Raw genomic sequence first — 121,896 nt, 5'->3', positions numbered from 1 at the left:
ATTTTGGTCCAGGTTTCTTTTGATAATAAAACAAAAAAACAGAAAATATCCATTACCATTTACCACCACATGAAAGCCCAATTTGTCCTGAAAAAAACAAGATTTAAACCACCTGGATGCACAAAGTAGTTGTGATGATATGTACAGTTTTACTAACACACGTCAAAGTTGCACAATTGTGCTTAGGCATTAACATTTGTTTTACTCTTAGGTGCGAAGAAGTTAACATAAAATTGGCCCAAAAGCATAATTGTTTCCCTTCAAACATTTCCTGGATCCTGCGCAGTAATCTGCATAAATTCTTTTGATTCAGTCCAATACAGAAAGCGTAGAAAATGAGTAAAGAAACAACAAAATGTCTGCTTTGTTTCTCCATTTGGAGCATTTTGATTGCACTGAAACAGGAGTTTATATGGATTACCGCCTCAGATCCTGAAAGTAATTTGTAACTGCTAAAGAGTGATATACTGTATGCCTCGGTCTCAATCAATTCGCTTAGCAAAGGAACCATGAAGCAAGAAATTGTTGGCGCTGCTCCAGGTCCCTACTCCACTGGAAGGGTGCCGACGTGGAAAGAGCCCGTCCTGGCCCAATGTACATGTAACAGATGCAAAAAGCCCAAATGCAAGAACTTCTATCTCCTCACCTCTGTTACAATTGTCCTCGCTGGCTCTAGTAGCTTTGGCTGCTGTTACCGGCTACTCTTGGTGCCTGCAACGCGGTTCCCCAGCCTCTCTTTATGTATTCCTGCAATCCAGTTTTGTTTTTATTGTACCTCATTGTGTGCTTCATTTTGGTAGATGCTAATAAAAATGTATTGATCCAGAAAAAGCCCAAAACGCCCTGGGATCAAACAAATGAAAGCGACTTCAGCCCACTCCATCCAGGCCCCGCCCAACGCGTTTCGTCCCCCACCCACAAGGCTTAGTCATGGAGGTGGGGATTTGGTGTAAGCATAGAAGCTTTCGGATGCTTACACAGGATCCCCACCTCCATGACTAAACCTTGTGGGTGGGGTGAAACGCGTTCGGTGGGGTGGGGCTTGGATGGAGCTGGGCTGAAGCCGCTTTCATTTGTTTGATACTAGGGATTTTGCTAGTATGCAACGTTTGGGATTTTTTTCTTCCACTTAGCAATGGAGTTATGTGCTTGGCTTGGATGTTGAAGGATGGACACCTTACACCAAGATGTCCAGCCAGTGGTATGAAGGTGATAACTCTCCTATCCTTTAAGGTATCTTTGATTATTGTTTTTATGGTGAGCATAGCCATGTTTAGTCCTTGCAAGACTAATGATACGTAATTGCAAATACGGCCCTCTGTCCATAAGTCAATGACTCCAATACTTTCAACAGAGGTGGAAAGATGGCCAAGAACCTTCTGGCATCCCTATCTGAGAAAAACTGCTCTACAGCAACCACCGTGTGTTAAAAGGTGAGCCATAACTGTGTAGTATCATTATGCCACACGTTCTTTATCTTGGGTGTCCAGAAGCTCCTCTTGAGACATGTCACTTGGTGGACCAGCAGGATTTCCCACGTGAGAATGTTGGTGAATGATAAGTTTAGATTTTCTGCCAAAACACTCTCCACACTCAGGACACATATAGGGCTTCAGCCCTGTGTGGATCCTCTCGTGCTCAGCAAGAGTGGATTTCTGTGCAAAGCTTTTCCCGCACTGAGGACACGAATAGGGCTTCTCCCCCGTGTGGCTCCTTTCATGAGTGGCCAGGTTGGATTTCTGGTTGAAAAGCTTCCTGCACACAGGACACGAGTATGGCTTCTCTCCAGCATGAGCTCTCTCGTGAAGAGCCATACTGGATTTCTGGCTGAAGGTTCTACCACAAACAGAACAAGCGTATGGCTTCTCTCCCGTGTGGGTTATTTTGTGCCGGAGAAGAAAAGCTTTACAGGCAAAGTCTTTCCCACACTGGGGACATGAATATGGCTTCTCCCCAGCTTGAATCATCTTAGGACAGTCTAAATGAACTTCATTTGCAAACCTTTCTCCGCAGTAGAGACACAGATAGTCTCTTTCACAAGTGTGAATGGTTTTGCAGCGGTGCAAACAGGTTTTATCAGGGAAGCCTTTTCCACACTCAGAACATGAATACGGACGGTCTCCTCTGTGACCGCGTTCGTGCTTATTAACGTCGGCCCTTCGAGCAAAGCATTTTCCACACTGAAGGCACGAATATGGCTTCTCACCTGTGTGTGTCGTTCAGTGTTAATCCAAAGCTGATTTTGTTGCAAAGCCCTTCCCGCACTCTGAACAGGAATGAGGCTTCTGGTCCATGTGGATTATTTTGTGGCGGTCAAGACCAGCTATATCTGGAAAGCTTTTTCCACACTGGCTGCAAGAATATGGTTTCTCCCCAGTGTGAACTCTGGCGTGTTTATTCAGTTCCGCTTTCAGGACAAAGCATTTTCCACACTCCGGGCAGGAAAAAGGCTTCTGACCTGTGTGTGTCATCTGATGGTATATAAGCGATGACTTGGTCACAAAACCTTTCCCGCACTGGCAGCATAAATATGGCTTCTCTTTCCTGTGGGTCCTTTCATGTTTAACGCAGTCCACTTTCTGAGTGAAGCATCGTCCGCAGTCAGAACAGGAAAAAGGCTTCTCTCCCGTGTGGGTCCTCGGATGGTTAACAAGAGTGGACTTTAGTGCAAAACATCTCCCGAATTCAGAACAGGAGTATGGCTTCTCTCCGGTGTGAGACTTTTGATGTCGGATCAGTGGACCTTTTTCGGCAAAACATTTTCCACATTTGGAGCAGGAATATGGCTTCTCACCCGTGTGGAGTCTTTGATGCATAACAAGATTGCCCTTTTGGGTAAAACATTTCCCACAATCTGAACACCAATAGGGCTTTACCCCGGTGTGAACTCTTTCGTGTTTGGCAAGTTCAGATTTTCTTGGGAAGCTTTTCCCGCACTCAGAACATGAGGTTTCCCCACCACCACGAACTGTGTGATGGCCAACAGGAGCTGAATGTTTAGGGGAACACCTTCCATGTGTAGAGGGAGTAGACGGCGGACCTGAATTTTGGAGTTCCACATGGAGACTCGGGGTAATGGCGTTTTCTTGGGGTGAATCTGATGTGATGTTATTATCTTTCCTTTGGCCATCTGAAGAGACAATGGAATGCTTCTCTGTGTTGTACCTTCTACAACGTCCATCTGCAGAGAAAAGAAAAAGGTTCATTTTATGGATCCAGAATTTACAAGCGACTTTACCTCCACCAGTTCTGTCAAATGATACTCCAAGAACATAATCCATCTAGTCATGGCACATGATATTCAAGCAATAAATTAATACTTTCCTTATTTATTTTTATTTACCTGTGCTGATCTGTATAGCACTTTGCTCTTCTTTAATCATCACACATCCTTCTTCCTCCTCCTCCTCAGGTTTGACAACTCTCTGAGTCTCTCTGGTGTCTGTGAATAAAGATGAGAGTGAAGCCCCCTGTACTGAGATGTATGAGAGACCCCAGAGAGTGTGTGTGGGGGGAGACTGGTCACATCTCAATGACATGATGTGAGGAGGAGAGTCGGAGTCTAATAGAGGCTGATGGCTCTTGACCCCCCCACTGGGCACATACTGTCCCCCAATTACTGTCTACTGACAGAGGAGGGGGGAGAAGAAGAGATTGTTGTAGTGACTGAACAAGGAGGATCCGGGACTCTTTTTTTGGATTTAACATGTATTACTTACCTGGAGGAACTGCCTCTTCCTTACATGGCTCTTCCCCCCTCATATTTGTCTCTTCTTCTTCATCTTCTTTTTTTACTTCAACTTTTATAAAATTGTCATCCTGAGTAAAACAAACACAAACTGGATACTTCTAGAAACATAGAAATAGATGAAACACCTAACGTTTTCTCTTGTTATATCTCAATGGTATACTTTCATTATATACTCTTTGTAGTCATCTACCTGGTCCTCTTGAGGGATCTCCTGATGTTCCTGTGTGGAGTCCTGGGAATACAGAGGACGGGGACATCTCCCTGGTGGGTTCCCATTACTTGATCCATCTGTAGGAAACACACACACTGACTGAATCCATTGTTTCTATGTCTTTCTATCAGAGGATGTGTGTATCTAGGTGGATCCTCAATACAAGAAATTAAAGTCTCCTCTTACCCGGTGATGTGAGAGGTGGCCGGTCCTCCATCATGACGTCCTTGTAGAGATCCTTGTGTCCTTCTATATACTCCCACTCCTCCATGGAGAAATAGACAGTGACATCCTGACACCTTACAGGAACCTCACATACTATGTCCTTATATCAGAGGATGTGTGTATCTAGGTGGATCCTCAATACAAGAAATTAAAGTCTCCTTTTACCCGGTGATGTGAGGGGTGGCCGGTTCTCCATCAAAATATCCTTCAACAGATCCTTGTGTCCTTCTATATACTCCCACTCCTCTATTGTTTCTATGTTTTTCTATCAGAAGATGTGTGTATCTAGGTGGATCCTCAATACAAGAAATGAAAGTTTCCTCTTACCGGGCGATGTGAGGGGTGGCTGGTCCTCCATCATGACGTCCTTCTACAGATCCTTGTGTCCTTCTATATACTCCCACTCCACCATGGAGAAATAGACAGTGACATCCTGACACCTTATAGGAACCTCACATACTATATCTTTATATCAGAGGATGTGTGTATCTAGGTGGATCCTCAACACAAGAAATTAAAGTCTCCTCTTACCCGGTGATGTGAGGAGCGGCCGGTTCTCCATCATGACGTCCTTGTGGAGATCCTTGTGTCCTTCTAAATTCCTAAAAACAGTGTAAAGTTGGATCAGATGTAAAACGTTCCACTTCATCAGCACACTTTGTTGGTACCAGTATAAGGTGAGTACCGATCATAATTTTCTATTTTCCTTACAATACAGAAAAAATATGATTAAATAATAAAGCATAACAACCATACATGTTGTGACAGGACAAGATGCTGCCACTGTGAGGAGATAGGAAAATGTGACACAGAATTCACATTTAGCGTGAATGCGACGTTCCAGACTAATGTTTCTGGGCAGAGAAAGCTATGGATTTGGTGTTCTCTGTATTCTGCAGCTCTGGATCGGAACATTTAATCTGGGTTTTGCTAGGCACCTGCAATCTGGAGTACACAGGTGTGGGTTGTCGTTATATACTCAGGTCTGAGAATAGCTCAGGGCTCCCAGTTAGAGACCACTCCCAGTGTGGGAGACGGAAGGTCTGGAGGGCTCAGAGGTCCAAGCCGGAAGCCAAGAGACAGAGGTCTCAGTTCCAGGAGTCAGGTCAGCTCCTATTGGGGTGTCAGGAGAACCCCCATCCATAGGCCAGAGGTGGGCCGTACAGCAGGCTGTCCCCACACCCGCTGTCACTTTTTGAAAAGGCCGCGGCTGCGCGGGGCTCCTCCCACATAACCACGTCATTCTTTCAGTTTCCTGTGAAATAACAAACTACAAGTACCATCTTCCACTGCAGCAGACGGACCTGTAGTTTCAATGGTCTGTGGGGGCGCTGTTGAGCATTCCTGTAGTCCACGGGTGTCAAACTAGCGGCCCTCCAGCTGTTGCAAAACTACAAGTCCCATCATGCCTCCAGCTTTGGCAGTCATGCTTGTAACTGTCAATCTTGCAATGCCATGGGACTTGTAGTTTGGCAACAGCTGGAGGGCCGCCAGTTTGACACCCGTGCTGTAGTCCATTGACATGGCCTCCGGCTTACAAACAGAAAGCCCATATACAGAGGTACAGGCTGAAAGCTGGAGGACATTTCTGCAGGGGCCCACATTGCACCCAAGATCTACCAATCCTGGGTGCAATGCTTTCCAGGCTCCTGCAGGAAAAAAATAATAAATCTGCAAAAAATATATGCATTTATTATTTTTTCCATAAAGGTGAACTGATCCTTCAGCCTGGGTTCACACTAACGTGGTGCAGGACACCGCAGGTAATTCGCACAGGGATCGCACTGCATTCCTGTGCAAATTACATGCAATGTCTGTGCGGTGCGATTTGAGACATACATTTTGCACCAAAAAGGTGCAGACCCTTTTTTTACCTGTACCTGAATCGCATTGCATGGGTGTTTTCACCCATGCGATGCGATTTTTGGCAATCGCATTGCGTTTTCGCGATATGTTTCAGGGAGTCATTGATTTAACAATGACACTCAAACCATACGATTGCAATGGTGTGTGCGGAAAACACACAGGATTCGCAGAGTTTCCCGCACCGCATCAGCGTCTTGAAGTGTAACAATGGCCGAAATCAAAATGACCTACAGTATATGATACAGTCTGTCAGTGGGAGTATCGCAGCCCCCGCCCTGTAACATATCTGGCCAGTAAGTCTGTTATTTTTCAACTTCCTTTAACCCCTTCACGCCGGCGCCTACCGGCCCTTTAAGAGTTTCAGAAGCCGGGAGGCGGGGTTTAGGCTCATGTGACCGCCGTGACGCACTGTCACGGCGGTCAGATGATCAGGAAAGGTTCCGATTGAAAGAGGAGATTGGGACCTTTCCGTAAGTACTGGACATGTGTGCTGGGAGCGCGCAGGGCACACTCTCTCGGCACATATGTCCTTTTTTAATAGAACACAAATGTGCAGTCGCTCGGCGTCTAGGCCCAGGCCGCACATTTGCGGTCAGCCGGAGTGAAGAGGTTAACAAACCAAACTGTCTGGCAAAAGTGGCAGTTAGAGGGTTGAGACAATCCATTTACCACTGACCGGGGTGCTTACAATGGTCATCTAAATCTACCAGCCCATCTAACATCACCCTCCCCAGTCATGGACAATGCTGATGAACAACAACGCTGTTGCTCCTCCATAGATGCGGTGGAGGAGTGAATGTAGCCACCCCAGGACTCCACGAGGTGTGTCACCGGTGAAAATACGGGAAATAAAAAGAAAACAAATGCGGCCGCCACATGCGATCATTGGTAGACTAGAATATATTAAATTTTTTGGTTTGAAGGTAAAGGAGCTTCTAGTAAAGTCCATTGTGACTTCAGAATTCGGGCGATTGTCCAAGCTGTAATTATTAGCTGTAGGGCCCTTCACAAAAAAATGAAGAAATTTGTATTTAAATTCGATCTGACCCCACATTGATGCAACGAAAAACATGGGTAGCACCTTACTGGAGAATATGTCCCCAGTACCATCAGCAGAGCACCCCCCATCCAATGTTCCCCCCATCAGAGGAGTTGCATGAAGATGAGGATGTGTGGAGGTAACATGATCCCCCCATCCAGCCCACACACAGTGCTGGGACCCCCTTCTCTCATAGTAAGAAGACATTATTACCTCCTCCTCACTGGGCTCACACTCTCCACACCCACACTTATAAGAAATTAATTCAGTAAATATTCTGGGTTTCTGACCTGAGCTACAAGAAAATGGCCGTTAATAGCCCAGTTCCCTCATGGTGCGCACGCGCGTAACTACAGCAACACGGAAGTAGCGGGCCTACCGTGGAACGCACAACGGAGCCACAGACCGGAAGTTGATGCTTCATCCCTTTCCCAGCAGTTAGGCTCTTCATACAAGGAAGGGCTTTTCTAGAACAAACTCTAGAGCCGAGTTATAGCATAAGAACAATCCCTTGTGCAAGGTTTTCGCCCATTTTTTCGTAGCTCAGACGGTTCTTGTAACTGGGTCGGCGGCCATTTTGTTGTAGTCCTGATGGGGGCAGAAGTTGCAGCAGTGTGAGAATCCTCCTGGTGGTTGTGTGAATGTGTGCCCAGGGAGGAGGAGGTAATAATGTTTTCTTATTATGAGAGAAGGGGGTCCCAGCACTGTGTGTGGGCTGGATGGGGGGATCATGTCACCTCCACACATCCTCATTTTCCTGCAAGTCCTCTGATGGGGAGAACATTGGATGGGGGCTCCTGAGGATAGGATGTAGCCAAGGGGTCAGCTGGTAGAAATCTTCTATGATGTTTAGGGTCTGTATCCCGGAAGTACAGCGATGTCCTAATTTGGTGGAAAATCCTCGTTCTTGCTGATTGTCCTGTTCAGAAGCTCCATAGATCAAATGTTTCAACAGAGCTGCCGAACAGCTCTCAAGAGTATTGCCAGTCGGCACATTTTCTTGGGATAGCACCGTCTAGACTCACAGTTGTGCTTTTCAACAAGCTCCTGAGGCCAAGTTATAAGAAAATGTTTAAAATGCAATGGACGTCAAGGGGTGTCCAAAGGAAAGGCCCAGAATGTTCTCCAAGAGACTGTAGTCCCGAAACTGCCAAGCAACACTATAAAATCAGCTCATTGTCATCCTATCAGAAGTTGGAGGTGTGTAGATATCTGATAGGGGGCATAGTCTTGTGTTAGACAAGGGAGCTCAATATTACGAAACCTGAAAGAACCTAAAACAGGCTCATTAATGGAACACCCAGAAAACAGACTGAGCCCTGGAGGCTCTCTATTTTACATTTTTATTTGTATGTTTGACGAGATTTACATTTTAACGTGTTTGTGATATTATGGATTTGTTGCAGTGGGAACCGAACAAAGAAACCTTCATGGGCAAGTATAGACTCATGAAAAGGAGTGGGAGTATATAGAAGGGCACAAGGATCTCTACAAGGACGTCATGATGGCGAGCCATCTAGGTAAGAGGAGACTTTAATTTCTTGTATTGAGGATCCACCTAGATACACACATCCTCAGATATAAAGTCATAGTATGTCAGGTTCCTATAAGGTATCAGGATGCTACATTATATTTTTTTGTGAGTGGAAGTATATAGAAGGACACAAGGATCTGCTGTAGTAGGACGTCATGATGGAGAACCAGCCGCCCCTCACATCACCGGGCAAGAGGAGACTTTTATTTCTTGTATTGAAGATCCACCTAGATACACACATCCTCTGATAGAAAGACATAGAAACAATAGAGGAGTGGGAGTATATAGAAGGACACAAGCATCTGTAGAAGAACGTCATGATGGAGGACCGGCCCCCTCACATCACCGGGCAAGTGGAGACTTTTATTTCTTGTATTGAGGATCCACCTAGATACACACATCCTCTGATAGAAAGATATAGAAACAATAGAGGAGTGGGAGTATATAGAAGGACACAAGGATCTGTAGAAGAACGTCATGATGGAGGACCGGCCGCCCCTCACATCACCGGGTAAGAGGAGACTTTTATTTCATGTATTGAGGTTCCACCTAGATACACACATCCTCTGATAGAAAGATATAGAAACAATAGAGGAGTGGGAGTATATAGAAGGACACAAGGATCTGTAGAAGAACGTCATGATGGAGGACCGGCCGCCCCTCACATCACCGGGTAAGAGGAGACTTTTATTTCTTGTATTGAGGATCCACCTAGATACACACATCCTCTGATATAAAGACATAGAAACAATGGATTCAGTCAGTGTGTGTGTTTCCTACAGATGGATCCAGTAATGGGAACCCACCAGAGAGATGTCCCTGTCCTCTGTATTCCCGGGACTCCACACAGGAACATCAGGAGATCCCTCAGGAAGATCAGGTAGATGACCACAAAAAGTAAATAATGATAATATATAAATGAAATATAACAGAGAAAATGTTAGGTGTAGGTAGATGGCCATGAAGAGCATATTAGAACAGTAATAACAGGAAGGATCATAAGAATCTTGATTCTTGTTGTCAGTTAAGTTTGTATGTTTGTGTTATTCAGAATGAAAATCTGATTAAAGTTGAAGTGAAAGATGAAGATGAGCCATCTGTGAGCGGTGACGAGCCATATAAGGAGGAGGATGATCCTCCAGAGATTAGAACAGGTAATAAACACTGTGACGGACTGCCTGACACCCCGACTGGGTATCTCCACTAAACTACACCTTCCTCCCCTCTGGGACCAGAATATAACAGATTTATCCCAAGCATCAGACAGAACTGATGTTGGAGTAAAACAAGAACTGACTTTATTAACAAACAGCACAGCATTGATACACAAATCCCTCCCCCCTAGACAGGCATGGTCCACATTACAAGTTCCAGGAGAAAATTTCATTACATAAACAAACACAAGGAAACAATGGATTCCTTCCTGGTACCTAGCAGTCTGGACTCTGGAGGTGAATAAACAAAGTGAGAACTTATCACCTATTAACAGCAAACAAGAGTTGATGCCAGGAAACCTGAAAGAATTCACCCTCTGCACATAACACATTGCTCCAGGATAATAGTCCCACTATGTACAGTGTGCCAAGGGGTCCCAGAAACAGTCCCTCCAGCCCTAATTGCGTGGAAAGGGTAGCTGGTATAATCAACAACCAGCCAAGTACCCAGGTAAGTGAAATAACCCTCTTGGGGAAAAGGTTCCTTGTAACCCCAAGAGGAGGGGGGTCTCCTTAGTCCTGGGTGCATGGACAGTGGGAAGTTGGCTGGCCCCCAGACTCCTTCAGGAGTACTCAGAATCTGGTGCAGCTGTGCACAGCAGCCAATCAGCTTTTAACTTCAGCTTGTTCAGTTAAGCTTTGGCAATAAAATCTGGAAGCTGGTTGGTTTCTCTGCAGAGCTGCTTCAGTTTTAGTAAATAACCCCCTATGTGCCCAGTGGATGGGTCAGGAGCTATCATCCTCTATTAGACTCCGGCTCTCCTCCTCACATCATGTCATTGATACGTGACCAGTCTCCCCCCACACACACTCTGTGGGGTCTCTCATACATCTCAGTACAGGGGGCTTCACTCTCATCTTTATTCACAGATCCCAGAGACACTCAGAGAGACATCAAAGCTGAGGAGGAGGAAGAAGGATGTGCGAGGATTAAAGAGGAGGATATTCCTATAGAGATCAGCACAGGTGAGGATTAAATATAAAAGAAAGTCACAGATGTTTCTCATTGAGGGGACATTTTTAACAGACATTTGTCCTGTTGCCAGGTGTAGCAAATTAATGCTGTGTATTGAAGTTTAGGAATTTTCAAGTTGTATATTAGATATACGCGGTGCTTCATATTTTTATGTGTAATAATATTAAATGACTGGCTAGAAGGAGGGAAGTCTTTTGCCGACATTGGGTAGCAGAATACTACTTTACCAAGTGCTTGTCTGTTAATTCTTGTAAATTATATGTAATTAGCTATATAATTTCTGTACTTTATGCAGTTGGATCCAGTAACAGAAATACCCCACAGAGATGTCCCAGCCCTCTGTATTTCCAGGACTCCGCAGAGGAACTTCAAGAGATCCCATCGGATGATCAAGTAGATGGAACTGAGGGACACGGGATTGAGGTCAGTAATGTTTTAAGACAGATGGCTGTCTACAGTGTGATTGCTGACTGATTTGTTCATCATATAGCTTGCATTTTTCTCAAAGACACAGTTCCCCACACACAGCTAATGTGTTAGGTAAAGTCTACAGGCTTGGAAAAATCAGTTTGTAATTGGATAGAAAACTGGCTAAAAGATGGTATTCAGAGAGTAGTGGTTAATTATTATTATACAGGATTTATATAGCGCCAACAGTTTGCTCAGCACTTTACAATATAACGGGAGACAACACAGCAACAATACAGTTCAATACAAGAGGGATAGGAGGGCCCTGCTCCTTGGAGCTTACAATCTAGGAGGGAAGGGCTAGTGGTACAAAAGGTAGTAACTGTGGGGGATGGACTGGTTGGAAGAGTAGAAGATTCCAGTATTAGCTGAGGGCAGGATAGGCTTCCCTGAAGAGATAGGTTTTCAGAGATCGCCTAAAAGTGAGCAGAGTAGGCGATAGTCTGATAAATTGGGGTAGAGAGTTCCAGAGGATGGGGGAAGCTCTGGAGAAGTCCTGGAGATGAGCATGGAAGGAGGAGACAAGGGAGCTAGAGAGTAGGAGGTCTTGCGAGGAGCGGAGAGTACGGTTTGGGTGATATCTAGAGACAAGATCGGTGATGTAATTTTGGGGCAGTGTTATAAATGGCTTTATATGTGATTGTTGATGTTTTGAATTTTATCCGTTGGGCAATAGGAAGCCAGTGGAGGGATTGGCAGAGAGGGGTGGAGGACAATGAATGGGGGCCAGTGGAGGGATTGGCAGAGAGGGGTGGAGGACAATGAATGGTGACCAGCGGAGGGATTGGCAGAGAGGGGTGGAGGACACTGAATGGAAGCCAGTGGAGGGATTGACAGAGAGGGGTGGCAGACACAGAACGGTTAGTAAGGTGGATGAGTCTGGCAGCAGCATTCATGAGAGACTGAAGAGGGGATAGCCTGTGATTAGGTAGGCCAATGAGGAGGGAGTTACAATAGTTAATTATTCATATTCTGAATGGTGTAGGGTTGTTAGTAGTGTACCCCAAAGTTCTGTGTTATTAGTGGTGTACCCCAACATTCAGTGTTGGGAGCTTTACTTTTTAATACATTTATAAACGTTAAATGGTCTGAGATTAATAGTACCATTTCAGTCTTTGCAGATGACACCAAGCCAACCTCAATGCTCTGTGTAATTGGGCAACTATGTGGCAAATGAGGTTTAATGTTGATAAATGTAAGGTTCTGCACTTGGGGGCTAAGAATATGCATGCATCATACATACTAGGGGGGATAAAACTGGGGGGTCAATGGTGGAGAAGGATCTGGGAGTTCTGGTAGATCACAAGCTTAATAATGGCATGCAATGCCAAGCTGCGGTGTCTAAAATGAGCAAAATCCTCTCTTGTATTAGGAGAGGTATAGACTCCAGAGAGAGAGATCATTTCCCCTGGTACAAATCATTAGTAATACCTCATCTGGAATATGCAGTTCAGTTTTGGGCACCAATTCACAAAAAGTACATTGGGGAACTGGAGAAAGTACAGAGAAGGGCAACCAAACTGATACGAGGCATGGAGGAGCTCAGCTATGAGGAAAGATTAGAGGAACTGAATTTATTCTCTCTTGAGAAGAGGAGATTAAGGGGGGATATGATCTCCATGTATAATACATAAGGGGGGATATGATCTCCATGTATAATACATAAGGGGGGATATGATCACCTTGTATAATACATAAGGGGAGATATGATCTCCATGTATAATACATAAGGGGGGATATGATCTCCATGTATAATACATAAGGGGGGATATGATCTCCATGTATAATACATAAGGGGGGATATGATCTCCATGTATAATACATAAGGGGGGATATGATCTCCATGTATAATACATAAGGGGGGATATGATCTCCATGTATATTACATAAGGGGGATATGATCTCCATGTATAATACATAAGGGGGGATATGATCACCATGTATAATACATAAGGGGGGATATGATCACCATGTATAATACATAAGGAGGGGATATGATCTCCATGTATAATACATAAGGGGGGATATGATCACCATGTATAATACATAAGGGGGGATATGATCTCCATGTATAATACATAAGGGGGATATGATCTCCATGTATAATACATAAGGGGGGGTATGATCTCCATGTATAATACATAACGGGGGATATAATACATAAGGGGGGGTGTGATCTCCATGTATAATACATAAGGGGGGATATGATCACCATGTATAATACATAAGGGGGGATATAATACATAAGGGGGGGTATGATCTCCATGTATAATACATAAGGGGGGATATGATCACCATGTATAATACATAAGGGGGGGATATGATCTCCATGTATATTACATAAGGGGGATATGATCTCCATGTATAATACATAAGGGGGAATATGATCACCATGTATAATACATAAGGGGGATATGATCTCCATGTATTATACATAAGGGGGGGATATGATCACCATGTATAATACATAAGGGGGGATATGATCACCATGTATAATACATAAGGGGGGGTATGATCTCCATGTATTATACATAAGGGGGGATATGATCTCCATGTATAATACATAAGGGGGGTATGATCTCCATGTATTATACATAAGGGGGGATATGATCTCCATGTACATACATACATAAGTGGGGATATGATCTCCATGTATAATACATAAGGGGGATATGATCACCATGTACATACATAAGGGGGGGTATGATCTTCATGTATAATACATAAGGGGGGATATGATCTCCATGTACATACATAAGGGGGGATATGATCTCAATGTATAATACATAAGGGGGATATGATCACCATGTATAATACATAAGGGGGGATATGATCTCCATGTATAATACATAAGGGGGGTATGATCTCCATGTATAATACATAAGGGGGGTATGATCTCCATGTACATACATACATAAGGGGGGATATGATCTCCATGTATAATACATAAGGGGGGATATTGTCTCCATGTATAATACATAAGGGGGGATATGATCTTGATGTATAATACATAAGGGGAATATGATCTCCATGTATAATACATAAGGGGGGATATTGTCTCCATGTATAATACATAAGGGGGGATATGATCTTGATGTATAATACATAAGGGGGATATGATCTCCATGTATAATACATAAGGGGGATATGATCTCCATGTATAATACATAAGGGGGATATGATCTCCATGTATAATACATAAGGGGGGATATGATCTCCATGTATAATACATAAGGGGGATATGATCTCCATGTATAATACATAAGGGGGGATATGATCTCCATGTATAATACATAAGGGGGGATATGATCACCATGTATAATACATAAGGGGGGGATATGATCACCATGTATAATACATAAGGGGGGATATGATCTCCATGTATAATACATAAGGGGGATATGATCTCCATCTATAATACATAAGGGGGGGATATGATCACCATGTATAATACATAAGGGGGGATATGATCTCCGTGTATAATACATAAGGGGGATTTAATCTTTGTGTATAATACATGGGGGGATATGATCTCCATGTATAATACATAAAGGGGGATATGATCGCCATGTATAACACATAAGGAGGGGATATGATCTCCATGTATAATACAATACCTTTCCGTATTTGGAGATTACATTTCTTTTCCTCCAGACGTAAAGAGCTCCCCCTTGTCCTCTGTGATGACCTCAGAGTGTGTCCCTGTGGGTCGCATGGAGAACAGAAAGAGAAGCAAAGAATTGTCTGAGGGTTTGACAATAAAAATTGTGGAGACACATAGACAATCTAAAGGTTACAAATCCATCTCCAGAGATCTTAATGTTCCTGTGTGTTTGAAAAGTGCCACCAAATAATGATCATGGGTACCGTGACCAAGAGTGGTGAGCAATGTTAGTAAGTTTGAAATGTGCCACCAAGTAATGATCATGGGTACCGTGACCAAGGGTGGTAAACAATGTTAAGCGCTGAGCAAACTGTTGGCGCTATATAAATCCTGTATAATAATAAAAATGTTAGTTGAAAAGTGCCACCAAGCAATGATCATGGGTACTGTGACCAAGGGTGGTGACCAATGTTAGTAAGTTGAAAGGTGCCATCAAATAATGACCAAGGGTGGTGAGCAATGTTAGTAAGTTTGAAAAGCGCCACCAAACAATGATCATGGGTACCGTGACTAAGGGTGGTGAGCAATGTTAGTAAGTTTGAAAAGCGCCACCAAACAATGATCATGGGTACCGTGACTAAGGGTGGTGAGCTATGTTAGTAAGTTGAAAAGTGCCACCAAACAATGATCATGGGTACCGTGACTAAGGGTGGTGAGCAATGTTAGTAAGTTGAAAAGTGCCACCAAACAATGATCATGGGTTCCGTGACTAAGGGTGGTGAGCAATGTTAGTAAGTTGAAAAGTGCCACCAAACAATGATCATGGGTACCGTGACTAAGGGTGGTGAGCAATGTTAGTAAGTTGAAAAGTGCCACCAAACAATGATCATGGGTTCCGTGACTAAGGGTGGTGACCAATGTTAGTAAGTTTGAAAAGCGCCACCAAACAATGATCATGCGTACCGTGACTAAGGGTGGTGACCAATGTTAGTAAGTTTGAAAAGCGCCACCAAACAATGATCATGGGTACCGTGACCAAGGGTGGTGACCAATTTTAGTAAGTTGAAAAGTGCCACCAAGCTTAACTGAACAAGCTGAGGTTAGAAGCTGATTGGTTTCTATGCAGAAGTGAGCCAGATTCTGCACTCTCCGGCTTCCCAGATATCATCTTTAATGAAGTTCTTCTGCAGGGTGTAGACTATGGAATTTGTACAGAAATTCTGTCAGGTTCCAAGTTTTAGCAGCATATTGGGTTATTGAGGAACCTCCCTGTTTATAACATAAAAATGACCGTATACATTTGGGGGGGGGGGTAGCAACTTTACACATCGATCATTTTAGTCCTTAGATTTATAGTTCGATTATTTTTTTTTTTAGTTGACTATTTGTATTCTTTCGGGTTATTTAGGATCAAAATGTTATCAAAGTTGAAGTGAAAGAGGAAGCAGAAGAGTCGTGCGCAGAGAGTGATGAGCCCTGTAAGGAGGAGATTCCTCAAGAGATTGACTCCGGTGAGTAATAAACACTAAGTCACCGGTCACACCGCCGCGATTTGCGTGCAATCTCAGTGAGATTTTGCGATTGTCGCGTGACAGGATTTGGCAGCAAACTGTGCCTTTACAAATTGTGTGAAGCTTGTCGCCTGAAAACGAGCAGGAGCTTCTCTTTGGGGCGACAAATATGTATAGGGCAGCCGATTCAAGTGAGTGCAACATGCAGAATCGCTTGAATTTCGCAATGTGAAAATCACATTGCGGGGACTCTTGTTCCCGCTACACAATAATATAAATGGAGCCTAAGTCACCGGTCACACCGCAGCGATTTGTGTGCAATTTCAACACGATTTCTGTTGAGATTTCTGAAGACTTTATTGCAACAAATCGCACACTATAAGACACCGACATTCACATTCATTAGATGCGATTTCAATTCGCAAATCGCATCGTAGGACCGGGCATATAATCCAGAACAAAAGTCTCAGATTCTACTTGTTTAGTGACTACAACAATCTTCTCCCCCCCCCCCCTTCTGTCAGTAGGAGGTGTTTGGTAGAATTGGGCCCCTTTCATTTGACGGGTCTGATCGGGTCCACCATTTTTCAGGCCGACCTGATCGGACCCTCCATTCACCCCTATGGACCGGCGCATGTAAACGGACTTGTGTCCGTTTAAACCCGCCTACCTCTAATCTGATCCGGCCCACAAAAAATGAAGGGGATCAGCCCTCCTCCATCTAGGGCACAGGTGTCAAACTGGCGGCCCTCCAGCTGTTACCAAACTACATGTCCCATGAGGCATTGCAAGATTGACAGTTACAAGCATGACTCAAAGGTAGAGGCATGATGGGACTTGTAGTTTCGCAATAGCTGGAGGGTCGCCAGTTTGACACCCCTGATAGGCAGATCGGATTGTAAGGCAGTCAGATGTAAATGAACAGTGGAGTCTGTTTACTGACGGCAGCCCAGAGAGCAGAGCGGGCTCGATCCGTGTCCGCTCCGCACTGAGTGGACACGAACCTGTCATCTGCCCCGCTCTGATCAACAGGGGATCAGTGGGTAGATCCCCGGCTGATCTAAAGTCCATCCCATGTGAAAGGGGCCTTATGCAGGCCATACATGGTTTGAATTTTGAACGATTGTTCGTCCGAAAATCGGAAACGTTCGCTCGCTAATCCGATGGTGCCGTCATTGATTTCGAAAATCGGCCGACCAAGTCATAAAGTTCACCCCATATAACAGGCGAAACTTCTGCTCCTTCCAGGTCACGGCTTATGCACGTATTCTTTTCGGAAAAATTATCGTACGATTTGACCATCATTGAGTCGAAAATCGGCCGTTTCTCACGAATTTTCCAACATGCCCGATCACCGAAAAGGGGAGGAACCACAAAAATCAGCCGGTGCCATTGACCCACTAACAGAGCGAAAATTGGCCGATTATTCTTAGGTTATTCTTCGACTCATGTATGGCCAGCCTTAGACTCAAAACTGGAACTTATAATGGAATTAAAGCCTAAAACGAACTATTTGTAAAAATATTCCATCCTTCCAATATTCTTGTCCATCCTGCCTACCACTGTATACTTAGTATACCTTTTTTTCAGTTTGGTCTGGTCATGTGATTCTGCAGCTCTGGCTCCCCTATGTCATTAAACGCTTGACAACGGCTGGGAATTCTGGGAGCCATGATGTCACCCATAGGCTCCCATGGCCTAGCTATCATTGGTGCTCCCTCCTCTTCCCTGCAGCAGTCACCCACTGACACAGGGGAGCTAGAGCTACAGCAGGGGTGTTAAGCTGGAGGCCCTCCAGCTGTTGCCAAACTACAAGTTCCATCATGCCATCATCTGCCTTTGGGAGTCATGATTGTAACCGTCAATCCTGAAATGCCTCATGGGACTTCCTGCTTACTGAATTCTGGAAGGTTCTATGGTCCTCCAGAGTCAGGAGGAGGCGATAGAGCCACAACCTGTTGAGTCATCCAGCTGACCTGCAATAATCCGACCTCAATCACAGTCTCACACAACTTCCATGAGCTATCCGTAATGATTTTGCCTATAATACACTACACCAGGGGTGTCAAACTGGCGGCCCTCCAGCTGTTGCAAAACTACAAGTCCCATCATGCCTCTCCCTTCGGGAGTCATGCTTGTAACTATCAATCCTGAAATGCCTCATGGGACTTCCTGCTCACCGACCTCTGGAAGGTTCTATGGTCCTTCAGAGTCGGGAGGAGGCGATAGAGCCACAACCTGTTGAGTCATCCAGCTGGCCATCCAAGACGGTTGTCACCAGAAGCAGAAGATCTGCCCACACTTGAAGACTTTATGGGGTGAATCTCTCAAGTAGAGACAAAGACCACAATTAAAACTCGACGGGGGGTCTATCCTTCCCCAGTTTAACCAAAACCCTAACACAGGGATGTCAAACTGGCGGCCCTCCAGCTGTTGCAAAACTACAAGTCCCGCCATTCCTCTGCCTTTCAGAGTCATGCTTGTAACTGTCAATCCTGAAATGCCTCAGGGGATTTGTAGTTTTGGCAACAGCTGGAGGGCCACCAGTTTGACACACGTGAGCTACAGGATCATGTGACCGGACTGGAGCGAATTTAAAAACGTTAAGCATACAGATCTTTTTTTTTTTTTTTTTTACACAGGGTAGGCAGAAAAGGTAGGATGAGGGAGAAGAAACAATTTTAGGAATAATTAGTATTCGGCTTTAATTACGCTTTAGGACTATTGAAGGGCTTTTAGACTTGTCGATGGTACCTGTTTGAGATGCTTCTGTGATGATGTAGAATTCACTGATGGGTCCATTTGTCCTGCAGTTGATCTCCTTCTGACCCTTACAGAAGTTTACCAAAATTTTATCAAAATATTACCAAAATGTTATCAAAATATCAAAATTTTACCAATATTTTACAAAAAAATATCAAAATTTGTCCAAAATTTTATCAAAATGTTATCAAAATTTTACCAATATTTTACAAAAAATTTATCAAAATTTGACCAACATTTTATCAAAATGTTACCGATATTTTACCAAAATTTTTTTTTCTCCTCAGATGGGCGATATAGGAGGTACCACCTTACAACTCATTCTTCAGGAGAAAACACTGTTCTCCTAAATCTCCGTAACTGTTCAGGTCTATCTCCGGATCCCTCTGCACATGGCATGGGGTTTCCTGTTCAACCTCCTGGTAGCTGGGATGACATATACCCATGTTCTGAGTGTGGGAAACGATTCACTCAAAGAGCAGAACTAATTTCACACCAGAGAAGTCACAACGTAGAGAAGCCATATCCATGTCCCGATTGCGGGAAGTGCTTCGCTCATAAATTTATCCTTCGGAGGCATCAAAAGAGCCACAGCACCGATCGGCCTTTTTCTTGCTGTGAATGTGGGAAAGGTTTTATACAGAAATCGGCCCTTGCCAGGCATCAGAGGACTCACTCGGGAGAGAAGCCGTATTCCTGCTCCGAGTGTGGAAAATGTTTTGCCCAAAAATCTTCTTTGATCACCCATGAGAAATTTCACACGGGGGAGGAGTCGTATTCCTGCTCAGAATGTGGAAAATGTTTTTCTCAGAGACGATATCTCATCATTCACGAAAGGGTTCATACTGGCGAGCGTCCTTTTTCCTGTTCAGAGTGCGGGAAATGTTTCAGACAAAAGTCAGTTCTTGACGCCCATGAGCGAATTCACAGGGAAGAGAAGCCATTTTCCTGCTCCGAGTGCGGAAAGTGCTTTACACAGATCGGACATCTTATTTTACACCAGAGGTCTCATACGGGAGAAAGACCTTATTCCTGTTCAGAGTGTGGGAAAAGCTTTTCCTCGAGGGCTCTTCTCATCACGCACCAGAGAATCCACACCGGCGAGAAGCCCTATTCGTGTTCAGAGTGCGGGAAATCTTTTACAGGAAGGTCCAACCTTGCCACTCATCAAAAAATCCACACAGGCGATCGCCCCTACTCCTGCTCCGAATGCGGCAGGGGCTTTACCAACAAGTCCGGTTTGGTTAAACATCATCAGGTCCACACTGGGGTTCAACCGTTTTCATGTTCTGAATGCGGGAAGAGGTTCTCCAAAAAACTGTCCCTTATCTCACATCTCAGTTCCCACAGGGAACCGGAATCAGAATGTGGCCTGGAGTAGCGACACCTTTTCACCTGAATGTAGCTCTAAATGCAGCCCGAGAGCCAAATGCCGCCCTTTGCTTACTTTTAGCCGGCTCTTGGGGCACTGTTTCATCCACTGATACCAAAAATGGTTTGCCCCCCCAGTGAAGGGGCACAATTCCTCCCAATGACACCAATGATGGGGCCCAATTCTTTCAAATAACCCGATGACACCAACAATTGGGCCCAATGAGACCAACGATGGGGCAAAATTCCTCCCACTGACACCAACGATGCGGCACAATTCCTCCCACTGATACAAACAATTAGGCCCAGTGACACCAATGATGGGGCGTGAATCCTCCCAATGTTGCCAATAATGGGGCACAATCCCTCCTACTGACACCAACAATGGGGCACAATTCCTCTCACTGATACCAACAATTAGGCCCAGTGACACCAATGATGGGGGCGTGAATCCTCCCAATAACGCCAATGATGGGGCACAATCCCTCCTACTGACACCAACAATGGAGCACAATTCCTTCCACTGACACCAACAATGTGGCACAATTCCTCCCACTGACACCAACAATGGGGCACAATTCCTCCCACTGACACCAACAATGGGGCACAATTCCTCCCACTGATACCAACAATTAGGCCAAGTGATGGGCGCGAATCCTTCCAATAATGTAAATGATGGGGCACAATCCCTCTTACTGACACCAACAATGGGGCACAATTCCTCCCACTGATACCAACAATTAGGCCCAGTGACACCAATGATGGGGCGTGAATCCTCCAAATAATGCCAATGATGGGGCACAATCCCTCCTACTGACACCAACAATGTGGCACAATTCCTCCCACTGACACCAATGAGGCACAATTCCTCCCACTGATACCAACAATTAGGCCTAGTGACACCAATGATGGGGCATGAATCCTCCCAATAACACCAATGATGGGGCACTATTCCTCCCACTGATACCAATGATGGGGCACAATTCCTTCCACTGACACCAACAATGTGGCACAATTCCTCCCACTGACACTAACAGTTGGGCCCAGTGACACTAATGATGGGGCATGAATCCTCCCAGTGACATCAACAATGGGGCACAATCCCTGCCACTGACACCTGGACCTTTTCCCCTCCCAGTGGCCACAATCTGGCCCCCCAAAAGTCTGATGGACAGTAAACTGGCACCTTTAGAAATTTTGCTCCATCACTTCTCCTTTGTGTTTTCTTTACTGGTTTAAAACTGCATCATGCAGAAAAAGTAGACAGAAAGTGCAATCGGTTTAAAGAAAAATGATTACGGTCTTGGGATGGTCGTTTCAGAAATAAAAGAGAGGGAGGAATTTCAGCTTCAGCTGTTGAGCTCTATACACACCCTGGAAGACCTCTAAAAAGAAACCAGGTGTGCCACCTGCTGACGGGAAATGGTAATACAACATATTTGTCTGTAATATTTCAGACTGACTAAAAGGAAAAAGAGAATTTTTAAACATTTTTTTGTTTTGTCCTGACCGCAAAAAAAAGGAAATCTGTACAACGCATTCCTGTTCATTCTGTGTTTTATTTATTACTGTATATTTGGAAATGAAAATAAATATCTGGTGATCCTGTCAAAAATGGGCCAATTTCTATATGCCTGTATTAAACCCTAAAGCAAACATGCATTATATTTCTGCTTCCCAATTCTTAGATGTGGTAGCTGCGTTCATTTTTTTTTTAAGGCTTCATTCTTTTCATCTGGTGATCCAGCCTGCAGGTCTGAAAGCAATCTTGCGGTTATAGGGATGAGACAGACCATTTAACACTTCCCAAGAGGAAGGAAAACCATTTGCCGTAACTGATTATGGCGTTCAGCTTCAGTTCGTTAGTGTATTTAAATTAGCTAGTACTTGTAACACTGCCCTCGTCGCAGACTGACAATGCTGCTGTCCAGAGGTGCCCCCCGTGCTCATTCCTCCAGAGTGCAGGTGCTCCAATACAGGAGGTGTGTTACTGACCAGGTCACCAGGGAAAAAAAGCCTAAAAATAGAAAACAAATGCAGCCACCACATCGTCAAGGCTTGGCAAGCTGCAATATATTATATTTGTTATCCTTTTCCTAGTTTTATTTTATTTTAATTGTTAATATTTTTTATGTCTGTTTTTGTATTTTTGGTATAATATTAATAATTTTTTATTTGTTTTTTATTATTGTTGAATGTAACCATCCAGATAGCTTTATAGGTTTTGTTTAGGATGGATGGTGTATATTTTATTATTTTTTATTTACATGTATTTTAATGGTTTTAATTATTTTGCTTTTTGGCAACAAGCACCATATTTACATATTGCATTTTTTGTTTTGGGTCCTCCAGAGGATTTACCCCCTATGTGTGTTTTACTAGGGAAACATGCTGCTGTGTATTTCTCTCTCTGTGTTTTGCAGACCCACATGGAAGAAAAATATATTTGAAATATATTTTAAAAATATTCTTCCCAAATATATTGACATATATTTGAAATGCTACAATTTTGGCCATATTCAATATATTTCAATATATATATATATATATATATATATATATATATGTGTGTCTATACACACTGCATGTTGAAATGCATTTTAATTACAAAATATATGAAAACTTTAAATTAAAATTAAAAATACATTTCAAATATACTGTATGTCTTTAAAAATACAAATCTACATTTTTGGAATGCATTTTCAAATATATGTAAAAATATATGTTGAAATCATTTTTTATGTGTTAAAAAAAATCTGAAGAATATATTTTTAAAAAATATATATTTTTTAAATATATTCTTCAGATTTTTTTTAACATATACAAAAGTAATTTTAACATATATTGACATCAATTTGAAATGCTACAATTTTGGTCATATTTAATATATTTCAAAATATTTCAATATATATATATATATATATATATATATATATATATATGTGTGTGTATGTGTATTGTATTTTTTATATGTTAAAGAAAATCTGAACAATATATTTAAAAAGAAGATATTTTTCAAAATATTTCTCATATATTTTGTAATATATAAAAAACACATTTCAACATGCAGTATGTGTATATATATATATATATAAATATATTGAATATGACCAAAATTGTAGCATTTCAAATATATGTCAATATATTTGGGAAGAATATTTTTAAAATATATTTCAAATATATTTTTCTTCCATGTGGGCAACCTGTGCCCTGCAGGCCACATGTGACCCTTGGAGCCTTCTAATGTGGCCCTCGACGTCAAGGTAAGTGCGTGCCTGGGGTCGGCAACCCAATGATCGCGATCTGGGATTGCTGACCCACCATCCCAGAGCCTAATAGTGCATCGAGTCAGCGCCGGCAGCTGAGGAAGCAGGGGGGCCGTGGAGAGGCAGCTGAGGAAGCAGGGGGGCCGCGGAGAGGAAGCAGGGGTGCTGCGGAGAGGCAGCACAGGAAGCAGGAAGGCCGCGGAGAGGAAGCAGGGGGGCTACGGAGGGGCAGCAGAGGAAGCAGGGGGAACGCGGAGAGGAAGCAGGGGGGCCACAGAGAGGCAGCAGAGGAAGCGGGGCTGCAGAGAGGCAGCAGGAGCCACATAAGCCGGTGCTTGCTCTGTAGCGCCAGCCCCTGTCTCAGGACATTTCTAGTAGCCTTGAAATGGAAAGTAATGCCAGCAAAAGCTAGAAGAGGGAAAAAAAAGGTCTGTGTATTAAACATCACATACACTGCACTTCTGCAATGGCCATATCAGCACCTATAAAAGGGTTAACAACTGTTAGGCTGCTTTCACACTGATCCAGGGGTGCACCTGCGGCTTTTCTGTGGGTCAGCGGCGCTGAGCCATAGACTTCTATTAAATCCTACAGGTCTGGTGCACTTTCTGAAAGGAAAAGCTGCAGGTGCACTCGCAGTGTGGGCAGACCACAGCGCATCACTGTGAAAGCAGCCTTAGAGGGGGTTCAAAACAGCAAGGAGGAAGTTACATTTGCGGTTTGGGGGGAGGGGGTAAAACCCCATAGTTGAGACATGTTTTTACCATACTTCCCCCAACCACTGTTGTAGAGTCAGAGGTTGCAATGGCGACCTCGCCCCATGCTCCAGGGGACCCGTGCGATCACATTCTGTTTTACACTAGGCAGGAAGGGTGGCGGGGATGGTATATACAGAAACCGATCCTCTCTATTTTCCTCCTGCTACCACTGCATCTCCTCCTCTCCCACCTGTCGGCATTCAGCGGCTGCAGGAGGAAAATGTTCATTATGCTATTCAAAATGAAAAAATGTGAAATTCTGATCCATTTCATTTCATCGTGGCCTGAGATGGTGATTACTAAATCACTTAAAGTGGAACTTTAGGGTGAGAAATAAAAATGGGTGGACAGGCAGGATTTTTAATGCAGAAGAGACATGCTTTGTCTCTTCTGCATTACAGCTACACTATATTGCCAAATGTATTGGTCCCGCCCTCCAAATCATGTGATTCAGGTGTTCCAATCGCCTCCTAGGCATGCAGACTGCTTCTACAAACATTTGTGAAAGAATGGGTCGCTCTCAGGAGCTCAGTGACTCCAAGCGTGGTCCCATGATAGGTGGCCACCTGTGCAATAAGTCCATCTGTGACATTTCCTGGGTACTAAACATTCCACGGTCAACTGTTAGTGGGATTATAACAAAGTGGAAGCAACTGGGAACAACAGCAACTCAGCCACCAAGTGGTAGGCCATGTCACATGACAGAGCAGGGTCTGCGCATGCTGAAGCGCACAGTGAGCAGAAGTCACCAACTGTAGAGTCAATAGCTAACAGTCAAGCATTACATATGTTGAACATTATGTGTGGCCCTTTGGTGTTTTCTGGGACTGCATTTGAGCCGCATTGCACCTGCATTCTAGTGTGAATGAGCCCCAAGGAGCATAACAATACTTGAACAAAAATAAGCCGCATGGTCGAGTTGCCAGAAAGAAGCCTTTACTGCGCCAATGCCAAAAAAAAGCCCAATGAGACATGTCAAGGTGTTGTCGGGTATATTGTAACCAGGCTTTTTGTGGCATTGGCAAAGTAAAGGCTTCTTTCTGGCAACTCAACCATGCAGCTAATTTTTGTTCAAGTATCGTTTATCAAATGCATATTTTCAGGGAAAAAAAATACACTAAAATTAATTTTAGTGCCAACAAATACAATATTATACCCAATTTTTTGGTAAACTTTAAAAGATCGGATTGCATCGAGTAAATAGGTTTCAAACAAGTCAAGCTCTAAAATTGTACATGCCCATAAAATCGCAAAAAAAAACTATGGTACCCTATGTGATAAACTAAAAGTTTAGTAAAAACATTTTTTTTAAAAAGTGTAAAAAATTAAAGATACACCCAAGTACTTAGAAATTTTGAGACCCCTCACCCCCAAAGACATGCACACACAAACATAAATGCAGATGTTGGGGACGCCTACGCATGAAAACGCTACACATGGTACATATGGCCATAGACCAGTCACCGTTCACTCCAAACTGATGACCTGTTAGGGATTTTAACCCCTAGGCGCCGGCGCCTCCCAGCCCTTTAAGGGTTCCAGAAGCTGGGAGGCGAGGCGGGGGTTTTAGGGTCATGTGACCGCTGTGATTCGCTGTCACAGCAGTCACATGATCGGGAAAGGTCCTGTTCGAAAGGGGAGATCGAATGTGCATGCTGGGAGTGCGCAGGGCGCGCGCTCTCAGCACATATGTTTTTTTTCTAATAGAACGCAAATGTGCGGCCCAGAACACATTTGCGTTCAGCCGGCGCCAAAAGGTTAAAGCTACGCCTATGAAAAACATAGGGTACGGAAGTTTTTTGCAGTTTCACAGGTTCACGCAATTTTAAGGCTTGACATGTTGGGTATCTATTTAGTCTTTGCATTTGTAGGCCCTATTATTAACTTTAATATATTTTTGTACAAAAATTGTGCATTTTCGTAAACCTTTGTGCTACAATTGTGTGACATAAAGAATTGGAACTACCACTGTTTTATTCTCTAGTCCACAGGTGTCAAACTGGTGGCCCTCCAGCTGTTGCCAAACTACAGGACCCATGAGGCAATTCAGGATTGACAGTTACAAGTGTTACTCCCAAAGGCAGAGGCATGATGGGACTTGTAGTTTTGCAACAGCTGGAGGGCCGCCAGTTTGACACCCCTGGTGTAGTGTATTATAGACAAAATCATTATGGATAACTCATGGAAGGTGTGTGAGATTGTGATTGAGGTGGGGTTATTGCAGGTCAGCTGGATGACTCAACAGGTTGTGGCTCTATTGCCTCCTCCTGACTCTAGAGGACCATAGAACCTTCCAGAAGTCGGTAAGCAGGAAGTTACAAGTTACAGTTACAAGCATGATTCCGAAAGGCAAAGGCATGATGGGACTTGTAGTTTCACAACAGCTGGAGGGCCACCAGTTTCACACCCCTGCTCTAGGGTGTCTGCATTCAGAAAATATATGTTTTGGGGGTTTTACACAATCTTCGGGCCTAAAATAATTTTTAAATATGTGTGCAAAAAAAATGCAACAATTGCTCTTGCAGTGAAAGGGTTAAACTACCCTGTGTCATGGGGAAAGAAAACTAGCGAAAACAATGCCAATAAAACTTGATCCTCATTCAAAAACTGAAACCTTTATTAAACAAGTTTGCATTCAACACGAATCAGTTTCGACTTTCAAGCGCCTCTAGTCTTTTGTGGCAGTTGAGATGCAAGGTGAGGGAGGACTTCTTTGAGAACTTTATCCCACACTTAGAACAGACATGCATGGTTTCAGCCGTGTGGACTTTCTCGTGCCTAATCAGATCCGACTTCTGGGGAAAGCCTTTGCCGCACTCAGAGCAGGTGTAGGGTCGATTGTGGATCTTGCGATGTACGTCCAGGTACGATTTGTCGGCAAACCACTTCCCGCATTCGGAACATATGTATGGCTTTTCCCCCAGGTGAACCTGCTCGTGTTTGATCAGTGATGTCTTCTGGGAAAAACATTTCCCACACTTGGCACATGGGTATGGTTTTTCTCCAGTGTGGGTCCTCTGATGGGATGTCAGACTTCCCATCTGGGTAAAACTCTTCCCGCACTCCGAACACGTGAAAGGCCTCTCGCCCGTGTGCGTTCTTTGGTGATGAACGAGGTTGGACCTTTGCGTGAAAGACTTCCCGCATTCGGTACATGGAAACGGCTTGTCGGTGGCGTGAATTTTCTCATGGTCGGCAAGGTACGCTTTGTCGGTAAATCCCTTCCCACACTCAGCGCAGCGGTAGGGCTTTTCTCCCGTGTGAAGTCTCTGGTGCGCTATAAAGGTTGACAGGCGCGAGAGACACTTTCCACATTCGGAACAGGTGAACGGTTTTTCGGACGTGTGAACTCTCTGGTGGTAAATAAGATGTGATTTGCAGGTGAAGCTTTTGCCGCATTCCACACATGGATATGGTCGCTCCCCAGTGTGGACTCTTCTGTGCATGCAAAAGTTTGATTTCCGGGGAAAACATTTGCCGCAGTCTTTACATGAAAAAGGTTTCTCAACAGGGTGAGTCTTCTGGTGTTCGATTAGCTCTGTTCTATCGGGAAAACTTTCATTGCAGTTGGAACACCGATACTTATCAGTCCCTTGATGGGCTACGTAATGGGTGGAAGAAGGTGAGCAATCAAGAAGACACCATTGGTGTGTATGAGGATTGGCTGGTAGATGGGCAATTTCCAGTGCTTGCTGGAGGTTTGGTGTAATAAGATCTTCATCCGATGAGTTGGATGTCATGTCATTGTCTTCTTCACCATCTGGAGGGACAATGGGTTGGGTCTCGTCATCGATACCATTATATCGTTTATCTGGGGATAAGAGAAATACAGCAAGGAAAATGTAAAAAGAATGCAAGTCAAAATAAAGAGCAAGATATGGTTTTATTGTTAGTGGCCTTCAACATCTCAGACAACCTCCAATCTGTGGTTCCTGCTGATTCACATGGCTCATTCTAAAAAGGCTCATTTTCCAGTTACCAGCATATCTTAGAATATTTTTTTAAAAACATGCAGAGAAAGCAAAAGAACAAGAGCATTTTCCTTTTGGATCCGCCCATAGGTTGCCTATATAGTGCAAGAATAATTGCCCGTTTGCATTGCGTTTATGGCGCAGCCCCATAGAGCCGCTGAAAGTGGACTGCCTAACATGTTTTGCTGCAAGCAGATCCCGGTGTGCTGAGTCAGTCCTGCTCTCTGATAATTTTAGGAAGTGATTTGTGCTTAACGTCTGCCCATAGTCTTTCGATGGTGGACAGGAGGCTTTGCTGATGCCGGTTAATGCACCCGTATATCAGCCTGCATCGGCGGCTCCTGTGCGGCTCCAGGGAGCCCAGCGATCCGAATGTTGCCCAGGCACAGTGGATCCCAATACCGCTGGTTCGAGCAATCACATGGTGTTTTAAACACCAGAAAGTGAAAGTAAAGATCGCTTCTCTCTGCTCTCAGTGTGCGGAGAGAAGTGATCCTGCAGCCTGTGAGTGTAAGGCAGCCTGTCAGGCCACAGTGTCCCTGATCACTGCCGCAGTGTAGGGACAACAAATAATGCAGCCGGACCCTTGTCTCCTGTCCCAGTGCGCACAAAAACACCACCATACTCCATACCAGAATCCTGATCACCGCCATACTCCATACCAGCATCCTGATCACCGCCATACTCCATACCATAGTCCTGATCACCGCCATAACCCTTACCAGCATCCTGATCACCGCCATACTCCATACCAGAATCCTGATCACCGTCATACTCCATACCAGCACCCTGATCACCGCCATACCCCATACCAGCATCCTGATCACCACCATACCCCATACTAGCGTCCTGATTACCGCCATACCCCATACCATAGTCCTGATCACCGCCATTATCCATACCATAGTCCTGATCACCGCCATAACCCATACCAGCATCCTGATAACCGCCATACTCCATACCAGCATCCTGATCACCGCCATACCCCATACCAGCGTCCTGGTCACTACCATACCCCATACTAGCGTCCTGATTACCGCCATACCCCATACCAGCATCCTGATTACCGCCATACCCCATACCAGCATCCTGGTTACCGCCATACCCCATACCATAGTCCTGATTACCGCCATACCCCATACCAGAATCCTGATCACCGCCATACTCCATACCAGAATCCTGATCACCGCCATACTCCATACCAGAATCCTGATCACCACCATGCCACATACCATTGTCCTGATCACTGCCATACCCCATACTATAGTCCTGATCACCGCCATACCCCATACCATAGTCCTGATTACCTCCATACCCCATACCATAGTCCTGATCACCGCCATACCCCATACCATAGTCTTGAACACCGTCATACCCCATACCAGCGTCCTGATCACCGCCATACCAAATACCACAGTCCTGATCACCACCATATGCCATACCACAGTCCTGATCACCGCTATACCCCATACCATAGTCCTGATCACTGCCATACTCCATACCAGCGTCTTGATCACCACCATAAGCCATACCATAGTCCTGATCACCGCCATATGCCATACCATAGTCCTGATCTCCACCATACCCCATACCATAGTCCTCATTACCGCCATACCCCATACCATAGTCCTGATCACCACCATACTCCATACCAGCGTCTTGATCACCTCCATACTAGCGTCCTGATCACCGCCATACCCCATACTATAGTCCTGATCACTGCCATACGTCATACCACAGTCATGACCACCACCATACTCCATACCAGCGTCTTGATCACCACCATACTCCATATCAGTGTCCTGATCACCACCATACCATAGTCCTGATCACCGTCATACCCCATACCATAGTCCTGATTACCACCATACCCCATACCATAGTCCTAATCACCACCATACCCCACACAAGCATCCTGATCACCACCATACCTCATACCATAGTCCTGATCACCGCCATACCCCATACCATAGTCCTGATACCGCCATACCCCATACCAGTGTCCTGATCACCACCATACCCCATACCATAGTCCTGATCACCGCCATACCCCATACCAGCATCCTGATCACCACCATAAGCCATACTACAGTCCTGACCAAAGCCATATGCCATACCATAGTCCTGATCACCCCCATATGCCATACCATAGTCCTGATCACCGCCATACCATATACCATAGTTCTAATCGCCATACGCCTTACCATCACCCTGATCACCGCCACACCAGTGTATGGCACTTTAGAGTCCCAACTGATCAATTTTCAGATATATATCCCATAGTTTGTAGACTCTATATCTTTCAAACAGACTAAATAATATCAACTGTTTAGCATTATTTTCACCCCAAAAATGTAGCAAACTACATTTTGGCCTAAATTAATGAAGAAAAATTATGTTTTTTGCTAAAACTAAGCAAAAAATTATTATTTTTTTTAACTTTTCTGTCTTTTTTTCATTTATATAGCAAAACATAAAAAAAACCCAGTGGTGATCAAATAGCACAAAAACAAAGCTCTCTGTAAAAGGTGGTGATAGACTCACAAAGGATAAAATATCAAAAGGCACATCATGTGAAGTGCAGCAAGGTCCAATCAACTGGATGATATCTGTGTTGGGATTTGTAGACCTCCAAATGGTTGACGCATTTCGAGGCTTAGCTTCTGAGGAAGAGGCTAAGCCTCGAAACGCGTCAGTAATTTGGAGGTCTACAAATCCCAACACAGATATCATCCAGTTTGATTGGACCTTGCTGTACTTCACATGATGTGCCTTTTGATATTGTATCCTTTATGAGTCTATCACCACCTTTTATACAATAAATTAATTTTTAAAGGTAATGCACAAAAGGTTAGCTTTGGGGTATCAATGAAGTCCTCCCTCTTATTTTGACAAGACATCAAGGAGAACAGAACCCGTTTGTTGTCATTGCTTCACAGAATCAGACCGATGGACTGGCTTTACTATTTTCATATTTTACTTGGACCGTCAATCAAAGGCTATTTGTCTTAAAGGACCAGTCCACCTAAAAGTGACATTTTAATTATAGGTGATGCTTGGTGGGCTGAGGCTTCTTCCTTTGTCTTGGCTACTCCACCAGTGAGATCTCTCTGCTATGTTCCTGACTCTGTTCCTGTCCTCCTGGGAGATTTGAGTGTTCCTCTCCATTTTTGTGTGTTCCAGCACCTCCTCTTACATTCAGAATAAATCACAATTCAACAGGGATGGTGGGAACCTCTCCCAATGAGCACAGTAAGTGCCTAGACCTAGTGCAGAGATCTCACCAATCGACCGATCAATCAAGGAGGATCTGGGACTCTTCTCTGGATTTAGTGTTTATTCCTCACCTGTGCTGATCTCTGGAGGGGTTTCTTCTTCTTTACACGGGTTGTCCTTCCTCACATACAGGTCTTCTGCTTCCTCTTTAATTTCAGCTTTAACATTCGTTTGATATTCAGCCTGATAGATGGAAAAAATATAAGGCATTACTTACATAGTTAGTCTGGCTGAGAAAAGACACAAGCCCATCCAGTTCAACTATTAAAAAAAGTTAATCCTACACCCACAGTTGATCCAGAGGAAGGCAATAAAACCCAGCAAAGCAGGATACAATTTGCTCCTGCAGGGAAAAAATTCCTTCCTGATCCCCCGAGAGGCAATAGGATATTCCCTGGATCAACTTTACCTATAAATGTTCTATCCATTTATATTCTGTGTATCCAAGAAAGAATCCAGGACTTTCCTACAGCAATCCACTGAGCTGGCCACAACCAACTCTTGAGGGAATCTATTCCATATTTTCACAGCTCTTACTGTGAAGAAACCTTTCCGTGTTTGGAGACTACATTTCTTTTCCTCCAGACGTAAAGAGCGCCCCCTTATCCTCTGTGATGACCTCGGGGTGAATAAGTCTGCATTAGAAAATATAAAGGTGCCCATTCATAAAAAAGAACAATGTCTCCTGAGCTGGCCAATCAGATTGGTTTAAAGAGGACTTGTACTGTGCTATGCTTATAAAAAGGACAGGCACAGAGGAAAGGCTCGTCACCAGTATTGCTCGTGGTCTCCCTGCAACTGACTTTTTCACCATTGCAAACTTACCACGCTTTGTTCTGCACTGTGTCTCTATAGGTAGGTGGCCATCTTGGTGGAGGCAGGGCTTTTCTTCCTCTGGTCAGAACCTCCAGCACGGAGAACTAGTAGTCAGAGGCAGCAGTGCCAGAGATCTCACACTGCAGATATACAGCTGGGGGGGGGGGGGGGGTGTCATAGAAGTGCCCATGTACACTCACATACCAGAAGTGCAATGCTATTTTTTTAGGAGGAATTCCAGACAAAGAGGCACATTTTCCTGCATTCAATATATCTGGTCTCCCCGGACCCTGCATTCACTATATCTGGTCTCCCCGAACCCTGCATTCACTATATCCGCTCTCCCCGAACCCCGCATTCATTATATCCGCTCTCCCCAAACCCCGCATTCACTATATCTGCTCTCCCTGAACCCTGCATTCACTATATCCGCTCTCCCCGGAACCTGCATTCACTATATCCGCTCTCCCCGAACCCTGCATTCACTATATCCGCTCTCCCTGGACCCTGCATTCACTATATCTGGTCTCTTCGAACCCTGCATTCACTATATTCGCTCTGCCCGGACCCTGCATTCACTATATCCGGTCTCCCAGCACCCCGCATTCAATATATCTGCTCTCCCTGGACCCCGCATTCACTATATCTGCTCTCCCCGGACCCTGCATTCACTATATCCGCTCTCCCCGGACCCTGCATTCACTATATCCGCTCTCCCCGGACCCTGCATTCACTATATCCGCTCTCCCCGGACCCTGCATTTACTATATCGGGTCTCCCACAGTACACACGACATGGGAATGCAATTATTTTGGTAAATATAAACTGCTAAATACCTTTTCTCATCAGCAGTATATAGCAGTCTTGTGACTTCTATCAGTGTCCAGCAGGGCACTGGTTAAGCCTGTAGGAGGAGTTTTCATTCTCCCTTGATTGTCCTATGAGGCTACATGATCCTTGACCCTCTGTCTGGACAGGGCTGATTGGCCCTGTGCTGATCACATGCACTCTCCCAAGAAAAAAAAAAACCTCTCTAGCAACAAACACCATACTGAACATGTGCAGAGTGCCTCCTAGGGCTCTGTACTATCAGCAGATGAAATGGAGACAGTAGAAGACAGGATCAGAGAAGACAGGATCAAAGAGCCTTTTCACACAATGTGAAGGATTAATCCCTTTGGTTCCACAGTGAGTATAACAAGCATGCTTCACTGCATATACAGACTGTTGTGGGTTTAGTACCACTTTAAGGCTGATTATAAATGTACACCAGGTACACACTGTTACAGTACGTAATATCCAACACAAACAAAAGTCATGGCCATGAGAAAATACAGTTGAGGAGATGTATCAAACCTGGAGCAACCAGAACCCGGAGCAGCTGTTCATTGCAGCCAACCAGCTTCTGTCTTTCATTTTCAACTCTTAACTGAACAAGCTAAAGACTGAAGCTGATTGGTTGTGATACACAGCTGCTCTGGGTTCTGTCTGCTACAATTTTGATCGATTCCCCCTACTGTTTTCAATGCAGCTTGTTCGAGCTAAGACACTTCATTGGAATGCACTGGAAAACAGTCTTGCAAGCTACATTTTGTGTGATTAGACCAGTATTTTACTATTCAAAGAAGAACTCAGGGATAGGCAAAAAAAAAAAAATCATCCACTAGTACACCCCCTACACAAAACACTAAACAGGTAATAGCATTTTGAAAATTCTTACCATTTAGGAGAAAATTCTAATTGAATTTTCATGATCTCGTCTCTGTAATTCAAAAAATAACAGCATCTGCTCCTCCAAAGAGGAGGTGTAACAGCCGGGATTACATCATATCCTCTCTGCTCTCTTTGCAGTAAAATTAAACCACAGTTCCCATCAACCACAGGGTGCTGTAGTGAATGTAGGCGGGTACACTAGGCCTGTACATGTTGAAAGTGTCTGAGAGTCTCGGTCCACCCACCAATGCAAGTGGTACTAAATGACAGCACTGCTTCCTGTAGAAAGAACTACAGTAGGGATGTGGCTGGGGCAATAGGAGGCATCACAGCTATCGGTCTTACAAACAGGAAACCAAAGAGAATTAACGGTTTGATTTGAAAATGACCAGGCTATTTCAGAGCAACTACTGAGTGAACCAGAAGATGGATGACATTCAGTGAAGGGTGGAAATCATCAATAAGGACATATAAAGAAGTTTTTGCCCAGAGTTCTAATTTAAGTCAGTTTGAATAATCTTTTTTAGGAACGCAACACATCTAACGTACATCGCTGCTGGTAGTGAAACAAACAGTAATTAATGTGTTCTGGTAGACAATAAGCTCTTTTGATTTATTTAAATATTCACAGCATCATTCAGAAAGACCTTCAATCCCATCTACCTGATCCTCCTGAGGGATCTCCTGATGTTCCTGAGGGATCTCCTGATCCTCCTGAGGGATTTCCTGATGTTCCTGAGGGATCTCCTGACCCTCCTGAGGGATCTCCTGATGTTCCTGTGTGGAGTCCCAGGAAAACAGAGGATGGGGACATCTCTCTGGTGTGTTCCCATTACTGGGTCCATCTGTAGGAAACACACACACTGACTGAATACATTGTTTCTATGTCTTTCTATCAGAGGATGTGTGTATCTAGGTGGATCCTCAATACAAGAAATTAAAGTCTCCTCTTACCTGGTGATGTGATGGGCGGCAGGTTCTCCATCATGACGTCCTTGTAGAGATCCTTGTGTCCTTCTATATACTCCCACTCCTCCATGGAGAAATAGACAGTGACATCCTGACACCTTATAGGAACCTGAAACACACAATGATACAGTCACCATCCAGACACATCCCTTGTCTGTTACTGGATAATGTCCCAGATTTCCCGGCACCGCTCACCTCTCCTGTCAGCAGCTCAATGATCTGGTAGGTGACTTCTAGAATCTTCTTGTTGGGCATAAGGTAGTGAACTGGAGGCATCATGATGAGGCCCTCAATGTCAGTATATCGCTCTCTGACATCAGGGTGGCCAACGGGTGTAACTTGATCATCATATGTCTTCATCAGTTTGCAATCCTGCGTATTAGAATTTAATCACATATTACCAGTGCTGGAACAAGGTCATCTAGAGCCTAGGATGAAGATGCCAAACGACGCCATCCAAAATGTATGAGCATTATTGAGGAAGATGTAGGGACAGCCTTGCATGGTTGGTCCTCAACTCCAGCTTTCTCCATACTACTATGTGGGCAGTAGAGCCTGAATATCTCATGAGTAACTATGGCTATTCCCATCATTATTAAATATGACACTAATTATTGACCATCCTTTCATAAGCATCTAAAAAACAATTATTTGTCAGCAAAATTCACCTCCCTCCCCCCCAAAAAAAATTCAAGCACTATAGGGGGGCTATAGGATCGCAGAGTTGGGGTCCCGCACTAGAGGTGCCACTGGCTGTCAGATTGCCACTGTGTGTTGTTTGCTTACCCTCCCCCTATCCATGTTCTTTGCTGGAAGGAGATGGGGGAAGACAAACAAACTGCACAATGGCGATTCGGCCCTGATCCAGGAGAGCTGCAGTGGCAGGAGTTGGAGCTGGAGGGGAGAGAGAGCACAACCTGCCCCTCCTCCTGGCTCTCTCCTTCTCTCCAGATCTGGCTTGTCACCTTCAGCGCTAAGCTGACAGCAGTAGTAAAGCTGTCATCATTACTCCTGTCAGCTTGGACATAAGTTCTCACAATGTGGTGCCCCCCCATCTCACATGATACAGCCGTGCCCAGGGTAGCCGTCCCTTGTGCCCACCCCTTGTCCTGGCCCTGCATATTACCATACAAACGGAACCATTTGCACAAAAACAATAATCAGCAAAGACTTATGATGTCAGATTCTCAGAATCCCAGACTCCAGTTTGGCCATTAGAATGGTCTTGTTATTAAAGAGGACCTGTAGCGTTGTGCCCAGAAATAGAGGGCAAAGGACTTGTCACCAAAACTACTTGTGGTTTCCCCTACTGACATATCATGCCTTGTTCTACACCAGCCTTTCTCAAGCTTTTTAATACAGAGGAACCATTGAAACAAGTTTCCGGTCTCAGGGAAGCCTGCTGATAACGACTATGTCTACAGTTCATGATGCCATGGCCATTTGTGTGATGGCCACTGGGAAGAATCCTCCTTATATTTGTGGTTATTGGAAAGAATGCCCTCCTTACAGACAGCTAAAATGAATGCTGTGGTTAGTGGTTTCTCATCTCAGGGGACAGAGATTGCTCAAAGAACTCCTAGACACCTCTTGAGGAACCCTAGGATTACATAGAACCCTGGATGAGAAAGACTGCTTTATACTGTGTCTCTGTGGAGAGGTGGCCATCTTGCTAGAAGAATGCACCCCTCACCCCTTCTCTTAAGACTGGGGATCTAAAGATGGGTGAGGAATATTCAAGAAGCAACTGAAACAGTGGACGAAGCACAGTTCCACAGAAGAAATGAGGAAGACGTAGGGACAGCCTTGCATGGTTGGTCCTCAACTCCAGCTTACACCATACTACTATGTGGGCAGTAGAGTCTGAATATCTCATGAGTAACTATGGCTATTCCCATCATGAAATATGACACTAATTATTGACCATCCTTTCATAAGCATCTAAAAAACAATTAAAAAGGTGATAGTTCCACCTTAACAGAGAGAGAGAAGAGTTCAGGGCACATTATGTGACCTCCCAGAATCCTCCTCACCTCTCCGGTCAGGTCTGTGTTTTATTAACAGAGATAGGAGTGATGTCATGTGACCTCTTAGAATCCTCCTCACCTCTCCGGTCAGGTCTGTGTTTTATTAATAGAGATAGGAGTGATGTCATGTGACCTCCCAGAATCCTCCTCACCTCTCCGGTCAGCAGGTAGATAATTTCCAAGGCGAGGTTTAATATCTTTCCAGCTATTTCACTCCTGATTTTCTCCATCCTCAGTCATGGGATCTGTTCAGCAATATATCCCAGGAAATGTTTGGCTGTAAACTACAGAAAAAAGTAAAAAGAATAATAAAGGAAATTTTAGAAAGAATAACCACATGAGGTCCTTTAAGGAAATATGTACTTGCATTAGACCTGGTTCACACCAATGCATTGTGCTTTTTTGTCCGTTTTGCAGTGCTTTATGCGGACCCCGCATTCACTATATCTGGACTCCCGGACCCCGCATTCACTATATCTGGTCTCCCCGGACCCCGCATTCACTATATCCGGTCTCCCTGGACCCTGCATTCACTATATCCGCTTTCCCCGAACCCTGCATTCACTATATCCGCTCCCCCGGACCCTGCATTCACTATATCCGCTCTCCCCGGACCCTGCATTCACTATATCCGCTCTCCCCGGACCCTGCATTCACTATATCCGCTCTCCCCGGACCCTGCATTCACTATATCCGCTCTCCCCGGACCCTGCATTCACTATATCCGCTCTCCCCGACCCCCGCATTCACTATATCCGCTCTCCCCGGACCCTGCATTCACTATATCCGCTCTCCCCGGACCCTGCATTCACTATATCCGCTCTCCCCGACCCCCGCATTCACTATATCCGCTCTCCCCGGACCCTGCATTCACTATATCTGCTCTCGCTGGACCACGCATTCACTATATCCGCTCTCCCCGGACCCCGCATTCACTACATCCACTCTCCCTGGACCCTGCATTCACTATATCCAGTCTCCTTGGACCCTACATTCACTATATCTGGTCTCCCCAGACCCTTCATTCACTATATCTGCTCTCCCCGGACCCTGCATTCACTATATCTGCTCTCCCTGGACCCTGCATTTCCTATATCTGCTCTCCCCGGACCCTGTATTCACTATATCCATGCTCCCCAGACCCTGCATTCACTATATCTAGACTCCTTGGACCCTACATTCACTATATCTGGTCTCCCCGGACTCTGCATTCACTATATCTGCTCTCCCTGGACCCTGCATTCACTATATCTGGTCTCCCCGGACCCTGCATTCACTATATCCACTCTCCCCGGACCCTGCATTCACTATATCCGCTCTCCCCGGACCCCGCATTCACTATATCCGCTCTCCCCGGACTCTGCATTCACTATATCTGGTCTTCTACAGTACACAAAATATGGAAATGCAATTATTTTAGTTAATATAAACTGCTAAATACCTTTTCTCATCAGTAGTTAGAGCAGTTTTGTGACTTCTATCAGTGTCCAGCAGAGCACTGGTTAAAGCTTGCAGGAGGAGTTTTCTTTCTGCCCTTGGACGATGCAAAACCCCCTGACCTTTGTCTGGGCAGTACTGATTGGCCCTGTGCTGATCACATGCACTCTCTCAAGAAAATTTAAAAAAAAAACCTCTCTAGCAATACACACCAAACTAAGCATGTACAGAATGGCTACTGTTCAGTCTGTCTTATCAGGAGATAAGTTGTGGACATTTGAACAAGAGGAGGATCAGAAAAGACAGGATCAAACAGTGTTTGTTACACAATGCAGAGGATTAACCTCTTAGGTTCCACAGTGAGTATAACAAGCATGCTTTACTGCATCTACAGACTGATTTTACTGTTGTGGGTTTAGTAACACTTCAAATGTGCCAACAGGAGTACATGGAGGCATCCTGCACATCATTGGTTGTATGGTTGGCTTGTTAACGACCACAGAAGTCACCCCCCTGCAAGAGATGTTTCATGTTTGGTGAGATACTCTCCAAGGCTGGCCGTAGATGAGTCCTTTTTTTTTTCTTCGTCAAGCTATAGCCGTCGGTGCTGACAGGGCAGTTGTGCAGGTGTCGATCGGTAGGTCAGCTTCTTTGCAACCACCCTGCCCATACATGGATCAAAATGAGGCCGGTCCTTGCCAGACCATCCAAATTTCGATCCATGCATGGCCGGCTTAAGACTCATCCAGCTCTGAGAGGTTGCAGGTGCAGCAGCTTTTCTCATTACAACACTGAGATTGCTTGGGCGGTTTTATTAAAATTTGACCAATCTATCCAGAGATCGGGGCATGGTGAAGCAAACATCTGCAAAAAAGGGTACTAAAAGTTTATCTTCCTCAATAAAAAGTTTCTATGTAACTTCTCCTAAAACTATGTTGGTACAGAACCTCTGCACTCCCTTGACACCATGTTGGCGTCAAACGTTAATCGGTCTAGTGCTGAAACGTCATTGCTCATCCATTAAAAGTCTACCACTATATGTTTTTACAGGCTTTGGTCTTCAGATTGATACTTTCAGTAAAAGGCCTTTTTTTTTGTGCGAAAAAACAAAAAACCCGTAAGTGAACAAAACAGTGCAAAACACAAAAAAGTGCACTTAGGGGTGTGCTTTAGTCCACCACACGAAGGGGTAGGACCTCTACCCTGATCCTCTGGGGCGCGAGGCTCCTGGCAGGGACTGAGGTTTCCACATGGTCCACCTAGCCGAAAGGCCTGGCGGACCCCTTTCCTTGTGGCTAGCCGAAGCCAACCACCAAGTACTAGGTCAGGGGGCTCTCCCGAACAGAGACCCCCCAGGAACAGGCGAGGAAGGAACCTAATGGCCACACATCCTCATCCTAGACTTCAGGGCAGGCCCGAGGACCTACACCCTACCATTCGTGAGAAAAAAAAACACACACATAAGTGATAGGTGACAAAAACGTGGGAGAATAAATAACTAAATGAAAAGTGGCCGTGCAATTGTGCCCTGGCTAGGCCCTGAGGTCTGTATCATAAAAACTGCCCTGGACTTAGCCAAAAGGCCTAGCCCTAAAAGGCACGGTGCAGAAAGTTTTTAGAACAGTGACCATGTGCACTTTTCACACGTGCGATCCCACCCCCATGTGCTACTAAGAGCACCCCTGAGGCGACCACTCAGGGGGCACTGCTGTGCGGACTCTCTGCCTCCTCGGCCCCTGGCCAGACAAGGTAGATCCATTCAAATCAGGAGGTACTGGGCACATCCAGCTTTCCCGGGGGAATTACTCCCGGGCCCCAACAGCGTGTGGGCGCCTCGGTTTCTCTTCCAGCCGGTACTAGCCTTCAGAGTCCCCATCATACCAGCAGGGGTACTATACAGCCAACCATCCTCACCAAGAAGCAAGAATGATGGCGGAGCACCCCTACCGGACACTGATAAGAACAGATACTACACTTGATCTTAGCCAAAGGCCTATCTCTTCTTAACGTTTAGAGCCAACTGTGCTGGAGTGTCAGAGGGGCAAGAAGATGTGTGGCCAAGGGGTGAAGCCCCACCTCTACCCCATATTATAGATATTCCATTTACGGCAGGGGTGCTCAACTTGTGGCCCTCAACCTCAAAACAGGGAAGCACACTTTTATTATATCCGGCGGATTTGGTGCACCACACCCACAAGATATAGTAGAAGTCTATGGCAAAGTAAAGTAAAGCATTATGGGTAATCCACAGTGAATCGGTGTGCAAGTAGCCTTTTAAGGGGCTCAGAACAGTAAGGGATTGCTTATATTTGGGGTTTAGGAGGGTGGTAAAACCCCATAGTTGAGATGTGTTTTTACACCAACCACTGGCGTAGTACCAGGGGTCACAATGGTGACTCTGCCCCAAGCTCCAGGGGGCCCGTGCGTCCTCCCTGTCACATTCTGTTCTACACTTGGACAGGAGAAGCAGCGAGGGCAGCATATACAGGAGCCTATCCTCTTCAATTTCCTTTTGCACCCGCTGACAGCCAGCTTTTCCTCCTCTCCCTCCCACCGGAATTAAGCAATTGTAGGACGAAAATCTTCGTTATGCTATTCAAAATAAAAAAATTCAAAATTCTGAACCATTGCACGTCATCATGACCCACAACCGGTTAGGCTACCAAATCACTTAAGTGACCCCCGCTCTTCAAAAGGTTGCGTGCCCCTGATTTACAGTATGCATTTCATGGTGCAATACATACAGAACCATACTCCTGAGCAGAGGGGGGCTTAGGATACCATGTGCTATTGAGAACTGGATACTATGTAAATTAATGGAGGTTTTCCCACCATTCAACTTCACTTGTATTGTACAATCTCAGGAATCGCAATTTATCTATCCCTCATCGATATGCGTACTTTATAATTCGGTTTCACCTTTCTGGAGGATATGGTTCCAGGGCCATTACTATCTAATGTTCTACACATCAGAGGACTTGCGTAAGATGAGAATTTGTGGAGGTGACATGATCCCCCCATCACAGAGTGCTGGGACCCCCTTATCTTTTCCTCCTCTCATAAGAAGACATAGTTACCTCCTCCTCCTCGTAGGGTAGTCACGTTCCAGCCTCAATCACACCCACAACAATGGAACCCCTCCTTTCCGTCAGCCATGGACCACAACAAAATGGTCACCTCTTTCTCCAACCATGGGCTACAATAAAATGGCCTCCTGTTCCCCCTAGTCATAGGCTCCAACAAAATGGCAGCATTTTGCATTAAGGATAGATTTAGTTTAGCAACGTGATGTGAGTTGATATCTGAAATACAATCGTAAGAATTACTGAATATCTAATGATTTTTTTGTAACTTTATACATTACATATTTTTTACCAACACCTGCAATAATAATCTGTAATCTTTTTGATGAAAGCGGAACCAAAGTTCGCTGCCACAAACTGCAAGCAGGCAGGCTCTTTATTTCAGTAGAGACATGCAATGTGTCTTCTCCAAATAAAATACACCTACCTGCCTGCTCATAGCGCTCTCTCTGGTATGGCAACCAAACCACTAGATATCACCACACTCAGAAGACAGAAATAAAGAGGTGAGAACCTTCCATGGAAAGGTTACAGCAAGCACAACCAAGCATAAAAGCAGACCCAGAATTCTTCCTAGCATTTTGCAAGCTTTGTGTATCAGTACTGATTTGACCATAGAGCCGGGGGTAGACCCTAAAGGTTTGTCTCAAATATTTAACCGTTAGTGCCAATTAGAACATTATTACAGACAGCAGTCAAAAAGATGTTTTTAGTACTAGACTACGACAAAATGGTCACTGCATAACGGACTCTGAATTCTTGCATGGAAGGTGTAATCCCTCTGGTGTTTAGTCTCGGAAGATGGCTGGGGTGTATTGTGGAGAGTTGTGGTAGTAGCATTAGTGTCCAGACCCAGATCTGAACCTAGGACCTCTGCTGTGCCTTACAGTAGCTCTACTTGTGGAGCACCCTGAGATGCTGGACAGCTCCCTGCCTGATGCTTTGGACAACTTTACTTTTTATCGTTTCTCATGAACCTTGAACTCCTTGCTCCTCCCATGAGCTTTCTATTTAAGCCATGCCTTTGCACTTCCTGTTTGCCAGATTATTGTGCTCTTCTCCAGCCAATATCTTACTCCTTTCACTCTTGCTGCCATCCGTATGTTCACTTCCACTCATTACCGACCTTTGCCTTGTTCCTTGACTACCCTTTCACTTGATCCCAACCTACAACCATTTATTATAAACTTATGGCTTGTTCCTCGACCACCCTATCACTTGATCCCAGCCTACAACCATTTATTATCAAATTTTGGCTTGTTCCTCGACTACTCTTTCTCTTGATCCCAACCTACAATCATTTATCAACTTTTGACTTGTTCCTCAACCACCCTTTCGCTTGATCCCAGCCTACAACCATTTATTATCAACGTTTGGCTTGTTCCTCTACTACCCTTTGGCTTGATCCCAGCCTACAACCATTTAATATCAATGTTTGGCTTGTTCCTCGACCACTCTTTTGCTTGATCCCAGCCTACAACCATTTATTATCAACTTTTGACTTGTTCCTCAACCACCCTTTCGCTTGATCCCAGCCTACAACCATTTATTATCAATGTTTGGCTTGTTCCTCTACTACCCTTTCGCTTGATCCCAGCCTACAACCATTTATTATCAACTTTTGGCTTGTTCCTTGACCACCCTTTTGCTTGATCCCAGCCTACAACATTTATTATCAACCATTGGCTTGTTCCTAGACTACCCTTTCGCTTGATCCCAACCTACAATCATTTATTATCAACTTATGGCTTGTTCCTCGACCACCTTTTTGCTTGATCCCAGCCTACAACCATTTATTATCAACTTTTGGCTTGTTCCTCGACCACCCTTTCTCTTGATCCCAGCCTACAACCATTTATTATCAACTTTTGGCTTGTTACTCGACCACCCTTTCGCTTGATCCCAGCCTACAACCATTTATTATCAACTTTTGGCTTGTTCCTCGACCACCCTTTCGCTTGATCCCAGCCTACAACCATTTATTATCAACTTTTGGCTTGTTCATCAACCACCCTTTCGCTTGATCCCAGCCTACAACCATTTATTTTCAACTTTTGGCTTGTTATTCGACCACCCTTTCACTTGATCCCAGCCTACAACCATTTATTATCAACTTTTGGCTTGTTCCTCAACCACCCTTTCGCTAGATCCCAGCCTACAACCATTTATTATCAAATTTTAGCTTGTTCATCGACTATGCTTCTGCTTGATCCCTACTTGCTACCGGACCTTTGCTTTCTCGCCTCCTGGTGGGGCAATCCTGAGGACCACGATCTTGCACTGGCACATAGCAAAACCCATCTCCACCATCAGGAGCTCTGGTGAAGACCGGTTAGTGCTTAGACCCCGTGCCTCAAGTGAACCCACATCATCCACCAGGGTGACCTTCTCATGTACAGTTGTGTACAAAATAATAGCAGCCACACATCACTAACCTGATCAATCACTGTTTTTGGTAGAAATTATATTTCTACATGGCAAATAATTTACTAACAGGCGTAGTAGAGTAATAGAAATCCAACAGACCCAACAGTCATGACATGTATGCTGCTGATTCTGTGTCATTGAATCACTAATTGAAGGGGGCATGTTCAAAATAATAGCAGTGTGGAGTTCTATTAGTGAGTTCATTCATTCTTTGAAAAACAGGTGGCAATTATTGCCTTATTTAAGGGAGGAAGGCAGCAAATTTTGTACATGCTGGTTACAGTGCATTTCTCTCTGAAATTCTGAGGAAAATGGGTCGTTCCAGACGTTGTTCAGAAGAATAGCATACCTTGATTAAAAAGTTGATTGTAGAGGGGAAACCATATAAAGAAGTGCAGAAAATGATAGGCTGCTCAGCTAAAATGATCGCAAATGCTTTAAAATAACTACCAAAACCTGAAAGACGTGGAAGAAAGTGAAAAACTACCATTCAAATGGATAGAAGAGTAGCCAAAATGGCAAGGACTCAGCCAACAATCAGCTCCAGGAAGATCAAAGAAGGTCTAAAGTTACCTGTGAGTACTGTTACAATTAGAAGACGCCTATGTGAAGCCAAGCTATCTGCAAGAAGCCCCCGCAAAGTCCCACTGTTGAAAAAAAGACATGTGCTGAAGAGGTTACAATTTGCCAAAGAGCACATTGACTGGCCTAAAGAGAAATGGCGCAACATTTTGTGGACTGATGAAAGATTGTTCTTTTTGGGTCTAGAGGCCGGAGACAGTTTGTCAGACGACCCCCAAACACTGAATTCAAGCCACAGTACACTGTGAAGACAGTGAAGCATGGTTGCGCAAGCATCATGATATGGGGATGTTTCTCATACTACGGTGTTGGGCCTATTTATCGCATACCAGGGATCATGGAGCAGTTTGAATACATCAGAATACTTGAAGAGGTCATGCTGCCTTATGCTGAACAGGAAATGCCCTTGAAATGGGTGTTCCAACAAGACAACCACCCCAAACACACCAGTAAATGTGCAACATCTTGGTTCCAGACCAACAAGATTGACGTTATGGAGTGGCCAGCCCAATCCCCGGATCTTAATCCAATAGAAAACTTGTGGGGTGACATAAAAAATGCAGTTTCTGAGGCAAAACCAAGAAATAGAGAAGAACTGTGGAATGTAGTCCAATCATCCTGGGCTGGAATACCTGTTCACAGGTGCCAAAAGTTGGTTGACTCCATGCAACACAGATGTACAGCAGTTCTCAGAAACAGTGCTTATACAACTAAATATTCATTAAGTGATTCAAAGGAAAGCAAAATCTTCAAACATTTTCAGTTTATATAGTGAATGTTTGAGTTTGTAAAGAATACAAACACTGCAATTTTTTTGAACAGTCTAATATTCACTTTTCTTCAATTATTTTAGAGGAACAACACAAATTTGATCTATTTTTCTTCATGTTTTGATTTGGAATAGAATGTGTAGTGTTCCCAATGCATTTGTGTGTATGGAAATAAAAGCTATTAGAAGGATTTTGAGCTTTATTCACTTTTTTCAACACACTGCTATTATTTTGAACACAACTGTACATATCCTGCTGGACAGTAAGAACCTCTCTACTGTTATAGCTACTAGTTTCCCAGCCTGACCTCTGACCAGGAACGGTCATAAATGGATTAAAATTCAGCTGGTCACTACTAAACCGGTCAAATTTCAATCCATGGAGATCATATCCCCCCTTCTGTATTATACATGGAGATCATATCCCCTTTATGTATTATACATGGAGATCATATCCCCCCCTTATGTATTATACATGGAGATCATATCCCCCCTTATGTATTATACATGGAGATCATATCCCCCTTATGTATTATACATGGAGATCATATCCCCCCTTATGTATTATACATGGTGATCATATCCCCCTTATGTATTATACATGGAGATCATATCCCCCTTATGTATTATACATGGAGATCATATCCCCCTTATGTATTATACATGGAGATCATATCCCCCTTATGTATTATACATGGAGATCATATCCCCCCTTATGTATTATACATGGTGATCATATCCCCCCCCTTATGTATTATACATGGTGATCATATCCCCCCCCCCCTTATGTATTATACATGGTGATCATATCCCCCCCTTATGTATTATACATGGTGATCATATCCCCCCCTTATGTATTATACATAAAGCTCATATTCCCCCCCCCCCTTATGTATTATACATGGTGATCATATCCCCCCCTTATGTATTATACATGGTGATCATATCCCCCCCCTTATGTATTATACATGGAGATCATATCCCCCCTTATGTATTATACATGGTGATCATATCCCCCCTTATGTATTATACATGGAGCTCATATTCCCCTAATCCCCTCTTCTCAGTAAAGAATAAATTCAGTTCCTCTAATCTTTCCTCATAGCTGAGCTCCTCCATGCCTCTTATCAGTTTGGCTGCCCTTCTCTGTACTTTCTCCAGTTCCCCAATGTTCTTTTTGTGCCCAAAACTGAACTGCATATTCCAGATGAGATATTACTAATGATTTGTAGCGGGGGAAACGATATCTCTCTGGAGTCTATACCTCTCCTAATACAAGAGAGGATTTTGCTAATACAAGAGATGATACAATACAGGTGGTGCTGTCCATGGTGCACAGTAGCCTGTCTGAGGCAGGGCTGAGACAATATCAACAACGTTATAACTAGATCACTAGAGTGCCCCAGTTCTAGTGAACCTTCCCCAGTGCCTTTCTCCCACAGCCATCTGACAGCATGGATAGCAAGGGGACTGATGCTTGACAACTGGAGCTGATCTCATCTGGGACAGGCAGCAGTAAGAAGAATGCAGAGGGTGACAAACCTCACACCAAATGTTTTATTTAAAAAGAAAAAAACACAGAGGTTGACAGAGAAAAGGTTTAATAAAAAAAAAAAGAAAAAGAAACATTTGTTCTTCAACTCATTATACCTTGTGATCCAACTGCTGCTTGATGATCGCAAACCTCAACCTGGCAAATGAAATCACACACATCCTTAAAGAATACATTCACCTTTGGGAACATGTTACATGCTTCCCAAGTTTTAAGGTGGAACACGTAACATGTTGCTACTGCTGTATCCTCTCCCCCATCTACTGCCACCAACGACAGCGAGCCGTGAATCTTCTCCCCAATCTGCTGCCTCTAACGACAGAGAGCCGGAAGTCTTCTCCCCAATCTGCTGACGCTAACGACAACGAGCCGGGAATCTTCTCCCCAATCCGCCGCCGCAAATGACAACGAGCCGGGAATCTTCTCCCCAATCCGCTGCCGCAAACGACAATGAGCCGGGAATCTTCTCCCCAATCCACTGCCGCAAACGACAGCGAGCCAGGAATCTTCTCCCCAATCCGCTGCCTCTAATGACAGCAAGTCGGGAATCTTCTCCCCAAACTCACTGCCACAACTCAACCCCATTAAGACCAGGCCTTCAAGTGGCTTTTCTGACACTTTTTGTTTACATGTAAAAAAATAAATCAGTATCTTTTGCAAGAAAATGACTTAGAACCCCCTAAAATTATATATTTTTTTTAAAGCAAAGGCCCTAGATCAGGGGTGTCATACTGCCTTCCCTCCAGCTGTTGCGAAACTACAAATCCCATCATGCCTCTGCCTTTGGGAGTCATGCTTGTAACTGTCAATCTTGCAATGCCTCATGGAACTTGCAGTTTGGCAACAGCTGGAGGGCCACCAGTTTAACACCCCTGCCCTAGAGAATAAAACGGTGGAAGTTGCTTTTTTTTTGTGCAACGGTTTTTCAGTTGCATTTTTTTGCGGAAAAAATACACTTTTTGGAATTGTAATGCACAAAGACACGATACATAACTCAATTGTTTGGTAAAATATAGAAAGATGATGTTACGCCGAGTAAATGGATACCAAACATGACACACTTTAAAATTGTGCACGTCCTTGCAACAGGGAGAAATGATGCACATTTTAACTATAGGTGATGTTTTAAAAGCTCATACAGGTTATCATTTTAGATTTACGTCCAGCGAAACCGGAAATGATGAAATATTCATTGCTTCTGGTTTCCTAGACCATAGAGCTGATCGGAGCCAGTCTAGTCTCTGATCAGCTCTATGGTCAGCCGACAGGACTTGTGCCTCCCAGTGGGACGGAAGAGCCTCAGAAGGTGGCATCGGGGAAACATCCCCTTCCGCTGCTTGTAAAAGCAATCCAGCAGCTAATTAGCAGACTGCCAGCTTAAAAACACCCAATACCGAGATAATGCGTGCAGCTGCAAGCATCAACCCAGTATAACCACTCAAAGTCCAGTGACATACTGCTATGTCACTGATCGTCAAGTGGTTAAAAAAAAAAACAAAAAAAAAACAAAACAAAAAAACATGGCTGTCCGTGTTATTCACTCACAGAGTTCTGTGAATGGAATAACTACAACTACTGTCAGGCTTTGCGGGTGACGGCTGGTATTTTTCAATGAAGGAAATTCGTTGAAGGTTCCTGTCACTGTGTAACTGGTACGAGCAGACAACTTACAGTGACAGTCTGCAGGAGCCATGCATTGCACCCATGATCTGTTGATCGCGGGTGCAGTGCTTTACAAAATCCTAATAAAAAAATAAATGCACATTTATTTTTTACCTGCAAAAAGAGGTGCATTTATTTTTAAAATGTGAACTTATCCTTTAACCTCTTGGCACCAGTCGAACGCAAATGTGCGGCCTCCCGGCGTCTGGGCCTAGACACCGAGTGGCCGCACATTTGCTTTCTATTAAAAAACAAAATTAAAATCTGCTGAGAGCGTGCGCCCCGCGCGCTCCCAGCACACAAGCCCGGTACTCACGGAAAGGTCCCGATCTCCTCTTTTGATCGGAACCTTTCCCGATCATGTGACCGCCGTGATGGCGTGTCACATGACCCTAAACTCTGCCCCACCTCCTGAAACCCTTAAAGGGCTGGGAAGCGCTGGGGCCAAGGGGTTAAAAAAGTTTATATAGTTACAGTTAGTCTGGCTGAAAAAAAGACAAAAGTCCATCCAGTTCAATCATTAAAAAAAAAAAAAAAAAAAATGAAGAACACATTCACCTTTGGGAAAATGTTACATAGTTAGTTTGGCTGAAAAAAGACAGAAGTCCATCCAGTTCAACCATAAACAAAAAAAAAGAAAGAAAAAAATATATGTCCCATCACAGGCACGAGTCGAGAAAACCTTTTTTTGAAGGTGGATAACAATGCAATAAAAAAGTTGCAAGGTCTATTTTCTATCTTCTTTCCCTATGAGTACTCTTGTTATGAAGATAGTGGGCCTAATGAACGTGGGCTCTGCTTACAGAAGAGCTAAGAAAAAAAAAAAAAAAAGAAATGCAAATTTTTATGGCAGGTAAAAAAAAAAAAAAGTGCATTTATCATTATTTTTTTATTCTCTAAGGAACATGCAGAGCATTGCACCCCCCAATCAGATCACGGGTGCAATGTCAGGCTTCTGCAGTCAGATCAGGGGTGCAATGTCAGGCTCCTGCAGCCAGATCAGGAGTGCAATGTCAGGCTCCTGCAGCCAGATCAGGAGTGCAATGTCAGGCTCCTGCAGCCAGATCATGGGTGCAATGTCAGGCTCCTGCATTCAGACCATGGGTGCAATGTCAGGCTCCTGCAATCAGATCATGGATGCAATGTCAGGCTCCTGCAATCAGATTATGGGTGCAATGTCAGGCTCCTGCAATCAGATTATGGGTGCAATGTCAGGCTCCTGCAATCAGATCATGGGTGCAATGTAAGGCTCCTGCAGACTCTCAGCATAGCTGTCTGCTCATAGGGCAGTTATTATTATTATTATACAGGATTTATATAGCGCCAAAGTTTGCTCAGCGCTTTAACTGAGAGCAGAAAGCTCACTAGGCTACCAGAGCGCTCACCAGCGCCCTCACAGCTCATTGAGAACTACAAGCCGTCTGCTGTAATGGTTAATGGTACTTGTAGGCATTTTTTTTAACAGGAAACTGTGAATGAATGACGTGGCTCTGTGGGCGGAGCTCCGCAGGGCTGCACTGCTTTCACATTGTGGAAGATCCTGCACCCGCTGTCACAGGGAAGGGGGATTGGCCGTGCAGGGAGAAGATCCTGCACCCACTGTCACAGGGAAGGGGGATCGGCCGTGCATGGAGAAGATCCTGCACCCGCTGTCACAGGGAAGGGGGATCGGCCATGCAGGGAGAAGATCCTGCACCCGCTGTCACAGGGAAGGGGGATCGGTCGTGCAGGGAGAAGATCCTGCACCCACTATCACAGGGAAGGGGGATCGGCCGTGCAGTGTGAAGATCCTCCATCCGCTGTCACAGGGAAGGGAGATCGGCCGTGCAGGGTGAAGATGCTGGAATATGGCTCCATTCTAAAAACGGAGGGAACATGAAACATGCTCCAAAGGTGAACGTTTCCTTTAAGCCTGGCAACTATTGGCTTAGATGCCCTGTGGAGGAGAGTCATCTGCTCTTGTGGGCAAACAAACAGAAGGTTCGATGGCAGGCAGGCAGGCAGTAGGGTGATCCTGTTTCTTTGCCCTGCGTGTGCAACACAAGTTCACATATATGGCTTATGCACATTCCTTGGTGTCAGACAGTGACTGGTTTTTCAGAAGCCTTCCCGCAGTCAGAAAAAGGACTACTACTATCGTGACGTTCCCAATGCTGAACCTGAATTAGGCTTTGCTCTCAAGTGACTCCTCTGATGGACGACAAGGTGGCTGTTTCTTGTAAAACATTTCCCGCACTCGAAGCAAGAATAGGGCTTCTCCCCTGTGTGAGTCCTGTGGTGTTTAGAGAGATTCGACTTATCTTTAAAGCACCTCCCGCACACCTGACATGAATAGGGCTTGTCTTCCTTGTGGATTCTTCCGTGTCTGAGAAGATTGGCTTTGTCTCGGAAACATTTCCCGCACAGCGAGCAAGAATAGGGCTTCTCCCCCGTGTGAACCCGTAGATGGGTGAAGAGATGGGACTTCTGGGTAAAGGACTTCTCGCAGGCTGAGCACCCATAAGGTTTTGTCCGCGAATGAATTTTCTGGTGCAAAACGAGATGTGAGCTCTGGGTAAAACACTTGCTGCACTGAGAACACGGGTACAACTTCTCCACTCTGGGGCCACGGTGATCTGTATCCAGGTCATCAATGATACACACTTCAGGAGCAGAGAGGTCAGAGGATAGATCTTCACTGTGAGGTGCTGCGAGGAAACTTGTGCCATGGTGGTTTTCTATTGGAGAATCACATATGATGTCATCATCTTCGATTTCTCCATCTACAGTGATAATGGGTAGTTTATACTTCCTGTATCGTCCATCTACAGAAAATTAATAAAAAAAAAAAAAAAAAAAAAAGAAAAAGAGAAGCATATACTGTAAACAATTGGTGTCATATTCTGTGTATCCAAGAAAGAATACAGGACTTTCCTACAGCAATTCACTGAGCTGGCCACAACCAACTCTTGAGGGAGTCTATTCCACATTTCCAAAGCTCTTACTGTGAAGAAACCTTTCCATGTTTGGAGATTAAATCTCTTTTCCTCCAGACGTAAAGAGCGCCCCCTGTCATTCACATTTAACCCCTTGCCCTCCAGAGGATTGCCCCCTCTTCCTGACCAGGCCATTTTTTGTGTTACTTTAACTGACAATTGCACGGTCATGCAACGCTGCACTCAAATTAAATTTATGTCCTTTTTTTTCCCACGAATTGAGCTTTCTTTTGGTGGTATTTGATCGCCTTTGCGGGTTTTATTTTTTGCGCTATGAAAAAAAAAACAAAAAACATGACAATTTTGAAAAAAACAAAACAAAACAATATTTTTGACTTTTTGCTATTAATGTCCAGTAAAAAAATTTTGAAAAATCAAATTTCGTCATCAATTTCAGCCAAAATGTATTCTGCTCTGTGTCTTTGCTAAAAAAAAAAAAATCCCAATACTTGTAAACTAATTAGTTTACGTGAAAGTTATAGTGTTTACAAATGGCGGTATAGATGCTAGGATTTTTTTTTTTTGTACTAGTAATGGCGGCGATCAGCGACTTATAGCAGGACTGCAGCGGACATTCTGATACGGGGGGGGGGGGGGGGGGGGCGGCAGACTTGATATCACTGACATGCTCAGTGCTAAAAAAAAGCACTTACACTGTACTAATGGCACTGGGCAGGAAGGGGTTAACATGAGGGGTGATCAAAGGGTTAACTGTGTGCAGGGAGTGTTTTACTGTGGGGCAGGGTCTGTGTGCTTCACTGTTATCACACTGCATTTGATGGCTGTGCTATGCAGTGTGCCCGAGCTGACAGGGAGGTGAACTGTTAGTAAACAAAACAGTTCTCCTCCCTGTCGGAGATCCTCGGTAATCACCGGGCGCTGGCGCGTAATCACCGGCCAGAACCCAGTGACTGACAGCCGCAAATGGCAGTGTGGGTAGGGCTTGCGTGCTCCCCCCCTACGAGAGAGAGAGAGAGAGAGAGAGAGAGAGAGAGAGAGAGAGAGAGAGAGAGAGAGAGAGAGAGAGAGAGTGTGTGTGTGTGTGTGTGTGTGTGTGTGTGATTTTGCTCACCCTTGCCGCCCTGTAGCAATATTCCTGCTATAGGGCGGTCGGGAAGCAATTAAACCTGAACTCCAGGAAAACTGCTAAATACACAGATGATATGTATATATACACATACAGCAGGTGGAATAGGTCTTGAACACGTCACCATTTGTCTCGGTAAATATATTTCTAAAGGTGCTATTGAAATGAAATTTTCACCACACATCGTTAGTAACCCATACAATCCATACTTACAATTTTTGAACTTAGAATCTGGATTTAGTGTTTATTACTCACCTATGCTGATCTCTGAGGGCATTTGCTCCTCCTCTTCGTCGCAGAGCTCACCGCCCCTCATATGCGATTCTTCATCATCTTCAACTTTAATGACGATTAGGTTATCGCCCTAATGAAAGAAAACCACACCAACAACAAGGCATTAACCTGAGTTATTAAAGTCCAACTCTACTCAAAATTTGTTTTGAAATAAGGAGGGGGGATAGAACTTCTGTGGAGTTTTATTGCTGTGATTTCATCGAGAAGAATTCCCCTTCTTATCTCTGACACCAGGACAAGACACGAGGGAGCTGAGGGTCATTGGGACAGGAAAACGCAGACAGCAATTAAAAAAAAAAAAAAAGAAAAAGACAGAGGTTCCAACTAAAACAAAAGATAAAAGGTTTTTTCCAGAATTGGGCTCAGCATTTTAATACATACGAATTTCTCACCTGATAATGGTAAGTGATATTGTGACTAAGGTCTACAGCATCTGAGGAGGCCTTACAATCTTCCTGTGTGGAATCTTGGGAATCCAGAGGACGGGGACATCTCTCTGGGGGATTTCTGTTACTGGATCCATCTGTAGGAAACACACACACTGACTGAATAGGATTTTTGTTAGGGTTGAACCTGAACCGATGCCGAGTACTTGCACCAGAACTCGTACAAATGCTCCTGATACCTTTGCGGTAAAATTTGAGCCCATACAAAATGACTAGGCTCAAGTCGTACTGCAAAGGATTCTAACTGGTCAGCACCTTCACATGGACGGCGCTAAGCAATCCAAAGCTAACGCCTACCGTCAACACTGCAAGGAGAGGAGAGAAAGCCTCAGGGATCTGTGAAGTGGCTTTTCGTTGTCTGACAGTGGGGAATCGGTAATCTGGTGCAGCGGGAGATGGAGGGGGTCCAGTGGATGGCTGGAACTGCTGGAGGCTGGGAGGAAGAGAGCCGCTGGAGGCTGAGGGAAAAGAGAGCCATGGGAGAGGCAGGAGGAGTCAAAGCCACAGCCGCTGATGTCCATAATGGGATCAGAAGCTGGTGGAACCCATCATGCAGGGAGGTTTCCTGCACCGCTCCTGTGTGAACTCGGGCTTAAGCCTGGGTTTAATGGTACAATTTTTCTGTAGGCGGCAATATAACTTGACTGTATCTGAATTCCATGTCCCTCAATGACAATAAGGAATACACTACTTCTATGACTTTATATCAGAGGATGTGTGTATCTAGGTGGATCTTCAATACAAGAAATTAAAGTCTCCTCTTACCCGGTGATGTGAGGGGCGGCTGGTCGTCCATCATGACGTCCTTCTACAGATCCTTGTGTCCTTCTATATACTCTCACTGCTCTATTGTTTCTATGTCTTTATATCAGAGGATGTGTGTATCTAGGTGGATCCTCAATACAAGGAATGAAAGTCTCCTCTTACCCGGTGATATGAGAGGAGGCCCTTTCTCCATCATGACGTCCTTGTAGAGATCCTTGTGTCCTTCTATATACTCCCACTCCTCCATGGAGAAATGGACAGTGACATCCTGACACCTTATAGGAACCTAACACACACAGAAAGATCCAGTCAACATTCAGATATATTCCTGTTTTTACTTGATGATGTCCCAGAATTCCCAACACGACTCACCTCTCCCTTCAGCAGCTCAATGATCTTCTGGGTGACTTCTAGAATCTTCTTGTCATTGTTTCTCACAGGTATTAGGGAGAGAGGTTGGGGTTCCATGATGAACCTCTCTCTCCTGTTCCAATGTCTTGACAGAGTGTGCCGACTGTTGGGTGTCATATGCTTGACAGATGTCTTCTTTACAATCATGTAATCCTGAGAGGTAAGAAACAAATTATTATCGCTTTAATTTAAAGTGATTGTAAAGTCTTCTTTTTTTTTTTTCCTCTAATAACAAACATGTTATACCTACCTGCTCTGTGCAATGGAATAGCACAGAGTGGCCCCAAACCTCCCCTTCTTAGGTACCTTGCTGGCGCTCCTGGCTCCTCCCCCCTTCTGAGTGCCTCCATGACAAGTCACTTGCTACAGTGGCACTCATGCGTACTTAATCCTGAGCTGTGCTGCCTGCGTCCATAGACTCAGACAGCGCAGCTTGGCCCAATCCCCCACTCCCTAGTCATAGGACTTGACTAACAGCAGCAGGCAACAAAGTCTGTGAGAGCGAAAAGAGAAAAAAGAGTTGAAGGGGGGCGAGGGGTGATACTGGTACCTAAATATTTTTTACCTTAATGCAAGGAATGCAGTAAGGTAAAAAATGTTTAGGCTCTAGACCCACTTTAACAACAATAAGTGAATCACACCCTGCAACTATCTGCTTTTCTTTGCTTTTAATAAAATATCCAGAATCCTCCTCACCTCTCTGGTCAGGTCTGTGTTTTATTAATAGAGATAAGAGGGATGTCATGTGACCTCCAGGAATCCTACTCACCTCTCCGGTCAGGTCTGTTTTATTAATAGACTTAAGAGTAAGTCATGTGACCTCCCAGAATCCTCCTCGCCTCTCTGGTCAGGTCTGTTTTATTAATAGAGATAAGAGTTTGTCATGTGACCTCCCAGAATCCTCCTCACCTGTCCGGTCAGGTCTGTATTTTATTAGCAGAGATAAGAGTGATGTCATGTGACCTCCCAGAATCCCCCTCGCCTCTCTGGTCAGGTTTGTGTTTTACTAATAGAAATAAGAGTGATGTCATGTGACTTCCCAGAATCCTCGCCTCTCCAGTCAGGTCTGTGTTTTATTGATAGAGATAAGAGTGTTGTCATGTGACCTCCCAGAATCCTCCTCACCTCTCCGGTCAGGTCTGTTTTATTAATAGAGGTAAGAGTAAGTCATGTGACCTCCCAGAATCCTCCTCACCTCTCCGGTCAGGTCTGTGTTTTATTAATAGAGATGAGAGTATCTCATGTGACCTCCCAGAAACCTCCTCATCCCTTCAGTTGGGTTTGCATGTATTAATACAGAACTAAACTCTGCAAGACACTCACCTCCATCTTCCAGCCAACCGCTGTCATCTTCTCCCTGGGCTACTTCTGGGTGCTTTGTTTTCTGCCTCCTGATTGGCCGGCAGGGGATGACATGATCCTGTGCAAGTGCATAGGAGCAAGTCATTCTGGCAAAACTGCAGTGTGTGCATGGGCAGCGTGCATTCAGTAGATGACTGTGAGCAAACAGGCAAATGCATCCTATTACAGCAGAGACATAGGATGTTTCTTCTGAAATACAGAACTGCCTGCTCCAATATATATATATTATTTTTATTGTGTGTTTAGTTCCTCTATCTTAGAGATAATGTCATGTTGCACTCCCAGAATCATCCTCACCTCTCCGGTCAGCAGGCAGATGATCTCCAGAGTCAGGTCTAATATCCTCTCAGTCATGTGATTATGCTCCTTCTCCATTCTCAGCCAGGTGAGATTTCCTAGACAGGTTTCACTTTAAGCTGTGATCAAAATAAAAAACACACAGATCTTATGAGGGGTCTATTTATCTGTCAGATCAGGACTGATAAACTTCAGGGCTATGTTCTCTGACTTCCTATATCTCTGAAGGACACCTGCAATGAGACCATCCAACCAGGGAATGATCCAAACAGCCAGCATGCTCCCATAACAGTGAGAACAGATAAAAATGTCGTCTATAGCAGGGTTCAATACTACTTTACAATAGCTAAAAAGAGAAACTCCTTGAAATTAGGTACTGAAGTCCAGCAGATTGCTACATTGTACAATCAGAGGAGGAGACAAAGGAAGACACTGGGGCAAGAGAAGAAGGGAGCGAGAGTGGACATGCAAACGATAGTGGGGATGGTAGGAAGGGAAGCGAGAACAGGAACAGTAAGGAAGGGGAGAGTAGGGACAGTAGAGCAGGAAGAGAAGCGAGGGCCGAGACGGCAGAGTGGCAAGAGAAGCGAGGGCAGAGGCAGCAAGGAATGCAAGGGTGGCAATGGCACAGTGGCCAAAAGCAGTGACAGCAGAGCAGCAAGAGAAGCGAGGGCGGAGATGGAAGAGCGAAGCGAGGGCGGAGATGGAAGAGCGAAGCGAGGGCGGAGATGGAAGAGCGAAGCGAGGGCGGAGATGGAAGAGCGAAGCGAGGGCGGAGATGGAAGAGCGAAGCGAGGGCGGAGATGGAAGAGCAGCAAGGAAAGAGAAGGGCGGAGGCGGCAAGGGAAAAGAAGGGCGGCAAGGGAAGCGAGGGCGGAGATGGCAGAGCAGCAAGGGAAGAGAAGGGGGAAGGCGGCAAGGGAAGAAAAGGGGGGTGGCGGAAAGGGAAGAAAAGGGGGGTGGCGGAAAGGGAAGAAAAGGGGGGTGGCGGAAAGGGAAGAAAAGGGGGGAGGCGGAAAGGGAAGAAAAGGGGGGAGGGGGAGGGGGAGGCGGAAAGGAAGGGGGGAGGCGGAAAGGAAGGGGGGAGGCAACAAGGGAAGGGGGGAGGAGGCAAGGGAAGGGGGGAGGAGGCAAGGGAAGAGAAGCGCGGAGTTGGCAAGGGAAGGGGGGAGGAGGCAAGGGAAGAGAAGCGCGGAGGCGGCAAGGAAGGGCGGAGGCGGCAAGGAAAGAGAAGGGCGGAGGCGGCAAAGGAAGGGCGGAGGCGGCAAAGGAAGAAGGGCAGTGATGGCAGAGTGCCAAGGGAAGCAGGGGCGGAAACGCCAAGGGAAGCGGGGGCGGAGATGGCAGAGCGCCAAAGGAAGCGAGGGCGGAGACGCCAAGGGAAGCGAGGGTGGAGACAGCAGAGTGCCAAGGGAAGCGAGGGCGGAGACGCCAAGGGAAGCGAGGGCGGAGACGCCAAGGGAAGCGAGGGCGGAGACAGCAGAGCTAAAGAGTAGGAGGAAATAAGAGGATATACTGACAGAGATAAGACACAATAACTATGGTGAAGAAGAGATAGAAGGACCGGGGGGAAGGGGGGGTAATAGATGGAAGGACGGGGAGGAGGGGTAATAGATGGAAGGGGAGGAGGGGTAATAGATGGAAGGACGGGGGGGGGGTAATACATGGAAGGACTAATTCATGGTTCAGTGATTATTGAGAACCCACCTATGCATTGCAGCCCCCGCCCCCCTTCACACACCCCCTAACCCCCCGGTAATATCTCTTCCCCCCGTCCTCACCCACAGTCCTGTCCCCCTCACAACCGACCGGTCAAGACACCCTTCTCCTCTTCCCAGTAACTTCCGGGTTCGCACTCCTCTGACAATCACATCCGGGTTCAGCCCTACAGCTGATCTAGTATAGAAGAGAACGCCGACCTGCGCCCTCTGCTGGCAGTCAGCCGCCTGTTGACTCCTACGGTGCCCCGTGGTAAAGGAATGAAAGCGGCAGCCATTTTGTTGAAGCGCAGTAGACTGTGGCCATTTTGTTGTGGTCCATTATAGAAGAGACAGGTTGAATGTCCTTGTTTTGTCGTTCATTTGTCCAGTGCGGTGTATGTAGAGCTGACCACAGATATAAGAGGTCAGTTGTTGTCAGGCAGGGATGTGGGGAACTTCCACCCTTGTGATATCTTTCCTATTAATATTGCCAGTCAAGCAGAATTTTGAATGAACAGCCCCTCCCACTGTATAGGCCTTCCCCAGTGTGTTCTAACCTATAAAATGAAGGCCTCTTCATAGAATCTGAAAACCTGACAGGCGGAGCTGATGGATCTTCATGGATGGGCAGATGTGTCTCTTTACACCCGCCTACCATCGAGTACTGCCAGGTCCAGAGAAAGAAATTGGAAAAGGACATTTCCATTTTTCAGACCCACATGTGATGGATCGAAGAACGCCCAGGCATTTTTTATTCTGCTGGAACGCCGCTCCCCCACCTCCGGCAGCCCTCTCCTCTCCAGCCTGTGAACTGTATATGGGGGGAGAGGGGGAACTGTGGATGGGAGGGAGAGGGAGGGTGAACTGTGGTTGGAGGGTGAACTGTGAATGGGTGGGGGGGAAGGGAGGGTGAACTGTGGATGGGGGGGAGAGGTAGGGTGAGCTGTGTATGGGGGGGGGAGAGGGAGGGTGAGCTGTGTATGGGGGGGGGGGGGGAGGGTGGGTGAACTGTGGATAGGGAGAGAGGGAGGGTGAGCTGTGTATGGGGGGGGGAGAGGGTGGGTGAACTGTGGATGGGAGGGGGAGGGTGGGTGAACTGTGGATGGGAGGGAGAGGGAGGGTGAACTGTGGATGGGGGGGGGAGAGGAAGGGTGAACTGTGGATGGGGGGGAGACGGAGGGTGAACTGTGGATGGGGGGGAGACGGAGGGTGGGTGAACTGTGGGTGGGGGGGCGGGAGGGTGGGTGAACTGTGGATGGGGGGGAGGGAAGGTGGGTGAACTGTGGATGGGAGGGAGGGTGGGTGAACTGTGGATGGGGGGGAGAGGGTGAACTGTGGATGGGGGGGGAGAGGGTGGGTGAACTGTGGATGGGGGGGGAGAGGGTGGGTGAACTGTGGATGGGGGGGAGAGGGTGAACTGTGGATGGGGGGTGTAGCAATTGTACATACAGAGATAAATGCGAACCTCCATTTTGCCAAAGGCCCTCCATCTTGTATCATTTCTACTCCAAATCAGCTTCCCCCCTCCCTCTCTGTTGAGTGACATGTGGTCTCTGTGTGCTGGGTTCAGAAGTGCACAGGCAATCAGGCACTGCTTCATGGTTATAAATCCCAAATTAGCTGGTGCCCGGGTGTCTGTTAGCTTCTCAATCTGAGATAATCGTAAAGCCATAAACCAGTCCTTCGCTGGACTTCAAATGCATTCCTAGGTAGCTGTAAAACAGGCATCACATTTAAAACCCACTTTTCCCTATAATTTCATATCTTAAGGTAGGAAATAATTACATAAAAATAAAGCACATATTCGGATAGCTCAGCTTAATGCGAGTCGCCTCATATCTTACACCCCTGGATTACGTATACCCGAGGGCAGAAAGCGATATCTCCTTAACCGTCCCAAGCAGATATGTCATAACTCGTATCTGGACGTTCAGAATATCATTCTGCAGATTATCCTACCTGTGGATAGAATGTTACATGTACCTAGGGAAGGTTATTGACCCTGGTATAACTTGGGAGGGATTTTGCTTCCAGCCTGAGTCCCCTGCCTAAACACCCCTCCCCAAATGGTTCTCTGCTGTAAGGAGACACCCTGCTGAGTTCCTAGAAAAAGGCTGTCAGGTTTGGAGAAGAAAGTTGAAGAGATCTCCCTTTTAACACCAGGAACCAACTTGGGAAATTATACCCTTTTGCTCTGAAACTTGATCTGCTTAAACCAAGGCTGAGGGCAAGTATTCTACCTCTCTAACTTTCTTTCTGTTATCTCCCTGTTGTGTTATTGCGCTCTGTATTTATATACAGTTGTGTTCAAAATAATAGCAGTCAGACATCTCTAACCTGATCAATCACTGTTTTTGGTTGAAATGATATTTCTACATGGCAAATAATTTACTAGCAGTAGTAGAGTAATAGAAATCCAACAGACCCAACAGTCATGACATGCATGCTGCTGATTCTGTGTAATTGAATCACTAATTGAAAGGGGCATGTTCAAAATAATAGCATTGTGGAGTTCTATTAGTGAGTTCATTCATTCTTTGAAAAACAGGTGGCAATTATTGCCCTTATGTAAGGAAGGAAAGCAGCAAATGTTGTACATGCTGGTTACAGTGCTTTTCTCTCTGAAATTCTGAGGAAAATGGGTCGTTCCAGACATTGTTCAGAAGAACAGCGTGCCTTGATTAAAAGGTTGATTGGAGAGGGGAAAACATATAAAGAAGTGCAGAAAATGATAGGCTGCTTAGCTAAAATGGTTGCAAATGCTTTAAAATGGCAACCAAAACCTGAAAGACGTAGAAGAAAGCGAAAAACTGCCATTCGAATGGATAGAATAGCCAAAATGGCAAGGACTCAGCCAACAATCAGCTCCAGGAAGATCAAAGAAGGTCTAAAGTTACCAGTGAGTTCTGTTACAATTAGAAGACGCCTATGTGAAGTCAAGCTATCTGCAAGAAGCCCCCGCAAAGTCCCACTGTTGAAAAAAAAGACGTGCTGAAGAGGTTACAATTTGCCAAAGAGCACATTGACTGGCCTAAAGAGAAATGGCGCAACATTTTGTGGACTGATGAAAGTAAGATTGTTCTTTTTGGGTCTAGTGGCCAGAGACAGTTTGTCAGACAACCCCCAAACACTGAATTCAAGCCACAGTACACTGTGAAGACAGTGAAGCATGGTTGCGCAAGCATCATGATATGGGGATGTTTCTCCTACTACGGTGTTGGGCCTATTAATCGCATACCAGGGATCATGGATCACTTTGAATACATCAGAATACTTGAAGAGGTCATGCTGTCTTATGCTGAAGAGGAAATGCCCTTGAAATGGGTGTTCCAACAAGACAACGACCCCAAACACATCAGTAAATGTGCAACATCTTGGTTCCAGACCAACAAGATTGACGTTATGGACTGGCCAGCCCAATCCCTGGATCTTAATCCAATAGAAAACTTGTGGGGTGACATCAAAAATGCAGTTTCTGAGGCAAAACCAAGAAATAGAGAACTGTGGAATGTAGTCCAATCATCCTGGGCTGGAATACCTGTTCACAGGTGCCAGAAGTTGGTTGACTCCATGCAACACAGATGTACAGCAGTTCTCAGAAACAGTGCTTATACAACTAAATATTAATTAAGTGATTCAAAGGAAAGCAAAATCTTCAAACATTTTTCAGTTTATATAGTGAATGTTTGAGTTTGTAAAGAAGAATACAAACACTGCTATTTTTTTGAACAGTCTAATATTCACTTTTCTTCAATTTTTTTGTAGAGGAACAACACAAATTTGATATATTTTTCTTCATGATTTGATTTGGAATAGAATGTGTTGTGTTCCCAATGCATTTGTGTGTATGGAAATAAAAGCTATTAGAAGGATTTTGAGCTTTATTCACTTTTTTCAACACACTGCTATTATTTTGAACACAACTGTATATATATATATATATATATTGGCTACATCTTTTTCTGTAAATACTTTTATTGCACCATTTTGACCTTTTTAGTAATAAATCTTATTTTCTGAAAAGTGTTGAACTGTTTCTAAAGCTCTTTAATGCAAACTAAGAATCCCTCTCTCTGAAGAGCGCTACTGTGCGTTTTTTAAACCTCTATATACATCTGTCTGCGGTGACATTGTGTATACAGACGCTTATGCAAACATTATAGTGTTCTTGCTAATATTGGCGAGTTTCCTCCTCTGTACAAAAAGGAGGTGGTGGCAGTGTGAATTGCGTAATTAACCTGACCCAGTAACAATCGCTCTCAGGCTGCAGGTACATAGATTGTGGTCCATTAGCTAGAATATCTTTGTGCAGGGTGCAGCTGAGCGTGGCATTGTTACGCACGTGACAGCGCCGTTTTAGATTGGCTAGTCCTTCGGTCACAAGTTGGTGAGAAGAGCTGGGGGTCTGACGCCACGACTGACACAGGGGGGAGGGTGAACTGTGGATGGGGGGAGAGGGTGAACTGTGGATGGGGGGGGGGAGTGGGAGGGTGAACTGTGGGGGGGAGAGGGAGGGTGAACTGTGGATGGGGGGGGAGAGGGAGGGTGAGCTGTGGATGGGAAGGGGGAGAGGGAGGGTGAGCTGTGGATGGGAAGGGGGAGAGGGTGGGTGAACTGTGGATGGGGGGGAGTGGGTGAACTGTGGATGGGGAGAGAAGGTGGGCTGCGGATGGGGAGGGGGGGTAAGCTTTGGACAAAAGGAGAAGGTGACCTGTGGATGGGGGGGGGGGGGTGAACTGTGGACAGAAGGGGAGAGGGTGGGTGTCACGTACCTGATGGGAGACTGAAATGGCCTCACTTGTGTCACTAGCCCTGACCCCACTGGAGTTGGAACAGAGGGAGTCTAGGACCCAGGGGAAGAAGAGCGCCAGTAGTTGTTGTTTGCAGCTCCTGCAGATGATGACCTTGGAAGACTGATGATCCTCTGATTCAGGCACAGTGGTAACATGCAGAGCTGGTTTTGTAGATTACCAGGCGTGCACCAGAGCAAGGCAGGTAGTAAGAGGAAGAGACAGGAGCAGTGTCATAGGAATAGCCAGGGTCATCAACAGTCGGACAGCACAATACAGAATCAGAAGCAAAGCCGAAGTCAGGAACCAGTATCAAGCAGGAGGGTAATCAGAGTCAGGTGAGGAACAAGCCGGGTCAGCAACAACGGAATCGCACAGGAACAAGGAGGACTCGGGGGAGCTGACGACCAGTCAGCACTCAAATGGGCAGGGACACCCTTTAAATAGTCTGTCTGGCGCCAATCTTCTCCTTGCGTGTGCACGATCGCGCATTTCCGCTCGTATGTGCACAACCAGTCATCCTTCTCCGGACGTTTCTATGTGCATGTGCATTTCTATTCACAATTCGTTTCACCGGAAATCCCTTACAGTGGGCTGGATGGGGGGAGGGAAGGTGAGCCTTGACCACGCCCATTATTTGGCTACATTTTACTTTACTTTCCCCAGGAATGGCAGGATTGGGGGTGGGGAGTTTACTGGGGAGGGTGGGCTTCTACACCTATTCTCTGAGAAAAAAAGCCCAGAGAAAGTCTGCTGTAAATGGGCACTGGAGTCCATTTACATCAAGGCCACCCATAGAGCTGTCACGCAATAGACAAAAAAGGCCCCGGAGAAGGTATGTATTACCCCCGTACACAAAGGTTAAAAAAAGCCCATAATAGTCAATGGCTTTCATAGCAGAAAGTGGCAGCAGCTCCATAGAGAGAAGCAAATCCTGCCAATCTGGGTCTTTGAGAGCAGCGAGGAGTAGAAACATGAGTCCAGTTGGAGAGCCTGACCTGTGCCCACCATCACACCGCTGATAAATCACACATGCTTGACTTCTTCCTTTTACATGTGAGTTGCCTATCAGGTTTTTTTTTTTTAATCCGAACAACTTTTATTGCCAAGACAATAAACAAAAATGGTGTGCTTCCAGAATCTACAATGATGTTACTGCATCAACAGGATTATTATTATTATTGTTCAGGATTTATATAGCACCAACAGTTTGCTCAGCGCTTTACAATATAAAGGGAGACAATACAGCAACAATACAGTTCAATACAAGAGGGTTAGGAGGGCCCTGATCCTCGGAGTTTACAATCTAAGAGGATTCCACAGAAATAGAACAATGTGGATACGCAGATCCCGTAATAGACAGAATAACAGAAATAGTAACCAATCAAAACAGAGAACATCAGGATCCATGGCCATCTTGACAGTACCTTACTTTTACCTTTTATTTTGAACATCAACATCTTGTTCACCCAAGACATCTCATCAGAGAAAATTGGAAATGCAGGTGATCTCCCCTAAGGGAGAGAAGTGGAGCCACACATCTGACGTAAAATGTCACACCTGCAAAAGTCGATCCGCTATTAACTGGGGAGGGTCAAGCCTGGGTGTATCCAGCCAACCCCGCCATACCTGCTGGAACTTGCGATAAGTATTGCAATGTTGGTGTCAGGAATGGACTAGCCAGCAATGGTGGGACTCACCTGCCTTTTGATCTGCAGTACCAGGGCTGGCCAGCGGGTGCTCCCAGCAATCAGAGACTCAACTTTGCAGCCAGCTAACACCTGGAACTGATTATGCTGGGGTATTTAAGGGATGGCCAGACTTGCAGACTCGGCCTTGGTGTTGTGTTTCTCTTGGGCCCTGTATCCTGTTCCTGCTCTCTGTTCCTGTCTGATTCTCTGCTGACCCTGCTCTGATCCCTGGCTTGTCTGACCATCCCTCTGCCTGACCCTCTGTACTACGCTGCCTGCTACCTGTTCTGATCCCTGGCTTGTGACCCTGACCATCCCTCTGCCTGACCCTCTGTACTACGCTGCTAGCTACCTGCTGAACCTGGCCTGTGACCCCGACCAATCTCCGCTTGCTCCCCCTGTACCTACCTGCCCAATTGATATTGACCCGGCCTGCCTGACGACGCCTGCTTGTATGTACTGTTATCTGTGGGTGGTTTGGTTTGGTTTGTTTGCACTGTATTATGTTTAGTATTGCACTGCGTTTATGTTTGTATTGTTAGTGTTAATAAATTATATTGTTTATCACATATCTGAAGTCTGCGTTTCCCTGCGTCAGTCACACACCTCTGGTCACACCTGGGAGCCCTGACATTACACCAAGGCCAATCCTGACCAGAAGTGGCTGCACAGGGAAGCCATCTTGGCTTGTTGCTGGGAAGGATGGATCTGGATGAGGTTGTGTATTTATCTCTGCTAGTGTTTGATGACAGGGAGTATGCTTATCAAACTCTGAAGGAGTATCCCCGGGATGAACTGCTAGAATGTATACGGCTCGCTCATGTTCTAGTAGATCAGGTCACAGAGTTCTCTGAGGTGCAGCCTTTGATTGAGGTTTGTGCTGAGTTGGTTTCATCTGGTTCCCCCGAATGCAGGGATGAATTTTTGCCACCATTTAGTGCAGACCAGGTAGAGTCCCTGGTGTGGTTATTAGAGGATGATGTGGGTTACTTTCTGGAGCGTTATTCCACATGTTCACCACAGACCCTAAGAGATTGTATAAACGCAGTGCAGTCATTGACCAGACAGGCTTTGTGTAAGCTCAGCTTTGTTCAACCCCTACTGCAGACATGGACAGACTTGTTGCACCCAGCCTCAGTCAGCTTACAAAAACCCAGTCCTGCTTCTAACTCTACTCCTGTATTCACACCAGCTCCTCCAGTTACAGCCCAGTATACTTGGCTATCTACCGCATGTCAGTACCCTGTTCCCACTCGCTGCACCTATCCTGCCTTTAACCCTGTAAAAAAGCCCTCTGTAGCAACTGCTCCCTCTCCTGTTCCATCCTCCAGTTTTTCTCTGTCTCCAGCTGCTCCATTCAATTGCAGACCTGCGTTTACTTGCAGTGCTCCAGTAGTTAAAACCAGAAAAAAGCGAAAATTCTTTCCAACCAATACCATCCTGCCAGTATCCAAACCGGTGAACCTGCCTTCCGTGACTCAGCCTGAAGCCTCTACTCGGCCTGAAGCCTCTACTCAGCCTGAAGCCTCTACTCAGCCTGAAGCCTCTACTCAGCCTGAAGCCTCTACTCAGCCTGATGCCTCTCTTCAGCCGGATGCCTCTCTTCAGCCGGATGCCTCTCTTCAGCCGGATGCCTCTCTTCAGCCTGATGCCTCTCTTCAGCCTGATGCCGCTACTCAGCATGATGAACTGATCCAGCCCGACGATCCTATTAGGCCAGTTGACTCGATGCCCGCTGTTGATCCAGATGATCCGGTACCTGATCCAGTGCCCGCTGTCGTGCCAATTGACTCAGAGCCCGCTGTCATACCTGGTGACCCGGTGCCCACTGCCTTGCCAGATGACGCGGTGCCCGCTGGCAAGCCAAATGACCCGATGCCTGGGGGCCCGGCGCCCGCTCCGCCTGAGGGCCCGAGACCTGTCGCTCCGCCTGGGGGCCCGAGACCTGTTGCTCCACCTGGGGGTCCGGCGCCCGCCGCTCCGCCTGAGGGCCCGAGACCTGTTGCTCCGCCCGGGGGCCCGAGACCTGTCGCTCCACCTGGGGGTCCGGCGCCCGCCGCTCCGCCTGAGGGCCCGAGACCTGTCGCTCCACCTGGGGGTCCGGCGCCCGCCGCTCCGCCTGAGGGCCCGAGACCTGTCGCTCCATCTGGGGGTCCGGCGCCCGCCGCTCCGCCTGAGGGCCCGAGACCTGTCGCTCCGCCTGGGGGCCCGAGACCTGTCGCTCCACTTGGGGGTCCGGCGCCCGCCGCTCCGCCTGGGGGCCCGAGACCTGTCGCTCCATCTGGGGGTCCGGCACCCGCCGCTCCGCCTGAGGGCCCGAGACCTGTCGCTCCGCCTGGGGGCCCGAGACCTGTCACTCCATCTGGGGGTCCGGCGCCCGCCGCTCCGCCTGAGGGCCCGAGACCTGTCGCCCCGCCTGGGGGCCCGATGCCTGTCGCCCCTCCTGGGGGCCCGATGCCTGTCGCCCCGCCTGGGGGCCCGATGCCTGTCGCCCCTCCTGGGGGCCCGGCGCCCGCCGCTCTGCCTGGGGGCCCGGCGCCCGCCCCGCCCGGGGACCCGATGCCGGTCGCCCCGCCCGGGGGCCCGGTGCCTGCCGCCCCGCCCGGGGGCCCGGTGCCTGCCGCCCCGCCCGGTGGCCCGGTGCCTGCCGCCCCGCCCGGGGGCCCGGTGCCTGCCGCCCCGCCCGGTGGCCCGGTGCCTGCCGCTTCGCCTGGTAATCCGATGTGCCTCTGCCCGGAGTCCAGCCCGATGTGCCTCTGCCCGGAGTCCAGCCCGATGTGCCTCTGCCCGGAGTCCAGCCCGATGTGCCTCTGCCCGGAGTCCAGCCCGATGTGCCTCTGCCCGGAGTCCTGCCCGATGTGCCTCTGCCCGGAGTCCTGCCCGATGTGCCTCTGCCCGGAGTCCTGCCCGATGTGCCTCTGCCCGGTGTGCCCTTGCCCGATGTGCCCCTGCCCGGTGTGCCGCTGCCCGGAGTCCTGCCCGGTGTGCCGCTGCCCGGAGTCCTGCCCGGTGTGCCAGTCTTTGATATCCCGCCAGTTACCAGACCCGGGCGGTGGAACATTTTGCCCAGCTAGGACTGTTTGGAGCGTCCTGAGGCCGCTCCTTGAGGGGGGGGTACTGTCAGGAATGGACTAGCCAGCAATGGTGGGACTCACCTGCCTTTTGATCTGCAGTACCAGGGCTGGCCAGCGGGTGCCCCCAGCAATCAGAGACTCAACTTTGCAGCCAGCTAACACCTGGAACTGATTATGCTGGGGTATTTAAGGGATGGCCAGACTTGCAGACTCGGCCTTGGTGTTGTGTTTCTCTTGGGCCCTGTATCCTGTTCCTGCTCTCTGTTCCTGTCTGATTCTCTGCTGACCCTGCTCTGATCCCTGGCTTGTCTGACCATCCCTCTGCCTGACCCTCTGTACTACGCTTCCTGCTACCTGTTCTGATCCCTGGCTTGTGACCCTGACCATCCCTCTGCCTGACCCTCTGTACTACGCTGCTAGCTACCTGCTGAACCTGGCCTGTGACCCCGACCAATCTCCTCTTGCTCCCCCTGTACCTACCTGCCCAATTGATATTGACCCGGCCTGCCTGACGACGCTTGCTTGTATGTACTGTTATCTGTGGGTGGTTGGTTTGGTTTGTTTGCACTGTATTATGTTTAGTATTGCACTGCGTTTATGTTTGTATTGTTAGTGTTAATAAATTATATTGTTTATCACATATCTGAAGTCTGCGTTTCCCTGCGTCAGTCACACACCTCTGGTCACACCTGGGAGCCCTGACAGTTGGTATGTGAGTTGTTCCCGTGGGAATAACGAATGAACATAATCTATCCAACAATAACCAGTACCTCGCTATCAGTTTCCTAGGCAGATATAAAAGTCGAGATACCGTGATATACACTCCAGGTTGGAAGATTCACTCCAGGTGAATCTCGCCTACCGCACCAGTAGTTACACAGGGGTCCTATAAGCATGATGGAGAATAAACAATTGAGACAAATTATGCAAGGGAAGGGAGGGCGGGCGGGGACGGCAAGGGTAACGAGGGCGGAGACGGCAAGGGAAGCGAGGTCAGAGACGGCAAGGGAAGCGAGGGCGGAGACGGCAAGGGAAGCGAGGGCGGAGACGGCATGGGAAGGGAGGGCGGAGACAGCAAGGGAAGGGAGGGCAGAGAAGGGAAGGGAGGGCAGAGACAGGAAGGGAAGCGAGGGCAGAGAAGGGAAGCGAGGGCGGAGACAGGAAGGGAAGCAAGGGCGGAGAAGGGAAGGGAGGGCGGAGAAGGGAAGGGAGGGCGGGGACGGCAGAGCTAAAGAGTAGGAGGAAATAAGGATAATCTGATAGAGATAAGACACAATAATTATGGTGAAGAAGAGATAGAAGGACGGGGGGGGTAATAGATGGAAGGACGGGGGGGGTAATACATGGAAGGATGCGGAGCGTAATACATGGAAGGATCCGCTATTAATTGAGGAGGGGCAACCCCGGGTGTATCCAGCCAACCCTGCCATACCTGCTGGAGCTTACGATAAGCATTGCGATGTTGGTATGTGAGTTTTTCCCACGGGAGTAACGAATGAACACAGTCTATCCATTGCTTACTAGTCAGAGGAGCCGATGATAACCAGTACCTTGCTATCAACTTCCTAGCCAGATATAAAAGTCTAGATACCATGATATACACTCCAGGTTGGAACAGTTCTTGGTCCAGTGCCCCCAGAAGACATTGTAAGGAATCCTGAGGAACAGTATATTGTGATACTAAAGAAATTAACTGGAGAACCTCACTCCAATATCTATGTAACTTGGGGCAGTGCCAGAGCATGTGAATGAAATTGCCGTTGGACCCTACACCTTGGACAATCAGGTGAATCTAGCCTGCCCCACTGGTACAGCTGCACAAGGGTCCTACACGCCCAATGGAGAATAAACAATTGAGACAAATTATGAGAAGGAGAAAGAGAAATTCCAAGAACAGATTCTAGGGCAGCATTCCAGACATCTCCAACAAACTCTCCAATATCCCGGGACCACTGCACCCTACCCTGGAGACTAGTGTGGTCCTGTACCATGGACAACAGCTGGGAGTAGACCCAAGAAATCATGTCCTTCTTGTGGGTTGACTGAATTACACCCTTAAGAAAAACTGAGTCTGTCAATGTGAGATTAGAGAGCGAAGACTGGGCCTGTACCGCATGGCGTGGCTGAAGATATCGATAAAATTGCGTATGTGTAAATGTAAATTTTGTTTGCAATTGTGAAAAGGACTTTAGGGTTACCCCCAAATACAGCTGAGATATAGATTTCAGTCCTCGATCCCTCCAGTCCTGAAGACCCTCCAGTTTAGCCAGTTCTATATATTGCGGATAGTGCCACAAAGGGGTACAGGAGCGAAACCTGGTAATATGAAAGGACTCCTTCACTGCACTCCAGATGTGCCTCAAGAGGTCCATGGTTGGAGCCATGGATGGAAGGACTGGCAGAGCCATCTCAAGATGAGAGAACCGATATGCTGGGATCAGGAAGGGAAATCAAACTTATAATGGGATCAGTATTATCAAATGAATCCCAACCAACCAGTTGCTGCATTTGGGCCACCAGGAAATATAATCTAGACTCAGGACCCGCCAGCCTCCCCTGACTCCTGATTATGGGCTTTTTAATAAACTTGTGTCTTAATAAACTTGTGTCGAGTCATGAGTGAAAGGACTGGTAGAGCCATCTCAAGATGAGAGAGAGCCAAAATGGTGGAATCAGGAAGAGAAATCAAACTTATAATGGGATCAGTATTATCAAATGAATCCCAACCAACCATTTGCTGCAATTGGGCCACTAGGAAAATGTAGTCTAGGCTCAGGAACCATCAGCTCCCCCTGACTCCTGCTTATTGGCTTTTTAATAAACTTGTGTCTTAATACTGCACTTAGTTGGCGCTCCCTTCTGTTCCTTTTCCACAGAGGAGGTCCTCCTGTATCCACAGGATACAAACTGAACAGGCATGGATGTCAAACCACTGACAGGCGTCCCGTCCAGCTCCGATTCACCAGGGGATCTGCTCACAGATCCCGTGCTGATCAGAGCTGACACCACTCCATCTGAAAGCAGCCTACCTCCGATCCCTCATGTTTAGGTTCAGAAAAACAGACCGGGATGGACTTGGAGGTAGGCAGGTGTAAACATCCACCTGTCCATATCGCTGCATAGAGCTTCCAATCAGGTCCTGTTGAGGGGGACTTGATCGAAATGCCAGTAGCAAAGGGCCCTAGAAATGATGGCCAGATACAAAGGTTTTGTCTCATTTTATTGCTTCAAAAATGACACTTTTGTTCACAAGTACACATAACAGCACTTTACCTTCTTGGAATGTACAAATAAAAGGGTCAGTCCACCCAAAACCGTTATTTCAGTGTTTGAAGTATTAGTGTCCTTTCATACAGAGGCGTGTCGCTCCATTCAGCAAATCCCTTGTTGAATCGGAGCAGAATGGGATTGTGATAGACTGCCTGACACCCCCACTGGGTATCTCCACCAAACTACGGCTTCCTCCACTCTGGGACCAGAATATAGCAGATGTGCCCCAAGCATCAGACACAACCAACGTTGGAGAAAACAAGGACTGCCTTTATGAACAAACAGCACAGCACTGATACACAAACCCCTCCCCCCCCAGACCAGGGATCTTCAAACTTTCTAAGCAAAGGGCCTTCAGGCTTTAGGGGGGCCGGACTGTGGCCAGTGGGAGCAGAAAATACCCCAACATTGGTTTTTCACGAATTTTCCAGCATGCCCGAAAACGAGGGAAGAACCACGAAAATCGGCCATTGCCCCACTAACAGAGCGATTTTCGTCCGAAAATCGTTTGGAAATCGACCCATGTATGACCGGCCTATCTGAGTCCTTAGCCCAACATCAGGTAAGCAGTGGAGGAAAAACAAAAATAAGGGGGGAGGTTGGAATTCCTTTTTTAAACTTTGCCCTAAGAGGAGTCTAAAGTTGTTTTTTAAAAGAAAAAAAGTCTGAAATAAATAAATTTCATAAATAAATTAAAAAATCTTCAGTCCTCATTCACACGGGATGTTTTTACAGCGGCTGTTTTTGGCTTTTGATGTTTTTTTCTACAGCCAGTAAAACCCCCCCCAGCATGTTATCCTATGTATCCATACACGCATAGACTGGAATCAACATTTTTTGGCTGGAAAAAAACCCCCAAAATTAGTGGGTTTCTAGAGGAGTTTTTTAGCTGTAAAAACGCTCTAACACTGAAAAACGCAGCAAAGTGTGGTAAATCGCAGCAAACCAGCAGTTTTGGACTTTTTTTGACCAAATAAAATATTTTTTAGGGGGGGGTAAAAAAAAAAATGTAAAAAACACTAAAAACCACAAAGCGAAAAAACGCCGCAAAGCGTCAATACAAAAACACTAAATAAAACGCTGAAAAACAAATTTTTAACATGACTTTACACAGCTAACGTTACCAGCGCTATTAAACCGCCCCGTGTGCATGGAGCCGTAAAGTGGCCGGTGAGTGTAAAACGCAGCAAAATACAGTAAAACCTCGCAAACCGGCGGCAAAACACCCAGTGTGCATGGAGCCTTTTGGTCAAAAAAGTGGCATTTTTGGACATTATTTTGACCAAAAGGCTCCACACACATGGGATGTTTTGATAACGCTGGTATCATTAGCTGTGTAAAATCACGTTAAATAAATTTTTCAGCTTTTTTAGCGTTTTTGCATTAGCATTTAGCGGCGTTTTTCCCCTTTTGTGTTTTTTAGCATTTTCTTATAGAAAAAAATTTTTTTTTTGGTCAAAAAAAATTCAAAAACATTGGTTTGTGACGTTTTACCGCATTTTGATGCATTTTTCAACGTTAGAGTGCTTTTACAGCTAAAACTCCTCTAGAAACCCACTAGTCCTGGGATTTTTTTTCCAGCCAAAAAACGTACCAGCCAACATTAGATTCCAGTCTATGTGTGTATGGATACTTAGGATAACATGCTGGGGGGATTACTGGGTGTAGAAAAAAACATCAAAAGCAAAAAACAGCCGCTGTTAAAATCTCCCGTGTACATGAAGACAAAAAAAAATTTTTTTTTTTGTAAAAAAAAATAAAAAAACACTAAAAACTGCAAACGTGGAAAACAAAGCTAAACGCGGCCAAACGCTAATGCAAGAAAGCTAAAAAAAAATCTGAAAAACTCACATTTTTAACGTGATTTTACACCGCTAACGTTACCAGCATTATCAAAATGCCCCGTGTGCATGAGGACTAAAAAAAAAATTTTCTGTAAAAAAAAAAAAAACACTAAAAACCACAAACGTGGAAAAACGCATCTAAAAGCTGCTGAATGCTAATGCAAGAATGCTAAAAAAACCTCTGGTTTTCAAAGTGACTTTACACAGCTAACGTTACCAGTGTTATCAAAACGCTCCATGTGCATTAAAAAAAAAATTCAATTTTTTCTTTTGTAAAACAAAAAAACACTAAAAACCGCAAACATGGCAAAACACTGCTAAACGCTAACATAAGAACGCTAAAAAAAAATCTGAAAAACTCATGTTTTTAATGTGACTTTACACAGCTAACATTACCAGTGTTATCAAAATGCCCCGTGTGCATGAGGACAAAAAAAATGTTTTTCTTTTGTAAAAAAAAAAAAACACTAGAAACCGCAAGCGTGGAAAAAAACGCAGCAAAACGCTAAAAAAAATCTGAAAAACTCACGGTTTTAACATGAATTTACACAGCTAACGTTACCAGCGTTATCAAAGCGCCCCGTGTGCATAGAGCCTCATGCAAGGACACCAATATTTCAAGTCATTATTAACCTCTTCTCGCCGGCCGAATGCAAATGTGCGGCCTCCCGGCATCCGGGCCTAGACGCCGAGTGGCCGCACATATGCGTTCTATTAAAAAAGGACATATGTGCCGAGAGCGCGTGCTCCCAGCACACATGTCCGGTACTCATGGAAAGGTCCCGATCTCCTCTTTCGATCGGAACCTTTCCCGATCATGTGACCGCCGTGACAGCGTGTCACGGTGGTCACATGACCCTAAACCTCGCCTCCCGGCTTCTGGAACTCTTAAAGGGCTGGGAGGCACCGGCATGAAGGGGTTACTACTGGTAGCCATTGAAAGCTTGGTTCCAGTTTGAACCTCACTCAATCAACGGGCCACCTGGCACCTCTTCAGTTATCACGCACAGAGATTATCTGACCTAATGAAGAATCTGAGAATAAGTGGGACATCTTCCAGATATGGAGAAGAAGAAAGGAAGAAAGTATCACATTACTGGCAAGCTCTGCAATTGGCACTGGTGTCGATTGGCCAAAGACCTCATCGGGAAAATGTACTACCCACAACCAACGTTTGTCCAATGTTAGAGATGACTATTATGTAAAATTCCATTTTGAGCTGCTCACAATCTCTTGAAATAGCCATAGACCTCAAGAGATTTTCTATGCATAAATATGCACGCTTAGTTCACCCAAGCTTTGACTGTTTATGCTAGGTCGGCAGGTGGTGGAACCATCGAGAAGAGTAGGGTAAGAGACCTTCACAAATCCTACATGTATATGAGAACTGTTCAAAGACGTAACATAAGACCGTATCTGGTCTACTGATTCCTTGTAGAACAGCCAAAGTATGGACTAAGCTGGTCTGATTTGGAATAGAAGCACCAAGTCCACACTACGCTTCATCAGCCGTGTCCTGACACAGGCTCTCCTGCCTCCTGTGGGAAACTAGATGAGCCACCAATGAAGACTTATGAGAAAACCGTCTTTCACATTCAGAACACGGATACGGTTTATCACCCGTGTGGACCCTCTCATGAACAACCAGGTCCGATTTATTGATAAAACCTCTCCCACATTCAGAGCACGAGTATGGGCGGTCACCATTGTGTGCCTTCTCGTGCCTTACCAGATTTGATCTGTTTTTAAAGCCTTTTCCACATTTGGAACATGAATACGGGTTGTCTCCGGTGTGGACCTTCTCGTGTCGTATCAGACTAGACCTGTAGATAAAACACTGGCCACACAGGGAGCAGGAATATGGCTTCTCCCCCGTGTGAGACCTCTGATGTCTAACTAGAGCTGATTTGTTAGTGAAACCTCTCCCGCACTCAGAGCACAAATAAGGCCGATCGCTGGCATGAATTTTTTGATGCAGGAAAAGGTTCGATCTTTCGGTGAAGCGTTTGCCACATTCTGAACAGGAATATGGCTTCTCTCCACGGTGGCTCCTCTCGTGCCTGAGAAATTGATACTTCCAGGAGAAACATTTGCCACATTCAGAACAGGAATACGGCTTCTCCCCTGAGTGAGACCGTTGGTGCGAGACAAGGGTTTCCCTACGGGTGAAACACTCTCCGCACTCTGAACAGTAAAACGGCTTCTCAGAAGTGTGGGTCCTCTCGTGGTTGAGCAAGTTGGATCTCTCGCTGAAGCGTTTGCCGCACTCTGAACATGAATACGGCTTCTCCCCTGTGTGAACCTTCTCGTGTATGATGAGGGATGATTTCCAGGAGAAACACTTCCCGCATTCACAACATGAGAACGGCTTCTCCCCCGTGTGAGTCCTTTGATGACGGACAAGACCTGATTTCTGGGTGAAGCACTTTCCACACTTGGAACAGGAATAGGGCTTCTCCACCGTGTGAGCTTTACAGTGCTTAATAAATTCGGCCTTCTGGGTAAAAGATTTTCCACACTCCAAACAAGGAAAAGTTTCATTCCCTATGGGAACTGTCTGGTAGGAGAGCTTGGGTGACGGATCTGGAGAGCAACCTGTGTGTGTGGTGGAATCACACACCAGCAATGGATGAAGATCTTGGGTAATAGTGTCTCCTTCTGGCCAGCCAGAGGTGGTCTCATTGTCTGTCTCGTCTGCAGAGGTAACAGAACTTTTCTCCATACTAGGCCTTCTGTATAGTCCATCTGGAGGAAATAAGACATGGAAGGGTACAAAAACGGCTAAACAAATGTTTAGAAAAGGTCTCAAAAAACTGTACGGTATATTTCTTGCAATTACCATGACCCACCACCAAAAAAACCCTGTAATAAATGTTCCTCTACCTGACGTGACTGGGGATCCCACATATGCAGGGGCGGACTGACAACTCATGGGGCCCCCGAGCAATAGGGGATCATGGGGCCCCTGTGTCCTCGCCCAAACTCAAAAAAGCCTATGAAAAAGGTACCAGGGGCATCTCATGGGGCCCCCTACTGACCCCGGGCCCTCGGGCAGTGCCCGAGTTTCCAAATGGTCAGTCTGCCCCTGCACATACGTGTGTATTATTTTTTTCCTCTGTACCCGTTTTAGGGCCCATTTTTTTGCTTTTATGGGCTTCTTGATCTTGTGATGATTGCCAATGGCTGTCGCAGTGATCATGTGATCACTACCAGCTTCTGATCGTCACTTTGGGGTTGATTTACTAAAACTGGAGAGTGCAATTATCTGGAGCAGCTGTGCATGGCAGCCAATCAGCTTCTACCTTCAGCTTGTTTATTTAACCTCTTCACGCCGGCCGAACGCAAATGTGCGGCCTCCCTGCGTCTCGGCCTAGACGCCAAGCGGCCGCACATTTGCGTTCTATTAAAAAAGAACATATGTGCTGAGAGCGCGCGGCCTGCACGCTCCCAGCACACATGTTCGGTACTCACAGAAAACTCCCGATCTCCTCTTTCGATCGAGACCTTTCCCGATCATGTGACCGCCGTGACGGCGTGTCACATGACCCTAAACCCCGCCCCGCCTCTGAAACCCTTAAAGGGCAAGGAGGCCCCAGCGTGAAGGGGTTAACCGCTTGAAGTCCAGACACTTTCACCCCCTTCCTGTCCAGGCCAATTTTCAGCTTTCAGCACTATCATACTTTGACAATTGCGCGGTCATGCAACCCTGCACCCAAATGAAATTTACGTCCTTTTTCCCCCACTAATAAATTTTTCTTTCGTTGGTATTTGATCACCTTTGCGTTTTTATTTTTTGCGCTATAAACAAGAACAAAAAAAAAAAACCCGACAATTTTGAAAAACAAAAAAACACAATATTTTTTACTTTTTCCTATTAATTACTTCCAGTCTGGATACTTTCACCCCCTACAAAGTCCAGGCCAATTATCAGCTTTCAACACTATCACATTTTGAATGACAATTGGGCTGTCATGCAACACTGCACCTAATATGAATTTTCTGGCATTTTTTTGAGACAGATAAAACTTTATTTTGGTGGTATTTATTCACCACTGGGATTTTCGCTCTTCCTCTTATGTTCCTGCAGACACATGATGATGTCACTACATAGGGCGGTAACTAGACCATTCAGTGTCAAGCCTAGGGTGCAGCACTGAATCTCTGGTCTCAACTCCTCACCAATACACCCAATGGGAGGTGTACATATCACCAGGCAGCAGCATAGGCACTTCCTATTGGGCCCATCAGTGGGAAGGTTCCTGAAAACCCCCAGGGGCAGCATGATGACATCACTACAAAGGGCAGTAACTAGACCATTCAGTAGCAGTCCTAGGGTACAGCACTGAATCTCTGGTCTCAACTCCTTACCAATACACCCAATAGGAGGTGTACGTCACCAGGCAGCAGCATAGGCACTCCCTATTGGGCCCATCAGTGGGAAGGTTCCTGAAAACCCCCAGGGGCAGCATGATGACATCAAATGAGGCAACAGAAGGCTTGGACTGCAGTGAGAGATCAGGAGTCTTCACTATGGAAAGAAGTGCCACGGAAAGTCACAAGTAGTGGGTCAAGTGACTAAAAAAGGGCTTTTTAGAAAGGGTGGGATCATGGCAAGTTAAAGCGGCATTTTCCTGCGTTTACGTTTTTTAGCCTTTTTTGGGTCCAAACAAGTCCAAAAATGCCGGTTTGCGGCGTTATACCATGTTTTGATGCATTTTTCAGCATTAGAGCGCTTTTACAGCTAAAAAACGTTGATTACAGTCTGTATGTGCATGGATGTTTTTCAGCTTTTTTTTAGCATTAGCGTTTAGCTGTGTTCTCCTGCGTTTGCGGTTTTTAGCGGGTTTTTTTGGTTCACAAAATTCCCAAAACGCCGGTTTGTGGTGTTATACCGTGTTTTGCCATAATTTTCAGCTTTAGAGCGCTTTTAGAGCTAAAAAACGTTAATTACAGGCTATGTGTGCATGTTTTTCAGTTTTTTTTAGCATTTTTGCATTAGCGATTAGCAGCGTTTTCCTGCGTTTTTTAGCGTTTAAGTGAAAAAAAAAATTTGGGGGTCAAAAAAAGTCCAAAAATGCTGGCTTGCGGCGTTTTACCACGTTTTGTCGCATTTTTCAGCGTAAGAGCACTTTTACAGCTAAAAAAAACTCCTCTAGAAACCCGCTAGTCCTGGGGTTTTTTCCAGCCAAAAAAATGTTGATTGCAGTCTATGTGTGCATGGACATATAGGATAACATGCTGGGGGGTTTACTGGCCGTAGAAAAAAAAACGTCAAAAGCCAAAGACATCCAGTGTGCAGGAGGGCTGAAAGTGAAAGTAAAATAAAATCACAAATTTTGGGTTGTCCCCAGAAAAATAATAGATGGGAAATCTTCTAAATGTGGACACTAGTTCTGGTGACCTGGGGGTCCCTAAGAAATTCCCTTATTTTCAAGATTTCCTCTTACTTCCTGTTTGGCTAAAAAAAAACAAAAAAAAAACCTGGAAGCTGATTGGTTTCTATGCAGAACTGCACCACATTTTGCACTTTTCAGTTTTAGTAAATCGACCCCCTTTGTGACCACGAGTTATCAGTGTCACATTGCTGGAGGCACACGACGACACGCTCTTGACAGAACACAGCAATGCATGTAAATGATATTCCACAATAATCGCTTGTCAGCCTTTTGGCTAAGATCAAGTGTAGTGTCTGTTCTTATCAGTGTCCAGTAGGGGCGCTCCACCATCATTCTTGCCTTTTGGTAGGAATGGCTTGCTCTATAGTGCCCTTGCTGGTATGATGATGCCTCTGAAGGCTAGTACCAGCTGGAAGAGGAAACGGGGTGCCCACAGGCAGTTGGGGCCCGGGAGTAATTCCCCTGGAGAAACCAGATGGGCCCAGTTCCCCCTGGTTTGTCCGGCAATGGGCTGGGAAGGCAGAGTCTGTGGCGTCTGTGCCCCCTGGGAGCGGTCTCCCCAGGGGTGCTCTTGGTGACATTTGGGTGTGGGACCCCACACTGTGAAACGCCACATGGTCACAGCATTAAAAATTTCTGCACTGCACCTTTTAGAGATAGGCCTTTTGGCGAAGTCTGGGGCAATTTTTGCTACCAGGACTCAACGCCTAGCCAGTGCACAATTTAAATAATTTATTTTTCTCCTCGTGTTTTGTCACCTTTCACCTATGTTTTTCCTGGGTTTTTTTCTCACTGGATGGAAGGTGTGGGTCCTCAGGCCTGCTCTGAAGTCAAGGGGAAGGATTAGTGGCCATTAGGTTCCTGGGTTTTTTTTATCTCACTGGATGGAGGGTGTGGGTCTTCCGGCCTGCCCTGAAGTCAAGGGAGAGGATGTGTGGCCATTAGATTTCTGTTTTTTTCTCAGTGGATGGAAGGTGTGGGTCCTCAAGCATGCCCTGAATTCAAGGGGGGAGAATGAGTGGCCATTAGGTTCCTGTTTTTTTTCAAACTGGATGGAGGTTGTGGGTCCTCAGGCGTGCCCTGAAGTCAAGGGGGAGGATGAGTGGCCATTAGGTTCCTGATTTTTTTCTCACTGGATGGAGGGTGTGGGTCCTCAGACCTGCCCTGAAGTCAAGGGGGAGGATGAATGGCCATTAGGTCCCTTTTGTTTCTCACTGTATGGAGGGTGTGGGTCCACAGGCCTGCCCTGAAGTCAAGGGGGAGGATGTGTGGCCATTAGATTTCTGTTTATTTCTCAGTGGATGGAAGGTGTGGGTCCTCAAGCCTGCCCTGAAGTCAAGGGGGGAGGATGAGTGGCCATTAGGTTCCTGTTTTTTTTCAAACTGGATGGAGGTTGTGGGTCCTCAGGCCTGCCCTGAAGTCAAGGGGGAGGATGAGTGGCCATTAGGTTCCTGTTTTTTTTCTCACTGGATGGAGGGTGTGAGTCCTCTGGCCTGCCCTGAAGTCAAGGGAGAGGATGTGTGGCCATTAGATTTCTGTTTATTTCTCAGTGGATGGAAGGTGTGGGTCCTCAAGCCTGCCCGGAAGTCAAGGGGGGAGGATGAGTGGTCATTAGGTTCCTGTTTTTTTTTTTCAAAGTGGATGGAGGCTGTGGGTCCTCAGGCCTGCCCTGAAGTCATGGGGGAGGATGAGTGGCCATTAGGTTCCTGTTTTTTTTCTCACTGGATGGAGGGTGTGGGTCTTCAGACCTGCCCTGAAGTCAAGGAGGAGGATGAGTGGCCATTAGGTTCCTGGTTTTATTCTCACTGGATGGAAGGTGTGGGTCCTTAGGCTTGCCTGAAGTCAAGGGGGAGGACGTGTGGCCATTAGGTTCCTGTTTTTATTCTCACTGTATGGAGGGTGTGGGTCCTCAGACCTGCCCTGAAGTCAAAGGGGAGGATGAGTGGCCATTAGGTTCCTGGTTTTATTCTCACTGGATGGAGGGTGTGGGTCCTCAGGCCTTCCCTGATGTCAAAGGGGAGGATGAGTGGACATTAGTTCCCTTTTTTTTCTCACTGGATGGAAGGTGTGGGTCCTCAGGATTGCCTGAAGTCAAGGGGGAGGACGTGTGGACATTAGGATCCTGTGTATTTTCTCACTGGATGATGGAGGGTGTGGGTCCTCAAGCCTGCCCTGAAGTCAAAGGGGAGGATGAGTGGCCATTAGGTTCCTGGTTTTATTCTCACTGGATGGAGGGTGTGGGTCCTCAGACCTGCCCTGAAGTCAAGGAGGAGGATGAGTGGCCATTATGTTCCTTCCTCCCCTGAACCTGGGGGGTTTCTCTTTGGTAGAGCCCCTCAACCTAGTATTCAGCGGTCGGCTTTGGCTGGCCACGAGGAGAGAGGTCCGCCAGGCCTTTTGGCTAGGTAAACCAAGTTTGAAACCTTGTTCCTGTCAGCAGCCTTGCGCCTAGAGGTTCAGGGTAGAGGTCCTACTACTTCGGGGGGTGGACAAAAGCACAACCTTATGTGCACACTTTTTTTGCACACTTATGGGGTTTTGCGCACCACCACAAAACAAAAAGACAAAAAAAACGAAACCCGACTTGACTGGTAGGAAAGGGTTAAGCGTTTTTTACTCACTTGTCCCGATCTCTGGAGGAATTTCTCCCTCCTTACATAGCTCATCGCTCCTGATGTTCATATCTTTATCGTCTTCAACTTTAATCATTTGTACATCCTGAACACCACAAAACAACAGATAGTAAGTTATAGTGTATAAACCAAGAATAAAATGGAAGAGATCATACAACAAAACCAGTCACATCGCACATCCTGAACCCAAAAAACAAAATGGAACCAATTGCTGCTCACCGGTCCTTACATGTGGTGGTTGCATTTGTTTGTTTTTTTTACCAGGTTAAGTGCATTTTCTGCAAGTACAGAAACATTCATGATAATCCGGCCAGAAATCCAATGTCTTTGTAACTTCCTGTGAACTGAACTAAAAACAATGTTATCAGCTTTCTAAGCTACTCTGTGAACAATAGGGCAACAGCTTTTGTGTCATTTAATTAACCCCTCGCCCTCCTGAGGATTTACCCCCCTCTTCCTGACCAAGCCATTTTTTGCTATACGGCGCTGCGTTAACTGACAATTGCGCGATCATGCAACGCTGCCCCAAATAAAATTTACTTCCTTTTTTTCCTACAAATAGAGCTTTCTTTCAGTGGTAATTGATCGCCTGTGTATTTTTTTGTTTGTGCTATAAACAAAAAAAGACTGCCAATTTTGAGAAAAAAACCTATATTTTTGACTTTTTGCTATTATGTCCAGTAAAAAATAAAAGAAAAACAAATTTCGTCATAAATTTAGGCCAAAATGTATTCTGCTCCGTGTCTTTGCTAAAAAAAATTCCAATACCTGTAAATTAATTGGTTTACGTGAAAGTTGTAGCGTCTACAAATGGCGGTATAGATACTGGATTTTTTACTAGTAATGGCGGCAATCAGTGACTAATGGCGGGACTGCGACGGGCATTCTGACACTGGGGGGGGGGGACTGACTAACTGTCAGTGACATCCCCAGTGACACCAATACAGTGATCAGAGCTAATAAAAAGCACTGACACTGTTCTAATGGAACTGGGCAGGAAGGGCTTAACATCTGGGGCAATCAAAGGGTTAACTGTGTGCTGTGTAAGTGCATTACACTGTAAACACACTGCTTTGTATGGCTGTGCTATGCTAAGCCATGCAAAGCAGTGTGCTGAAGCTGACAGAGGAGAGATCTGTGTTGTTTATACACAGGTCTCTCTCTTGTCGGAGATATTCGGCGATCACTGGGTGCCAGCGAGAAATCACCGGCCGGGACCCAATGATTGATAGTCAACGCCGTAAATGGTGGTGAAGCTAGGCTGCATGCGCGCCCCTTACCTGGAACTGCAAAATCACGTATATACAGTAGGGCAAAAAAGTATTTAGTCAGCCACCAATTGTGCAAGTTCTCCCACTTAAAAAGATGAGAGAGGCCTGTAATTGGCATCATAGGTAGACCTCAACTATGAGAGACAAAATGAGAAAAAAAATCCAGACAATCACATTGGCTGATTTGGAAAGAATTGATTTGCACATTATGGTGGTAAATAAGTATTTGGTCAATATCAAAAGTTCATCTCAATACTTTGTTATATATCCTTTGTTGGCAATGACAGAGGTCAAACGTTTTCTGTAAGTCTTCACAAGGTTGGCACACACTGTTGCTGGTATGTTGGCCCATTCCTCCATGCAGATCTCCTCTAGAGCAGTGATGTTTTGGGGCTGTCGCTGGGCAACACAGACTTTCAACTTCCTCCAAAGGTTTTCTATGGGGTTGAGATCTGGAGACTGGCTAGGCCACTCCAGGACCTTGAAATTCTTCCTACGAAGCCACTCCTTCGTTGCCCGGGCGGTATGTTTGGGATCATTGTCATGTTGGAAGACCCAGCCACGTTTCATCTTCAATGCCCTTGCTGATGGAAGGAGGTTTGCACTCAAAATCTCACGATACATGGCCCCATTCATTCTGTCCTGTACATGGATCAGTCGTCCTGGTCCCCAAAGCAAGATGTTGTCACCCCCATGCTTCACAGTAGGTATGGTGTTCTTTGGATGCAACTCAGCATTCTCTCTCCTTCAAACACGACGAGTTGTGTTTCTACCAAACAGTTCTATTTTGGTTTCATCTGACCATATGACATTCTCCCAATCCTCTTCTAGATCATCCAAATGCTCTCTAGCAAACTTCAGACGGGCCCGGACATGTACTGGCTTAAGCAGGGGGACACGTCTGGCACTGCAGGATCTGAGTCCCTTGCGGCGTAGTGTGTTACTGATGGTAGCCTTTGTTACGTTGGTTCCAGCTCTCTGCAGGTCATTCACTAGGTCCCCTCGTGTGGTCCTGGGATTTTTGCTCACCGTTCTTCTGATCATTTTGACCCCACAGGGTTAGATCTTCCATGGAGCCCCAGATCGAGGGAGATTATCAGTGGTCTTGTATGTCTTCCATTTTCTAATTATTGCTCCCACAGTGGATTTGTTCACACCAAGCTGCTTGCCTATTGCAGTTTCAGTCTTCCCAGCCTGGTGCAGGTCTACAATTTTGTTTCTGGTGTCCTTCGACAGCTCTATGGTCTTCACCATAGTGGAGTTTGCAGTGTGACTGTTTGAGGTTGTGGACAGGTGTCTTTTATACTGATAACAAGTTCAAACAGGTGCCATTGATACAGGTAATGAGTGCAGGACAGAGGAGCCTCTTAAAGAAGAAGGTACAGGTCTGTGAGAGCCAGAAATCTTGCTTGTTTGTAGGTGACCAAATACTTATTTTCCACCATAATTTGCAAATAAATTCTTTCCAAATCAGTCAATGTGATTGTCTGTATTTTTTTTCTCATTTTGCGCTCCCCTGCCACTCTGTAGCAGTATATGTGATTTTGCGCTCCCCTGCCACTCTGTAGCAGTATCTTTGTGGTGCGGAAGTGGTTAAAGGAGGGGGGGACGAATCAGGAGAGCAGCCTAGGATGACAACGCTATTCCTCTATTAGATACAGTACAGTGAGTGAGCGTTGACACCTCAGGACAGAAAGTGTGTTATGCCTGGTACAAGTTTTTTTTCATTCAACCCAGTGGGCTGAACAAAAAAAAAAGCTGAGGAGACTGTTGTATGGAGATGTTATGCGATGTTAGTGCAGCGATTGTCCCGCTGTGCTATTGTGTTCTGACAGGGGGACTGCTCCCCCTACCTCTTGTATTCAGCTGTAGCCCAAGATTAGTTATGCTATGTATGTCTATGAGTTGTATTGCGCAGGTATGACTAGAATTTCAGAGGATTCGGGCCAGACTGGATAAGGGCCAATTCACACCGGTGTATTTTAGCAAAGCTGTAAAACGCAGATCAACGGAAGGACATCCAATGACTTATTCACACCATAACTTTGGGATGCGCTAAAATGCAAAATGTATGTTAACAGACATCACAATGTATATCAAGAGACGTCAAAATGTATATAAATAGATGTCAACCTGTACAGTTGTGTTCAAAATAATAGCAGTGTGTTGAAAAAAGTGAATAAAGCTGAAAATCCTTCTAATAGCTTTTATTTCCATACACACAAATGCATTGGGAACACTACACATTCTATTCCAAATCAAAACATGAAGAACAATATAACAAATTTGTGTTGTTCCTCTAAAAAAACTGAAGAAAAGTGAATATTAGACTGTTCAAACAAATAGCAGTGTTTGTATTCCTCTTTACAAACTCAAACATTCACTATATAAACTGAAAAATGTTTGAAGATTTTGCTTTCCTTTGAATCACTTAATGAATATTTAGTTGTATAAGCACTGTTTCTGAGAACTGCTGTACATCTGTGTTGCATGGAGTCAACCAACTTCTGGCACCTGTGAACAGGTATTCCAGCCCAGGATGATTGGACTACATTCCACAGTTCTCTATTTCTTGGTTTTGCCTCAGAAACTGCATTTTTGATGTCACCCCACAAGTTTTATTGGATTAAGATCCGGGGATTGGGCTGGCCAGTCCATAACGTCAATCTTGTTGTTCTGGAACCAAGATGTTGCACATTTACTGGTGTGTTTGGGGTCATTGTCTTGTTGGAACACCCATTTCAAGGGCATTTCCTCTTCAGCATAAGGCAGCATGTCCTCTTCAAGTATTCTGATGTATTCAAACTGATCCATGATCCCTGGTTTGCGATAAATAGGCCCAACACCGTAGTATGAGAAACATCCCCATATCATGATGCTTGCACCACCATGCTTCACTGTCTTCACAGTGTACTGTGGCTTGAATTCAGTGTTTGGGGGTCGTCTGACAAACTGTCTCCGGCCACTAGACCCAAAAAGAACAATCTTACTTTCATCAGTCCACAAAATGTTGCGCCATTTCTCTTTAGGCCAGTCAAAGTGCTCTTTGGCAAATTGTAACCTCTTCAGCACATGTCTTTTTTTCAACAGTGGGACTTTGCGGGGGCTTCTTGCAGATAGCTTGGCTTTAATCAAGGTACGCTGTTCTTCTGAACAATGTCTGGAACGACCCATTTTCCTCAGAATTTCAGAGAGAAATGCACTGTAACCAGCATGTACAACATTTGCTGCCTTCCTTCCTTAAATAAGGGCAATAATTGCCACCTGTTTTTCAAAGAATGAATGACCTCACTAATAGAACTCCGTACTGCTATTATTTTGAACATGCCCCTTTCAATTAGTGATTCAATTACACAGAATCAGCAGCATGCATGTCATGACTGTTGGGTCTGTTGGATTTCTATTACTCTACTACACCTGCTAGAAAATTATTTGCCATGTAGAAATATCATTTCTACCAAAAACAGTGATTGATCAGGTTAGTGATGTCTGACTGCTATTATTTTGAACACAACTGTATGTAAACAAACGTCAAAATGTATGTCAATAGACGTCAGCGCACATTAAAATGGATGGAAATGTACATGCAGTGTGAAATGGCCCTTCGGCCAATTTGGAGGACAGAGAAAACAGCTTTGCTGCTGAGAGAAAAACGCCAATGCTTCTCCTTTGACTTTGAGGATGAGTTGCTCTACAGTGCCCACAGCTACAGAGGAGAGAGATGGGTTGTGTTAAGATAAATTTCCTGCATGTTAAAAAAGACTGGAATGTTCAGGAGCTGCGGTTGACAATGACACCATACAAGGAGCTGATTCACTCTCTGACACCACTTCAGTATTTGAGAAGACCCTCAAATCCGTTTACCTGGTAATCCGGCGATAGCTCGAGATCTCTTTCCAATGAATTAGGGGGACTGGGACATCTTTCTGGTGAATTTCTGTTCCTTGCTCCAACTGTAAAAGCCACATAAAGTGTAAAATAATGTTTTATAACACTGCGTTCAGCATATAGTTGCAATGCTAATAGTTAACAAGTCCACCCCACAGTGGTCACTCCCTGCAAGATCTCACCAACAGCTCTCAGCCACAGCTTCTGATCAGGAGCCAGCGGGACAGGCTCCTGATCATGTGACCGCTGCAAGAGCCAATTACAGTAGTTAGAATTGAGAGACGCCACACCACCTGTGGGCATTAAATCCCACCTCAAGGGCCTTTGGAAGGTGGCATGAAGGAGTTAACAGTGTCATTAACCCCTCACCCTCCAGAGGATTTTCCCCCCTTTCCTGACCATTTTTTGCAATACGGCGCCGCACTATTTTAACTGACAACTGCGCGGTCATGCAACGCTCCACCCAAATTAAATTTACGTCCTTTTTTTCCCACAATCAGAGCTTTCTTTTGGTGGTATTTGATCATCTGTGCGGTTTTTATTTTTTGCGCTGTAAACAAAAAAAGGCCGCCAATTAGGAAAAAAACCCCAATATTTTTGACTTTTTGCTATGAAACATGTCCAATAAAAAAAAAATAAAAAAATAAAATTTCATCAAAAATTTCGGCCAAAATGTATTCTGCTCCGTGTCTTTACTAAAAAAAAAAATCCTAATACGTGTAAATTAATTGGATTACGTGAAAGTTATAGTGTTTACAAATGGCGTTATAGATACTAGAAGTTGTTTTTAATTATATTAGTAATGGCGGTGATCAGCAACTTATAGCACAACTGCGTTGGGCATTCTGACACTGGGGAGGAACTGACTAATGGCCACTGACATCCCCAGTGACACCAATCCAGTGATCAGTGATAATAAAAAGCACTGACACTGTACTAATGGCACTGGGCAGGAAGGGGTTAACGTGGGGTGATCAAAGGGATAACTGTGTGCTGTTTTACTGTGTGTGCTGTGTTTTCACTGTAAGCATGCTGCTATGCAGAGCCATACAAAGCAGTGTGCAGGAGCTGGATCTGGGGCAATCAAAGGGTTAACTGTGTGTGTTTTGCTATGTAACTATGCTATGCAGAGCCATACAAAGCAGTGTGCAGGAGATGGATCTGGGGCGATCAAATGGTTAACTGTGTGCTGTGTGTGTTTAACTATGCTATGCAGAGCTATACAAAGCAGCATGCTGGTGCTGACAGGGGAGAGATCTGTGTTGTTTACACACAGACCTCTCCCCTATCAGTGTTCCTCAGTGATCGCCGGGTGCCGACAGGGAATCTCCGGCCGGGACCCGGTGATCGACAGCTGTAGCCATCAATGGCAGCGCGGGTAGGGCGGTGCACGCGCCCCCTAACCGGAAATGCAAAATCATGTATATATGCAGTGAAGGAAATGCGTATTTGCTCCCCTGCTGATTTTGAATGTTTGCCCATTCAAAAAGAAATGATCGGTCTAAAAATCGAATGTTCGGTGTATTGTAACACTGAGAGACAGAATAGCAACAGCAAATTCATCAGAAATGCATGTCTAACAAATGATGACTGATTTGCATGTTCATGAGGGAAATAAGTATTTGATCCCCTATCATTCAGCAGGATTTCTGGCTACCAGGCCTCTTTCATACAGGTAACAAGCTGAGATTAGAAGCCGTCTCTTAACCCCTTGCCTACCAGGCACTTATACTCCCATCTTTACCAGGCCAATTTTCAGCTTTCAGCGCTGTCGCAATTTGATTGACAATTGCGCAGTCATGCAAGATTGTACCCATATGAAATTTTTATCATTTTTTTCTCACAAATAGAGCTTTCTTTTGGTGGTATTTAATCGCCGCTGGGCACTTTACTTTTTGCTCTATAAACAAAAAAAGTGCAAAACATGTGAAAAAAAAAAAAGTTTCTTTGTTTCTATTATAAAATTTTTCAAACAAGTAATTTTTCTCCATCACTGCTGTGCGTTGATGAGGCAGCACTGATGGGCACTGATAGGCGGCACTGACAGGCAGCACTGATAGGCAGCACAAATGAGGTGGCACGGATAGGCGGCACTGATAGGCAGCACTAATGAGGTGGCACGGATAGGCGGCACTGATATGCGGCACTGATAGGCGACACTGACTGGCATCACTGCTGGGCACTGACTGGCGGCACTGCTGGGCACTGACTGGCACAACCGCTGGGCACTGACTGGCACAACCGCTGGGCTGCACTGATGGGCACTGGTGGGTGGCACTGGTGGGCACAGGTGGGTGGCGCTGCTGGACACAGCTAGGTGGTACTTCTGGGCACAGGTGGGTGCACTGCTGGGCACAGGTGGGCAGAGCTAGTGGATGCACTGCTGGGCACAAGTGGGTGGAACTTGTGGGTGGCACTGCTGGGCACCGATCATCAGGGCACTGATCATCAGTGCCCTGATGATCGGTGCCGATCCCTGCTCTAACAACTGCTGGTTCTCGGCAGTACTTTCCTCACGATCTGACAGTGTGAGGAAAGTGCAGCCGAGAACCGGCAATTGCATTTCCCAGTGATCAGCGTGTCATTGGACACGGCTGATCACGTGGTAAAAGGCCGCTGTGTTTGGCCTTTTACCACATCACGTGATCAGCTGTGTCCGTAGGACACAGCGATCACAGAGATCGCCGGGTGCACGCCCTGGAGAGCGCGTTCTGGGAGGACGTCATATGACGCCCACCCAGAACTGGCCGGCCGCAGTGTAGACGTCATTCGGCTATCTGCGGTCGGCAAGTAGTTAAAGGGAGTGCTGCTAATCTCATTTTGTTACCTGTATAAAAGACACCTGTCCACAGGAGCAATCAAACAATCTGATTCCAAACTCTCCACCATGGCAAAGACCAAAGAGCTGTCCAAGGATGTCAGGGACAAGATTGTAGACCTACACAAGGCTGGAGTGGGCTACTAAACTTTCGCCAAGCAGCTTGGTGAGAAGGTGACAACAGCTGGTGCAATCATTCACAAATGGAAGAAATCAGCAAGGGATCAAATACTTATTTCCTTCACTGTACGTGATTTTGTGCAGCCCTGCTGTCCTGTAGCAGTAGTTCTGCTTTAGGGTGGTGGTGAAGCAGTTAAACCCACATCATAAAAACCTATCAGTAAATTCTGTACATACTCAGCCACTATGGGATTCGTTTTCTGTATTCTGCAAAAAAACCTGGTTGATCCTGCTGTTCTCTATTGCTCCCTCTTGTCCATGTCCCCAATGCAGTTGGGGGTTTTACAGAGCAGTGTTGGCAGCTCTGCACATGCTCAGTTTTCATTGTATTTTCTACCCGAAGCATTTTCTCCGTATACATCTGAGCAGCCCATGTGATTATAGAGTCACACACGTGGGCGTATACACACTAGTGAATGACAGCCCACTCCCTCCCTCTTCCTCCATGCCCACTAACCAGCTAAACACAATGGGGGGTTATTACATCTTGATTGATGGAAGCTTTGCCACTCTGTTATTCTAAATCAGGGGTCTTCAAACTTTCTAAGCAAAGGGCCGGTTTACTGTCCTTCAGGCTTTAGGGGGGCCTGATTGTGGACATTGGGAGTAGAAAATGCCTCAGCATCAGTGGGAGTAGACAATGTCTCAGACTTGATGGTCAGTGGAAGTAAAAAAATGACAAAGCACTTGTGGTCAGTAGAGGGCAAATGGTGCCCCACTGTTGGTGTCCGTTTAAGGAATAGTGCTGCATTGTTGGTGTCAGTGAAGGGAGTAGTGACCCATTGTTGGTGTCAGTGGAAGGAATAGTACCTCGTATCAGTGGAAAGAACAGTGCCCCAAGGGCAGGATGAAAGCAAGCAAAGGGCCACATTTGGCCTGCGGGCCGCAGTTTGCATTGAAGTAAAAGGACGCTATTTTGCATTGAAATCATTAGGGACCTATTTGCAGTGAAGTCAATGGGGCTCAATTTTACATTGAAATCAATGGGACGTGATTTTGCACTGAAGTCAATAGGGGACATTTTTGCCTTGAAGTCAAAGGACGCTATTTTGAATTGAAATCATTAGGGACCTATTTGCAATGAAGTCAATGGGACGCAATTTTGTATTGAAGTCAATGGGACGTGATTTTGTACCGAAGTCAGTAGGAGACGTTTTTGCCTTGAAGTCAAAGGACGCTATTTTGCATTGAAATCATTAGGGACCTATTTGCAATGAAGTCAATGGGACGCAATTTTGCATTGAAGTCAATGGGACGTGATTTTGCACGGAAGTCAATAGGGGACGTTTTTACATTGAAGTCAAAGGACTCTGTTTTGCATTGAAGTCATTAGGGACCTATTTTCAGTGAAGTCAATGGGACGCAATTTTGCATTGAAACCAATGGGATGTGATTTTGCACTGAAGTCAATAGGGGACGTTTTTGCATTGAAGTCAAAGGATGCTATTTTGCATTGAAATCATTAGGGACCTATTTGCAATGAAGTCAATGGGATGCAATTTTGCATTGAAGTCAATGGGATGTGATTTGGCATTGAAGTCAACTTTTTTTCTATCAGCAAAACATAGATAACCCTATTTTCGGCCTATAATTTTTGGCGGCTGATATGTCGGTGCATCACTAGTTATAACCCCTGTCAGATTTTTTTTTTCACCATCTGTGTCCCATGTCGGAGATTTCCCTTCACTTCCTGTCCCATAGCCAAATAGAAAGTGAGAGAAATTAAGGGAATCTCTTGGGGACCCCCCAGGTCACCAGAACTAGTGTCCCCACTGGAAGATTTCCCCTCTATTACTTTTCTGGGGACGGCCCAAAATTTGAGATTTTCTTTATTTTGACTTTCAATGATAATGGTGAATGGGACAAATAGAGAGGGGGGATCTCCTTAACGGGGGCACAGACAGTAATAAAAACTGACGGGGTCTAATCCCTCTCCACTCCCATCCAAAACGGAAAAAAAAAATTGCCGTTAGTAATACTTTAAGAGGGATCTGTTCACTCACCTGTGCTGATCTCTATAGGAAATTCCTCCTTCTTGATCCTTACTTGTCCTTCTTCCTCCTCCTCAGCTTTGACATCTCTCTGAGTGTCTCCGGGGTCTGTGAATAAAGATGAGAGTGAAGCCCCCTGTACTGAGATGTATGAGAGACCCCAGAGAGTGTGTGTGGGGGGAGACTGGTCACGTCTCAATGACATGATGTGAGGAGGAGAGGTGGAGTCTAATAGAGGCTGATGGCTCCTGACCCCCCCCCCCCCCACTGGGCACATACTGTCCCCCCATTGCTGTCTACTGACAGAGAAGGGAGGAGAAAAAGAGATTGTTGTAGTGACTGAACAAGGAGGATCAGGGACTCTTCTCTGGATTTAGGGTCGGTTCACACTATAGAACGCAGTCCAGATGCATTCCGGATGCATTTTTAGCGCGTTCTTGATGCGTTCGGGTGCGTTTTTTAAGCCGACTGGGCGTGGTGACATCAGAGCCCCTCCCCTACGCGTTACGCATTATGAATCATTTTCCCCTGATGAAGCCACGTGGCCGGTAGCGTAACACGTAGGGGAGGGGCTCTGACGTCACCACGCCCAGTCGGCTTATCACGGCGAGTATAGCAAGTGTGCAGGGCACACAAGGAGTTGTCTACTAAGCTGATTATAATTGATTTACATGTGAGTGGGATTACTAGCTTTGCAATAAAGTGTTTTTTAAAGGATAAAGCACTATCTCTTGCTTTCTTTTTTGGCACTATATATGTGGAGTTTTGGAGTGAATACAAGGAGGAATAGACCCCTGGAGGAGAGAAGGAGAAAAATCCATCCATCCATTTATCCTCAGACCAACATAGGATAGTATAAAGTGGAGAGACACCAGGTGGATGATTAGAAAATCGTAGCGTGGAACCATCCAAAGGAAGTTAAGAGCAACATTGTACTCATCTATCCTTTTAGGATAAACAGCTATTTTAGCCTATATATTGGGCTAGAAAAGGAAGTGAGCGCACAAGAGAGCATTATTTATTCCGCAGCCATCCACGTGTTGGAACAAATCCATTTGTTTGTTTTTATAATATTTCATGAAAGGAGGACTTTTTTTATTATATGTTTCTGGACACATGCTGATGGGATATATTGCTTATGGATTGATGGAATTTATTGGTTTTGGTCATTACTACATTTCATTTATTTTAGGAGGATGATATAAATAATTTTTATTTTTTTTACACAATTGTATGGTAAAAAATGTTTTTCATAATTCTTTAGTATATTAATTAATTAGCACGGGAGCGCAGCACTATTGTTTGATTATATCCAGTACAGAAAAAATGTGGCATGTTCTACTTTTTTTTTCCTGCAACCGGAACGCACTGGAACCGCAAGCTCTGATGTCAACTATGACACTGACCACCATATCACCTACTTTCTGTGCGTTTTGGGTGCAGGAAAAAAGCAATTGAAATGCATGTAGTGTGAACTGGCCATTACCCTAGGTGTACACCTATGCAGGTTGTGTTTTGTGCATTTCTGCATTGCGTTTTTGCCACGTTTTTGATGCATTTTTTTTTTCATTTTTCTTGTTGCTAGGCAGATTTTAAACGCAAACACAGCAAAGGTATGATGGAACTTGTAGTTTCGCAACAGCCGGAGGGCAGCAAGTCTGACACCCCTGATGTACAGGCTCCAAATGGAATCCGCAAACTAGAGGCTTTTTTTGCAAATGAAGCCTCCGGCCTGCATGTGACCCCAAAGTCATGACGGAATTCAGGATCGCATGATTGAAAACTACTGTGATTGATGGCTATAGGGTCTGGTTAAGTCAAGGTTCACACCTATGCACGTTGCGTTGGGTGCGATTGGTGCGTTTCTGCATTGCGTTTTTGCTGTGTTTATTTTTTCTTGTTGCTAGGCAGATTTGAAATGCAAAACAAATCAAAAACGCGTCAAAAACGCACCAAAAACTCAATACGTGCTTTTCTGTAGCGTTCCCATTGAAGTCTATAGAACCAAAAACGCAACGGTTTGCGTTCCAGAAAGTCCCTCAACCTTTAAAAAAAAACCGTATAGGCAAATTTGAAATGCAAAATGCATCAAAAACGCGGCAAAAACGCAATGCATGCTAAGGTGTGGTGAAGTCAAGGTTCACACTAATGCAGGTTGCGTTTCTGTATTGCGTTTTTGCTGCGTCTTTCTTTTTCTTGTTGCTAGGCAGATTTTAAATGCGAAACACATCAAAAACGCGGCAATTAACGCATCAAAAACGCGGTAAAAACGCAATATATGTTTTCCTGCAGCTTTCCCATTGAAGTCTATAAAACCAAGTCCCCGACTCTTTCTGAAAAAAGCACTGGGAGAAAACGCAGAGATGTAAATGTGTCTCATAGGAAAACATGGTAAATGGACTGTACTGCGTTTCTGCAAGACGCTGCGGAAAACGCTCAAGTGTAAACCTGGGGTTATGAAGGCCATACATGGTTCGAACCCCAAACCCCGCAAACGACGGAAACGTCGGCTCGGTAATCCGATGGTGCCATCAATGATTTCGAAAATCGGCCGACCAAGTCATAAAGTTCACCCCATATAACAGGCAAAACTTCTTCCACATCACGGCTCATGCGCATATTTTATTTTTTAAAACAATCGTACGATTTGACCATCATTGAGTCGAAAATCGGTAGTTTTTCATGAAATTTTCCAACATTCCGATTACCGAAAAGGGCAGGAGCCATCTAAATCAGCAGGTGCCATTGACCCACTAACAGAGCGAAAATCGGCCAATTATTCTTAGGTTCAGAGAAAAATAGGTTGATTTTCGCCCCATGTATGGCCGGACTTAGTGTTTATTACTCACCTGGGCTGATCTCTGGAGGATCTTCCTCCTCCTTACACGGATCATCTCCCCCAAAGAACAAATCATCATCTTTAACTTTAACAACGATTAGGCCTTCCCCCTGGATCAGACAAACAAGTTTAGTTAGTAATAGTTTTATAAGATGAGCAAAACAAGACTTAATCTCGTAGACCAGGTTCACACCAATGCCTAATGTGCGGGACAAGCTGCGAATCCTGTGCGTTTCTCACACCGCACTGCAATCACATGGCGTTCATGCCATCTGGTGCGGGTGTCAATGTTAAATGAATGCAAGTGTCTGATCCAAACGCACACCTTCCTGCGTTAACAATGGCGGTTTGTATAAGTGGGTGCTGCAGCGATCATCGGCCGGAACCGAACAGAATCAGCGAGGGAGAATGTCACCAGCACACCGAGGATCACCAATATGGGGCCAGACGTTTGAATGAACAGGACGGGTGATCTGTATATGGGGAGGATGGGTGATCTGTATACAGGGTGGACAGGTGATCTGTATACAGGGTGGACGGGTGATCTGTATACAGGGTGGACGGGTGATCTGTATACAGGGTGGAAGGGTGATCTGTATACAGGGTGGAAGGGTGATCTGTATACAGGGTGGACGGGTGATCCGTATACGTGGCAGAGGGGAGATCCATATACGGGGAGGACGGGCGATCCGTATACGGGGAGCACGGGAGATCCGTATACGGGGTGGACGAGTGATCCGTATACGGGGAGGACGGGAGATCCGTATACGGGGAGGACGGGAGATCCGTATACGGGGAGGACGAGAGATCCGTATACGGGGAGGACGGGAGATCCGTATACGGGGAGGACGGGAGATCCGTATACGGGGAGGACGGGAGATCCGTATACGGGGAGGACGGGAGATCCGTATACGGGGAGGACGAGAGATCCGTATACGGGGAGGACGGGAGATCCGTATACGGGGAGGACGGGAGATCCGTATACGGGGTGGACGGGAGATCCGTATACGGGGAGGACGGGAGATCCGTATACGGGGAGGACAGGAGATCCGTATACGGGGAGCACGGGAGATCCGTATACGGGGAGGACGGGAGATCCGTATACGGGGTGGACGGGAGATCCGTATACGGGGAGGACGGGAGATCCGTATACGGGGAGGACGGGAGATCCGTATACGGGGAGGAAGGGAGATCCGTATACGGGGAGGACGGGAGATCCGTATACGGGGTGGACGGGAGATCCGTATACGGGGAGGACGGGAGATCCGTATACGGGGAGGACAGGAGATCCGTATACGGGGAGGAAGGGAGATCCGTATACGGGGAGGACGGGAGATCCGTATACGGGGTGGACGGGAGATCCGTATACGGGGAGGACGGGAGATCCGTATACGGGGAGGACGGGAGATCCGTATACGGGGAGGTCGGGAGATCCGTATACGGGGTGGACGAGTGATCCGTATACGGGGAGGACGGGAGATCCGTATACGGGGAGGACGGGAGATCCGTATACGGGGAGGACGGGAGATCCGTATACGGGGAGGACGGGAGATCCGTATACGGGGTGGACGGGAGATCCGTATACGGGGAGGACGGGAGATCCGTATACGGGGAGGACGGGAGATCCGTATACGGGGAGGACGGGAGATCCGTATACGGGGAGGACGGGAGATCCGTATACGGGGAGGACGGGAGATCCGTATACGGGGAGGACGGGAGATCCGTATACGGGGAGGACGGGAGATCCGTATACGGGGAGGTCGGGAGATCCGTATACGGGGTGGACGGGAAATCCGTATACGGGGTGGACGGGAAATCCATATACGGGGTGGACGGGCAATCCGAATACAGGGACAGAATAGAGTAAAACCCTGTATACGGGGTGGATGGCCGATCCGTATACGGGGTGGATGGGTGATCCGTATACGGGGTGGATGGGAGATCCGTATACGGGGTGGATGGGAGATCCGTATACGGGGTGGATGGGAGATCCGTATACGGGGTGGACGGGAGATCCGTATACGGGGAGGACGGGAGATCCGTATACGGGGAGGACGGGAGAGCCGTATACGGGGAGGTCGGGAGATCCGTATACGGGGTGGACGAGTGATCCGTATACGGGGAGGACGGGAGATCCGTATACGGGGAGGACGGGAGATCCGTATACGGGGAGGACGGGAGATCCGTATACGGGGAGGACGGGAGATCCGTATACGGGGAGGTCGGGAGATCCGTATACGGGGTGGACGGGAAATCCGTATACGGGGTGGACGGGAAATCCATATACGGGGTGGACGGGCAATCCGAATACAGGGACAGAATAGAGTAAAACCCTGTATACGGGGTGGATGGCCGATCCGTATACGGGGTGGATGGGAGATCCGTATACGGGGTGGATGGGAGATCCGTATACGGGGTGGATGGGAGATCCGTATACGGGGTGGACGGGAGATCCGTATACGGGGTGGACGGGAGATCCGTATACGGGGTGGACGGGAGATCCGTATACGGGGAGGACGGGAGATCCGTATACGGGGTGGACGGGAGATCCGTATACGGGGTGAATGGGAGATCCGTATACGGGGTGGATGGGAGATCCGTATACGGGGTGGACGGGAGATCCGTATACGGGGTGGAAGGGAGATCCGTATACGGGGAGGACGGGAGATCCGTATACGGGGTGGATGGCCGATCCGTATACGGGGTGGATGGGAGATCCGTATACAGGGTGGACGGGAGATCCGTATACGGGGTGGACGGGAGATCCGTATACGGGGTGGATGGGAGATCCGTATACGGGGTGAATGGGAGATCCGTATACGGGGTGGATGGGAGATCCGTATACGGGGTGGACGGGAGATCCGTATACGGGGTGGAAGGGAGATCCGTATACGGGGAGGGCGGGAGATCCGTATACGGGGTGGATGGCCGATCCGTATACGGGGTGGATGGGAGATCCGTATACGGGGTGGATGGGAGATCTGTATATGGGGTGGACGGGAGATCCGTATACGGGGTGGACGGGAGATCCGTATACGGGGTGGAAGGGAGATCCGTATACGGGGTGGAAGGGAGATCCGTATACGGGGTGGATGGGAGATCCGAATACAGGGACAGAATAAAGTAAAACAGAACATATTTTGTTCTGTTTTACTCTATTCTTTTCTTTTCACTTTTTTTTTGTATTCTTACCTATTCCTTTATTTTCTATTCTATTTCATTCAATCCTTGTTTTCGATTTCAAATTTGTTTTTGAATTCAGATCGATTTGAATTCCTGCCAAATTTTGTTTCGTTATTTCAGATTCGTTTAAATTTGTCCCAATTTTGATTGGGAACTAAACGAACCGAACATGTCTAAGTACAACGTATGTAGAAGGTTTTGTGTCATCTCTGTGTATCACCTGAGGCCAGTGACTTCACTGGGTACATGGAAGGGTATACAACCACTTCAAGTAGTGGAGGTGTATGGCATGTTTTTGGAGACGAAGGATATTGTTTAGTGTCACTTTAACCACTTCCCGTCCGGCCCATGTATATAAACGGTCAGAAGGGAGCAGTGCAGGGGCGGATTGCCGTTCATTTTAGCTTGTGCACGCTCCCTGGGAGCACGCACTGCGATCCGGGCCCGCTGTGGAACACCGATCGCTGTATGGGATCTCTGTGTGAGGTCCTGATCATGTGATCACTGATTGGCCAATCAGTGATCACATGAATGGTAGTAAACAAGATGTCACTTCCTGATATCATTGCTTACTATGTGTGAAATATGTGAATGATCACAGAGATCACATGGTACAAGGCTATTCACAACAGCCTTGAACCCTGTGACAAGCTGTGACCAATCACAGCTCTCACAGTATTTCTCAATGGCAGCAAGAATGCAGCCAGAGAGAAGGAAAAATTATTGCTTTTACAGTTTTTATGGGTGTAAAAGCAATGTGTAAAAAAAAAAAAAAATTCTTCATCACCCCCCACAAGTAGTACAGTGTCAGCATGGTGACGGTATGTTTAAAAAAAAAAAAATATATAAAAAAAATAAAAATGTAAGAAAATGTTTTGAAAAATTATAATTCTTGGTTATAAACTAATTTGGGTTATTTTTTTTTTGCTAAAAGGACAACCGAATACATTTTGGCCAAGATTTATGAAGGAAGATTATTTATTTGCAAAATTTTATAAGAAAAAAACATTTTTTTCAAAATTTTTGGACTTTTTTATTTATATAGCAAAAAAAATAAATATCCCAGTGGTGAATAAATACCACCAAAATAAAGTTTTATCTGTCTTGAAAAAAATGCTAAAAAAGTTCATATGGGTACAGTGTTGCATGACCGCGCAATTGTCATTCATAGTGTGACAGTGCTGAAAGCTGAAAACTGGCCTGGACTGGAAGGGGGTGAAAGTGTCTGGACTGGAAGGGGTTAAGTTGCCAATTATGACAGATTAGATTGTATCTATACTCTTTCTTCTTGCTTACTAGATAACCCTTGAAGATCTTGTGACCCTTCCGTATAGAGTCCCGGGAATACAGAGGACGGGGACATCTCTCTGGTGGGTTCCCATTACTGGATCCATCTGTAGGAAACACACACACTGACTGAATACATTGTTTCTATGTCTTTCTATCAGAGGATGTGTGTATCTAGGTGGATCCTCAATACAAGAAATGAAAAGTCTCCTCTTACCCGGTGATGTAAGGGGCGGCCAGTCCTCCATCATGACGTCCAGCTGGTGCCTTACTTATAAATTCAGCTGATCTGTAACAGTCGAGTGGTAACAAGTCTCAGAATAACACAGTAAAGGATTCATTAACGATGGGTAAGTGGGAATGGGTCAGATATTACCAGCAATGATGCGTTTTTGAAAACGATCGGTGATAACTAAATCATGTAAGGCTGGGTTCACACTGCCGCGAGCTGGGATCTGACTTGTGAGACCCCCCAAGTCGCATGACATGTGAAGTCCCACGTTAGTCAATGAGAGCGGTCTTAATTAACTGAAGTCGCCCCGACTTTAGAAATGGTTCTTTTACTACAAGGAGACTTCTATCTTTAACCACTTACCTGCCGCCCCATAGCAGATGTACTGCTACAGGGCGGCTTTACTGGGCAAAATCACGGAAATACGGTATATACTGTACACGATTTTGCATTTCCGGGTGGAGGGCGCGCGCACCGCCCTACCCGCGCTGCTATTGGCTCGTGAGGATGTCAATCATAAGTTCCTGGATGGCAAATTTCGACCTGAGAGGGCATAGATCTGTATGTAAACAACACAGATCCCTCTCAGCATGGACATGCTGCTTTCTATCTCTCTGCTGTGAGGACGTAAATTTAATTTGGGTGCGGCATCCCATGACCGCGCAATTGTCAGTTAAAGTAACGCAGCGCCGTATTGCATAAAATGGCCTGGTCAGGAAGGGGGGAAATCCTCTGGAGGGCAAGGGGTTAAAAAAAAAACAGGTAAAAATTCACCGGGACAGAGTTGTAATGATATGTTCAGTTTTACTAACACAGACCAAAATTTCAAAGCGGGTTCAGGCGCTAAGATTTATTTTACCGTCCATCCTGAAGGGGGTAAACGGCCTCTAAGCCCAACGAAGCCTGTAGGATGCCTTCAGGAAGATCCCGCCTACGTTGCAGGTTACGGTCACATCTCAGCGCACACCTTTATAATTTCACACTAATCAAGAGAAGAAAAAAAAGGAAAAGGAACATAAAATCGGATCACTTTTTTTTTTACTGTTGGCGCTATAAAAATCCTGTATAATAATAAAACTGAAATTTACAGAAACAGCTAACTACACAGATACAATACATACCAGATACATACAATATGTAAGGTACAAAATAAAATATAAAGATGGCTTGTTTTATATGCTACGGGATTTTTACTTCTGTCCATATAGTACATAAAATGTTCCTAAACCCCGGACCCTGCATTCACTATATCCGCTCTCCCCGGACCCCGCATTCACTATATCCGCTCTCCCCGGACCCTACATTCACTATATCCGCTCTCCCCGGACCCTGCATTCACTATATCCGCTCTCCCCGGACCCCGCATTCACTAAATCCGCTCTCCCCGGACCCTGCATTCACTAAATCTGGTCTCCCAGGACCCTGCATTCACTATATCCGCTCTCCCCGGACCCTGCATTCACTATATCCGCTCTCCCCAGACCCTGCATTCACTATATCCGCTCTCCCTGGACCACGCATTCACTATATCCGCTCTCCCCGGACCCTGCATTCACTACATCCACTCTCCCCGGACCCTGCATTCACTATATCTGGTCTCCCCAGACCCTTCATTCACTATATCTGCTCTCCCCGGACCCTGCATTCACTATATCTGCTCTCCCTGGACCCTGCATTCCCTATATCTGCTCTCCCCGGACCCTGCATTCACTATATCCACGCTCCCCAGACCCTGCATTCACTATATCTAGACTCCTTGGACCCTACACATTCACTATATCTGCTCTCCCCGGACCCTGCATTCACTATATCCTCTCTCCCCGGACCCTGCATTCACTATATCCGCTCTCCCTGGACCCTGCATTCACTATATCCGCTCTCCCTGGACCCTGCATTCACTATATCCGCTCTCCCCGGACCCTGCATTCTTTATATCTGGTCTTCCACAGTACACAAAATATGGAAATGCAATTATTTTAGTTAATATAAACTGCTAAATACCTTTTCTCATCAGTGCCGGCATCCTGCTCCTGCACCCCCGGTGATGGTGTCACCCGGTGCGGCCCGCACCCCCCTAGGAAGGCCACTGAAGGATGCCCTTAATAATCAGTACATTCCATTGGACCTGCATTGTGGAGTGATAGTCCGAAAGTAAACCTCTTCTGCAGTACAATGATGGCACCTGGGGGGGGTGGAGAGGGGTAAAATCCACCATAAGGCGCCAAAAGACATCTTATAGCGGCCTCTATGGCTGTTGGGTGATCCCCACAGATGTCTATTGGGCAGAAAACGAACTGCAGTCACTAGAAGAAGACGGGAGCGCTGAGGGACCACAGACTTCCCAGACGGAGATCTCCACAGCAGAGGCAGGGACGTATAAGTGCATTGTTCACCCTGATAAACCAATCCTGGAGTTCCCCTTTAAAGATTTAAAGCAACACAACGCACAGAAGCATGAGCACTGCCATGGCACAGTCCCTGACTTGCAAATGACCCCTGACCTCCTCTAAAATTGTCACATGATCCATACCCAATACACACACAGTGCTGGGACCCACTTCTCTCATAATAAGAAGACATTATTACCTCCTCACTGGGCTCACACTCTCCATACTCAGCTCCAGCAGAGCAGCAGCGAATCCCTTCTTCCATGGACTACGACAAAATGGCCGCCGTCTTCACTGAAGACAACTCTGTTACTAGACGCATTACTTACTCACAGTCTGTTATATATTTAGCCTGGAGGCAGGCAACCCCTGCTGTGAAACTCGAGTCATTTTGTTACACAATGTACACATTTAGGTAACCAGGAACTATCTGTGGTTGTGGAACGCAAGTACCGGAAGTTGTAGGCACAGACTGGAAGTGAGGTTACTGATAGAGGGGCAACAGCAGCAGCTCTGTTATTCCCTTTTCGAGCAAAAGAATAGCAATCCCAGTGATCAGAAGGAAAGATTTAACCCCTCACCCTCCAGAGGATTCCCCCCCCCCCCTTCCTGACTTCCTGACCAGGCCATTTTTTGCAATATGGCGCCACGTTACTATAACCGCTAGCCTACCAGGCACTTATACCCCCTTCCTGCCCAGGCCAGTTTCCAGCTTTCAGCGCTGTCACACTTTGAAAATTGCGCGGTCATGCAACACTGTACCCATATGAAATTTTTATTTTTTTGTGACAGAGCTTTATTTTGGTGGTATTTGATCACCTCGGGGTTTTTTATTTTTTCTTAAACCAAAAACCACTGAAAATTTTGAAAAAAAGTTTTTTCTTAGTTTTTGTTATACAATTTTGTAAATAAGTGATTTTTTTCCTTCACTGATATGCGCTAATGAGGCTGCAGTGGTGGGCACTGATGAGGCACTGATAGGCGGTACTGATGGGCATTGACAGGCATCACTGATGGGCACTGAAAGGCAGCACTGATACATGGCACTGATAGGTGGCACTGACTGGCACTGATAGGTGGCACTGATGGGTGACACTGAAAGGCAGCTCAGATGGGCATGGATATGTGGCATTGATGTGCACTGGTAGGCACTGATATGTGGCATTGATGTGGCACTGATAGGCATTGATGAGCACTGACACAAGGCATTGATGGACACTGACAGGTGGCACTGCTGGGGCTCTCCTCTGTCAGCGTGACAACTTGAGAGGAGAGAAATGCCGATAACCGACATTTCCCTGTTTACATGTGATCAATTGTGAGTGGACACAGCTGATCACATGACCGAGCCGACATCTTCGGCTCTTTTTGTGATCGGTGATCTGCTGTGTCCGAGGGACACAGCACACCGCCAATCGCCGTGCGCTCCCTGAGCCACGCATGCGCGGTGAGAATGGAAGGACGTCATATGACGTCCTTCCAGAACGAGAGAACCACCTTGCGCCCGTCATTGGACTGTATGGCAGGCGGGAGTTGGTTAACTAACAATTGCGCGGTCATGCAACGCTGCACCTAAATGAAATTTACATCCTTTTTTCCCACAAATAGAGCTTTCTTTCAGTGGTATTTGATCGCCTGTGTGTTTTTATTTTTTTGCGCTATAAACAAAGACCGACAATTTGTTGCATTTTTGGTGCAGTATAGAAAAAAAAAAAAATCTCGTTGACATCAATGGAAAAATGCAACAAAAGCGCACCCGCGTTGGATTTTTGAGTCACATGTCCTGTAAAAAATGAACTGTAAACCGCATATGCATTCTTGCTACAGATCAGTGTGAAAGTAGCCTTTATCATCCAGCTGTCTCGTCCTCATGCAGAAAAACGCTGACTTAGGCGCCATTCAAAATGGCTGCCCCCTCCTGCACTATGGACAGTTGTTACCCTAATATGCAAACGGTCACCCTCTGGTGCTGGCTCTAGCTTCACAATGATTCATGGAAAATTGTACAAAACACTTACCATAATTTTCCTTTCTTATCGCCAATCCATGGCAGCATAGTACTATATGTATGCCGCCATGTTGGTGCCAGGAAAACAGAAAATTGTGTCAACTGTTTAACAAAACTGTCCTTTCCCGGCACCAATCCATGGCAGCTACCAACATAAGTATGCCGTCATATTGGCAGCAGGAAAACAGAAAATTGTATCAAATATTTACTGTAATTTTCCTTTCCTTGTGCATATCCATGGCAGCTACTAACATACACTATATTGCCCAAGTATTGGGCCGCTGGCCTTTCCACGCACATGACCTTTAATGGCCCCCCAGTCTTAGTCCGTAGGGTTCAATATTGAGTTGGCCCCGCCCTTTGCAGCTATAACAGCTTCAACTCTTCTGGGAAGGCCGTCAACAAGGTTTAGGAGGGTGTCTATGGGAAGGTTTGACCATTCTTCCAGAAGCACATTTGTCAGGTCAGGCACTGATGTCAGGGGAGGAGGCCTGGCTCGCAGTCTCCGCTCTAATTCATCCCAAAGGTGTTCTATGGTGTTGAGGTGCAGGCCAGTCAAGTTCCTCCACAAAACCAACAAGAAACCCAGAAAATGGGCAAAATGGTTACTTATAGTTGCAAAAAAACCAAAAATAAATTCCAATATTTTTCAAAACTCAATAAATTTATTGGCTCAAAAATCTACTTTTAAAAAAGTTCCTCCACTCCAAACTGGCTCCTCCATGTCTTTATGGACCTTGCTTTGTGCACTGGTACGCAGTCATGTTGGAACAGGAAGGGGCCATCCCCAAACTATTCCCACAAAGTTGGGAGCATGAAATTGTTCAAAATGTCTTGGTAAGCTGACACCTTAAGAGTTCCCTTCACTGGAACTAGGGGGCCAAGCCCAACCCCTGAAAAACAACCCCACACCATAATCCCCCCCCCCCCCCACCAAACTTTACACAATGCAGTCAGGCAAGTGCCGTTCTCCTGGCAACCGTCAAACCCAGACACATCCATCGAATTGCCAGACAGAGAAGTGTGATTGGTCACTCCAGAGAACATACCTCCACTGCTCTAGAGTCCAGTGGTGGCATGCTTTACACCACGGCATCCGACGCTTTGCATTGCACTTGGTGATGTAAGGCTTGGATGCAGCTGCTCGGCCATGGAAACCCATTCCATGAAGCTCTCTACACACTGTTGTGCTCATCTGAAGGCCACATGGAGTTTGGAGGTCTTTAGCTATTGACTCTACAGAGTTGGTGACTTCTGCGCACTATGCGCTTCAGCATGCGCTGACCCCGCCCTGTCATGTGACATGGCCTACCACTTGGTGGCTGAGTTGCTGTTGTTCCCAGTTGCTTCCACTTTGTTATAATCCCACTAACAGTTGACCGTGGAATATTTAGTAGCCAGGAAATGTCACGGATGGACTTATTGCACAGGTGACCACCTATCACGGGACCACGCTTGGAGTCACTGAGCTCCTGAGAGTGGCCCATTCTTTCACCAATGTTTGTAAAAGCAGTCTTGAAGGAGATTGGAACACCTGAATCACATGATCTGGAGGGCGGGGCCAATACTTTTGGCAATATAGTGTATGTATGCTGCCATGTTGGTGGCAGGAAAACAGAAAATTGTATGCCCATGGCAGAATACATACAGTAGTGTGACTGCATGTTGGGGCCAGTAAATATGACTTAGTGTCTGGCCTCTGAAGGTTGTCTATCATGCGCCTTTGCACCCAGGGACCCATTAAGTATCCATGGAACACGCACAGTGGAAACGCCATGGAAGTGGGAGGAGAATAGTGATGACTGATCAGTACTGCTGAGGTCCTATTTTCTTTACCCAGCTTGAGTCTTATACTATTGTTCTCTTGAGAGGTAGTTATTGGTCTGGGGAGGACAGCAAACGCAGCAAGAACCACAAACTCTGCCCCTCCCTCCAGAATTCCTTGGTAATTGGTTCACGGCTTGTCCTCTACAAAGTGATAATGCATACGGTGACGTTCTTTGTAGCTGAAAAGGATAATATTCCATCCAGAAATTGATTTTGGAGCTTCTGTTTATTTAGATCCTGCCTCGTTCTCTTCTTTTTATGTTTTTTTTTATCATTTGCATGTGAAAAACTATTCATGAAGACAAGCAAGTGGATGTCCTCTAAGGAAATTGTTCATTGGGTAAGGTGACAGGTCCTCTTGATAGCCCACCTGGTGATACCTTCACTGCACCACCCTGCTTGTCTGTCAAAGTGTTGGGTCTATTCCTTTGTTAGGTCAATGTCAGAGCTTACACACCCACATGGAAGAAAAATATATTTGAAATATATTTAAAAAATATTCTTCCCAAATATACTGACATCTATTTGAAATGCTACAATTTTGGCCAGATTCAATATATTTCAATTAAGAAAAATGATATATATATATATACACATATATATATATACACACACACACACACACACTGATCACACCGATATATACTGTATGTTGAAATGCATTTTTATTACAAAATATATGAAAATATTTTTTAAAAATACATTTCAAATATACTGTATGTCTTTAAAAATACAAATCTCCATTTTTGGAATGCATTTACAAATATATGTAAGAATATACGTCAAAATGACCTTTTTATATGTAAAAAAAAAAAAAAATCTTGAGAATATATTTAAAAAATATATATTTTTAAAAATATATTTTTTAAAAATATATTCTTCAGATTTGTTTAACATATAAAAAAAGTAATTTGAACACATTTTTACATATATTTGTAAATGCATTCCAAAAATGGAGATTTGTATTTTTACATACAGTACGTTTGAAATGTATTTTTAAAAAATATTTTTCAGATATTTTGTAATAACGCATTTCAACCTACAGTATATATATATATATATATATATATTTGAAATGCTACAATTTTGGCCATATTCAATATATATATATATTGAATATGGCCAAAATTGTAGCATTTCAAATATATGGCAGTATATTTGGGAAGATTTTTTTAAAATATATTTTTCTTATTGGCAGGTTTAAAGACCTTCCCTCTCATGTGACAGTGTTCAGTTCTTGGGATTGGTCACTCAGACTCAAGTCAAGGATTTATTCTTCACATGATTCCCCCCCCCCCCATTACTCATACATGCCATCCTCAGGGTGACGTCACCTTTGATGAAACATGTTGGGTGGAGTATGGTGTGCTGCCCTCACTGCATTTTATGTGAGATAGCAGGATGGTGAGAGGACACATTTACTTGTTTGCAAGCTTCTTTACTTACCTTAGTTTTCTAAGGTTTAGGCTTTTATTAAGAAGTTTACAATCATTTACTGTGCTACTTTAACTGGCAATTGCTCATTATGCAACACGGTACCCAAATGATAGTTACATAATTGTTTTCATGTAAATAGAGCTTACCTTAGGTGGTATTAAATCAGTCCTATTTTTTTTTCTTTTTTAATAGAAACAAAAAATAGTGAACACTTTGAAATTAAAATATGTTTTTCTTAGTTTTTGTTATATAATTGGGCAAACAAATAATCCTTTATTAATAGTCTGCTACTTTTTTTTGATGAAAATAACCCAAATCAGTGTATATTTTTTAGTCTGAGTATAGGTATAGAGCAGTGGTCTCCAAACTGCAGCACAGGGACTTGATGTGGCCCTTGTCTTGCTTTTATCCGGCGCTTTTCCTTGTACTGATGCAAGACACTATTCCTCCCACTGACACCAATGATGGGGCACTATTACTCCCACTCACACTAATGATGGGGCACGATTCCTCCCACTGACCCCAATGATGGGGCACGATTCCTCCTACTGATAACAATGATAGGACACGATTCCTCCCATTGACACCAATGATGGGGCACAATTTCTCCCACTGACACCAATGATGGGACACGATTCCTCCCACTGATACCAATGAGGGGACACGATTCCTCCCACTGATACCAATGAGGGGACACGATTCCTCCCACTGACACCAGTGATGGGGCACGATTTCTTTCACTGACACCAATGATGGGGCACAATTCCTCCCACTAATACCAATGATGGGACACCATTCCTCCCACTGACACCAATGATGGGACACGATTCCTCCCACTGACACCAGTGATGGGGCACGATTTCTTTCACTGACACCAATGATGGGGCACGATTTCTTTCACTGACACCAATGATGGGGCACGATTCCTCCCACTGACACCAGTGATGGGGCACTGTTCCTCCTACTGATACCAATGATGGGAGACGATTCATCCCACGGATACCAATGATTGGACACGATTCATCCCACTGACACCAGTGATGGAACACGATTCCACCCACTGAAACCAATGATGGGGCACGAGTCCTCCCACTGACACCAATGATGAGGCACTATTCCTCCCACTGACACCAATGATGGGGCACGATTCCTCCCACTGATGGGGTACTATTCCCTTCATTGACACCAACAATGGGGCACTATTCCTCCCACTGACACCTACAATGTGTTGTTTTCTCCCACTGACTCCAGAACAATTTCTACTCCCAATGTCCACAGTCCAGCCCCCTAAAATCTGAAGGACAGTAAACTGGCCCTTTGTTTAGAAAGTGTGGAGACCCCTGGTATAGAGTCTACAAGCTAAGGGATATATATTTGAAATTCGATCAGTCTTGATAGCCGATCTCATTGTCAGGACAGTACAAATACCCCCCAAATAACTCCTTTTTTTTGGAAAGTAGACAGTCTGAGGTATTTAGTGAAAGCCATGGCGAGATTTGTGATTTTTTTGTCACAATGTTTGGAAACTGGTGTGGCGGTGATCAGGAAAAAAAAAAATGTTTTCGCTGTGAATGGCCTTGTACTATGTGATCGATTACAATAGTAAGCAAGCTGTCATGAATGGCTGTTCTTCTTGACAGCTTCGTTGACATGTTATCACACGATTGCCATGATTGGTCATAGCGATCGCATAAATACCTTGGCCGCTCACAGCAGCACTGAGATCCGGCAGACGCAGCAGTCACAGGATCGTCCTGCTGGTGCCCCAAGGGGCGCATGGGGGCCCATAAACAGGCAGTAAGTGGCTAGGGACACACACACACTTTAAAAAAAAAATTGTCGTGATTATTAACCACTTTTACCCCCTTCCTGTCCAGGCCAATTTTCAGCGTTCAACGCTATCACACTTTGAATGACAATTGTGCGGTCATGCAACACTGTACCCATATGAATTTTTTTTAGCATTTTTTTGAGAGATAAAACTTTATTTTGGTAGTACTTATTCACCACTGGGATTTTTTTTTGCTATATAAATGAAAAAGTCCAAAAAAAATTTTAAAAAGTGTTTTTCTTATAAAATTTTGCAAATAAATAATCTTTCTTCATAAATCTTGCCCAACATTTATTCAGTTATCTTTTTAGTTAAAAAAAAAACAAACAAACAAACCCAAATTAGTTTATAACCAAAATTTATAATTATTCCGAATTTTTTTTACTTTTTTTATATTATTATTTATGTTTTTTGTTTACATACTGTCACCCTAGCATACAGTGTCACCATTGTGACACTGTACTACTTGTGGGGGGTGATGAAGATTTTTTTTTTTTTACACGGATTGCTTTTACGCCCATAAAAGCTGTAAAAGCAATCATTTCTCTTTCTCTCTGTCTGCATTCTTGCAGCCATTGAGAAATACTGTGAGAGCTGTGATTGGTCACAGCGTACAAGGCTGTTGTGAATAGCCCTGTACCATGTGATCTCTGTGATCATTCACAGATTACACACGTAGTAAGCAATGATGTCAGAAGTGACATCTTGCTTACTACTCTGCATGTGATCACTGATTGGCCAATCAGTGATCACATGATCGGGACCTCACACAGAGGTCCCGTACAGCGATCGGTGTTCCGCTGTGTCCGGGCATCGGATCGTAGTGCTGCACTCTCCCAGGGAGTATGCACAAGCAGGGAAGCGGGAGGACATTTATAAATGGCGACCCGACCCTGCACTGCCACCGTCTGGCCGTTTATGTACATGGGCCGGATGGGAGGTGATTAAAGTGGTTCTAAAGGCTCAAGGTTCTTTCCCTTCACGCATTCTCTGCATGAAGGTAAAAAACCTCTGTGCAGCATCCCCCCCAGCCCCCTCCCCCTAATACTCAAGTGTCCTTTTGATCCAGTGCACTGAAGTATCAGCTATCCCGGGACTCCCTCTCATTTGTTGAGACAGCAGCAGAAGCCACTGGCTTCCCACAGTTTTCAATCACAGCCAGTGAGCCAATGAGAAAAGAAAGGGGGCGGGGCAGAGCCGCAGCTCCATGTGTGAATGGACACACAGAGCAGCAGGTGCCCCCATAGCAAGCTGCTTGCTGTGGCGGCACCCGACAGGAGGGAGGAGCCAGGAGAGCCTGCGGGGGACCCAGAGGATGATCCGGGCTGCTCTGTGCAAAACCACGGCCTACAGCAGGTAAGTACAGACATGTTTGTTTTTTAACCCCTTCCCTACCGGGCACTTTCACCCCCTTCCTGCCCAGGTCAATTTTCATCTTTCAGCGACTGTCTCTGGGGAAGAGGTACAACCTCGAAACGCATCAGTCACCAGCTATCCAGAGGTCTACAGTCCCCCACCAGACCACCTTCAGGGGTTTTTGACCACATTGCATCCCTTGTGACATGCTTTCCATTTGATTTTATTTCTCTTGTGAGTATTTTACTTTTTTATAAATAAATCTCATTTTTAACAACCTCCCATCCGGCCATTGTATATAAACGGCCTCCCTGCCTCCTGCTTGTGCGCGCTCAGGACCGCGATCCGGTGCCCGCTGTGTCCTCCGGACACAGTGGAACACTGATGGTCGTACGAGACCTCTCTGCGAAGTCCCGATCATGTGATCTCTGATTCACCAATCAGTGATCACATGCAGAGTAGTAAGCAGGATGTCACTTCTGACATCATTGCTTACTACGTGTGAAATCTGTGAATGATCACAGAGGTCACATGGTACAGGGCTATTCACAACAACCTTGTACCATGTGACAAGCTGTGACTAATCACAGCTCACACAGTAATTCACAGTACTTCTCAGAGAGTAGGAGAAATGATTGCTGTTTTGTAAAAAAATAAAAAATTTTCATCACCCCCCACAAGTTGTACAGTGTCACCATGGTATGTAAAAAAAAAAAACAATATAAAAAAAAAAATAAAAATGTAAAAAAAAAAAAAAAAAGAAGTGTTTATAAATTATAATTTTTGGTTATAAACGAATTTGGGTTATTTTATTTTTTTTACTAAAAAGATATCGGAATAAATTTTGGCCAAGATATATTATGAAATATTATTTATTTGCAAAATTTTATAAGAAAAACACTTTTTTTCAAAATTTTTGGACTTTTTCATTTACATAGCAAAAAAAATAAAAATCCCAGTGGTGAATAAATGCCACCAAAAAAAAGCTTTATCTGTCTCAAAAAAATGCTAAAAAATTAATATGTGTGATAGCGCTGAAAGCTAAAAATTGGCCTGAACAGAAAGTGGGTGAAAGTGTCTGGACTGGAAGTGGTTAAAAGGTAATGCACTAGGCCCGTCTGCCCTCTTTTTGGTTCCTATATGCTGTCACACTTTGAATGACAATTGCGCGGTCATGCAACACTGTACCCATATGACATTTTTATCATTTTTTTCACACATATAGAGCTTTCTTTTGGTGGTATTTAATCGTCACTGGGGTATTTTTTTTATTTTTCGCACTATAAACGGAAAAAAAAATTAACCAGCAACTGTATTTACTTTGTGAACAGCTGTGTCATTGGACGCAGCTGATCACATCAACAGACACCAGAAACCAGCGCTCAAATCTTCATGCTGCACAGAGAACACGGAATCTATCACTCGCTGAGGTGCCGCCCCTTGATAGATCGGGGAATGTTGATACTGGCAAAAAAAGAATAAAAACAGGGCGCACTCTCCTTGTGCATTACCATGAGAAATAGGAATTTTTTTGTAAAATTACAAATGCATACTCACAAACCAAAAAGGTCATAAAAACAGAGACAAGGAGCCAAAGACGACAATCGCAGATAGCAGAGGTCCTTGGGTGAAAAGCGCTAACGTGTTTTCAGGAGTCCAACTGCCTTCCTCAGAGCTCTGAGAAAGGGAGTTCAACTCCTGAAACGCGACAGCTGATCACATGATAAAAGGCTGCTGTGATTGGCCTTTTTCATTGTCATGAGATCAACTGTTTCCTTATGACAACGCCGGGTGCACGGCGCAGGGGGCGCATTCTGGGAGGATGTCATATGACGCCCTCTCAGAACTGGACAACCCCGCTGAAAAAAAAAGGATTGGCATTAAAATGCAAATGTTTTCTGTCTGCAATTTTTTTTTTTTTATCTTGGAGTACTTTTTTTTTTTTATCTTGGAATACTATTTCTTTATCCTGGAATACTTTTTTTTTTACTCTTTTATTAGTGGAGGGATTGGCAGAGAGGGGTGGAGGACACTGAATGGAAGCCAGTGGAGGGATTGGCAGAGAGGGGTGGAGGACACTGAATGGAGGCCAGTGGAGGGATTGGCAGGGAGGGATGGAGGACACTGAATGGAAGCCAATGGAGGGATTGGCAGAGAGGGATGGAGGACACTGAATGTAGATCAGTGGAGGGATTGGCAGAGAGGGATGGAGGACACTGAATGGAAGCCAGTGGAGGGATTGGCAGAGAGGGGCGGAGGACACTGAATGGAGGCCAGTGGAGGGATTGGCAGAGAGGGGTGGAGGACACTGAACGATTGGTAAGGTGGATGAGGCTGGCAGCAACCTTCATGATGGACTGGAGGGGAGATAGGCTATGTAAAGGTAAGCCAGTGAGGATGGAGTTGAAGGAGTCGAGGCGAGAGATGACCACGGAGTTAGAAGCTTTGTGGTGCCATTGGTTAGGAAGACATACCAACCATGTGGTGTGCTACCCCTTCTTGATTAAAATTGTATATATACAGTATATATATATATATATATATATATATATATCCTAAGTAATAAGTCCGTTAGTAAATACTAAAAAAGTCTATTTAATTACTTGTATATTATGTATATATATATATATATTTTTTTTTTTTATCAAGATATTTTAAGGTGTAGCGCAGCACATGGTTGGTATGTATTCCTGTTAGGTGTGTTGGAGGACACATTATTAGTGGTAGCAGCATCCCTGGTTTTGTCATTTATCACTTGTATATTTTACTTTTTCCTCACATTATTTCATATATAGGAATTGGGTGGGGACCATAGTAGTGCACCGGGCATTGATACCCCTTACTATTGGTTAGGAAGGGGTGTATCTTGGAGATGTTGCGGAGGTTAAGGCATTGCATTGACTTCTGTTAACCGCTTCCCGTCCGCCCTATAGCAGAAGTACTGCTACAGGGCGGCACGGGTGTGCAAAATCATGTATATATACGTGACTTTGAACTTCCGGGTAAGGGGCGTGCGCGAGGAGCACGCGCGCCCTATCCATGCTGCCATTCATGGGTGCAGCTGTTAATCACCGGGTCCCGGTCAGTGATTACTCACAGGCGCCCAGTAATTGCACGCCCTACCGGCACCGCCATTCGCGGCCTCGGCTGCCAATCACTGGTTCCCGGCCGGTGATTACTCATCGGCAGCCAGTGAATGCTGAGCATCTCTGACGGGGGGGGGGGGGGGGGAGGGGGGGAACTGTTTGTAAACAATACAGTTCTCTCCCCTGTCAGTGTCCTGCCCCCATTCAGTGTCATCCACCCCACACTGCTTTGCATGGTTGTGCATAGCAGAGCCATACAAAGCAGTGTACTTACAGTAAAGCACGAACACAGAACATCATGTAAAACGGCACACAGTTAACCCTTTGATCGCCCCAGATGTTAACCTCTTCCTGCCCACTGCCATTAGTACAGTGTCAGTGCTTTTTTTTTTTAGCACTGATCACTGTATTGGTGTCACTAGTAAAACACACCCAGCACACAGTTAACCCTTTGATCACTCCTCATTTTAACCCCTTCCTGCCCAGTGCCATTAGTACAGTGTCAGTGCTTTTTTTTAGCACTGATCACTGTATTGGTGTCACTGAGCATGTCAGTGACACCAGGTCAATTCCCCCCCAGTGTCAGAATGCCCGTCGCTGATCGCCGCCATTACTAGTAAAAATAATTTTTTTTTAAAAAAAATCCCAGTATCTATACCGCTATTTGTAAATGCTATAACTTTCACGTAAACCAATTAATTTACACATACTGAGATATTTGTTTTGTTTTTTAACCAAAAAGCCATGTTGCAGAACACATTTTGACCTAAATTTATGACAAAATTAAATTTTTTACATTTTTTCACTGGACATATTTAATAGCAAAAAGTCAAAAATATTTTTTCTTTCTCAAATTTTTTTTTTATCATAGCACACTAAATAAAAAAAACGCACTGGCGATCAAATATCCCCGAAAGAAAGCTCAATTCGTGGGGGAAAAAAAAAAAGATGTAAATTTCATTTGGGTGCAGCGTTGCATGACTGCGCAATTGTCGATTAAAATAACACAGCACCGTATCGCAAAACATGGTCTGGTCAGGAAGGGGGGAATCATCTGAAGGGCAAGTGGTTAAAAAAAAAAAAAGACTTCACTACCACTTTAAAAACAAAAACAGGTAATAATTTAGACCGCGCAGTTGTCAGTTAAAGTAACGCCTGCGATGAGGAGGTGTGATTATGTCCTGTTTACCTTTACCCTTTTTTTTTCATCTCTTTTTATGTGTTGTGTTTTTTTTTTTTCCCTCTCCTCATGTGAAGAAGGTACCATGTTAGTTGATGCTGTTAGTCTTCCTTTCCTTGCCTTATAGTCTGTGTACTATTATTTCCTTTTGTGTACTGTTTTGTCTTTGGCTTTCTTGGATCTGTGATGTGATTGTGTGTATTCTTCTCACAGTCTCCCTAGTGGTCTGATTATGTCCGTATTTCTTTGCTCAAAGCGGTAAATTTTTTTGCATGGAAATATGTTTTTTTTTTTAGTGTAGGCCTGTAATTCTTAGGAATAACTCACTGAAATCTGTCTGAACAAGAGTCTAGTAAACATAAACTACAATATAATAAATAATCATTAAAAACAATATAATAATACATTTAATTCAATAATATAATCAAACCAAAAACACTGAAATGTGAAATATAGCGCCAAGTTCGCACATCGCTGAGCAAAGTTGCAAAATCGTTTTCAGTGTCTGATGATGAATTTCCCCCCCGAATCATTATCACTCATTCTGCAAGTGGTTCTGATTTACTATCGCTGTTCTCTAGCCGGTCTAAAACTGCTTTTGACCTAAAGGGACGCTTTTTGGACGCCATGGACGTTTCTCAGTTTCCAGGCAGAAAGAACAGTAACAATGCAGGCAGAGCACAGGACAAAATGTATGTGAAATGGTTTGATACAGTAATGTTTTACTATGTGATTTTAGTGTATTTAGTGAATGTCACTTTTCCAATTTCCCGCCAGTTCCGTCCCCTGTACGTCCCGACGCTCGCAGGGAACGGAACCCGGAAGACAGATGCCGGCATCGGCCGGAGGACATTGCTGGGGACACTGCAGGAGGGACATCGCGGGAGCGCAGGACAAGATAAGTGAAGAAGAGATCCTGGAGCAGCGCTACAGAGTATTCCCGAGTGTAGCTTGGGGTTACTGCTTGTGGTGCTGAAACTTTACCCCGAGCTACACTCAGGAATACCGCCAGGGAGGTTACTAAAGAGTTTGCTTGATTTAAAAAGTAACACAAAGAATGGCCTGGTCAGGAAGGGGGGGGGGGGGTAATCCTCTGGAGGGCGAGGGGTTAAATAAAATCACAAGCTGCAGTGAAATCAGAGGTACAAATCGCACTGAGCTGGAGCTTTGAAATCTCACTAGTGAAGTTGCGCGGTTTCAAAGTCGCAGCCAGCGTAAACCAAGGCTAAAAGTTGTTTTACAGCTACTCAAATTCTTGGGGAGAATAGGCATCATCCCCAATGTGCCTGGGTGTAACAATCACCCACCGAAACACAAAGAAAAGGGGGGGCTCGTATAGGATGAGTGATGGCAAGGGGGCTCAATTATTTATTTATTTCAGGTACTTATACAGCACCATCAATGTACGTAGCGCTTTACATATATATTGTACATTCACATCAGTCCCCGCCCCCGAAGAGCGTACAATCTAAGGTCCCTAACGCACATTCATACATACACATACTAGGGACAATTTACATAGGAGCTAGTTAACCTACCAGCATGGAATGTGGGAGGAAACTCACAGGGAGAACATGCAAACTCCAGGCAGGTGGTGCCGTGGTTGGGATTTGAACCAACAACCCCTAGTTCTCCCAGGCAGAAGAGCTAACCAAATTTAGACAGGATCCAATTCACCTACTAGCATGTGTTTGGAGTGTGGGAGGAAACTGGAGTACCTGGAGGAAACCCACGCAGGCACAGGGAGCACATGCAAACTCTAGCCATGTGGTGCCGTGGTTGTCAGTCGAACCGACAACCCCTAGTGCTGCCAGGCAGAAGAGCTAACCAAATTTAGACAGGATCCAATTCACCTACCAGCATGTGTTTGGAGTGTGTGAGGAAACCCACGCAGGCACAGGGAGCACATGCAAACTTCAGGCAGGTGGTGTCATGGTTGGGATTCGAACCGAAGACCCGTAGTACTGCCAGGTGGAAATGCTAACCATTTAGCCACTGTGCTGCCCTGGCTCAATGGTATACAGATGTCTAGGTACCTGCACTAGGTACCGCATCCCGGCAGCAGAAGCTCATGTTCCTGGTGGGAGCCAAGATGTGACATCAGAGAAGTCTTTTTCGAAAAGCGTTTCCCACATTCAGAACACAAATACGGCTTCTCACCGGTGTGAGCCTTCTGGTGCGAGATAAGGCTACCCCTCCGGGTGAAATATTTGCCGCATTCGGAACATTCGTACGGCTTCTCGTCTGTGTGCGTCCTTTGGTGCAAAATGAGATACTGTCTCTGAGAAAAATGTTTCCCGCACTCTGAGCAGGAAAAAGGCTTTTCGTCTGTGTGAGTCCTCCGGTGCGAGATGAGATGGGCTCTCTGCGTAAACCGTTCGCCGCATTCGGAGCAAGAGTATGGCTTTTCCCCCGTGTGAACCCGCTCGTGTATGGCGAGAAGCGTCTTTTCCGCAAAGCATTTGCCACATTCGAGACAGGCGTAGGGCTTCTCCCCCGTGTGACTCTTCTGGTGTTTGACGAGTAGGTCTCTCCAAGCGTAACGCCTGCCACATTCGGCGCAGGAGAACGGCTTCTCGGCCGTGTGGATTCTCTGGTGCCTAGCGAGTTGTGACTTCTGCCTGAAGCCCTTCCCGCACTCCGAACAGGCGAACGGCTTCTCGGCGGTGTGGGTCCTTTCGTGTGACGTAAGGTGGGCTCTCAGGATGAACCGTTTCCCGCACACGGGGCAGGAAAACGGCTTGTCGGCGGCGTGAGACTTCTCATGGTACGTGAGGTGCGATTTCTCCACAAACGATTTCCCGCACTCCGAACACGAGAACGGTTTCTCGCCCGTGTGGACCCGTTCGTGTCTGATGAGCGTAAACTTCCGGGAAAAACATTTTCCGCACTCGGCGCAGGAATAGGGCTTCTCCCCCGTGTGAGTGCTCTGGTGCGTAATGAGGTGGGCTCTCTGGATAAAAGCCTTCCCACATTCCGAACAGGAGAACGGCTTCTCGGCCGTATGAGTCTTTTTGTGCTTAGAAAGGTTCGAGCGTTCGGTGAAACCTTTCCCACACTCGGGACAGTGATACTTCTTATCTGAAGTCCGGATTCTCTGGTGCTTGGCGGGTTCGGAGTTCTCAGCAAGGATTTGGCCCCGCTGACGATGGACGGCAGGGTGGGGGGGATCGGGATGAAAGATTGTGTGTAGAGAGGCATCTGGAACTGGAACGTGGTTACTGCCTAAAGAATCCCATAGGATGTCACTGTCTCCGGATTCAGGAAGGACAGCGAGACGTCTCTCTGCACCGCACCATCTATACTGTCCATCTGGAAGACAAAAATTCATGGAAATATAAATGGTTTATTGTCAGGAAAGCCCCCTAAAATAAAAGATCCCTGTAGTAGAAGCGGACCTGTGGTTTGCATGTGGAGGGCACAGCAACACCTTCATTTTAAAGTGTTACTAAACCCACAACAGTGCAAACAGTCTGCATATGCAGTAAAGCACGCTTGTTATACTCAATGGAACCTAAGGGGTTAATCCTATGCATTGTGTAAAAAGGCTGTTTGATCCTGTCTTCTCTGATCCTCCCCTTCTTCCAGTGTCCCCCTCTTATCTCCTGATAAGACATATCGAGTGCAGACACTGCACATTCTCAGTTTGGGGTGTATTGCTAGAGAGGTTTTTTTTTTTCTCTTGGAAGAGTGCACGTGATAGGCACAGGGCCAATCAGCACTGTCCAGACAGAGGTCAGGGGTTCTGCATCCTCCTAGAGCAGAAAGAAAACTCTTCCTAAAAGCTTTAACCAGTGCTTTGCTGAATACTGTGAATACTGATAGAAGTCACAAGACTGCTATATACTGCTGATGAGAAAAGGGATTTAGCAGTTTATATTTACTAAAATAATTGCATTTCTATGTTGTGTGTACTGTGTGAGACCAGATATAGTGAATGCAGGGATTGGGGAGAGCGGATATAGTGAATGCAGGGTCCGGGGAGACCAGATATAGTGAATGCAGGGTCCGGGGAAACCGGATATAGTGAATGCGGGGTCCGGGGAGAGCAGGTATAGTGAATGCAGGGTCCGGGGAGAGCAGGTATAGTGAATGCAGGGTCCGGGGAGACTGGATATAGTGAATGCAGGGTCCAGGGAGCCGGATATAGTGAATGCAGGGTCCGGGGAGAGCGGATATAGTGAATGCAGTGTCCAGGGAGAGCAGATATAGTGAATTCAGGGTCCGAGGAGAGAGGATATAGTGAATGCAGGGTCCTGGGAGACTGGATATAGTGAATGCAGGGTCCTGGGAGACCGGATATAGTGAATGCAGGGTCCTGGGAGAGGGATATAGTGAATGCGGGGTCTGGGGAGACCAGATATAGTGAATGCAGGGTCCGGGGAGAGTGGATATAGTGAATGCAGGGTCAGGGGAGACCAGATATAGTGAATGCAGGGTCCGGGGAGAGCGGATATAGTGAATGCAGGGTCCAGGGAGAGCGGATATAGTGAATGCAGGGTCCGGGGAGAGCGGATATATTGAATGCAGGGTCTGAGGAGACCGGATATAATGAATGCAGGGTCCGGGGAAAGCGGATATAGTGAATGCAGGGTCCGCGGAGAGCGGATATAGTGAATTCAGGGTCCGGGGATATCGGAGATTGTAAAATGAGATTGCATAGTATGTGGCCAGGTGTAGAGCTTAAAGGGGAACTAAACCCCACTGGTTTATTGTTATTCAAAAAACAGTTACATTCCCAGCATGTAAATATATATACATCTAAAACCATATATAAGGTGCAGCGCTATAATAGTAAAATGGCATATATAACATATTAAAATATATATAATAAAGTGCAAATGTCAAATCACACTGCGGTGAGGTTAAGTGAGATGAAAAAGTCCCAAAATAGGTCAAACGTGGGGATCCAATAGATCCTAGTAAGTGCGTGGGATGAGATTCTGTGTATCACACGGTGAATCTGATGTAAAAATTGCGCACTCACCAGAAGTGCGTCAAAAAAAACGCATGTAAGATTTATCCTGTGGTATCAGATAGCGATCATCAATTGCCAAGATAGGAACAGGATCATACACCTTCCAATCGCACCTTGGGTATATACTTCAAATTTCATATGCGTGTCTCAGGCGTGTCACCATCCGGGGTCCCCTTTTAGAGCAGATTCTGCAAGTGGGGACTCATCATTATAGGCTTGTCCCACCACAGGGTTTTTCTTTTTAAAGTTCCTGCTTGCTTTAGGAGTCCAGAAATGTTTGAAAAGCTCAGCAGCAGTGTCTTAGTACCAAGATAGTTCACACGACTGCGTACTTCTCCACTCAACACCTCACAGACACCTGCTTACCACTTCCTGCTCTTCCGCAGGTGGGTTAACCTTTCCAGTTTTCCAGGTCTTTGAACTCTGTAGTGTTGCAGATCTCCACCACAGCCTGCCTTTAGTTTAGGATGGAGCTCTAAGCTCCCAGCATGCCAGGAATGCCAACTATCACATCGGCTTGTGCTCTCAACCAAACTGTCAAACCAGGAAATGTCCAGTATCATAACTGATCACATGTGCAGCACCATGGCAACTGCAGATCAAAGAGCAGCTAAGATGGCAGCTTCCTGGGCTGTAAAGGCTAGGAGGGTTAAGTCCCGCTTTAATTAGGGCTCAGTACTCTCAACCTGCCCTCATGTGATCTAGGTGCATGAGCAGCCAATCACCAGTGCTGTCATGTGGAAGGGAGTGAGTAACATGCTCCCTCATACCTGAAATGTACTGGCTCTTCAATTATGGAAGCTCAACAGAGAGGAAGAGGGTGGAGGGGAAGGCAAGTGTCCTGGGGCAGCTGACCAAAGGAAAATAAGTATGAGCAGATGTGGGGCCAGCATTAAAGTTATCTGACTTACCAGGAATTGTTGGATAGCAGATGTTGCATAGTTAGTCTGGCTGAAAAATGACAAAAGTCCATCTAGTTTAACCATTAAAACAAATGTTATAATCTTACGCCCACAGCTGATCCAGAGGAAGGCAAAAAAACCAGCAAAGCACGGTCCAATGTGCTCCTGCAGGGGAAAACATTCCTACCTGATCCCCCGAGAGGCAATCAGATATTCCCTGGATGTGACCAGAGCTCATGAAGAGCACAAATATTTAAGTCCTTGCTGCATGGAAAGGTAGGTTTAAATATATAAGCTCATTCCACTGTGCTCTGTGTTCTACCTGTATGTGTATACACTACTAAAACAGTGACCTCGGGGCAGGGGGGTTGGCCTAAGGTGGCATTTTTCAGGGGGGCAGCACTGCTCATCATGAGCTTGAGCGGGAGGCAGGCTCAGGCGGAAGGCAGGGGGGTGGGCTCAGCAAGTCTTGAGCAGGGGAAGGTGGGCTCGGATTATGCCATCCTGAATAATTGGCAAGCCGGCTTTCTGTGCCTTCCCGGAGCGCTGATTCCCTGCTGCACCCACTGATATCGTTAGGATCTGGCAGGAAGCCCAGACCTGGACTGACCATCGCAGCTATGCTCCACCCGCCCGGCCTCTCTATTCCATTCACTGCATAGGTCCGGAGGGCGGAGCCTAGAGGTCAGCTGACCGTGAAGAGGGGGTGCAGGAGAGGAGACCATCGCTGCATGTCAGGTATCAGTGCAGCCGCAGACACCACAGACCCCAGATAAGTGCTCCATTACTTGTCAGCATCTCCCTCTCCCCCCCTTCTTCTTCCTCCCCCTCTCTCTCTTCTCCCCCTTCTCTATCTATTCTCTCCCCCCTCCCTCTCTCACCCCTCCCTCTCCCCTCTCCCCCCCCTCCCTCCTCTCACTCCCCCCTTTTCTCCTCCATCCTCTCTCCCCCCTCTCTCTTCTCCCCCCCCCCCTTTTCTCCTCCATCCTCTCTCTCTTCCCCCCCCCACTCTCTCTCTTCTCCCCCCTCCGTCTCCCCCCCTCTCTTCACCTCTCTCTCTCTCTCTTCTCCCCCCTCCCTCTTCTCTCCCCCCCTCTCTCCCTATTCTCTCCCCCCTCCCTCTTCTCTCCCCCCCTCTCTCCCTATTCTCTCCCCCCTTTCTCTCTTCCCCCCCCTCTTCCTCCCTCTCTCTTCTCCCCTCTCTCTCTCTTATCCCCCCTCTTCCTCCCTCTCTCTTCTTCTCCCTCCTCCCCTCTCTTCCCCCCCTCTCTCTCTTCCCCTCTCTCTCTCTCTCCCTTCTCCCCCCCCTTTCTCCTCTCCCTCTCCCCCTCTTCTCCTCTCTCTCTCTCTGCCTCTTCTCCTCTCTCTCTCTCTGCCTCTTCTCCTCTCTCTCTCTCATTTTACACAAAAGTAATCTGGGGGCTAACAAGCCACTGGATTACTTTTACAGGCGGAGGAAGGGCGTCCCTCCCCCTCCTGCCACTGACGCCTTTACCAGGCTCTACTATGCAGTCCCAATGCAAACGATCAGAATGATCTGTGTGTGATCGCATGCATTGGGAGGCCAGAGGAGAGATTTGGGGTCTAATAGACTCTAGATCTCACCATAAACAGGAACTGCCATGGCCCATGCTATCACAAGGGATGTTGTTCATCCCTTTTAATACAAATAAAGTTGATACAAAAAAAAAAGGTAAAGTGTACAAAAAAAATAAAAATAATAAAATAGCAGAAAAAAAATTAAAGCACCCCTGTTCCCCCATGCTCACATGCACATAGGTCCCTCACACATATGTAAATGGAGATCACACCACACATGTGATGTACTGCCATGAATGTCAGCGTGAAAGTAAAATTTCTAGCACCAGACCTCCTGTGTAACTCTAAACAGGTAACTTATAAAGGCTTTTAAAATGTTTTTAAAATGTTGCCTATGGAGATTTTTAGGTACCATAATTTGGCACCAAATGGTATACTGTGGCTGGCGTGGGACAAATTAAGATGGTGGCGATTTCAGTCTTGTGGGGACGCCAAATTTTAGTCTTCCCTAGGGCAGCACAAAACCAAAATACATCACTGACCTCGGGGTAGATGAAGTGTGTGGAAACATGACAGCGAATAGGTTAGTGACCCTACATGGGGCAGCCACTGTGGCTGTCATTTAACATGAACAGGAGTCTTACAGAGACGGATGGCTCCTGACTCCCCCACTGGGTACATAGGGGGAGATTTACTAAAGCTGGAGCACTCAGTAACTGGTGCAGCTGTGCATGGTAGCCAATCAGCTTCTAACTTTAGCTTCTTCAATTAAGCTTTGGCAATAATACCTGGAAGCGGAT

The 121,896-nt window shown here is 45.7% G+C and overlaps 5 protein-coding genes and 1 pseudogene across 9 annotated transcripts in view; 2 read left to right on the top strand and 4 right to left on the bottom strand.

Annotated features, from left to right (window-relative positions):
• Positions 1–1,068: 1,068 nt before the first annotated feature.
• On the bottom strand, positions 1,069–41,937 carry LOC149466182 (uncharacterized). The gene is given in 12 exon segments (XM_089672712.1): positions 1,069–3,181; positions 3,344–3,442; positions 3,720–3,819; positions 3,942–4,039; positions 4,149–4,295; positions 27,214–28,368; positions 31,876–31,987; positions 34,997–35,178; positions 35,288–35,411; positions 35,498–35,674; positions 37,482–37,613; positions 41,844–41,937. Coding segments are annotated over 11 exon segments (3,996 nt in total). The 5' UTR covers positions 37,560–37,613; positions 41,844–41,937; the 3' UTR covers positions 1,069–1,457.
• On the top strand, positions 7,635–22,148 carry LOC149466183 (uncharacterized). 2 transcript variants are annotated; one of them, XM_089672810.1, is made up of 8 exons: positions 7,635–7,755; positions 8,499–8,612; positions 9,409–9,506; positions 9,678–9,780; positions 10,711–10,806; positions 11,112–11,239; positions 16,297–16,399; positions 19,450–22,148. In XM_089672810.1, exons 2-8 carry the CDS (start codon positions 8,594–8,596, stop codon positions 20,541–20,543), a joined length of 1,641 nt encoding a protein of 546 aa, XP_089528936.1. In that variant the 5' UTR covers positions 7,635–7,755; positions 8,499–8,593; the 3' UTR covers positions 20,544–22,148. The 2 variants fall into 2 exon arrangements, with proteins under 2 accessions (XP_089528936.1, XP_089528937.1); XM_089672811.1 differs by lacking the exon at positions 7,635–7,755 and adding an exon at positions 7,787–8,292.
• A 5,233-nt stretch (positions 41,938–47,170) lies between the features above and the next one.
• LOC149466181 (oocyte zinc finger protein XlCOF8.4-like) lies at positions 47,171–58,326 on the bottom strand. Its single transcript, XM_089672857.1, has 7 exons — positions 58,260–58,326; positions 56,479–56,597; positions 54,781–54,972; positions 54,571–54,694; positions 53,590–53,720; positions 53,159–53,267; positions 47,171–51,645 (listed from the first exon to the last, which is right to left on the bottom strand). The coding sequence occupies exons 2-7, from the start codon at positions 56,554–56,556 to the stop codon at positions 50,975–50,977; spliced, it is 1,305 nt and encodes a 434-aa protein (XP_089528983.1). The 5' UTR covers positions 56,557–56,597; positions 58,260–58,326; the 3' UTR covers positions 47,171–50,974.
• Positions 58,327–70,936: 12,610 nt separating this feature from the next.
• LOC149466179 (uncharacterized) lies at positions 70,937–99,876 on the bottom strand. The gene is made up of 8 exons (XM_089672793.1): positions 99,425–99,876; positions 98,551–98,622; positions 98,343–98,440; positions 93,874–93,973; positions 91,037–91,132; positions 86,012–86,100; positions 80,865–80,961; positions 70,937–75,592 (listed from the first exon to the last, which is right to left on the bottom strand). The coding sequence occupies exons 2-8, from the start codon at positions 98,582–98,584 to the stop codon at positions 74,343–74,345; spliced, it is 1,764 nt and encodes a 587-aa protein (XP_089528919.1). The 5' UTR covers positions 98,585–98,622; positions 99,425–99,876; the 3' UTR covers positions 70,937–74,342.
• On the top strand, positions 78,498–78,654 carry LOC149466180 (U2 spliceosomal RNA; annotated as a pseudogene).
• Positions 99,877–114,066: 14,190 nt separating the features above from the next.
• The window catches only part of LOC149466178 (uncharacterized), a 14,786-nt gene continuing 6,956 nt past the window's right edge, over positions 114,067–121,896 (bottom strand). For all 4 annotated transcript variants that reach the window (XM_089672775.1, XM_089672777.1, XM_089672776.1 and 1 more), the window contains exon 10: positions 114,067–116,989. In XM_089672775.1, coding sequence (XP_089528901.1) covers positions 115,719–116,989 — 1,271 coding nt within the window. In that variant the 3' untranslated portion in view covers positions 114,067–115,718. The remainder of the gene's footprint in view (positions 116,990–121,896) is intronic.

This window comes from Staurois parvus, unplaced genomic scaffold (genome assembly GCF_062004578.1).
Source record: "Staurois parvus isolate SC_StPar_1 unplaced genomic scaffold, SC_StPar_1.0 ptg000132l, whole genome shotgun sequence".
NCBI classification, from domain to species: Eukaryota; Metazoa; Chordata; class Amphibia; order Anura; family Ranidae; genus Staurois; species Staurois parvus.
This window is presented reverse-complemented; position numbering and strand designations above follow the sequence as displayed.

Excerpts from the sequence above, each read along its gene's own strand:
- LOC149466179 (XM_089672793.1), bottom strand. The coding sequence starts at position 98,584 with ATGATGGAGGACTGGCCGCCCCTTACATCACCGG. Across the intron at positions 93,974-98,342 it reads AGATCTTCAAGGGTTATCTA|GGGGAAGGCCTAATCGTTGT; the intron begins GTAAGCAAGAAG and ends TGTCTGATCCAG. Across the intron at positions 75,593-80,864 it reads TCCTCCAGAGATCGGGACAA|ATGGACTATACAGAAGGCCT; the intron begins GTGAGTAAAAAA and ends TATTTCCTCCAG.
- LOC149466181 (XM_089672857.1), bottom strand. The coding sequence starts at position 56,556 with ATGGAGAAGGAGCATAATCACATGACTGAGAGGATATTAGACCTGACT. Across the intron at positions 54,973-56,478 it reads TCTGCCTGCTGACCGGAGAG|GATTACATGATTGTAAAGAA; the intron begins GTGAGGATGATT and ends CTTACCTCTCAG. Across the intron at positions 53,268-53,589 it reads ATATCACTTACCATTATCAG|GGCGATAACCTAATCGTCAT; the intron begins GTGAGAAATTCG and ends TTCTTTCATTAG.
- LOC149466183 (XM_089672810.1), top strand. Across the intron at positions 9,781-10,710 it reads TCCTCCAGAGATTAGAACAG|ATCCCAGAGACACTCAGAGA; the intron begins GTAATAAACACT and ends CTTTATTCACAG. Across the intron at positions 10,807-11,111 it reads TCCTATAGAGATCAGCACAG|TTGGATCCAGTAACAGAAAT; the intron begins GTGAGGATTAAA and ends TACTTTATGCAG.